Source organism: Nipponia nippon, unplaced genomic scaffold (genome assembly GCF_047370975.1).
Source record: "Nipponia nippon isolate SJK-2023a ecotype South Korea unplaced genomic scaffold, ASM4737097v1 scaffold_1, whole genome shotgun sequence".
Lineage (NCBI taxonomy): Eukaryota > Metazoa > Chordata > Aves > Pelecaniformes > Threskiornithidae > Nipponia > Nipponia nippon.
This window is the reverse complement of record NW_028262290.1, coordinates 47,082,371-47,226,549: the sequence shown is the minus strand read 5'-3', so window position 1 is coordinate 47,226,549 and position 144,179 is coordinate 47,082,371. Positions and strand designations below refer to the sequence as shown.

General features: G+C 38.4%; 1 protein-coding gene across 2 annotated transcripts; it reads left to right on the top strand.

Moving 5' to 3' along the window:
• Positions 1-48,523: 48,523 nt before the first annotated feature.
• Positions 48,524-122,655, top strand: ASXL3 (ASXL transcriptional regulator 3). 2 transcript variants are annotated; one of them, XM_009473095.2, is made up of 10 exons: positions 48,524-48,632; positions 49,973-50,084; positions 59,699-59,820; positions 72,334-72,451; positions 73,381-73,500; positions 78,079-78,242; positions 103,669-103,765; positions 104,235-104,340; positions 109,479-111,432; positions 114,103-122,655. In XM_009473095.2, the coding sequence occupies exons 1-10, from the start codon at positions 48,555-48,557 to the stop codon at positions 117,778-117,780; spliced, it is 6,549 nt and encodes a 2,182-aa protein (XP_009471370.2). In that variant the 5' UTR covers positions 48,524-48,554; the 3' UTR covers positions 117,781-122,655. The 2 variants fall into 2 exon arrangements, with proteins under 2 accessions (XP_009471370.2, XP_087610194.1); XM_087754068.1 differs by lacking the exons at positions 48,524-48,632; positions 49,973-50,084; positions 59,699-59,820 and adding exons at positions 62,894-63,536; positions 64,563-64,940.
• Positions 122,656-144,179: the final 21,524 nt, after the last annotated feature.

Here is a 144,179-nt window from a genome sequence, read left to right as displayed (position 1 = left end):
CACTGTCCAGCTGTGGAATAAGCTCAGTAAATCACTGTTGAAGACATTTTCAAGTAAGTTACTGTTGAAGATATGTTAATACCTTTTTGTTACTGGTTTCAAGATGACCCATGGCTCCACAAGCATGTCCCTTCCTGAAGGTGTCAGGGACTACCAAGCATTTGCCTTGATTGTCCTTGCACTGAGGTCTCTCTGTTTGAAATGATTTTCTTTATTTTGGCCAAGAGTAAGAAAAATCTGTGTAGTCAATTTTGCTACATTGGCAATCCTCGTCAAACAGGTTGTTTGTCTTCCTTTTGTCTTGTTCCCGGGATGCCATGCTGTCAAGTTGTGCTGCGTTATTAAACGTCTCCTGTCTGTGAAGCACATGTCAGCAGAACGGCTGGACAGTTCAGCAAGTGCTTGGGTCCATCAGGCCAGACCATTGGAAAGAAAGGGGAAGCAGTAGTGTAGAGCATGAGCTGTCTTTTATAAGGCTACTGATTTTTTAAAATAATGGTGGAGATTCTTGTGATAATTTACTTCACCCTGCCCAGTATGTCTTTTCCAACTATGATTCTATGATCTGTGCAGCTGGAGACTTTGAATATAGATCACAGTACAACAGTGGCCTCCTGGGCAATAGCTAAAGTGCTTTTTGCCAGGTATCCCAGTAGGAAATATTTGATGGGAGGACAGAATAAGGATTGCATGTTTTGATGTGGTCCATCAAATTCCTGATTTAGCAGCCCAGATCTTATATATGTATATATATATATGTGTATATATATATATAATGTCAAGTATTGAGTTACAGCCCCGTGAGACTGACTGGGAGAATCATAGAAACAAGTCTACCTGCCTGGGACATTTGGTCTGCCCATAACGAGCACCAGCATCCTTTGGGTAGACAGTTAGCAATAGCAAGAAATGGGAACTGCTCCCAGCTCTTGGGCTGGTCCAGTTGGGTGGTTGTTTCATCTTGCAAATCAAATTCTTCATGCTAAAATGCTGTTCCTCCAGTCAGTGTGCAGGGGTCAGCTGACTTCACTGCCAGTTTCCCCTGTCGCTTTTGGAACTTGTCAGTGATAACCACCCCTGTGTCTTTGTCTTGGACTGATGCTCCTTGTCCTTAGTAAAAGTCTGTTAGTGAATACTGTGGTTTCTAGAGCATGGGATAGGCCCCCAAAGAGCAGATACTGAAAGAAAATGGAATTACTGCTTTAAGCTAGCTTGAACACTGCAGTTATCTTATGAAGAGCGATCTTTCCTGCCCTTTGTGATACGGTGTTCCAATGACAGTGAGCCCCACTCAGTGGTTGTGATGTTAAAACATGCTCTTTTTTAGAGTTGTAGAAGCACTTAAGAACTAGAGGGCTGTGGCTTCACAAGGTAAATGTGGAGGTTTTTATCAGTCTGGCTGTGCAAGTTACTGCATGCTGTATGCATGCATTGCTGATGATTGTTGTATTTACTAAGTACCTCCACAGGAACTTCTCAGTACCTGAGCTGTGATCAGCCCTTCATGGTAAATGTTTGATGTTCAATGTAACCATTGTGCGTTGTTAATTTAGCCTCCAGGCCCACAGCAGCAGCGGCACTTGAGGAGGAGACTGCAGAACTCACACAGGGCTGTCTGGGGAGTTTTCCAGTGAGAGAGATCATGAATGTGGGAGAAGCGAACAAAGAGATGCTTGACTGACTGAAGGGTGCAGGATACAGTGCAAGAGATAAGCAATAAGAGGAGTGGGCAGAGTGAAAGGCCTGGAGGATAAAGTCAGTGTCTGAGCAATCATTTGAGCTATTGTGTTTCATGGACCCCAAAAAAGTAGTCTTTCAACTGGTCTGTGAACCATGGATTGAAAACTTCAATAGAAAATGGGAAACTAGAAAAAGTTTTGGAGTAATACAGTCAAAGCAGTTGATAAAGAATGTTTTGTATGGATTTTGGAAGTTAGATCAGAAAAGCATTGTCTTATTGTCTTTTACTCTGTTCAGAAAAAACAACCAATCAACCAAAAAAAATTCTAAGATATCTTAATCTGTCAAATTAATTTGGCCTAAGTGGGATCTTCTTTTTTATTTCCTTCAGGGACCTGTTAGAATTTTTTGTAGATTAATGTCTAATGAAATAATTGTTATGGTGTGAAAGAGAACACTTCTGTCTCCATTAATTTGTAGGGTTACCTACTTTGCTTGGAGATAGACTGTTTGACACATTATCAAAACATTCTCATCTTAGTATTATTCTTGAAATCTGTAACGCTTCCATTAAATTAAAAAACAACAAAAAAGAAAATCTGTCTGTGTAGTCAATTTTAACTGTCCTTAATGAGAACAGACTCAGTTTCATACTGTAATTTTCATGTGCTAACTCATTATATTAATGTCTGAGCTGTAGGAGAATGTTTCAAGCTATTTAAAGTAATGTTAAATAAAGTAAAATAATGCTTCAGTCTTTGTTCTGAGCCAGATCTACAAAAGTGGCTGCCTACATAACTGAGGTTGGTATATATGCATGGTGGTTGGGAAATGCTTCTGAAAGACCTGTGAAGAGAATGAGAGGTTTAACAAAAAATTAAAAATCACTGTGCCTGTTTGCTGTTATCAGCATTCTTAGAGCTGTTATAGCAAGAAGCTTCATGTGTTACTTAAAGTGTTGTTAAATGTTGGAGTTAATTTTCTAGAAAAATATGGTTGTGGAGGGGGAGGGAAGGTATATGGGAAAGCATTCTGAAGATTAATGTTCTGAAAAAAATGAGGTTTTAAATGCTACATACATACATAATAATAGTTATGAAGCTTATTACTTTTAGTATATGGATGCATTTTCTGGGATTAGTAGAAGAGAATGAAACTGGTTTATGTCTGTTGGCATGTCATGTGGTGAAGAGTGTGTGCCTGGGTGATACTGATGTAATCCTGGGGAAAAAAATGGTAGTGCTGCATTGGAAAGCCGTGAAGAAGAGATGGAGATGTTCTTGTACCAATGAGAAGTAGAATAGCAAATATACTGAAGGGAGGAAATAAAAGATCTATGACTGACAATGAAAGAAATGAGGAAAAAAACCCACCTTCTGAATTCTAGGATAAAATTGCATTTCATTTGTTTGTTTATTTATTTATTTTGCTACCATTTCACTTGATTAGATAACCAGCTAAAGTCCCCAAACCGTCATGTTTAAAGTTTGGATTCTTCTCAAACTTCGGGAGTATAAGGATCTCAATGAAACACCAAGATGGAAAAAAAATTCTGTCTTGTCTCCTCTGTGAAAGACAGGGCCTTTGTCTTGGAGATGAAATACTATGTTTTGATTATGTTGCATTCTGTTTATTTTTAGAATAAGTTCCATTATGGGCTATCTTGGCCAAAGGAGTATTGTTGAAATTATAAGTAATCCCTTTGAAATAATTGAAAAGACCAATTTGTCTTCCGAAATATTATCTATCTCATCTATTTGGTAGTAAAATCTCCTATTGACATTTTCAGAGTTAGTTTCAAATTATCTTGCCCAGGTTATTTCTAGAGCAGCAAAAAAATATAAATCTAGAATCTCCCATGTCCAAAAGTCTGTCTGACATGATGCTTGAATACGAGACTGGTAGTTTTCTTGTTGTGATTCTGGACACCTTGGTTTAGTTTTGTTTTAACCTCAGAGGACAGAACATGTAAATCTCCTAAGTATAATTTTATGTCTTTGGATGGGATTGTCTGGCACAGTTAAAGGAAGATTGCATTCCTGGATTTTAACTGTAAGGCTAATCTCCTTACTAATTCTCATTGTTTCAAAGGTACAGTACGAGATCAGTAGTTATACTGGAAGCCCAAGTTGAAGAAGTGTAACTTTTCCATAAAACAGTTTTCATTTTTCTGTTCTTTTCTGTTCACTTATTGCTAGCTATTTTTGGAGGGAAATGGAAGATAAAGCTTAAACATGTATTATTATCAACTTCTAAAGCGTTAAATCTAAAATGATGTGCCTAAACCCCATAGACATTGAATTGCCAGTAGCATTTCCTAGCAGCTGACAATTTTTACTGCTACATTTGCTGAAGAGATGTGACTTTGGGAAGATTCCGATCCTCATGTGTATGTATGTTGGTGCTCAAAGAATAAAAGCCATGACTGAATACACTGTATAACAGCCATGCTTTCCTCTCTCTTGGTTTGCTTTTCTTGGGCTACAGTTACTATCCTGATGGGTAACAGTTGAATCGCTCCATGTATAGTGAGGGGTCTTAGGACAAGAAATACGCTGTGATATTAAGGACTCTTAAAAATAGAAGCTTGTCTTGAACAGGAAGCCTAACTTTTTGAGAAGTCTCTGTATTTATATTCCTTTATAAAATCCTCTGTGATTCCTCTCTGTTGGCCAATTACTTTGTTATGATTCTGGAGTTTGGTGATGGTAGTTGCATGATGTGTATGGCTGACAGCCATTTCTCACTGTAACCTGGTCAGTGCTTGTCCAGCTTGACTTGGAGGGGTCAGCCAGTCTTGTAGCTCAGAATAAGGCCTTCAAGCAGGGTCAGGAGTTTGGAGCCTCCGCAACAATTGCAGATTAACCTGAACATTTTCAGCTTTTCCCCCCATGGGGGAAGTCATGTTGTGTATTTTGGTTTGAGATCCAATTACAAAGTGTTGGTTTATCAGTCAGTATTTTGTCTCCTTACGAACTCTAGTTTTGAAGTCACAGTTCACCTTTCTTCGTTATAGGCTGGAGGTCCTATTGAATTTGTTTGCCTATGCCAAGTGATTGCTTCTATTGGTTTAAATCTCTGAGGGAAATCAGCATCCAGCTGGTAGACAGTTGTACTTGTGAGGACCCATTGATTTTTTGCTCCTATCCACTTACCATCAATAAGAAATGTCCTTAGGTTTTGTGGTGCTTCTTCGCTGCCATAATGTTGCCCTGTTACCTGGTTGGTTTCACTGTCAAGGCTGGTCTCAGTTGCTGATCACATTATATGTGGATGTGATTAACAGCCTGATAAAAATGTTTATGTCAATAGTTGAGAAGCCTAGATGAAGATGTGGATGTTGTCTACTTGGACTTTAGTAAGGCCTTTAACACTGTCTCCCACAGCATTCTCCTGGAGAAGCTGGCTGCTCACGGCTTGGATGGGTTAAAACTGGCTGGATGGCCGAGCCCAGAGAGTGGTGGTGAATGGAGTCAAATCCAGTTGGCGGCCGGTCATGAGTGGTGTTCCCCAGGGCTCCGTGTTGGGGCCGGACTGGCCCCAACATCTTCATTGATGATCTGGATGAGGGGATTGAGTGCACCCTCAGTAAGTTTGCAGATGACACCAAGTTGGGTGGAAGTGTCGATCTGCTAGAGGGTAGGAAGGCCCTACAGAGGGACCTGGACAGGTTGGACCATTCGGCCGGGGCCAACTGTATGAGATTCAACAAGGCTCAATGCTGGGTCCTGCACTTGGGTGACAACAACCCCATGCAACGCTACAGGCTTGGGGAGGAGTGGCTGGAGAGCTGCCTGGTGGAAAATGACCTGGGGGTATATTGGTTGACAGCCGCCTGAACATGAGCCAGCAGTGTGCTCAGGTGGCCAAGAGGGCCAATGGCATCCTGGCCTGTATCAGGAATAGTGTGGCCAGCAGGGCCTGGGAGGTGATAGTGCCCCTGTACTCAGCACTGGTGAGGCTGCACCTCGAGTACTGTGTTCAGTTTTGGGCCCCTCACTACAAGAAGGACATCGAGGTGCTGGAGCGTGTCCAGAGAAGGGCAACGAAGCTGGTGAAGGGTCTGGAGCACAAGTCTTATGAGGAGTGGCTGAGGGAGCTGGGGTTGTTTAGTCTGGCGAAGAAGAGGCCGAAGGGAGACCTTATTGCTCTCTACCTGAAAGGAGGTTGTAGCGAGGTGGGGGTTGGTCTCTTCTCCCTAGTAACAAGCGATAGGACAAGAGGGAATGGCCTCAAGCTGTGCCAGGGGAAGTTTAGGTTGGATATTAGGAAAAACTTCTTCACCAAAAGGGTAGTCGTGCATTGGACCAGGCTGCCCAGGGAAGTGGTTGAGTCTCCATCCCTGGAGGTATTTAAAAGAAGGGTAGACGTGGGGCTTGAGGACATGGTTTAGTGGTGGTGCTAGGTTAACGGTTGGACTCAATGATGTTAAGGGTCTTTTCCAACCTTAACGATTCTATGATACTAAGATAATGCTTTGTGGTGAGGGCTTTTTAATAATGTGTTCTATTTGATGTAAACCCATGGTAAAGAATTGCTGTTTTTAACAGAAAAAACTTTTATATTGAGGATTAAAGCTTACCTTGCTTGGCAGGATTTAGCAGTATCCAGAAAAGGAGAATTTAAGAAAATACAGACAATTCATGTTCCATTTTGGGGGAAAAATAATTCCTCCCTCTTTAATAGAAATTTTGCTTATCATGGTTTTTTTTTTTTTCACCACAGTGTTATATGAAGTAATGTCTTTCATAAGAAGGAGTGGGGAGCATGTAAACAAAATATTCTGTGTGCATTTCTCCGAAGTGATTGGCTTTTGAAAGATTATTAACTTAAATTTAGGATGGTCAGATTGTTTTACAAGGTCCCTGGGAAGAAGTGAGCATGCAACTTTTCTCAAAACTTGAGGAAAGCTGCTCCTTCTGTTCCGAGTTTTTTTTTATGTATTTATATATGAATACAAACACAGATACAGAGCCATTATATGTTCTTTCTAATCTGCCTGTATTGTGACAAATATTTCTTAGTAATAGTTGTTAAATAGTGTATTTTTCAAACCTTTAAACAGATGCTACCAAATATCACTATAAACCACCAGTATGGACTTCAGTTCTGCGATAAATGGTATATTTAACAGGACAAGTGTGGGTGGACTTAGGTGATGAGATGGGGGAAAGGACTATGTGGCAAGACAGATAAGAAGGACTGAACAAATAAATGACACAAAATGGATATGAGTTAGTGAACTGCAAAACGTTCTCCTATTTTTGAAAATCTTAGATGAGTAATTGTCAACTGTGCCATCTGTAAGTAATGTGGGCTTCCAAACTTGTGGCAATTAAAACTGCCTAGCATCCCACTCCAGCCCTGTATTTTATTCTGTGTACAAGTCAGTACTGAAGACTAATCTCTTATGACATTAATCGTCTCATGAGGAGAGAAGGAATAAATCACAGTAGCCCTTCCTCTCTTCACTCATGAAGATAAATGCCATAACACGATGGCTGATCTTTGTTATGACACTAACCATTATATATTTAACAGAGATAGCAAAATCCCACTGACAGCTAACAAAAGAATTCTCTTTACACATTCTGTGAGAAGGCTGTATTTCTTTAGTTCAAAAACATGACTTATCATATCTGCTCTCAGAGCAATTTAAGCAGTAGATCTGGATTGTGCCAGTGAACTCTATTCTGTACACAATGACGTCATGATTCAGACTAATGAAAACTGATGGGAAATAATTGTGCAAGCTTTGGAAGGAATAAACTGCATAACACCCAAGGACTCTTAAGACTCTTTTGTATTGTCCGTTCTGACGGGAAAGAATAACTCTTCTATTTAAACCAAACAAACAACCAAGCAACATCCCCCCCCCCCCCCCCCCCCCCCCAAAAAAAAAAGCCAAAAAACACAAAAAAAACCCACAAACCCAAAACTTTCATCATTTTTCATTTTGTGGAGATTTCGGTTTTCCATTTTGTGTCCAGTACTTGACCGGTGGGTTCAAGGAACTGAAAGTGGCTTTTTGTTGCATCTATGATTGCAAGGGACTTTAAATTTTTCCAGCTTTAGCACTTGCTTTCTGGAATTTCTTTCCAGATTTTCCATGCATTAGACGCATTCTGGTCTTTCTTTTTGGGATAACATTACTAAGAAAGATTCTTAGTAACTATTTTCTGCATCTCTGATTGCTTATTAATTCAAAGGGAGTGATGCTGTGTATCATCCTGTGAGTGAGGAACAGTGCAAACAACTGAGTTGTGAAGTATATGGACTTCCCTTGTGAGGTTAAGTGGATCAGTGTGACTTATACGGGCTTTTCACCTAAGCATCAAAATGTGCTGTAAATTTCAAGAGGTAATTTCATGCTATCTATCTGACAGAATTAAAATGGAAGTATAACTTTTACAGTTTTTATTTTTATGTTTGCTGTCATTAACTATATTTTAGTAACATGGATAGAAGTGCTTTTTGGTTGGTTAAATATATTCATGGTGCATCAGTGGAGTCAATGTCAGTTGCAGCATGAAACTTGTCTTACCCTTTTAGTGGGTGAGTTTTACCTGGATGAAATATTTAAAATGGCTGAAACTAATATGCAAGAATATTTAGATAGAGTGCATAGTGTAAAATATTTTATTTGTATTCTGCTAGTCTTCTTCCCCGCCCCCCCCCCTTTTTTTTTCTTTTTTTGTTTTCCTTTTTGCCTTCTGGAAATCTTAGGTCTGTATCTTTAGGACACTGTCTAACAAGATAAGCTCTGGTAGTAAAGCAATGGCAAGAAAACCGGCATAACTGTCACCTCCTGTTAAATTTGGTACATTCAGAGAGTAGCCAGTAGGAATTTTATTTCTCACATTAAAAGTAACCGTTACACATTACATTTGCCTGAGGAAATTAAGCGATGAAGGCTTTTAAAACAAATACATACTCATTCTCTCTGTTGATTTTTCTAGGAAGTTTTACTCTTTTTTTTTTTTTTAATTTTACTATGCTGAAACGTAAGTTATACAGCAAGCCTTTCACTGTCTCGGAAAAAAAAATCTTATCAGCTTTCAATAGACAAAACAGCATATATGGAAGCGAATATGTTTGGGGTTTGGTCCTTCTTAGTATTTTTTTTTCTTGTTCCCTTAGTACTGATGAATATATTCACACTGGTGGTAGTTCTTTCTTCTGTTATCTGTAACGTAAAGGCAGCTGACAGGGCACTCATATCCATTCCGCTTCATTGGTTCCAGTCACCTAAGCATGGCCTCTTCATTTTGTACAGGGGTAGGTGCCAAAGGGGAATTTTTGTCCCTGCTGGAATTAGAGGCATTTCAGGATTGTGGCCCGCATGATCACCGAATGAGTGCAGATTTCAGTAATGTTTTTGGGTGTCAGAGCTGTGTTTTGCTCCTGGCCCTTTCTCTGGAATAATGATTCATAGTTGTAAACAGGTTTGACCCATGTTTTTCAGCTGGGTGCACTGATAACAGAAATTGAAACTTCTACTCTAAACTAAATAGGCAGAGAATATGGTCTACAAGCCACGGGAGGTTCACAATACAATTTGTCCTGTCAGCACCTAAGAGCTACAGCGTGCTGCTAGCTAGCTGTTCAGTATTGACTACCTAGGCAGCACTTGTGTACCTGTGTGTGGGTTTTGGGGAACCCATGGCAATGAACTGCATCTGTATGGATGTGCTAATGTTTCAGGAGGTAGAGGACATAGGAATGTACTGTGCGAGTGTACTGTAGTAAGGACAAGGGAAGAAAGGTATTTCAGTAGGGATGCAGAAAGGTGAGAGGTGCGGAAGTTAGGGGTACTGCAACACCTCAGAAGATGAGAGTACCAGTTTGAGAGTAGAGAAGGTCTGGGCAGAGTGAGAGGCAATGGGGTATTGTGATAGAAAGCAAGAAGAGGTATAGCTTGCATGGCTAAGCAGAAGTCTGGAGGCTGGACTGCACTGTCAGAATTGAGCAGTCATTCTGAGAATCTGGATACTCCATTGCTTGAACTGAAGTCAACACTAGTAATCCTGCTACTAATAATGGAACCCATACCGGGGTAGCAATTTTGACATCCTGCTCACTGGGGTATGTATCTTTGATCCTGATCTTACAGAAATCTGATAGGATTCTGTGTGCTCGCTGGGTTCATCCTGTTACAGTCACCGAGGTGTTTATAGATCTGTGCTGACAGAGCCTTTAAGTGAAAGTTCCTGGTTGCTCGGACAGGCTGATTGCATTAGTAAAGAGAGAAATACAAAGGTTTCCTTTTGTTTCAGTATGTCAGACCAGATCAATAAGTTATTATAAGTCAGTTGTTTAGGGCTGAAAACTTTACACTGTTTTCTGATATGAAGTATGAGGCCACTAGCAATGGCAAGATGTCATTGCTGCTAGAGCCTGTGCCTTTTAAAGGAATAACACAATCGTATGTTTAATTTTAACTGAATTGTAATCCAATTTCTTTTGAAATCGAAATGTCAAGTGTACAGTTTATCTGGAATTTCCAAAGCACTGTTGCTGCCTTTCTATCAGTTTAAAATATGACATTATAAACAAATTAAAAAAAAACCCCAAACAAACAATAAAAGGGTCCAGACATCTCAGAACAAGTTTCAAACCAGCGAGTCAAAGCCATGGAATGAACAAACAAATCATTCAGCTTCTTTCTTGCTCTTTCCTTTCATTCAGTATTTTAGGAGATGATAATGCCTTATGTATCTGGCAGGTTAGCAAAGCCAGGCGGTTTCAGACCGACTTGCAAACATTCTATAGTAGAAATTCTCTTGCAGGAAACAGTCTCCCAGTTGTTCCCTGTAGTTCATGCTAAAGGAACTGCAAAGTGCTTTTGACTGAAAGAAGGCTGGGGAAAAAATGGTTTTTTTGGGTGTACTTTAAACCATTTGAGCTCGACAGGTCAGTAGCATTACCTCTGAAAAAAGTGTGGACTAGCAAGCATGTACATAACTGATGTTAAAACCTAATGTATTGCAGCAGGTTTAGGTATTTTTATGTGTTGCTTTCTTGTTCATGTTACGTCTTTGTTCCTTTCCTTACTCGTCTTTACTTTTCTTATCTGTTGTGATACATGGATTACAGAGACAAATTCAAAGTATGGAGCATGCCGCGAAAGACGTCTTATGAAATGTACCACCTTCTACTCAGATTTTATAACATCCTTATTGTAACTGCAACTGCTCAAAGACAAAAGTCCTACCAGGAGAATTATTACTCCCATTTCAGCTTCTTTTAATATTTTAGTACTTGGAAACTTTTCTTTACCTTTCTCTTAATCACCATCAGGAAGAGCTCCATGAATATCTATTTGAGAACATATGTTAAAATAGGTTGTAGTGCATGTTCCTTTCTTATTTTCATCCCTCTTTCCTCTTTTTCATGTATCATGTACCCTCTCTCCTCTCGATCTTCTTGCTCTTTTCTCCTCTCCATCCATCTCTATGCACTTCCTTTCTTCCCCCACTCTGTACCCTACCCTCCTCTCCTAACCATTTACCCCTCTTTCTTCACACAAAGGGCTTTGAACTTTTACCAGGCTGCTGATAATTCCCCAATGACTAAAGCCGTTAATCAAAAATGAATACAAAAGATTTGAGTGGGGCATTTCCCACAATAGAAGTCAGTCCTCCTGTTAACCTCACACAAGCAGCTGGAAAAGACAATGCTGGATTTTTTCCAGGATGCTGTTCTTGTACCCTGTTTGGGACTCCATCTTTCAATTCATTAATTTAGTAATGGATGGCTAGAAAATATCATATATTTTCTGCTTAGGAGAAGGAAAGTTATTTTTCTGTTCTTTTGTTCACCCTGCTGTGAAGATTGTCTATTGTGCAGTTCAGTCTGACTTGTATTTTAGTTGAGTGGGAGCACTGGCAATAACTGTACTGTTCCTCTTTCTCCTCCTGAATTATTTAAATAATGTTCTAAAAACAATTGCTTCAGTTTGTGAGTAGTGGCTCAGCCTATAGTTTGACTGAGCAGATGTGATAAAATGATCCTGATTTTTGTCAGCTACCTGACCTTCAGATCCCTGCAGGCAGCTTCCAGAAATGGAAGAGGCTCTGGCCGGTTCCATCTAACTGTACTCTGGCCGCACAATCAGTATCAACAACCCCAGTAGACTGATCTGCCTGCTGCTTTTGGACCACAGCACAGTATCAGACCACACTTGTTTCTTGTTTGGAAGAATCATTTTCTGTCAGTGTAATAACTGATAGCTGCAGGAGTAGTGGCTGCTTCTCTGGCAAAGCTTCCCACTTTCTGCAGGAATGTTTATGGGTGGCAAGAAGGCCGACTTTTTAGTTCTCCTTTCTTCATGCTGTCCCTCTGCTTGTGTTCCCTCTAGTGGCTGAAATGCAAACGATTGGGCAGATCTGATTCAGGTAGTCACAAGCAGCTGTGTATATTAGGTAGACTAATCATTCCATCAATTATATAGAGGTTCTCTTCTGATTTTGTAGGCGAGCTCAGCATTCAGGATTTCTCTCTTATGCAAAGCTGAGTCTTGATTCTGCTCTAGAGTTTTCTTGTTAACAGTTCACTGGAAAGTGTTTTTTCCCTAGTGTGGCAACTGATTTTTTTTGAGCAGTTGTTGATGCACAGAAGATGGTAAACGCCATGGTGAGAAAAGGAATTTGGATTTCTTGTCCCATATAACTGACATGACTTTTCCAGTGAAACTGGGAATGTATGTGTTTGTGGCATCTGTGTAATTATTTTATATCTCAGAAGTTATGGGTTGATACACATAGGTGATACAAACATAACAGTTTGTCAGGCCACTACCATTTGCTGGGAGGTTTGATTTCCACTGTGCTTGGTAGGACCTGAGTCATCTTCTCTTTGAGCCATTAACCAGGGTTTGAATGAACACCAAGAATGTGTTCAGTGCAATGATTACTTCTGTTCTCTTCCAGATTGTCTTGATGGGTATCAAATTATTTGTCCCAGTTATTTAGCGGCTGTCCCTTTTTAAGGCTGTGGTTGAATGGCAGGAATAAATAGAGCATATTTGATCTTCTGTGATAGAAGTTGCAGTCAGTACAAACCATTCTTCTGCCATTGTCCTTCTTAACAAAATACATTGAAACAATCATACTCTTCATGACAGTACTTTGGCATGTTTTAATTTCAGCATTATTAGTCACTGCCCATATACGATACGAGTGTTGGTGGATGGTGTGGGAGGAAGGAGAAAGATATTTAAAACAGATAAAGGCTTCCTCCCCTGATGTGCGTTACTTTTTCTGACCAAGAAGTCTACGACTTAACTATGCTACTGCATTTTAGTATTTTATTTGCCTTAAGGCACAGTTAGTAATTCAGTTTGAATTTCTAATATTATTTTTAAAAGTCATAGAAATGCAAAAAGGATTGCGGGCTTTTAGCAGTGTTAATGGTGAGATACAGAGGCAAGAGACACTAGCACAATTATCAGTTCAGTGTATTCATTAGCCTACAGACTCTTAAATAACACTCTGATGCTGTTTTCCATAACTAGGGAAGAAAATGAGATTATCATTGAAATGTTTTTACAAGTAATTATTTTTATTTTCTTACTGTGATAAATAGTTAGGTTAAAACTGGGCGGGGGGGGGAGATGACAGCAGGGTGGGAGGGGCAGAAAAAAACATCCTTACTAAGGTTCTCTGCTAAATTAACCTTCGTTCTGATAAAGAAAACTTTATCAGGTACACAATAACAGAGTTTTCAACTTAAGCAGTGTTTGAATTGGAGAATTAACACTTTCCAGTTAGGGTATGAACAGTTCTTTAAATAACAGGCTTTGAAGGGTTTAAAGGGTTAGATGAACAGAATGAAATTCATGGGGTATATGAACTGCAGCCCACGCTACATGTCCGGTGTAAAACAAGTCCACACAATGGGCAATTGTTTGCTCCAGCACTTTCAGCCTGTCTAACATACTCTGCATTTCAGTTTGTCATTATACCCTGAATGTGTTCACTTCATACTGCGGTATTTGAAATCTGCCTTGTGGGTTTGATTAAACTTTCTGTAGTGGTGTTATGCATCCTGCTTGTTGGTTTCATTGTTGTTTGGTGGAGATGATCTTCCGTATCCTTGTGTCTGGCCATTGTTTCCACAACCAGTTCAGTGCGGCTTCCTCAGCACCAACTGCTCTCCCTTCTCCCATTGTCCAGAACAGGGTGACTTCTGATGTTTGCATAGCTTTATTGTTTCCTTCCCATTATTGTCAAACTCACGTGGTAATACTTGGCACTTTTACTGACTTTACAGAGTAGGATGTGATGTCATAGAGAAGGGGACAGGGCTACCCAAATTTTCTCAATTGCAGGGAGGAGCTGCCCAGGTGTGCTGAGGGGCCTGTACTCAGGAAGAGAAACAGGGAGTCCTCCACAGTGAGTAACCCCACTTTCAAGTGCACACAGTTTCCTTCATAGCTGTGTCCAGTACAGTGTAGTTTCCTCTTCTGTCCTATCCAGTTTGCCCTCTGGAATGTTCCCAGTTCAGTTGTCTTCTTTTCCCTTTATTTTGGTGTATTCTCATTTTACCTCGTCCTTTGTCTTCTTTTTGAAGGTTGAAGTTTCCATTTTTGTCTCTTCACACCATTAATCTTTTCTCATCTTAGTCTTAATCTTTATACGCATTGTCATTTTTTCCAATGTGTCATTGTGGTTCTGTCACTAATACATCGTATCATTTCTCTTCCCTTGCTGTGCAATGGCCCTTTTCCCAGCCCTGTGCAGTTCCTCCCGTCCTTACTCATTGCCGTACTCTTTCCTACCCACTCTTCTTTATCCTTTCAAATCACCTTTCGGTTTTCCTTTCCTGATGAGTCCCTTTTGAATCTTGCCTATTGATGTATGTGAGATAAGCTCAGTTCAGCTCCCAGACCTAGTGCAACCCTCACTTCTGCATTTTCCTTTGTGGAACTGAAAGATAAAGGATACAAAGCTCATCTGTAACGAAGAACCGAAGGATTTGGTAAACTGTGTTTTGGCTGCGAAAGGGGAGAACAGGCAGTAAATCAGAATTGTAAAATGGCAGGAGAGGGCTGAGCTGGTCAAGTTGTAGTGAGTAGGGAGGCTTTGGCTTTAGGTGAGCTGCTTGAATTATAGCCCTGGCTAGCACCCTTCACAGTTTGATGACTTGCATGATACAATGTGGTGGTGTCTCTAGTTCTTAGTGGGCAGGTATCCACATAGTAGTAGCTACTTTCACAATTGCCATCATTTGGTAACTGCTAGAGAAAAGCTGAGGATCGGATGAATTTGGAGACCAAACTGGCTTATTTACTCAGGGTAGAAATGCAACTTCTGGCTGAGATACGTTGGCAAGATGCTCTGGGAAGCTTGATTACCGTGGCCTGTTTTGCACCTTTTACTGCTGATTGAAAGGTTTCATTTTCCAGGGCTGTCAGTCTGGCACTTTACATGAGCAAAAGAGTGGCTGTTTGTTTAACAGCTTAAAACTGATGGGGACAAAAAGGAAGTGGAAAACCAGAAAAATCTGTACAAGGTGGTTGTATCTGGAAAGAGGAGTGGGTTACTTCGGGCTCAATTGGAAAAGGCAAAGGAGTGGAAAACTGAGCTGAACTGGAAAAATATACTGCACTCTGTCATGTAGCATCTTGTGTGCTGTGACTGTTCTGACTACTTCATTTTTTGTAGTTTTTAGAAACAAAAATCATTTTAAAATTGAAACCTATCTGTGTCAATTCTCACAGTAGCTCCTGCTCTACAAATGAAAGGTTTTAGCCAGTTTTGTTCCTGAGGTCACGAAAAAAACTAAGTGTAGAATATACAAATGACCTCAAATAGTTCTAAAGTAATAAAAACAAAAAAGACTACTAGCTGTCTCTTTCTTTTTCTTTGTTTTGGGACTTTTTTCCCTTCTACCTGAAAGGAACTCTGATGCTGTGTCATAAAATTAGTTGTATATTTCAACTCTTTTATTTGGAACCTGGTAAGAATTTTTCCTAAGCAGATGTAGCAGATGATGCACAAAAGCAGCAAGTAAATCTTATTCTTGCTGCAGTTTCCTGGATCGTATCTGGCCTTCCAACAGACAGAGGATTCCAGTCTCAACACTACTGTTCCCTGCCTTTCACAAATGACTACGTAAAAACTGCATGATCACATAACCTTTCAGATTCACAGGACAGCTGTGTCTTGTCACTTACACATTTATTATTTCTTTTCAGGCATTGGAAAAGTACCCCAACTCACCAATGACTGCAAAACAAATACTGGAAGTCATTCAGAAAGAAGGGTTAAAAGAAACAAGGTCAGTGTTTATATGTTCTGTGTTTTTGCTATCTCTTTGAAAATCATCTAGGAATGGTATATAATCTTTACAAAACATAAAGTACTGGTTAACAGCTGAATTGATTTCTAGTACTAAAGTGGGAAATATAGCTGACGGGTTTTGTTTGTTTGTTAGTTCAAGGCTTTTAAAATGTTTAGTGACTGGCTTAACTTTCTACCATCCAAAAGGAGTCTGTGGGCCAGCTCCAGTCCAGTGGCCTTTCTTTAGAAAGACTGTGATATGCTCAGACAGCCCAGTGCTACATCTCATTTTTGCTTAAGGACCAAAGCTTGACAACTGGGTTGCCTCTGCCACCATGTGCACGGAGAATGTGTGAGATGGAGCTAGACACACTCCTTCTCTCACTTGGGTTTGTGGTCTGGCACTTAAGTCACTGTTATGCCATGCTGGTGTTGCCTGTGGTAACAGGGGTTGTGCTGATAAAGAATTGGGAATGGAAGGAGAGGGGTGTTTGAACACTGGGAGCTAGTCTGTGTGGCTGCAGAAGTTTGGATACTGAGTTGCTTAATAACAGCATACTTTGGACGTAGATTTCAACTGTAATCATTAAGCTGTTAGGGGATAGGGGGGTTATCCAGAGCCTATGGAAATCAACAGTTGTCTTCCATTGACTCCTGGTTCAGATGGGCATGCAGCTTCTTGTTCCTCAAAGGTGACTGACTACTTAGTAGGTCTTCTAGTGACCTGCAGATGGAAACTTGGGCAGGAAGTAAAGTTAAGGAAAAAGTTGTTGGTTGGTGGGGGTCTTCTACAAGATGCAGTTTCCTCTTCTCCAAATGTTCTAGTAAAAATTTTCTATTCTAATAAATTGTTTTAATACTTGTTGCTGTCTCAAAGCAAAGGGAGACATCCACTTTTATTTTAATTATATTCTTTTAGTGTGGAACCTAAAATCTAGGACAAGAGAACTTCAAAGCCTGTGTAGAGGAGTCATAATGCGTTATGTCCGTTACATCTGAGTTCATTCTGGTGAACCAGAAGTCTCAATGGGACATATTTTTACTGAATTCACTGCTGTTCCTAAGAAACAGAACACTGCATGTGATCATTTGCACTGCATAACCATGCGCTGTTTCGTTGGTAGCCTCATAACGTGCTTATAATAGCTGTATTTTGGTAAAATTGCAAAAGAGATGGTATGCAAGGCGAAGTTGAATTTGCCACCTTTTACAGATATAAAATGCTTTAGTTCCTGTCAAGGAATTGCTTCAAGTGCATTTGGCAATGATGCTAAGGAAACAAGGGGATGAAAACTTTTGAAAATGAATGTCCAAACGTGTGTTACGCTGCAAGGATTTGCATACAACAACAACAAAAAAGCAAGAAAACCCAACTTTGAAAATCTGTTTTTATTAAGATACTGTTTCTCACAGCAGTGAATAGTTTGCTTTCTTCTCCTTACATCTTGTGATATGAGACAACTGCATGGAAGAGCCTCACATGTCTGATAATAGCATTTCTTTGTCATTTTAAAAATTCTTGTTTCCGTGAACAGTGCATGAATAAAATTTTGTGCACAAAACTTACGGGAGGGAGTGAAGGCAGCATTTTTGTGATTTAAATATAGAAAATGTGGAAGCCCTTTTTAATTGCTGCAGAATGAATAATAAGAGAAAGATTCCTTTAAAGAGGTTCAGAGCTACATGTTCTTTCATATCTTCAGTTACTAAGAAACTGAGAATTGCAGGGAAATAGGAAGGAAATTCAGATTCATTTTGATTTTTATTTGTGGTATGGTATGTGCAGGTATGTGTGAATGTGTAGTAAATTGCAGGATGCAATTGCCATATGTGGTCATGAGTATCTAGATAACTGAGAAGGGTAAAATTCAATGGTCTTTACTCCTTACTTGAAACATTCTACTATGTTAAAGGCTAGGTAATCCTAAACTAATAAGCCTAAAAAGTCTAAATTCTGCAATTGTAAAAACAAAAAACGTTGATTCTGTATTGATTTTTTTTTTTTAATTAAAGTATTTGCATTCTCATTTAACTTCTGATTTCATGTAAAAGTTGTGTTTCTGCTGCATTTTAATATTGATTAGGCACAAACCTGTAAAGTTATCTGAGTACTTAACTCTTAATAGGAGCCGATAAGGTATTTGACTTCATACACATATTTGTTGATTAGGCCTCAGTGCATAAGTGATGTTTTGTTTTCACAGTCCTTGAATTTAGAGTCTCCCGTTTGCTTTGTCCAGCTCTCCCAATTTCTTTCAGTACCTTTCTGCTGGTATGGTACCTTTGCCGTTACTAAGATGGTCTTTCCTGGTCTCTATGCTGCAGCCAGCTAAGATGAGCGAGGGATGTAAATTTATGATGTGCAGTCACCTGGTTATAAGCAATAGAACAGCACTAGTATATTTTATTCTGTATCGATTTGTGTATTCTTCCAGTCTGAACTTGTACCAGCAATATGTTACTACTTTAATATACTTTACTTATTCCTTTATACTGATTATCATTGTTGGTAGAACCTTGGCAATCCTAAATGAAGTTCTTCAGAAATTCTCCTCTCTACTGTTCCATTTATAGATGAACGAGATTAATTGGCTTAGTCATTTTTCAAATATATTGCAGCATTAATTAATCTAAAGCTTTTTGCTGTGGTAGTAAATCTGAATGAATAACGTATGATTTTCAGCAATCTCATTGTCATTATGTGTAATCTTTAAAAAGACATTGTCAGACTATTCAGCCTCTTTTCTTTGTTTGCAATAAAGACATCAAGTTGCACATTTTTTTTTATTACTCAAATAATTAAATACAATAGGAGGAAAATTCCAAAGTTACAAAGCAGATATATGTTAGAAATTAAAATAAAAACTTACTGACATGTCCTGTGAGAGGTTTTACACCTGCCTGGTTTCCTGTATCTTGGGGGATGTACAGCTCAATTTTGTTTTTTAAATATCTTTCCTGTTATGATGTTTCGTTGCAAAATGGTCAGCAGGCAGGCAGTTCTGCTGCTGCCTAGAAGGACTAAAATGGTTTAAGGCAAACCTTTTCAGGATGTAGAAAATACATGGGGGAGGAGGGAGAAGTATTTCTTTTACATTCATGTCTGTGCTGATAGTGAACCATGTCAGGCCAACAGTCGTGGACACAGAAATCTCTTTACAAAGAAGATAGACAGCAGCTCACTCCCCTGCACAGTGGTCTGGATTTTCCTTCCTAGCATCCACTGTCCAGTTCTTTTGAAAACAATTCCCTGTCCCATTGTAAATATTCTAGACTCGCAACCTGCTGGTTATGCATCCTAGCATGAGATTTTGCTGATTTTGCTAGTGTGACATAGACTGCTAGTCAGAGTATAATCCAAATCCACTCTAGCCTCAGTGCTCCTTTTCCACTGTGCTGCTGCCTCGCTCCTTGTTCTCTGTCTTGTATTTCTGTTGTTATTTATTCCCGTTAAGATCTAGACTTCCCCTTACTGAATTGTATTCCAGTCTTCTGCAGACCGTTTTTCAAATCTATTAAGATTGTTTTAACATGTAGTCTTGTCTTTCAGCATGCAGTCCTTTCAAGTTTAGTGTCATCTGCTTATTAGAACCTGTTTCCTTTTGCAGCATTATATTTCTGTTCTTTGCTTATGAAAGTCCCATGCGAAACAATGTCCAAAGACTCATTAAGTCGGGCTATATGATACCTACTGCTTCTTCTCTACAGGGTCTGCTACTATGTCATAAAGAATATTTTGAAGTAACATGTTCGTGACAGGTCTATGTGTTACTGTACTCAATTCAACTTCTTATCTGCTAAATAGTTCCAAATAATTTTTATTCCATATTTTGGGGGAATTGAAATTCAGTTGCTGCATCTCTACTTCCTTCGCCTGCCTTTTTTCTTTTTTTTTAAAGCTAGTCACATGTTTTCCAGTCTTTTCGAATCACTGTTATCTTCTAGAAATTCTCAAAAATGACTGTTGATAATTCTGAAACTGGTCCAGTCAGCTTTAAATACCTTACGGTGAATTTCAACAGATTTAACTGATTTGAGAACATCTAATTTATTTAATTATCATCTAATCAATTTTTTCCAGTTTGGTTCCTGGTGTTGGTTTTAGTAGCTGTCTAATCATAGATACCTTTCTAATCAGCTGTCAACAAAGAAAAGGCACTAGCATTCCTGTGCTTTTGGTGTAAGTGCTCAGTGCCACCCCTTAAGGGAAGAGCAAGCCAGTTCCCTATCTGTTGGTGTGGTTTAACCCCGGCCAGCAACTAAGCACCACACAGCTGCTCGCTCACTGCCCCTGCAGTGGCATGGGGGAGAGAATTGGAAGAGTAAGAGTGATAACACTTACAAGTTGAGAACAGTTCAATAATTAAAATAAAATATAATAATTGTAAGGAAGAGAGAGAAACAAAACCCAGGAAAAACAAGTGATGCAACTGCTCACCACGTGCTGACTGATGCCCAGCCCATCCCCAAGCAGCAATCCCTGCCCCCCCAGCCAGTTCCCCCCAGTTTATACACTGAGCATGACATCATATGATACAGAGTAGCCCTTTGGCCAGTTTGGGTCAGCTGTCTTGGCTGTGCCTCCTCCCAGCTTCTTGTGCACCTCCTCGCTGGCAGAGTATGGGAAGCTGAAAAGTCCTTGACTTAGCATAAACATGGTTTAGCAGCAACTAAAACATCAGTGTGTTATCACATTATCTTCATGCTAAATCCAAAACACAGCGCTGTACCAGCTACTAGGAGGAAAATTAACTCTGTCCCAGCCAAAACCAGGACATTACAGAAATGTCTTTGTGCATGATGGGTGGGCGAGTTTGCTGAAGTTTAACTTCTTGGAGCCCATTTTCTTCTTTTTGTGTTCTCCCTTATTTTCCTAAAAATGAAGAATCATCCCTTCATGAACGCTCAATGTTTTCAGCTGCTTCTTCCCCACTGATTCAAGTCAAACCTAATACTGCCTTCCTTCCTAACTTTTCCTGCTTTTTACGTCTTCTATTCAAGGATTTTTGTTCCTAGCAGTCCCAGGAACTTGCCAGATGCTTCTCTGTCCCTGTGTCTTTCTTTTCCCAAGAGGTGCCTGCATGGTCATAATGGGAATATTTAAATAGGTCATGTGTTTTAAAAAATTTTGCTGATTCTCACAAAAGAAAACCTGTCTCTCTAATTCTCCTGATTTCTTGCTATGTTAAACTCTGACCCTAGTACCATCCTTGGGTTTGCCCTCTTTTGTTATTACCTGGAAATTGCCTGTAGGACCACCAGGAACAACCTATCTATTCCCTTCTGTTTGGGGCACTGCACCTTCATGAAGGACAGGACCAATTGAAGACTGCTTAAAATTATCAGGGAGGTAAAAATAAGACAGAAGTTGGTATGAATTAGGTGTTTGGATTAAGGAAGAGAAGACTGAGTTTAGACATAGTAAGTCTTCCAATACATAAAAGATAGGAAAAAGTTAGGAATAAGTTACCCTGCATGTATGATATGGACAGGAAAAGAAAGAAGGCCTTTAAATTGTAGCAAGAAAAGATGCTGGTTAGATAGTACAAAGTTTCTTTTTTTTGTTTTTTTCTTCCCCGTAACAAGCATAATTGATTTCTGTCATGAGCTGTGGGGGAGAGGTGAGATCTCTCTAGATCTCTCTAAAAACAATTTAGATATGTGTCTGTCAGGAATTACGTAGATTTGGTTGATCCTGCCTTGAAGTAGGGGAATGAACCAGCATATCCTTTGATCCATATTTTTCTATGATTTTTTTTTAGATCAGTTTGCAGTACTTGGGCCATGTATATTGTTTGAGTTCTAGGGGAGAGTATCCAGCTGAACTCTGATAAATGTTTGATGGTGATAACCCTAGATTATGTCTTAGCTTTCTGTAGTTCCCTTTCTCTTTTGCTTGGTGAGGCTGGGAAATGGACTTGTCTGGATAAGACTAAAGCCAAAGATTGTCAGTACAAGTTAAAAGCCAATAAACTTTCAAAATGGGACAAACAGTGTTTAATTTTTTGGAGTGCAACTTTAGCCCACAGCTATGCTAGCTATTTACTTTCCTTCTCCATTAGACTCAGGACTGTGAACCCTGGAATGGATTAATTTCATAGTATTTTTGCTGTTCAGCTAGAGTAACTGAGCTCTGTATTGTCAAGTAACTTTGATTATTTTGTTCAGGTAATTCACAGAAGAGGTTAGAAAAAAATACCTTCATCTCATTCTGGTTTTCATTTTCCAGTAAGAATCTTAAAGATCTTTCTCTTGATGTTTCTTTGTTGATCTTCATTTCAACTATGAGAATCATGGCATCAATCCTAACTCCTCCTTTTTTTCTCTGCATATTTTGTCTTTTGCTACACAAGATTAAGCTATCTATTGATTTATTGTTGTGACAGTAGTTTTCAGAAGACTAAGAAGAGATGCTTGCCACTGGCACTGGCAGTGGTGCTGTTTCTTCGGCACTCCACAGTGTTGATAATATCTATCGTGAATGATATCATAACATATTAAGTCTTCTGAGCCTAGGAAAGCAGCAAAGTATGATCCTAATAAATCTCAGGACACTCTTACTAGATTTACGCTCTTTGTGCAGAAATATTAAACTAGTGGGTTAGCTAGAATTAAACCCACTTTGAACTGCTGAGCAGAGTCATCAATGGAATAAAACACATGATCTGTGCAGGGTCTGTCTTTAGCTCTGAAGTGAGATGGTACTCCTGAAAATATTACCGTCACTTCTGAATCCTTTGATCTTTTTGACAGTGTCTCTTTAAGCCCTTGCATACTTCATGCTTAGAGCTATTGACTTAAAAATAAAACACATTCTGAATGCTGCTGTTTCTGTAAATAGGCTAAATGAGCTGGCAACTGTCTTCTGTTGCTTATCGTTTTAAAGTTCTTTGTTTTAATGTGTATGCATGTAGACAGAGGAATTTTTACTTCCTTCTCTGTAAAGTAATTCCAAGATGTCATTGTGATTCATAGTTATTAACAAGGTGTCATTGTGATTCATAATTATTCACAAGTCATAGTTTTTATTTTCCACTTAAAAAAAAATAACCAAAAGCTCTTAAAAAATTTCACCGAAAGAACCACAGTTTTTGTCTTAAGGCTCTGATTGTTAACAGAAGAACACAGACAGTTAAGAGGCTTCTGTGGTTGCGTATGTCTGATAGAATTTATTTGGGAGCCTCTTCAGCTGAAGCAGTGCATTGTTTTGTCTTGAAGGTAGTTATTTCCTGCAACAGACTGAAAGGAAGCCTTGATGGGAAGAGAGAGAGAAAGCTATTCGCCTTCTTTTGCCTGGCATTATTAGGTTGATTTTTATGCCTCTACAGATGTGGCTTTTGGCTGCTGTAGAGCAGTGAAAGAAACAAACTTTCAGTACAACCTGTCTTTCTGCATAAATTCACTTCAGGCACCTCTTTGAAACGCTGTTCTTCCCAGTGTAACAACAAACCACCTAATTTGGTAGGCAGTTGTGATAGCAGCAGTTCACCAGCTGAAAATCTCAGGCCTGCTCCTTCTTGCCTAGGCGTTCCCAGCATTGTTATGCCACAGTGCAGTCTAACCTGGTAAAAACTGATGGGTTTCCTACATTATTGCATTCCAATGTTGGAACTGTAACTTGCATAATCACACCCGTGTCCCCTCTGTGATAATTATTTCAGTTTTTGATAGTGATATAGCCCTAAAACAACTATGGTATTAACTCGAGCCTGAGAGCAGGGTTGTTGATTTTTGATTCCGTGTTGCTGCATTGTGATTACACTACCATTAGTTTAAAGCGAGCTTGGTTATGTCTGTACAATGGTAATCCCATCTTTGTATTGATTTGGAAAACTGGTTTTGGGTGCTAATGAAACAGATGTAAAATAATAAAACCTCAAATGTTTTCCCTCAGCTAATTGCAAAGACACCAGAATTTTTATTTATTTGTGATGGTGTTTCTTCCATTGTGTATACCTATAAAAGATATATTTCAATATAAGACATTTAACTACCTTGAATGTAATTTTTTTTTTGCGTGAACCACCATTATCTTCATTTTTTGCTCCATATTTCAGTTTTCAGAAACTGCTCCTCTTCCTTTCACAGGACAATGAAGTCACTGTCTAGGGACTTCAATAAACAATCCAGTAAAATACGTCTGCATGTCAACATTTTTTATAAAATTACATGTTTGTTTGGTTTGGTGGTGAGTTTGGGTTTTGGTTTGGTTTTTTGGTTTTTTGGGGTTTTTTTGTTTGTTTTTTTTTGTTTGTTTTTTGTTTGGGCTGGGTTTTTTGCATGATGCATGTAGTAACAGGTGCCCCAGCTGTTACAGGCAAGCTAAAAATCATGCTTGTGTTACAGATGCAAATTCCTTTGTTAGTTTTATTAAGGTGTGGGTTAAATTTTGGAAATATTTCAGGTGATAAATGGCACAGTGTAAATAGTAAGAATCTTTTGAGTATTGGAGGATACTGTTCTTACTGTTAAGAACATTAATTGAGCATATGTAAAAAGAGAGCGTAGGCAGAAGCAAAGTAGTATTTTTCAAAGCTAAATGCAGAGCAAAGAATATAGCGTGGTCCTCTGCTCCTCCACTCCCAATATCCTGTCCATTAAATTGGTGTTGCTGGTGCAGTATCTCTACTAGTTCCCGTCTACATGCAATCCCTTGTCCCAAGAGTTTCTGCTACATGAATCTTCCCTCTTTCTCAAACTGGGTCACCAATCCCGTGGTCTCCAATTACCCCAATCTGCTGTCATCCTTTTTCCCTTCCCACATATGAGGACTCAAACTCTATTCCTTTGACCATTCTATGTGCCTGAAATTTTCTTAAATAATACGATGTGGACATCCCAGATTTCAGTATTTATTTCACATTCTGGCTCAAGACCAACCAAGCTTTCTTCTTTAGTTTGGTTCCAGGACCAATTATCGGGAAATAAAACCACAATTCCATCATTTTATCATGCCTGGGACCTTCAATAGATGATTTACAACAGTTTAGAAAAGTTCATATGGCTTCCCCTTATGTACTTTGCTCCTGATTTGTCATCATGTTGAAGTCTGTTCCTGTATGCTCAGGTGAACTGAGATTTCAGAATAGTTGATTCTCTTTTTTTAAAAGATTATTATGTTACTGTTACTTTTCCATATACATTTTTGCTTATATAGTGTTCAGTACTTAAGTTTTCTATTTGGTACAATAGTTCTCTGTGTCTGGGTGCTAAAACATACATTGTAACCACCTTTCCACCTTTCATGGAAGTAATGGGAAATAGTGCTGCTTGATTTTTTTAAATTTTTTAAAAGATCTGCCATAAAGTTTTTTGCTTTAAATCTATTAGAAGCTCTGCAAAATGTGTCTGCAAAGACTGGGAAAACAGGAATCCAGTCCGTGTGACGCACTTGCTTCCTTGGTGCTATTAAGATATTTTTAACTTGTGCAGTTACTTAGGTTTCTGCTCCTCCCACCAAGCCTAACCTGTATGTTCTCAAAGAACATTATGTTAGTGCAGTGTATAAAGCTTTTTCATTTGCTTGATGCTTTACTGGTAAGGGAGAGTGGCCTGTATGATCATTAGATATTCAAGTTATAATAATTCAGTGGAAATATGAAAATTGTAAAAGCTAATTTATTTAGCTGTAATAGCAAAAATTATGGTTGTTAAATTTTGTGTTGTGATAAACATGTTTCAACTTCTAAAGGTCTATATTGCAAAAATATTTTATCTTTGAATGCATGCACAAGACCTCTTTATCACAGCCTAATTTGCTGAAATTAAGACCCCCATAATATGCTAACACCATATTAAAGATATTCTTTTTTTAATACAAGAGGAAATCCAACAACTTGAATGTAAAAAATAATGGATAGCAGTGCAGATGCTGGCGATCTTATAAGATTTAGTAGTTATTTTGTGCAGTAATGACACCACTTCCTGTTAAAGGACATTTTATTTTGAAGTAGCAGATGGATATCAGCTGTGACTAAATAGTGTAAATTTGTCAACACATTCAGTGTTGGTGTTTTTTGCATAGTGTAATACTTCCTTTATCAATATATTTCAATGTTTAGTGTAGGAATCTGAGTTGTGCTTTCTTTTTCCTATGTTGTGTCTCTCAGTGTCGACTACTATTGAAAGAGACTGAAAAGCAGTAATGTAGTTCAGGCTGATGAAGAGAAACCTCCTGCATTAGAAATTGGTGTTACCATATGCATAGCATTATCCTAAAGTGTATATTGTGGGATAACTGTCTTCCCACATTTCTCCTAGAAAGTGTAACTTCTCTTGTAGCAATATTTAAGTAAGTGTGCTACAGATATTTTTTCTTTAATGTTTCTGTATTTCAAAGAGTAATTCTGCATTAAAGTTTGTGTCTCTTTTTCAGAAAGAGAAATTAAATAAGGGTATCCAAGAGACCTAAACACATTCAAAGCAATCAGATACTCAGAGAAGTTACGTTAGGAAAGTTTCACCAGATCTTTAATCCATCCTCCCAGCAGTGCAAGTTTTTTGGTTGGTTTGTTTGTTTGTTTGGGGTTGTTTTTTTGTTTGTTTTGGTGGTGGTTTCTCTGTGTGTGTATAGTATGTTTCCTAGAGTGTAGTGCTTTAAGGCTGATTTCTTTTTTTAAATGACTGAAGAGACAAGACCTTCCACAGTCCACAGAGTGTTGTCCTGTTCTTTTATCCAAAGTCTGCCTGCAGTTCTGTAAACTGAACCATGACTGTGTGGAAGGTAGGTAGATATATCTATATATGTTCTTTGATTTTACTACCTTTATATTACCTTTATCAGTGTGTTTTGCCAGGATCTTTTTAAGAGGAGCAAGGACATAGAAGAGCTTTCCAATAACAGTTGTCCATTGATGTTGAGAGCCAAAACTTTCAAAAATATCTTTGGGAAACTGAGATTTGACAGAATGTGTTCACTTTCCATCATTGTTCTGAAATGAAGATCTGTCACATATTAACATTAAAGTACATAGATAATAAACTAGTATTTTAAAACAGAAGTCAGAAACAAGACCTGCAAGAGAGCTTAATATCAATGTATGCTAGTTAGTGGCAAAATGCGAGAACTGTTGCTGAGTAGCCAGCAACCTTGTTCAGTTCTCTTGTGCTTAGAAAAGGCAAGAATAATCTACTGTATTTCCTTTAGGAGGTATTTGGGTAAATGAGATTCAACACATAAGCCTGTCAGGAGCAGCCATATATATCAAACTTTCAAACACAGAATGATATGGAGACTTTAGCTAGGAGGAGTCACCTTTTGAATGAACATTCTGGTAAAATATTCTTAGGAAAAGAGTTTAATCTGTTGAAGACTCAAAACCTGCAGTGAAAATTGGAAGTCTGGCTAGGAACTTGAAGACATGCTTGGTTTAATGGATTTATGAGCTTTAGTTGCAACATCCGAGTAACCTAAGAAGCGGCTTTTTCTTGCAGGTGTAAAATGAATTATTCTAGGTTTCAACTTGCTAGTTGCTGATTGAGAGTTATTTGTTGGAGTTGGATTTTTTTGGTATTTCTGTTTTGTTCTGTGTATTTCTCTTTTGCATTGAAAAGTTAGTATTTAAACCTATTATTTATTACTGCTTTGAATTTCATTTATCCCACAGCTGACTTGTGTCTTTATTTCTAAGCACTCTGTCTTAAGGGACATGCGCAACATCCCACAACATGGTATAATGTTTTTTTATGCTATTTCTAGTATTCCATAGCAACTGGGGAAAAAAAAAGAGCCTAAACTGAACACTACAACACAAGCAATTCATTACAGATTTTCCGCTTAGTATTCAGTAAATTGTCAAGTCCTTATTTTCATCATTAGCATATTTTTCACAGAGCAGAAGCATAGCCATTTCTGGCAGACTGAATTAAATGTGTTTTACTTGAATGTGAAAGAAGAAAACATTGTCAGGCTTTCTATGAAAGCATCATTTTCTAGTAATAATTTATTTTCTTGGAATAGTTTGCTGTGAATGTCTTTATGTTTCTATAAAGATATGGGTATGCGTTTCAGTCTACCTGTAAATAAACCATTTCTTAACTGAAGGTGAAAAAACCATGAAAATAATTCTTTTTTCTTATTTTTTTTTCTTCATATTGCATGAGCTGAAAAATTTCCTAGTTCTCTTATAGTCATGCACTGATATTTTTCATTTAAAATTTTGAAGTATGGTTTTTATAGCATCAAGACCAAAAAGAGCCTCATAATTTCACTGTCCAAGGACTATGAAAAAAATCAGGTATAACTGCTCAGAAAATTTGTTACATACATGAATTTCTTTTCTATCTAAGACTAGCTGATAGCAGTTTCATTTTATTTATTTTGAGTCTCATAGGTAGTCGTCTTAATTACTGTGAAATTAAATTACGTGCACGCTCTTCATTTCAAAACAGAATTTTAAAAGCACCTAAATGTCTTTTGCTTGCTTATGTACCATCATGTGAAGGAAAAATGTGTTTTATGCAAGATCTGATTTTCTTTCAGCGGTATAGAAAGCTCTCATCTTCTGCTTGTAATCCAAATAAACTCTGCATTTGTCAGTGAGGCTGTTTTATGATAGCTGTATGATAGAACCCGTAATTGTGTGGCAGGCAAATATTTACCATATCAACAGAGAACTGAGAACCAAAACATATATATCAAATTAAAGTATAAATAAAATAACTTAAATATTGTATGTATGAAACTGTGTTTATGTGCTTGAGTGTGTAAATACACCTACAGACACAGATTCACCTTTGTACGCATACACATGCACTTATATGCATATAAAGTTGTAAATCGCAAAATTATACTCAAATACATCCTTTGCTCAGCTATTCCAATAGCAAAGACTATAGGAAAGAGCTCAAAAGATTCCTAAGAACTATTTTTGCTGTTTGCCCTCAGTAGCTGGAAGAGAGGACAAGTGGGGTTTTTTTCCCCCGTTTCTTTTGGTTTTCATTTTATTTGTAATACGAGAAAAGGAAAATGGGATCTAGTAGCTCTTTTGCTGGAAGGGAGTATTTGCTAAAGAAAAAACAAGCAAAAATAGCTAACTGAATCACCCTATTTAGCATCTTATAACATCCATAGCTACTGCTGCATATTTTATATGTTTCAATAAGCTTGCTTAAGATATGTTTATCTGCTGTCAAGAATCTATCAAGATACACCATTCTGTACCTTTTTTCCTAAAAGAGCTTCACTTGCATGCTTTTATATTTCATTTACAAATAAAATAAAACAAACGCGCAATCTAGACAATTATTATTTTCTCTTGCAAATGGCCCCCATTACTTGTTATTGCTTCCTTTCTTTTTCTTATGCTACCAATATACCTGGAGGTTTTGTTTTATAGACTGTTAAATACTTCAGGTAGCCATTATCAAATATGGAATCATTGTGTCAAAAAGAATGTGTCCCCTACAGTTATCACAAAGGAAAAAACCTATGACCTATAAAGGACAGCAAGGGCCTTTTTGAGAAGAAATCTTTTAAGAATATGTGACAAGCAGGAAGTTGTTGTTTTGTTTTGTTTTTTTAAAGACTGCTTGCTTTCAGTCAGGGAATCTTTTCTTGGCCAATTAAATGAGACAGTTTCAGACTTTGTGTATACTCTTAACTCTGTCCCCTTTATCCAAAACGAACACCACTAAACCCGATCCAACTGTTAACCTTTCTCTGTTTGTAGTAGTAGCTTAAGGATATTAATGTAAACAATTGCATCAGAATATCAGTCAGATGATGTACTGTATAAACTAAAGTAGCAGTGATACACGATTATTTGTGCGCAGGCTTACAATCCAGGAATTCATGATGTGATTGATACTGTCAATTGATTTAATATTATACTTACATTTAATTCTTTATTAAAAATATTTAGACACAGTGATCGGGATGACTAACAGAAAACAGTTTCTGGTTAAGGCTGAATTTTATTTGTGATGCCACATTGTTATGTTTCTTTGTCTCTTTCTTTAAATGTGTGTGTGTGTCTTAGCCCCTACATTCAAAGGGACTTTATTAATGACTTCAGCAGAATCAAGCTTCCTTTCAGATGGAATGATGTGCCTATCAAGAATGGCCAGTCTAAAACTTCCATTTTAATTATCAATGCTTTGATTTTACAAATTATTTGATGGTTACTGTTATAATTTTAAAACATTGTCTGTGACATTTTGAAATTAGATTGACTTCTAGTTATAAGTTAAATGGAAAGTTAAATGTCTCAGTTCCAAACTTAATGAGCTGTTGCAAGTCAAAAAAGAATAAGGAGATCTACTAATAATATGATTTTCAACAGCTGGATTAAGTTAAAACACAAAAATAAAAGTATCTGCTTGGTCCTTTGAGGGAAGGAAAGAACCTTTTGCTATGCTGTTTTGCCAAGTTAAACTCTCTTATGTACAAGTATAACTTAAACATTTCACATCCACCCAAATATTTTAATTTGACCCAATACAATAAATCATATGTTGCTATATTTTTAAAGGTACAGGATGTACTGTGATTGCCCAGTCTTTATTTATTTTCAGGCTTTCCTTACAGGTAAGAGCTCTTAACAAAAATATTTTAAGGACGTAATTGACACTTATTAGTTAGCAAAGTTGTAGTAGTTACGTTTATTTTAATGAAAGTGTGAAAGTATCATCTTGCTTACAGAAGCATTTTTGTAGTAATAAATGTTACTAGAAAACAATAATTTGCTTTTGGATCTAATCTTTATTTATTTGTGATTACTCCCAGTTTCATTATTCTTTATGTAAGCTTGATTTTTCTGCCTGTATTGGTGGTTGTGTAAAACATTCTCAAGAGCTGAATTACTCTTCAAATACAAGAATATTGAGAAAAATCTTTTGTAAGGGAAGGAATGTTTCTTTTCATTCATTTATTCTTTCACATGATACAATAGATTTTAGAATTATTTTTTTTTTTTGGTCGATTGAGTGTGAACTGAAGATGTAGAAATAGGTCAGTCTCATATGTCTGACTTCCTTTTTCTCTTTTTGGATTGTATACAATGTTTTGGATGCTAAAAATAAACATGACACTTTTGCATAATTATGCCAGAATTCGACATTTTATTTCAAAATTCTAAATCCCTTCAGTTAGAAGTCATGCCCTAACTGAAAACTGGGGAGAAGAAACAAAGGAAAAAAGCTGTGGAGATTTCCCTGAATTTTTGTGAGTGAGAAGGAATAAGATATGATACTCTTTCTTTGTTTTGAATAGAAATGAACAAAAATAAAATGAAATTTAGTGATTTCAGTTGTTCTTGTTTCATAAAAAAGGTTTATTATTGTTTTATACTTCTGCTTTAAAAAAAGTATGATTCTTTTATCAGAATAAGATATTATAGGTTGGAGAGAGAGGGGAGGACGAGAGATTGAGAGGAGAGCAAGAAAGAGAAGAACAAGAGAGGAAGAATAGGAAGAGAGGAGAAGAGATAGGGAGAGAAGATAGAAGATGGAGGAGTAGAAACAGAAAGGAGAGGGGAAAGGGAAATGAAAGAAAAGATGAAAAGAGAAAGAAAAGGAAAAGAGAGAAAGAAAAGAAGAGGTGTACATGACAGGGCATAGGCAGTGGGGTTTGCAGGGGTGGCCTCTGTGAGAAGAGGCTGGGGCTGCCCCGCGCTGGACACAGCCGGCTCTCATGGACCCACCACAGGGCGCTGCTGAGCCCGGCTGCCGAGATGGCGGTGCCTCTGTGGTAAGGGCAAAACCAGCCTTCAGGCAGAAGAGGAGTGTAAAAAATAGAGTGTGAAAAAGTACTGTGAACACCAAGGTTAGAGAAGAAGGAGGGGAGGAGGCGCTCCAGGTGCCAGAGCAGAGATTCCCCTGCAGCCAGTGGAGGACCAGGCCAGAGCAGATATCCACATGGCAGCCTGTGGAAGACCCCATGCTGGAACATTTGGATATTTCCTGAAGGAGCTGTTGCCCATGGAGAACCCAGGCTGGAGCAGGCTCCTGGCAGGAACTGCAGCCCATAGAGAGCCCACACTGGAGCAGACAAAAAGTGTGAGGAGGAATTAGGAGCAGAGAGGAGCTGTTATGGACTGATTGTAACCCCCTCATCCCTCAGCGCCACTCAGTGTGGGGAAGGTAGAGGAATCAGGAGCAAAGAAGGAAAGTTGAGCCTGGAAGCGGGGAGCTGTTGTTTTAATTTTTTTTGTGTGTTTGTTTCTCTCTACCCAAATCTATTTCAATTTGCAATAGATTAATTTTCCTCAAGCTGAGTCTGTTTTGCCTGGTATGGTAACCGGTAAGCAGTCTCCCTGTCTTTATCTCAACCCATGAGCTTTTTCATCCCCTTTTCTCCCTGTGTCCTGTTGAGGAGGGGGAGTGAGGGGCTGGGTGGGCATTTGGCTGCTGGCCAAGGCTAACCCACCACAAGAGGAAAGAAAGAGAAAGCAAGGGAGAGAAAGAGGAAGAAACAAGGTAAGAGAAAAGAAAGAAAAGAGGGAGAAAAGAGAAGGAAAAGAGGAGAGAAAGGAGAAGGAAGAGAACAGAGGAGTTGAAGAGAGAAAAAAGAAAGACAAGGGAGAAGAGAGAAAACAAAGAAAGGAAAGACAAAAGATGAAAGAATGAAATGAGAAGAGAGGAAAGGAAAAAAGCAGAAAGAAGAGAGAAATACAGGGGAAAAAGAGAGAAGACAATGGAAAGAGAAAAAAGCAGAAGGGAAAGAACAGAGAGAACATGAGAGAAGGGAGAGGAGAAGGAGAACAGAGGGAGGGAGAGAAGATAAGGAAAGAAGCGAGAAAAAGGGGAAAGAAGTGAAAGGCAGGAGAGAAAAAAGAAAAGGAGAGGAAGAAAAGAAAAAAGAAAAGATAAGAAGAAGAGAAAACAGAAAGAAAAGAGAAGTGAGAGAAGGAAAAGAAAGAGAAAGGAAAGAACAGAAGAAAAGGAGACAGAAAGGAAAATGAGAGAAAAGAAAGAATAAAAAGGAAACAAGTCCAAGCAAGCCCACTGTGGTTGAGGAATCTGTAACTGAATGCTCTCAGCAGTGAAGTTAAAATTTTTAACTGACTGGAAGAGCTTGTATGTCGTACTGGTATGTGGTAACCAAGACCTTGGAAATTACTTCCCTGAAGTAAAAGCTGTAAAATCCTTATATTAAAATAACTCAGCTTTGGTGGTTTCAGCATTGCCATTCAATGAATAGATACATTCTTTCCAGGTAAAAAATTCCATAGAAATTGTAATAATAATTAAAAACTTTCTTACTGATTTGGAAAATTGATTATTTAGGCAGATGGATGGTGTGGCTGAAATGGCACAACGTAACAAACTCCGGCAGGCCAGCATGTTGGCATGTGTCAATTTTTAAGAATGGGCAAAGTTAATAAAACCATTTAATTAGGATGACTTAAACTTAACAAGGTTTTTGCTAGTGAGAGTAAAGAAAGAAAAATCAATCACTTTTAAGTTCAGCATAGCAATTTGCTTTAATGCTGTCCTTTCTATCAGGGAGAAATATTATTTAATAAAGTCATGTCATTACAGTCTGGTAGCTCAACATTGAGTAACATATTCAAGATTTAAAGATTTCTGAAGTGAAAAAAGAAATCCATAATTCTCATAAAATATAAACAATAGTTTTAAACTGTATAGTAGTTAGTGAACTTTGCTCAGCAATGCTTGTTGATTATTTCCTTTAAATGGTTAAATATTGCCGTAATTTGAGCCTTTTCTCTGTAATATGCTTACCTTTTAAAATTTAATTCTAATAGGTTTTAACAGCATGTTGTGGTTTGCCTCTTGTGTTTTCGTTACTAGGGAAGGGTGGAAGGAGATGTCTGTACGTAAGCGCCTATTCTAATTTTATAAATTTAGTTGCAATTGGTTTTAATGGCAACGACTGGAAAACTGCATTGAAATCACGTGAGAGAGCAGGGCCATGACATTAGGCTCGAGTGGAACGTGTGGGGGTGTGGGGCTCCTTTAAGCCTGGTAATTCTGCTTTCCCTCAGCAGGGTGGTACCTCCGCCTCTCCCCTCCTCTGCATCTTCTCCTGCCAGATGTAGCAACCCAAGGGGTTACAGCTCAGGCGAGCCAGCTGCATCTGGCATGTAGGTTCGGGAGCGGCTGGAGGGAGCATGTTGCGTTGCTGACAAAAGGTGAAATACAGGCCTTGCTCTGAGGAGTCTGAAATGGGAACCAGTTGTGTCAGTCTGAGGCCATCCTTCTCCAGTTACTGTAAACCAATATTGCAGCCAAAAGAACAATCCTGCTCTCTCCAAGCTGCTTTTCCTGTTCTGGGCTGCCCACCTCCCTGGGTGCTGGCACAAGCATTCACATGGCTGTTTGGGGAAATAATCAAGATTTAAAGAAAAAAAAAAAGGTGGGGGTGGGGAGAACATGCCATGGAGGCACGAACATGTGGTCTGCCTTAGAGGGAAGCCACTCAAGCTGCTGATTTGAGCGGCAGAGCTGGCTGAAAGTGACATGAGCCCAGTACTGATCTTGGTGCAAACCTTGTTGGTGAAAGCAGAAACTACTCCATTGCCTTACATACAGGTACACAGATACACTATCGCTGGCATAACTGCAGGGTGGTGTCTTGTCACTGATACAACTGCGGTAACAAAAGCCCCTGCTGTGTATGATAAGAAAGGCTGGAGATTCTTCTAATCAGTGAGGGGAGGAGTGTGGCTGGAAGCTGTGACTGCAACAAGATAACGTTCCTGTTATAGCATGGTAAAGTAGGACTCCTACTCAGCCTTCTGAACTAGACCTGGCCGACAGTGGTTTTCTGGCAACACTTTGTTCTGCCTTCTTTTCTCTTTTTCACTGGGCAACGGAGTTAATGAAGACACTGTCAGATGCTCCATGGGCTTCCTCTGTAGGTGGTGCAGCAGCTCAGAAGTCCTGTTCTTTTGCAGTATATTTTGTCACTCTGTTGCAGATCTCCAGCAGAGGCAGCTAATCAGAGACCTAGCAGTTGCAGCAGATTGCAGGCTTCTTCAGGAAGCTTCAGGGAAAATCTTCTGGGAGCTCCCACTTCTGGCAACTTCGATGGCTTGCTGCTGCAGGTCAGGGCCAGCCTATGGAGGCATTTGACTCTGTCAGCTCTTACAGACAGCTTTGGCTATTTGCTGGTTGTGGACTGCCTATGTATTTTGTCTTCAGCTGACTGTTGATCAAGCAGTGTCAAGCACCTGTTTGATGAATGCTTGAGGAGCAGCTGTATAACTGGTGGGCAAGAGTGCAGCTCCCAGAGCCCAGGAAACAGAGGGAACTAAAAACCTAGCAGTTATCACAGCAGTTTGTACAAGAGGGGCACAATGGGGTGCAGAAAATTAGCTCAGGACAATGTGGGACTGCTTAGGACTGTGAAGTTATGGTACTGATGTGCTGTAGGGCATGGTCACCAACAACTGTTCCCGGCACATCAGAGGCCTTGGCCCAGAGAGATGCCAGGTCTTGGGCTGCACTTTTGGGTGTGGGACTTGCATTGGGGAGGGCTGTGGCCTCACCCATGGCAATTGCTCTCTGGTCAAGGCACTGAGTTGCTGGGTGAAGGAGCTCTGGGAGGAGGTGAGTAGACTGTGCAGCATGAGAGGGGACAAAGAGGAGATCAACAGGATCTTTGCAGAGGCAAGAACCCAAGCTCTGCAATGTGAAGTAGAGTCAGCTAGAGATTATATTCAAATAAGTTGTGGATAGAGACTCCTAAGATTGGGAAGTTGGAAATTTATGACTTCTGGCAATAGAAGGAAGATTCTCTGCCTGCAGAGAAGGATAGGTGGAGTGCCCTGGAAGGAGGTGAGCAAGACTGTCAGAGTCAGCTGAGGCTTAGCCAAATGTGTACATGAAGAAGGAAAGGAGGGTGACAGTTATTTGAGGCCATATTGTGACAGAGGCACCCATCTGCCAACCTGGTGTACTTGCTATAGCTGGAGGTTTACTTCTTGTTGGGTACTTGAATCACAGATGTTGCAGGTGGACTTATCTGAGGCTTGTCCAGCCCTCAGACTTCACCCCTTGCTGTTCATCCATGTGGCCACCATGATACTACTGGGGTCAGCCCAAGTGTATAAAAAAAGACTGCAGAGCCCTGGGGGCAAGGGTGAAGAGCACAAATGCCCAGGTGGTGTTTTCCTCAATCCTGCCAGTGAGGTGGAAATGTTGAGGGCACATTCCTCAAGTCAAAGTGTAGCTGCGTGGCTGGTGTCAGAGGCAAAGCTATGGTACCCTCTTTGAGGAATAAGGACTGCTGAACAGGGACAGGATCCATGAGATGGAGTGTGTCACGGGCATCTTTGCTGACAGTCTCAGTAACCTTTTCTGGAGGGCTTTGAAGTAGTTACTTAATGGGAGGGTTGCTGCAATATGAAGAGAAGTGAAGGCGTGGGGAACATTGAGGAAGTGTCTGGGGAATGTGATTGGAGCAACCTTGCACTTTCCTGATGGAGGCAGTGTGACTGGGGTGTCCATTTCAAGTGTCTGTACACAAACACACAGAGCATGGGAAACAAGCAGGAGAAATTGCAAGTCTGTATGCACTTGCAGAGCTCCTTAGGGTTACAAAGACATGGTGGGATAGTTCACACAATAAAGCGCTGCCATGAATAGATGGATGGATACAGGCTGGCAAAGAGGGGCAGTGCACACAAAGGAGGGGCGGGAGTGCACAGTACTTTGCCTTGGAATGGGTACTGAGCCTGTTGAGCACTTAAGAGAGAGATCAGAGGGCAGAACAACATGAGTAATGTTGTGGTAGGCATCTGCTGCAGACCATCTGGCCAAGAAGAAGTAGATGAGGCCTTTAAGTAACTAATGGGGGCCTTGCAATTATTGCAGACCATAGTAGTCGTGGGGGATGCAAGCAAGCCAGGACATTCCTGAAAGTCAATTTCTTTATGCGAGTGATTGATGAAACAACTAGGGGACATGCTCTCCTGGACTTGTTACACATGAACAAGGAAGAACTGATTGAAGGTGTGGAAGTTGATGACTGCCTTGTGCATGGTTGATCATCAGACCATGAACAAAAGGGCCCAGGAAAACTGTTTTATCTTCCTCGGTGAATGAGAATGGCCCATTCCAATGCACAGAAAGTCAAGCAAGTGTGGCAGAAAGCCAATATGAATGAGCAAGGGCAAATCATGCCTGACCAGCCTCTTCACCTTCTATGATCAGGTGACTGGTTCCGTGCATGAGAGAAGAGCAGTGGATGTTGTTTACATGGACTTTAGCAAGACCTTTGGCATCATTTCCCATAGTATCTTCACAGTCAAATTAGTGAGATAGGAATTCAGTAAGTGGACAGTAAGGTGGATGGAAATTTGCCTGGACTGCAGGGCCCAAAGTGTTTTCGTCAAAGGTGTTAACTTCAGTTGGTGACCAGTTACTAAGTGGTGTTGCTCAGGCATTGATACTGAGGCTGTTATTGTTGAATGTCACTATTAAAACCTGGACAATGGGACAGAGTGCACATTCAGCAAGTTTGGAGATGATCCTGAACTGGAGGGAGCGATTGGTACACTGGAAGACTGGGCTGCTGCTCAGAGGGATCAAGACAGCCGAGAATTGTGCTAACAGGAACCTCATGAAATACAACAAAGACAAGAGCAACCTCCTTCATCTGGGACATAGAGGAGTCTGGTGCAGCAGTGCAGGTTGGGGGCTTACAGGCTAGAAATCAGGTTTGCAGAAAATTACGTGGGAGTCCTGACGGTTAACAAGCCAGATGTTAATCCAGCAACGTGCCCTTGCAGCAAAGAAGGCCAAGCCCATATTGGGCTGTGTTAGCAGGAGCGTGGTCAGCAGGTCAAGTGAACTGATCCTTCCCCTCTGTTCAGCACTTGTGAGACCACATCTGGAGTACCGTGTCCAGTTTTGGGCCCCCTAGTACAGGAAAGAGATTGATATACCAGAGCGAGTCCCGTGGAGGTTCACCAAGGTGGCTGGAGGCTAGAGCATATGATGTATGAGGGAAAGGTTGAGAAAGCTGGGCTTGTTCACAGAGGACAAGAGAAGGCTCAGGGGGATCCCGTGGCAGTCCACAGCTCACTAATGGGAGGGTGTAGAGAAAACAGAGCCAGGCTTTTCTTGGAGGTTGCACAGTGACAGCATGAGAAGCAAAGAATGAGAGGCAACAGACACAAATTGGAACATGGAAAATTCTGATTTGATACTAAGAAAAATATTTTCCCAGTGAGAGCAGTTAAGCGCAGGAGGAGGTTGTCCAGAGAGGCTGTGAAGTCTCCATTCTTGGAGACTGCACAAAACTTGACTGGACAAGGCCCAGATCCAAGTGACCCTGCTTGGAGCAGGAGGTTGGACTAGATGACTTCTGGAAGTTCCTTCCAATGTAAATTAGGCTACGATTATATGAGTGTGTGAACCTTAGTGGAGCTGAATGTTCTTAAAAATAGCTGTAATTTTTTTTTTTTTGGGGGGGGGGGGCACGGGGATTGGTGGATTGTATTTTTTATTTTTCATTTGAGTAACCAGTTACATCTCAATAACACACACAAGATATTCTTAAAGCACTACAGAGAAAGTTGTGGAGAGTGGCCAATTAAAAAGCCAAATTAAACAAGAGAACTTGGGATAACTTCATAGAGGTCCCTTGTGTAGGATGATTAAATTTTAGAGGCCAAAAGGCATTCGGTGATTACTGACTATGTCTTGTTCAGCATAATCACTTTACTTTCCACCTTATTTTTTTTTTTTTTTTGAGGAGTAAGCTTCACCCGACTTGAAGCCAAGAATATTTGGAAGGGTGGGGTGGTTTTTTTCATTTTATACATTGCACATTTTGTGGCAATGTTTTTCTTGGGTTTAGTACATTTTTGATTGTAGCACAGTCATTACTTCATTTTTCTAAACATATGTATTTAAAACCCACAAGGGCCTGTGAAATCTGATACTAAAATAAGACATCCTATATATCAAAACCATGGTTTCTTTAAGAAAGCCATTTTTTAACATCTACTCCGGAGTTCCTTTCATGTGGCAGGAATTCATTCTTTTCCTTTCTTTATAATTTTGTCCTTCATGGTGATCATTGGTATTAGAGTAGAAAATGAAAAATGTACTACTGCTTTTTAATGAAATCAGTTAAAACTATTAAAAGGAAATATTTTATTAAAAGAGAAAAGAAAAAACGTGTGTTTTTAAATAGGAGGTACCTGTCAGAGAGAGCTGTATTATTTGACCAGTATAAGAATTTGTTACACAAAGAAATCAAATAGTTTCTTTCAAGTGATGTTGAATGAGGAGGGTGTTCTCAGTCCAGAGGACACCTTAGCTGTCGTGACCATCTCTGACGCATGCCGATTTCTTATTCTTTTGGGATAATTTTCTCTCTGAAACGTTTTTCTTTTAGGATGATTTCAAAAGGTACTCTTTAATCTTTGCCTGTGTCTTTCAGAAACACATTCAGAATGCCTTTTTTTTTTTTTGTTAGCATTGCTTTTTTCTTGTATTATTTGTACTACATCTAACAAAAGGGTGAGGATTCAAAGTAAAGAGTTGCACTTACTATATATCCTTTCTTTGAGATTCTTCTTCACAAAGAAGAAAAACCTGCAGGTTCCCAGGTGTTAGGGAACACAGAAAAGTGTAAACATTCTCTATAAAACTTGTATTCTCATTTCCTTTCTGGTCGAGGAATGCTTGTTGCCATATGTGAATACCATTTAAAGAGGTGTCACGGTGTTTCAAGCATACTTTTCAGAACATTCAAGATATTCAGAGAGACCTACTCAGAGGCATGGCTGACAAAGGGTAAGGGTATTTAGCAAAAATAATGGGTAGGAGTATTTAAATTTCAGGAAATCATGTTTGTATCTTTCTGTCTGCAGTGTATAATGTGGCATTGGTATGATATGTTTGTGTGCTTTTTATTTTTTCTTCTCAAATTTGCCTACTATACTGCTAGCATCTTATTGTCAAATACGTTATAAACCTAGAGTAAATTTGTGTCTCCATAGGAAATTTTTCCTTCAAAACCATTTTTTTGAAGAAAAAATATTTTCAGGGGAAAATCCATGGCAATAACTCTGCAAAATTCTATTCAGGAACACTTCTAAATTTTACACAGGTTCTGGAACATTTGTGTGTAAAGGCTTTCTTGTGAGAGAAAATGTTTTTTTTTTTTTAAAAAAAAAAAAGAAAGAAAAAGCCTCACTGGCTTAAGGAGTACTGAGATTTGTGATGGGCTTTTCATTTTATTGTTTTAGACAAGTTGTAATAAAGCTCTGGTTTCACCACAGATGAACTCCATTTGGTTTTTTTTCTGGAACATTACTGTGGCTATTGTCACCAGGTTTGACACCATCGGAAGTTTTCCCAGGCTGCCAGCACCAGGAGATACAATACACTTTGCTCTAGATATCAAAAAGATTCATTATCAGTGTTGTAGGGTACCAGAACTTCATACACCCTGGCCTCAGACCAGAGAGTGCTCTCAAAGTAAGGGTGGAAAAGCTGAACTTGATTGAAATGTCTGTCAAAGGCCATTGTACAGAGCAGAGGGCAGATCTGATGTGTTTTCAGTAGTCTTTGCCTCTGAGGAAAAAAAGAGAGATCAGATATACCATAGTGCTGTAATACAGCTAAGAGGTGAAAAAAAACTAACTCTATGTCATCATTTGCAAAAGTGAGCCAAACTCTTAGCTACTGACAGGGAATTAGAATAAAAAATTATGGGTAGTCATGCATGAGCTTTGATTTATCAAGAAACCTAAGTATCATCTTAGATTGTGTGGTCAGTTCGTCACTTGTGACTGTGGGTGAATGCAACCAGTCTGGCAACTCTTAAAGAAACAAAGCAACCTTTTCTTACCAGCATCCCCTGTCTTTTTGTCATGTTCACCTTCGGCTAGCAGTTTCATTCACTTGTCCACCTTGGTTTTTACATGATGATGTATGGCTAGAGGTTTACTATGTTTGTGCTTTATTGTGTGTGCTAACGTCACGTAATCACTGCACACAATGGGCCTTTCGTACATCTACATACAGCCAGAGGGAGATTGGTTCATGTAGAGGGATCCTAGAAGTGGTAGAAATAGGTCTTAAGGGTAGTGGCATAATCTCCAGTATTTGTTCATTATGTCTCTCTGGGTGGCTGCTTGCCACTCCTCCAAGGAGAGACAGTGTTGTTTAATGCTTCAGAGGTGGTCTGATAAGAGATAGAGAGGACACCTGTTCTGTGAAAACAGCTTCACTCCCCACACCTTCCTTGATTCCAGGTTTGGTGAATTGAAAATGTAAAACCAGACTAGGTGAGTTTGTAAATGAGATTTCCTGCTAAGGAATGCAAAAAAAAACCCCCAAAAAACTCTTTCATGATACCTGGCTTGAATTTAGTATCCATATTGAATTTCTCTCCAGTATTGCTCCAGATTATTTCCCATTTGAAGGACAATGAAAAGATTCAGTTTCTTGGTGCTATGTCAGACACTTTAGTCAACTGTGATTCAAGCTGCTTGTAATTCCCTCACAAGCTACAAAGGGCAAGGTTCAAGTTCATCGCTAGGTTCTTCTGCTTTAGATATTTGGGATTCACTACTTCGGTTAACTTCAGTGAAAGCTGATAGGTAAGTTCTGCTAGCTTGTGAGACAGACGCAAGGTATCTATGACGGATGTGTTATGTTTTAGCATGTCTGTACTGGTCCTTGTTTTTTCCATCATAAGTAATAATATTCTTGCCTCTGTCTTCATCTGGTTTAGAAAAACAAGAAATCTATACAAGGGTTGAGTATGAAGCAATGTCAGTAGTATATATAATGGGTCTTTTTCCCTATTGTCTTCTGGGATTTGTTTGTTGTCTGTGAGACTATGGTCAAATCAGCTGTACTAGGCTGTCTTGTTGCCTGATAGCTGTGACCTTTCTGGCTTACTTGCTATGCTTGAGAATAGTAGCCGTGTTTGTGATATTCGAAGGCTGGAAGTCAGGTGCCATGTGTAAAGCATAAGTAGGACCAGAGATGCAAAAATTTTTTTTAGGGTGCTGCCCAAATGAGAACAAAATTGGTGTTAATTTTGGCTAACGTGGATAAAATTGAATAAAAATAAACTTTAAAAATATATGAATTTATTTTAAGAAATGTCTTTTGATCCTTTAAAATACATTTAAAGATCCAGTTGGGAGAGCTTATATTAGGAATAAACCTTAAGTATAGTTTGTTCAAACTGTATAAATAGTATTCTACCTGTATGCACTTCAATTCCTATAAAATTTTAGCAAACAACTGTTTAAGGCTTGAGACTTTATTTATTATGACTTTATTATTTAAGTGGTTAAGACTTCAGAACATAAATAGTTTTGACAGTCACACCAGCTGTAGGTATCGAGTATTTTCTGTAGTTCTCATTAGTAGTCCCTTAAAGATTAAGAAGCCGATTGGAAATTCAAAAAGTAAAATGCTTTTTTCTTGTTCCAATTTATGAATAAAAAGTTTGTGTGAGAGGTTGTGACCTACCAGCTCCACAGTTTCAGTAGTCCTTATATAAAAATAGTAGATGGTTCCCTAGCTACCTACTACCCACATACTAACATGATGTTTTTATTGTTTAATAAATTACGTTGGATATGTAATATTTTGAAAAGTCTCCCCTTTTTCCTTTTATATCTGACACATCTAATGTATTTTCATTCACCATTTAAAAGCCAATCTTTTAATCAAATTCCAGTGTCTTTACAAAAATGACTTAACAGAAATAAGCACACTTGTAATGATTTAGTAAATAAGATGTCATTGGTATTTTAACATCAGAAAATATGACTTAGATTAATTTTTGTAAGTTGAGTTAGATAATTGCTGAATGCATTTATAGTCTCCCAATTAGCAAAAAGTAGTATTACATTAAAGCTCTATTTATTTGCTGATTGGGGTATTTTAATCATTTCAAGCAATGAATGATTTAGCCTTGCAATAGGAAAATAAATGGAAAAAATTCAAAAGCAAGATTTAGACTGATTGTTCAAATCAAGTTTTCTGTTTGACAATTTAAATTGGTTTAGTTTGGATTAACATGTTTAGTCCATGATTTTGCTGTCTATTGAAAGAAGGATAACTCTGAATGAAATTTTACCTGGAAAACAGTCTGTATTTAACATTGGATGAGAAAGTAAATATACTGCTTGCGGTCTTCCTGTGTAGCGATCTATGAAGTAACCAGGGAAGACAGTGGAGGCTTCATCATCATGTGATTTGATTTGTTTAGACTAACCTGAAGCTTTTATTGCTGAAAAGTTTGTAGATGGTTGGCAGGAAATCTTGCGCTCATCAGCATTGTTTTCAGCCATTTACTCTGTGCTCTCTACTTCCCTCTGTGCCAAGGGAAGGATCCTGTGCTCGTACCATTTGAATACCGTAAAATGTCTAGGGTTTTTTTCAGTCTTCTGTTCACTGGACCTGGTTCTTCCTCCTCAGCCTGGGCTGGAAGAGCTTGCCTCAGCACTAACGTCTGCTGCAGCACTGCCAGCTCTGTCAAGCATGGCTGTGGGGGAAGAGTGGCTCTAGAGCGGTCTGTCTTGATATATAGGACAGCTGTCGTCTTGTCTTGGTATTGCTGCTAAGGTTTCTGGTGGTTTTGTGTGTCACTCCCAAGCTAGGTCATGGCTACAATCTTGTAAGGCAAGTTTGGACATTTTGCTGGCACATGATAGCAAGACCATGGGCACACAGCTCCTTTAAGACTGGGAAAGCTGCTTCTTTGGTTTCATCACACTGGGCATCCAGTACGGCATACGTTGCTCTATGAAACACTTCAGGAAGCAGTGCACATCTAGACATCTAGTCAATTCTCCAGCATTTCTGGCTGCTGTATATGTTGGAAAAAGTATACTTAGGGTATATGGTTAACCTCAGGCTTAAATAAAATTTTGGTTTATTAAAGAGATAAAGAATCCTAGGATACAGTGCTGGACGCATGCTCAAGAGATCATTCTATACGAACCCTAACACTGGGACAGGTTCCAGTATATGTACCAGCCAGGACTGGTGTGTATTTGATCTTCTGATGAAGGTCATTTTACAAACTTCCCTGCTCTGTTCTCCTGTTGATTAAAACATCAACAGCTACATTCACACTCTTAGACTACCTGTGAACTTTCTTTTTCTTCCCCCAGTGGCCATGAAGAACATTTATCTCCATTGACTTCAACAGCCTTTTACATTTTTGTGAAAAATTACAATTATGCCTTCTTTTACTTTTCTGATTTCTGGACCACACAAAAGTGTTTTCTGCAACCTTCCCTCATAAGTTTTATTTTTTTTATCTGTTACCGCTTTTGTGTATTCCGAAACTGGTGTAGCTTACATGCATTATAAACATATTTTATTCTGTGTGACCTCATATCAGGTCTAGAAATTAGTTCTGAAGCCTTTTGGTTTTACTGTTTCCAGCAGTGAGTAAAAATTGGTGCTCCCTTGTGACTATTTATGGATCTGTATAAAATGAGCAGATGATTTCAAACAAATAAATACTCGTCACATTTACGATAGCTAAGTGCTCCTCTTAGAGCAGTCATTGTTCGATTTGAGAACACATCAGGAACCTTGTAAGCGCTGGGAGGGGGCTATGCCTGTGCAGGGGGGCTGAGGGGCTGAAATGCTGCCTGATACAGGACCCAAGGTGCCTGGTCTGCATAGCATCAGGAAACTTTCAGTCCGCCACACTGTATTGTCTGGACAAGTTGGTTTTAGTCAATTTATTTTCCATATTTAAAACTTTTTTTTTTTTCTGCCAAGATCATAGTTTTTTTTCTCTTGGCAAGCAGTCTAGCACAGACCATTAGAACTAAAAGTATAACCATAGAAGTTTCCAGGGTTTTTCTGACAAAACTGTATGTTTGAGAATTTACAATATAAAAATAAGTAGTGTTTTTACAGATTTTTGTAGGGTTTTGGGGAGGGTGGCAGGGGAGAAAGTATCTGAAATCTGTACTTCCTCTACATGTTTTTGCAGAGCTTTGTATTTAGAGACTGTGTAGTCCGGCATTTTAATTTAGGTAACACCGGCTGCATGACCAGTAGAGGGAGCCCAGAATCACAAAATATTGGAGATACATTTGACTGGGGAAGTTAGGGTGAGAAGCTTGCTTTGATAATGTACAGGAATTTTGTGATTATATTTGGAAGGATGCACTGAATACTGCCAACTTACAGTGATTCTGGGAAAGAGCATTTATGAAACGTTGAAAAGCCTGATGTCTTTTAAATTATCAAATTGCGTTAACTACTTTTATATTGGAAGGCTAATCAGTAATTTTTTTCTCTTTCCTATGTTGCTGGTTGTTGTAACTTCGTATCACCTTTACAGAAAGTAAGTAACTTCTCATTTTTTAAATCTATTTGAAAGTGTGCAGGTGTGGGTATACTGCTTGTATGTATGTATAGATGTATATGTATATAAAATAAACATATGAGCAGAAAATGATCGATCTTAAAGACACACTACTGCAGAGGGTGACTCCCATGTATGAATGACTTTTAGAATACCACAATGGCTTAAAGCAATCTCACCCAAAAGATGATAAATAGTGTGAAAGTTCTGCATCTGAAGGCTGTAAACGGTAAACATACTTCTCACATGTAGACTAGGGCAACAAAACTTGCAGCATATTGGTTTAAAATATGTTATGGCTCTAAAAATTCACAAATATCAGATTACAAAGTAGAATATTATTGTATCCAATTCGATTTAACTGAATCAAAGTTGAACTGATTTGGAGTGTTTCAAGAACTTAGGTCGAACTGTGCCATTTTTGACATTCAAAGATACTCAGCCTTATATTTGGCAGTCTTTGGCTGCTGTATTAATACATGCCAGCAGCTCTGAGCAGAACGAATATGTCCTCAGGCTGTAGGAAAATTTAGAAAACATGTGATAAGTAGTATGAATCCCTCAGAAACTGCTCTATGATTCAGACATCAGTCTGCGTCATGGGATCTTTGATTGCTGGCTATTCTAACCCCAGACCCATGTGTTGTGGTAGCATGTATTGCAAGCTTTTCCAGCATCCCTTATGGGTAACATTTGGGTATTTTGATACAGTGTTTTAAGGATGCTTCTGCTGACAGAAGTATAGGCAAGTCATTGGTTAACATGGGTCAAAATAGCAGTGATAAAGGACACTGTGGAATTTCAGTTTGAGCTGCTAGCTCAAAATAAATCCCACCCCTCAGTGTCCAGATGATTATTTCATTTGCAACTTAAGTTAAATATGTGTGGTTTGGTTTGTGCTCATTATAGACATACCCAAGTCCAATTTTCAAGAAGGGAGGATATGGCCCATTGGTTGTATGCCAAATTATTTAGGAATTGCAGATATCTGTATGAAACAAGCATAACAGTAGTTAAAGTACTTCTTGGCTCAGTAGCTGATACGGATTTCTTTGTAAGTCAGAGAGTAGTTTCTATTGTCCACTTGCCAGTTGGCTAGACTTTGAAGATTAAGATATCTTCTGTGAGCACAGTAGTGGTCATGAGATATTGCCAAATCCTCTATTTTGGGTTCATTCATCTTGTATCATTTTAATTGGTTAATGATATCTAAAAATAAGTGTGGAGTCCAGAATATCTACATCGGAATAGGAGAAGGATACAAATAATGCATACATGCACACACGGTTTTGTTTCTTGTTGATGTTATTGAGTTTGTCTTCCACTGCAGAGTCAGCAAGTTCTTTCTGTCTTGCAGAGAAAGTCTTAATCTGTGATGATGTTTCACTAAAAAGATCCAAGACTGTGAGAGTTGAAATTGCTTCATGTTATGTCTGTTAACATATGGAAGAAATTATGCAACTAGAACTGCTCTATTAAACGCTTTGTGTCTTTGCTTGTCAAACATTAATACAATAAGGAAAACGTGTAAAGAAAAGTATCCTACTTATTCCAAACCTGTTTTAAGTAATTGTTAAACTCAATGAAATCTCTTAATGTTTTCTGTGCTACTGCTAGCAGCATCATTGTATTTCTAACATATTTAGTTTTGTATTCTGTTACAGTATTGTATCAAAACCAGATGTGGAATTAGTTTTATTTGCAGGGGAAAAAAAGAAACAAAAACTTGTCAGAATTTTCATATTGTGTGACTATATTTAGAATACTCATAAAATAGTTATCTGTTAAATATCTGATGTGTTTATCAACAAGTAGCATTTTTGCCTGTACTTTTTGATTTTAGATGTAGTACTGTGGTACATTAGGTGACCAATAGTAAATAAATTATATTGGACAGGACTTCCTGTCCTGAGGACACTTTAGAGTTTAATTTTTTCCGGAAGAGCAATTACCACACTATCCATCTTGCCATTAAATTAATACATGTACAGTAAGGATGAATTTTGTTGTAACAGAGCCATGGAAATCAACAGAAAGCAGCATCATATGAAAGATGACAATTTCAGTCCATTTTTATTTATAAAAAAAGATCAGTCATGCAATTTTCAACAAAGATTGGATGTTGTGTTATAATATTACATAATAAAGAACAGTAGTTTCTGATGGACTTTTGAAGCCCTGTTCCTGCTTTATAGTTGAGTATATAATTAATCCTGAAATACTTAGCAACACACTTAATTTAATGCACAGGCATTGTTCCACTTAACCAAGTGGAATATATTTACGTGGCTAAAGATAAGCGTGCGTGCAGGCTAGGGACCCCAGGGAAGAAGCACAGTTTCAGATTCAGTCCCTGAGTACACCACATACATTAGTCAGTAAATGGGGACAAAGATGTGATAGTACATCTATAAATCTTGTACTTTAATTTTTAAATTAAAATGAAATAAAACCATTTATGACTGCCTTCTCCCTATTTCTTAGATCAACTTTTCAGAATAGTGTAAGTGTAGCTAGGGTAGAAACATTTGCTTTCTTTTTCTGATGTAAACATGCATATGTTACAAAGATGTCTCTGTACAAGTACTCTTTTTTTCTTAATGTGTTGTGTTTCTTTTTAAATAGTCCCTTAACATGCATTCCACAGTGATATTACAATTACTACCTTGACTAGGTCAATCTCTTAATCTCTAAAACAACTGTAATTAGAAAAGATAGTGCTTCATAGAAGGTATAAATGTGCTTGTATTTATGTATAGTAATGCATGCTGACCATGTTAAGCCAGAAGAAGGCTTAACTATATATCACTTTTAATTTTAAATGTGTTCTTCCTGGGCTCTTTATTATTCTTTTGTTGCCTTTCATCCTATGGGATGCAGCTGCCCTTGAACTTGGTACTGTTTTGATCATTCATGTGCAGCAGCCACATTGTCTGTAACATTTTAAAAATGAGGCTTCATGGTGTTATTTACGAAGTAATTTCACATAAATATTTGGACTTCGGTTCTCTTAGAATGTGGAGCTGGTTGCTGTATGAAGAAAAGCATAATTATAATTCACAGACTTTTTGCCTCGAGCCTAGGGGACAGATGCATATGATTAAGTTTGAAACTGGCCTGTTATTGTAATGTAGATGTTTTCAGGGTTGAGAGAATTAAAAAAAAAAAAAAGGCAAAAAAAAGCCAGGCAAGCATGAGTTTAAAAAAAAAATAGACCAAGGGAATAGTTTTACAAGAGGCACTCAATCTTGGACTGCACAATTTTATTTTTCAGTGGAACCTCTCCATTAGCTTGCCTGAATGCAATGCTTCATACTAACACTCGTGTAGGTGATGGAACATTCTTCAAAATCCCTGGGAAGTCGGGACTCTACGCTCTCAAAGTAAGTTTAAATTTTGTATATGGAAAGTACATAGCGCTATTAATCCATTTTATGAATGTCTCAATAGATATAAAGGTAAACAGATTAGATTCTTTGGAGAGGAAATGACCTGATAGTCCTTCTAACTGCTTTCAGATGTCTTTTAAAAGGATTTATAATGAAAGTAAACATTGAATGTTTTATCCTAGAAAGCATATACATGTTCTTGAATTTGGCATATGGTATAAAAAACATGTAGCTTAGCTAAAATGCTGCTTTTTCAGAGTTGTTCACAGAAAGGCCTTTGTTGTATAAGCAGTGAGCCCAAGAGGATCAGACTTTCTCATTAAGTAATTGTATTAATCTTTGATTTTTTAATAGTGCAAAATTATTTGCAAGTCTAATATAAATCAGCTTTTAATTTACAGGTTGCATCATTGCTTTTGAGAAGGAATATAATTATAGTGATAGAATTTTGCCTCTATACTATTTCTATTCCTTTTCGTCTTTTATTTTTCTATTTCGGTATGTATATGATGGTTTCTGTGGGTGGAAAATTTTTTCTTGCTGTACATGATCAAACTTAGAGGGGCTTCACAATAGGAGTGGAGGAATGTGAGGCAGAGGTGAGAAACAAGAAAGTGGGATTATATGTTTGGCAGTCTAAATGTAGTCAATTAAAATTTTCAGTTGAGGGGGAAGGATCTTTTGTAGTTTATGACAGATTTATTTGATTTAATGGTTTAAAAAGTGTAAAACTATATAGATTTTCCTGCTCCTGATAATGAAAAATTCTGTATTTGAGATTGAATTAATAGTTTTCAGAAGCTCTATTTCCTAATTTACTAAAACAAATGCTGCTGTTTTTCTTTAAATCGGGAGATATTCTTGGCAGAAATCCAGGTATTCACAATCACTCCCATGCTTGTGAGCTCCAGGTTGCTTCAGCTATTTGAAATCAGGAAACGGGCAAAGGCAGAAAAGAAACATTAAAGGATTTGTGTTTTGCTGCAGCGTTGTGGACACTCAGCTGGAAAACTAGGATTTGTAACAGCCAAACAAGTCTGTTTCTGTTTAAAAAAAAAAAAAAAAAAATCTTGCATTTTATTTTACATTTTTTTAAAAAGAGTATGTTATGACTTCACAAAATAGCTTTTTTGCTTTTGCTTTGCAAGTTGTTTCATGAAGATCTGTTTTGATGCCTTTCTCTGAAGTAACTCACAAGCGTATTTTATTTTATTCTGTTTTTTGAAATGTAAGCATGAGAGTACACTGCAGTAATCTATTTTCGGAGATGCAGCAGGATCGTGATTGATTTTTTTCTTGTTAATTTTAGGGTTTTTTTTCTTTTTTAACTGTAGAAAGAAGAATCAACATGCCCTACTGATGGAACATTGGATTTAGGATGTGAATCTGAGTTAGATGGCAATGAAATGGCTGAGACAAACAATAATAATGGAGAAGAAAATGGTGGTAGGTGTTTTAATTTCAATATTAGAGGGCATATTTTGGGAAAATAAAAACCATTGTTTACTTAAGATTTTCACGGTGTGATTTCTAAACAGTGTAAGTAATGTTTTGTACTCAGTGGAACTATTTTTGAGTGACTTCGTCTCTTTTTGGCCTTTTAAAGAAATCAGGAACACCAAGTGCCTTCATTTGACTTAAGTTTGTAAAAGACAATGAGTAGTGCTGTTGGGTGTGTTTTGAGAGGTAATTTTTTTGGCTCACAATTTTTTTGTTCTAGGCCCCAGAGCTAAAGAGTAATTTGCCTTACCGGGCTTCAGACTTGCAGTTGTTGGATAGACATCTCATTGCTTTCAGTGTGGGCATGTGGGGCTGGTCCCTCAGTAGAGTTCTGGGCACAGGACAAAGTTTTGTAATTTTTTTTGTTTCAGGCAGAGATTCTCCTGGGTGCCATGTTGAAATAAAGACATGTTGCAGTATCAAATCCTGTGCGTTCTTTTTTTATCTGAGATAATGACAAACTGAAACATTGCGAGAACTTGAAAATGGCAACCTTAGAAATATTTTTTCTTTTTGAGAGGTAATAATTGCTCGTAAAGAAAACACAGTTCTTCAGTCACCTAAAATTACTTGCAAATAACAGAAATTAATATTCTTCTTATTAAAACTGCGCTCATGTAATGCTTATAAAGTGAATGCTTTATACAAAAATCAAGCTTCCCAGGGCCTCTGAAATAAACGTTTTCTTGATCAGTTCTTCTCTTCTGCTGCCCCCTCACAACCTGTCCCACTGCTGGACTGCAGCCTACTGTTTTGGTTCATTTCATACATGGTGAGAGGGTGTCCTGTTTCCAACTAGGACATGAAAAGGCTCAGCTCATGTTGTTGTTCTGCTACAGACTTCCTTTTTGATCTTGAGTAACTTACTTAGCTTCGTGATGCACCTGTACAGGACCAATACTGCTATTTCGGTATTCCTCGCTATCAGCATTGAAAAATCACAAAATGCTCAGTGATAGGAGTAACAGAACTACCTAAGACAGATTGTTGTGGATTTAGTGGTGAAATTTTGAAGCTCAGTGGAAAAAGAAAAGTCAAGAATTATTAAATGTCTCTGCCTCTTCATTTGCTTTGATATATTATGTCTATAAGTTAAACAGACTGCATCCGCAGTGGTTTTATGCTTATGTACTACGTACTGCATGTATAAGTGAACATATGTATTTGTAGTTCTTCAACAATTCCTGTGTGATACTCAGGCTATTTGTTGATATACACTTCCCTAAGTCACAGGAAGAATACTGTGGTGAAAAGCAGTGTAAATACAGTTACAGATAGGAAAGCAAAAGTTGATGTTACTTGTTATAAACAAATAAAAATCATGGCAAAAACCTGGCAATTATTTAGGAGTGCTAGGTTGTAAATGAGGATGCCAGGATGCCAGAATGCCAGAAGTAGAAAATTGCTGGGTTTTGACTGGGAGGAGGCTGCATACTATTTTCACAGTTTACAGTAATAAAAATAATTCTAGCACTTGTGGTGACATAAAAAAGCAGCTGCTAAAATGAAACATTTAAAAATATTTGGGGTGAAGCAGTAAATTACACCTAGATTGTTTTTAAATCTGAGAACTTTCTCTCATGTTTAACAAATCTTGGAAAACTGCAATATATGTAACATTTTAAAAACAAGACATTTTAAAATTTTTATGTCCTGCAGTAGATATATTTAAAAAGAGTAAATGGGATGGCAATAGTAAGTCTATCTTGCATACAGAAAGGCCGATGCTGGATGTGATCAATAAGGAATTGAAGGCAGCGTATCTTGTATCAGTCAGCTGATACAGAACATAGTTTTGTCAAACGTGTTTGATAATAGCTTTTCTTGAGACTGAAAGTTTTGTTATTAAAGGTATCTATTGATATATATGTAGAATTCTATAGGTGATTTCATTTACAGTATAGAATGCTTGGCTTAAAAACAGGACCATGCCTGAGAAATGCAGCCAGTTTAAAATGGATTGAAAATTACAAATTATTAGATCTGCATAGGAATCACCATCCACAGTAGGCATTTTTGCTGTTCTCTTGAGGATGCGATTTGACCATTCTTCATTCAATATCTTTGTCGATACTTTTTGAAAAGTATAAAATCCTTCTTGATTAAATTTATTGATAATAAATAATAATATTGAGACTCCTCTTGATTGCCTTGTAAATTATTAGAGTTGAACAGCATTAATTTTTTTAGACTTTAAAGTGAAGAAAAAAGGTCACATTTGTGTAGTGGAAACATATTCAATAAATCAGTAAATCTGAAAAGCATTTAAGGATCACAATAGAAAATGAATTGAACATGAATGAGATGCTTTTGCTAATTAGTCCAATGCAGTTCTTGGACTATAATTCTGGTAGTACTGATTAAAGAATATAGGCACAGTGTTTCCTTTGGGTATAGCACTAGTTAAATGGTTACTAGTGTATTGCATTCATTATAGCTGTAAGAAAGAATTAAGAAAAAATAGGAAAGGATTTAGAAAAGAACCCCTGAGTGAACAAATACCTCCTTTGCTCTGGGAAATTTAATAGGGACGGTCTAGTTAGTTTATCAAAGATGAGGTGGTGACTTGATCGGTTTGTAAATATTTGAGAAAAGGTATTTCTATAAAAAATATTTGGTCTAGCAGACCAATTCTAACAAGATGTCTATCAATTAAACTTTTCACACTAAAGCTGGGATTTTTCTTCTTTCCAGGAAACTATTCTGTGGCATAAAAATAACATTTGATTCAGTACAAAAAATGCTTTATGAAATTCTCTGACTTGTGTTTTAGAAAATGTCAATAGATATAATATCTCCTTTCAGCCTTAGTATGTGTGATACATATGAGGATGGACATGGTTTGCACGTTGTATTCTTAATTGCCCAATTAGTTGCATTTTTATTTGCTCCTGTTTCCACTGTGGTAGAGTCCAGAAGCTCCAGTTCTGACAGAGTGATCAGAAATTGTTTAGCAAGAGTTTAAAAAGTGACGCTTTAAAGTTAGCTGGAAGCAGAGGATGAAACCCTAAGCAACAGCCTCAGTCTGTTTGTGGGCTTTTAGATGATCAGTCTTCAGCTTTCAGAGTAAAAAGTACCAGCTGACACTCAAACAGAGAAGAATCACATTATTCCCCAGCAGGCACATTTCTCCCAGTATAAATGCAGGCTACTGAACAATTTTATTAGCATAATAATATAAAAATCCCTCACAGTTATAAATATATGACTTGGTGAAAGCTGTTACTCCACATCAGTAGTGCTAAACTGACAACTGGAATGGTCACACCTCAGGATTTTTCAGATGCGGTGGAGAAATCTTTCTTTCCCCACCTTCTCCAAAGGCATATGTTAAAGAAACTCTTTATGCTACAGTTGATTTTGTTTGGAATAGGATTTCTATAGAAGCTTTCTAGCAGTCTCATATCTTTTCATAAATTCTATTTCCCTCAAGTACAGGGGCAGCATGTAAAGATGCAGTCAGTAAAAGAATTAGAATCCCAATTACTGTTGCCTGGGAAGATGATGACTATAATATCCTTTTACCCATCAATAGGATGTTCTGTTCTCAAAAAGCGTTTGTCCCTAGGGTTTCTGAAGCCAGGGCTAATCCATCAACCACGGAGCGCAGTTGATTAAAAATTGTCTTCATGCAAGCCAATGAAATGCACAATGATGTAACTGCGGAGGAGGTAGCAATTGCTACGGTAGCATGACTTCCCTCCCCAACCCAACCCAACCCAAACATAGGTTCTGATGTTTGCCCAAATATGAGCAACATATGTCTCCTCTTGAGACACTGTGGTTTTCAGCACTTCCTAAGACTGTACGTTCTTCAATTGCGAACATGAAACAGCAGAATTAATTTCTTAGGCAGTTTTCTTAGAGATAGTAGACAAAATGATGGATGATAGAAGATCAGATTCATGCTGAATCCTGAAATTTTGTCTTTGTAGCTACTGTGCTCTTGAACACCTTGCACTTTTTGGACTAGGAAGCCACTAGGATAACTCCTGTAGTGAAGAATGAACATTCAACATTGTTTGAAACCTGAGTCCACATTTAGATGTTCAGTTCCTTTCCGGGAATGGAATTTCTGGCAATTTGGAGAAACCTGTTATCCTTAGCATCTTGTCTCTTGGGATTGGATAATTCTGCTGAATATGTCAGTTGCACATGGCAACATCTGGATGTGGGACAGGCTCTTGTAAAAGCAGAAGGGCAGTAATGGAATAGCAGTTTGAACATACAGAGTTTTGGATGACACATCAGAAAGAGACAGTTTTTCGCTTCTTTTTTTGTTTTCGGGGGTGTGTGTGTGTGTGTTCATCTCCCCACAAGTAGCTATAAAATAAAAATACTGTACCCAGGATCGAGTTTAACTTCTGTGTGTTTCATTGCCACTGGAGGGGAGTCATGGGAGAAGATATTGTGGAGCTTGAGGGAGAGATCTCTCTCATCTGCTTTTTTTTCTGTACAGTAGAGTTAATGAGGCCTAAGATACCAGTGGCTTAGTGATGACAGGCTGTGTATTTTTAGTGGAAAATGTTGACTTCCTTTGGAATGAGGATTCACAGTTTTCAAAGCTTTGTGAAATGTTTGGGCTCAAAAGCATGCCGAGAATATAATATGATTCAGTGCAAGCTACCAAGCTGATGTGGTATTTGATGTCTTTTTCCAAAAAATACTATTCAGTATTATTTATCATTTCACAGTGCTTAGTATTGCTTTTCAAAAAGAATATTACAGTCACACTAGTGCCCTTGATATATGCATCTGTTTTTGCTTGCTTTGGCGAACTTGTACAATTAACTAACTCCCAAACTGGTTTTCATTTTCAAGAGCTGATGGCAACAGTCAAGTTCTGAATTGTTCAGATCTTGCAAGTTGGGCTCCAGAGATCAAAGAGTGATGGAGGTGAATTACTTGATACATCTGTGTTGGCAAAGTGTGACCATTTATGTCAATACGAGTATAGATCTGTGTCACCCAAAGAAAATATTGAATTTTATGGATATTTTAGAGAGAGATTTTGTGTGTATGTTTTCCTAAGGGAGTTCTCTGTGAAATTTCGTATCTCCGGAGCATGTGCATACATTTTATGCTTGAGGTGGACTCTAGTCTTTAGCATATGGTAGCAATATTAATTTGTGTTTTGTAATGTGGCCATTAGTAAACAATCCTTCTCATCTGCTGTGGTTTCTGTAACAAAGAAGGAAGTGAACTGCTGTTGATTTTACTGGTTTGATTTTAAATCAGTATGGTCTGTCTGAAATCAGAATTAATTGTGCTATTTATTTTGGGGAAAATAAGCCCCTTAAAGCACTCCAGGAATTTTCCTGTCCATCTAGTTACATAAATCTGTTTATAATTATTCCTAATAACTTTCAGTGGCAGTGAGACAGAATAGTTTTAAGTTGTATTCCTATAAAAGTTGTTTCTTCGAAGAAACACGTCATCTAATATGTTTTATGTAGGTGTCATATTTCTTGGGCAGGGAAGGTAAAAGGTAATAAAAAATTACAAAGAGAGCCTGTAAAATTTGAAATTAAAAGATAGCATTGCTGATTTTTATAAATGATAGCCTTTCATAATAATTACCAAAACTGGTCTTGGGAAGATGGAAAAGAGGAAGTTATTTTCAATGGAGGTTGTCGAAAACATTTTTAACATGCTCTTTTTGCTCAGTAATTCTAATTCTATCATTCATGTTAACACTCTCTGAACACTCACTGAGGAGGTCTTATCTTCAGAAACCCAGCTGCTCTTCCAGCTCATAACCTAACAGTTTACAGCTTAATAGTTGCTTTTTGCTTTATTCCTTCACTCAGTCCTGGCCCTTGAAGAAGGCGATTTAAAGAATGGAGCCTAATTATTCTCCACTAAATGGAAATGCCTCCTGTAGGCTTAAAACTGCTCTTGTTCTTTTTCTACTGTAGCAATAATGGTGAATCCTCTTTATTTGCTACCCAAATATTTTTCCTTCATCTGTTGCATTCTTTCAGGGTTTTTTTTTTCCTCCCCAGCATCCAGTTTATTTTTAGCATTCTTTTCTGATAAAGCGTTTCAAGCAAACATGGATCCGATAATATTCATGCATCTTCAGTGCTTATGGACAAAGTAGTTGCAGCTTTCCAAAGTTGTATGTATGTACAAAAACCACTGTCTCTTCTTGAATTTGTTTTTCTTTTACTGTGTTCTTTGGTTTCCATAGCAGAAATGCCTGCTCTGTTCTTAAGACATTGTTTTTTTCCACTAGGATCATCAATGTTCATTTCAAACACTCACATATTTTTCTGTCATATTTTCCCCTTTTTTTTACTTCTGACCCATTCAGAGAAACGCAGTTGGACTCTATCCATATAAATGAAAAAATGAATAAATACAATTTTCTGTGGTCACAGGCATTGTAGTGTACTGAGATTTTGGCACAGATTGATTTAAATCACTAAGTAGCAGAACATGTTTTAAAGAATAAATTGATTTGTTGTCTCTTACTTGTATTTCATTTCCTACAGCAAAGTCAATTCATATTGTTTTGTAAACAATATCTTGATTATCCTCTAAATAAAGCCTGTATATCAATTTTGATATTATTTTTTTGCTAATAAAGTAAATAGACTGTATAAGTTACTAAGCAATTATATAAATTAACATAATGTATTTAGATTTTTAATGTTCATATCTTCTACTTTTGGAAAATAGGCAATGACATCTCTTATTTACTAGATGGTTAGGTTTATAGCCATGATTTGTATCAAGCTGGTTTTAAATGGAAATGGAAATCTAATTAAAACATGGAAAACAATATTTAAAATAGCTTCTTACTATTTTAAGCTACTAGATATATGAAGGAAAATATTTATAATGTACAAAATATATTTTAGAAAGGAAGTATCATTTCTTGTTAATAAATGAAGTTGACTTTCTCTAATCACCATGTCATTTTAAAATTTTTATGCAGCGGATTTCAGCGTTACGTATCTATTTCTTTAATCATAGACTACAGGAAGATGTTTGTTTTTCAGAACTCTGAAGGAACTAGGTTTGGGTTGCACTAAACCGAACCAGCCTAGAGTGAGGTATTCCTTCTGTACCTGCAGAAGAGATTAGAGCAATGGAAAGGTATTTATTGTTTCAGAGCATTTCAGTTCCAGTTGCTTCACCCATTAGAACAATCCTCAAAGCTTTAAAGAAACCAAAGCAAAAGAAGCCAATAGAATGATAATATTTTTACGTAAAATTGAAGCAATTATAGATATAAGAAGTATGGCCTCTAATAAACCCTGTCACAATTTCAGGGTTCGTTGTTAAAAGAAAAATGAATGAAAGCACAAAATTAATATAGAGCTATGGTTTTTTTTATTCCTGTGCTGTATTGTGACTGACGTTAACAGTTGTAGTATTGAGCATCATCAGTTAGTGTTGCCAAACCTCTCCAGGATGAACTTTATCACAAAAATAAATAAGGGAGACTCCTGGATAATGTCCTAGATCAGAGTAATGAAAATCAGAATTTCCCACTTGAACGAGAAGGTAGTAGGAGTTGCAGTCATCCCGGAGAACAGGAATAGGTTTTTTGTGACAGGTCGTGTTGTATCCTCTCTTAGGAGGGACAGTGAAGTATATAAGAGTTTCCATTCTTTAGGCATTTTTAAATTTGTTCTGTTCTCCTCTCCTTAACTCAGGAGTTTCTGTGCTCACGCTATTTCTGTTTTTTTCTTCAGTTTTTTGACTCTCAGCCTTTGCCAGAAAACAGTAAAATAATTCTTTTCAAAAGAAAAGACAAAAGCTGGGTAATTTGAAATGTCAGGTTTTTATTTTGGTGTAGGTGTTCTTTGTCTCAGGAGCTTAGCTATTGCAGTGATTTAGATTATATAAACCAGCTATTGTTTGTTTTCTGCTGACACTTTGCTGCTCCTTTAAGTTGTCTTTTTTGATAGTAAGCCTTGCTCATCATGTGGAAAAGATTGATCCAAACCAGGTGATGCTGTAAACTCAGAACCTTTTTTGTGTTGCAGCTTCTTTGTATATTTCAACAAATCCTTCAAGTGTAAGGGAAAAAAAATGGCAAATATCAGTTATAAATCTTGTGACAAAATAGGATTTGTCTTATCTGCTAATGAAAATTTTTAATCTAATATGAAAATTATCTTGACATAATTCCAATGCCATAAACCAGAGTGTATTGTCTCTGAGGTAAGTATTAATTATTTTTTCTTTAAGTGTGAAAACAAATGTTTAATATCGCATGCATCTTATGGTGGCCATTAATTATTGATAACTAAATTGTCTCTTCTATCTTTTTTTCTTACAAACACAAAGAAAAAATCATTACAATATTTCTTCTATGGAACATTGCTAAAAGCAAGGGAGTTAGAATGCTACTTCAGGTGTCTGTTCATCCCACTGAAGGACAGGAGCAGAAAACCATAGACAAACAGAAAGATTGGGCTAAAATTATTTCTGGCACGTGTCTGGGCAGATGCTTTAAGTGTCTTCAAACTATTCTGGTAGGTGTGTGAAGTATGGCAAACCTATGCAGCTGCAGAGCATTATAAAGAAGGCATGTCAACATGCAAACCAGCTTTGAGTAGCACTGGAAGACAGACTGAGTCAGCAGAGGAGAATGGAAAAAAAAGCTGCTTAATTTCTGGATCCATGCTAATGCTGTTTTAGCTGGGCTGTCTTAGGACAGTAGTGAGAGTAACAGTAATGCAAGGCATTAAGAGTGGAAAGGTTTTTACAGCCCTTTTAGTCAGGATTGCTGACTACCAAGACTAATAGGATCCTCCAGCTATTTTCACAGCTTTCATATCTGTTTAATAAAGCTGTTTTTTTTTAAAACAATTAATCATATTTCCTGTTATTTTTAACCAGGAGGCTTTTTCTGAGTCTCACACAACATGTATTCGAGAGGCTGTTTAATACAAGTACAGTAGTATTTGTTCATTAAAACATGTATTATTTAGAAGGCTGACAAGTAGCAGTGTGTATTACCTGAGAGACCAGAATTCCTCTTTGCAAGATATTCCAGTCTACCCATTAAGCAGGAAAGTGTGTGTACTTAGCTTTACCAAGAAGTACTTACAAAATAGATGAGTGTGGCCCCTAAGAAGCCATTATAATCCGGCATGAAGTTACGTATTTATAAATATTTCTAGAACGCAGGGTCATCAGTGCCTCTTGTATAAATACATGTTTAGACACATAATAATCCATTAAAATGTCTTGGTGAGGAAGATAATTTTTGTCTAGCTTCTGTGTGAAGACCATAGTTAAACTGTTTCCGTTACCTTTCAGGACCTGAAAAGCAAAATATGCAAGGCCTTCAGAACGCACAGAAAGGGTTTGATGAAGTACAAATATTTGTGAAGCAATGCATTTATTTAGAATGTGCCCAGATTTTCAGCTCATCTGGACCTCAAGATCAGTTGAATTTCTTAGAGCAAGCTTTTTGTTTTCCAGGCATTTGCCTTTTTTTTTTTTTCCCCTGTCCCCACCCTCAGGACTTTCCAAGATATAGGGAAGATAACGCCCATAACAGTGTTCTGATTTATTTTTTTTTTCTTTTTATCAAGTTTGCCCAAAGCAGACATCTGAAGAAATGTCTTCCAATCGTGATTCGAGCCTTACTAATGCACCAGTGCAAAGCAAGCTAGTATCTTCCTTCCAGCAGCACACAAAGAAAGCACTTAAGCAGGTAAGCTTGTATTGACTGATAATCAATTGGCTTCCCTTTAGCATGTTTGTCAGTCTTATACAAATAATATCTCAGCAGAATTTCAAGGCATTTCTGAGGATTTTTAGTGCTTTGTTTAGTGGTGTATTGCTGGGGTGTTTTTCTTCTATTTTTTTACCGATGGTGCAGTCCTGCTATTTATTGTGAGTTTGATGGTTTTTTGAGTGCTTTTCAAGTAAGCACAGTTGTTCATATTATCACATCCCTGTTTTTCCTATGTAAGTATTTGTGTTGGAAATTTTATGTGAGGCTTAAAATTAAAAAAAAAAAAAAAGATTTTGAAAGAAGTTCTGCAGATAGTTAAGAATCTCAGTATACTTGTTGTTCAGTTTTTCTTTATGGCCTGTGAAGTAATTTTTCTTTCATACTGTATTTGACACTACAGTGTGTAAAAGTGGGGTAGTTTTTGTTTTTTGAATAACTTATGATTTGGATGATTTAGGTTGCATGATAAGTAGTAAAGCTTAGCAAAAGTATCTGACTTTCAATAATCAGCTGTTAACTGAAAGCATAACAATGTGAAAATTATTTTTCCACAGTGCCAAATTAGTTCAGATTGCAGCTGGGCAAATGAAAAAGAAAAACTAAAAAAATCATAATTAAAAAAAAATGTCATTATTTCCTCACAATTTTGAGTATGTAGGAATTGTTTTAGTCTTGTAAAGACTACAAAAATTTAAATACAACTTTTCTAAAGTGTTTAGTGTAATGAGATGTTGTTGTTTTAATTTTTCTCATAGCTGCTCTCTTAGTTGTGGTTAACAGAGGTCTAGTATTTCATGGGGTAGTTTATTGCCAAGTTGTTGATTTAGGCTTAAGTTAAGCAAAGCCTGTCCACATCTCCTCGAAACACTTAAGTATTTCTGCTTAGTTTTTCATGCAGTTTGATTTTAAATCTACTAAAATTAATAGACCTTTATCATTCACATAAGGTTATCTTGTACTTAGAGGTTTTGAGGACTGGAAAGGATTGTTAGATTGGGGTCTCACATCTCTTTGGTCAGGAAAGTTCAGCAGTGGGCAAAAAGCAGCTCACTAACTGTGTGGATAGTTGTGAAAAAGACACACTTTTTGGAAACTCTTCTATACAGATCTTTCGTGATACGTGAACTTCCTTAGGAGTCGAGGGAGCAGGCAAAGGGAAAGGAGGGGGAAAAAAGAGCAAACCCACAAATGTTTGAACTGGTATAACTGTTTAAACTCCATCATTTGTCACTTAGCAGATGTATAGAATTTTTAAAAGGGCAAACTAATCAGAATAGCTTCATTAATATAAAAAGTCATAAAATTGATGGAAATCTTTGAAAACATTCCCTAAGGCAGTAGAGTTAGGGCAACATCAGAAAGTTAAGTAATCGATAAAAAGAAATTAGTTTTAATTAAGTTGATGGTAATTAGATCCTGTACTTCAGAGTATGAGAGTATTTTTACAGCTATCAGTAAAATGTTTTCTCTATGTACAATATTAGACAAATGGACATTTGTATTGTGGAATAGTAGAGGATTTTTGCTTTGTTTTCTCTGAAGTTTCAGGTGTTGGCTACTGCCATATACACGCTGCAGATTTTATTTAATTTGATATTGTAGCAGAGATGAATAAACTTTAACAGTGATTTTATTTATAAAATTGCTGTTGGACATTTATTCTTTCACTTTCCTATCTTTCTATTGCTTTTATGGATATGTAATACCTAACATTTGTACAAAGAAGAACCTGTAGTACCTTTGAATACACAAGAAACTTTAGACAGTCGTATGCAATGCTCCTCCAACTGATACTAGCTTACTGGTTCCATGCTAAAGTAACAGAAGATGAGCCATCATCACGCTCTCAGCAAGTGCGTATACTATATAAACACATATATACTGTGTATATGTCATAATGGGGTCTTCCCTAGCTATTGCTTTTTTTCTATTACTAAACAGTCTTCATAGAATGAAAACCTACAAGACAGTCTTTCAAACAGTTTCCTACTCAATTTATTTAAAAACAGTGGGTTCTTCACATTAGCTTCATCTTGTGTGTATTTGTTTTGTAATCCATTGAAATTAAAGTGAGAGTCAAGTTGATAATGTGCAATACTGCTTGAAGATCTGAGCTAGAATTAGAAGATTTTCTCCACTGTTTATCTACTTACGAACCACTCTAGTCATATGTAATTCTCTTTAAAGTATGATATGCTGGATTTACATATGATTTGATATTTAATGAATTCTAGAGGTACATTCCTGGGTTTAGATTGCAGAGAGCAATCTCAAGCTTCCTTGTAACAGCCTGCATTTTAGGATGTTCTCATGAATCAAATTAGTCACAACAATGCACTTCTTGGCCTACGCTAGGAGCTTGGAGGAAAGGGCATTTTCTGAGCCCTAGTTCTTGGTCTTGATTTCTCTCAGGTAGAAGTGGGTCTGGGGTACTTTGCAGGGGCTAAGGAGGTTTGCAGTTGCAGTGGGCTCTCACAAGGTCTGTGTCACAGTTCAGACCTTATCTCCTCACCTTTCAAAGGCTGGGCTGCCATTTTGGTCTGGAAACTTTCTAGCTTCACCACCTTCCGTGGTGTCCTTGTTAGGAGAAAGGTTTTGAGTGTTTTACCCCTGAGTGTGTTTCATGCTTCTTTTTCGTTTTTGAGGGAGTTTCAATTTTGCTCTTGTATAGTTTCTGAGAGTAATGTCCAACAAAATTATTCCCATTCATGAGGGTTTAGACAAAAGAGTCTATGGAGTAGAGCTGCCTTTTATGCTTGGCTTTCTGATGGCAGATTTTACAGACTTCTGTTTCCCTTTTGCTGTTGGAAGTGCTTGGGTATGTGTGCCCAGCTGTTGCTGATCTAGTACCTTTGAAAAGAAGGTTTATGGCATGCTGTCACACGCTGATTTCCTATCAGTACTGATCAGTTCCATACTGATTTACTTCATTTTCACACTCGAGAGTTTTGGCATGCAGACCCATGTAAGGACCTCTTCCTGGGAAAGTACTGAACTACATCTGCATCTGCTAGCAGTGGTACACAGTCACACTACTGTGTGAATTATTCTTGCTCTGGACAAGGCTAACTCAAGCACGGACATCAAGTCATGGCATAGTATCTACCATGCTCCTCTCTGGTCCAGTTTCTGTTCCATTGACTTGAGGTGATACTTTTTTTTGGAAGTCTTCGCTATGTACAGATTTGTCTGTATCTATCAAGATGTTCTTGGAACATTTCTCAGAAGAAACAATCATACCTGCAAACTGGCCTCACATAGGTAACACTGAGCATGTGTGAATATCCAGGACATTGAGGTGGTGTTAGTGTCTGTTGGACTGTGATAGCCAAGTATAAGAGCACCTTGTCCATCAGTGTACCAGTTGTTTCCTGGGGCAGTACCAAGAGAGGATAAAGAACTTGAAGATGCACTATACCGATGTCTGGGATGATAGTAGACCTCCCAGACATGGAAGAAAATCCTGCCTCACTTTTGGCACTTTGGAATCAGCACCAAGAAGGGTACCCATAAATTTTCTGTTGGGAGAAGAGAAGGATACTCCATTCAGACTCAGGATCTGAATACAGACCAGGACATGTCTGAGACTGTGCTGGGCATCCAGATCTCTTTGTAGAGACAGAAACTCCAGAGACAGCAGCCAAGTGGGTTTGGGAGGAGAGAAGCTCAGGAAATAAGGGAATCTACACAAGGTATGTTACTGCCGTGGTTTGTTTTTTTTTTTTTCTTAACTTTGGGCTTTGTCTGCATGCTTGGTGGCTGGGTTCATATATGTGCCACTATTTTATTCATAACATGGGTAGATGCAGTTTTTTATGGAGAAGGAAGGCACCCATCCATATGATGTGTTCTTATAGTAGAAGTGGCAACTCCACACCCCTTTTTTTCCAGTGGATGCTGTCAGGCCCCAAGCAATAAGAGAGCTGTGGGGAAGTCACGGTTTGGCTCATGCGTTGCTTCTGAATTATAGGACGTTAGAACTCGAAATAACATTTCAGGCTGACTTTTCTAGCACAAGTGTAATTATTATTAGAAACCAACCTACAACCTGAAGCAACAAGAGACTAAATTTCAGGGCAGAATGGTGAACAGTGTAATTTAGCCCTTATTTACCCAAATACACAGGACTAGTTTATCAAGATTTCTTTGTTTGTTTGTTTTTTAAGGACACGGGTGTCCAAGTGCCTAGGTTGGCACTGAAAGTAGAGTCCTGGTCTCCCTTGATGCTGGTGTGGATTTGCTTTCCTGTCTTCAGCTCAGGCACACTGCTTACCTTGCTTTGAGAGAAGAACAAGAGCAAACTCACCAGTCTTGCTCCCTCCACACTCATTCTGTTAGGTCTTCTTTCCTTGACTACAGCCAGATGCAGGTTATCTTGAAGCATTTTACTGTCCGTAGAAAGTAATCCAGTATGAGTCTGTCTGTGGTGTCTGTCCTTTGACTCATTTGAGCAACTACTCACTCACATGTTCTCATATAAGCCTAATATATTTCCCTGCCCTCCTTTCCCTTCCTTGCCCCCAGAGAAACAAAGGTGACAGAGGAGATCATTGTGATTATGTCCTTATGACTTAGAATTTGAGAACAGGGTGTCTTCCTGAAAGGCTCTGAAAATCCACTGTGAGCTGAGGTGTTTTTTGTACTGAATTCCTCGGTATAGAGGCTTTGCTGCAGTTTCTCAGTGTCTCTGTTAACCATTCTCCTATGTTTCATTTCAGATGCTACAAATTTACCAAGGCCACAGTTGGAGAATACTGGTTCCCTAGCTGAAGCATTTGATCAGATGTCTGGCAACATAAGTGATGATTCTTGACAAATTTTCCTGTCAACAAATGGAAAACAAGGAAAACATGTTGCTTTTTGACTTCTAGAGAGACATGGGAAGGGACAGTGGAATTTACAAAATGCATTCAGGAAAATGGAAGTTCGAAGATGATAAACTAAACTGATTTTCTGATTGCCAAGACAAGTCTAGGGAAGAGGACAGAGAAACTATGGCAGGGAGACTGCATAATGGGGAAAAGAAGCTGGAAGAGCAAGAGTTCCAGCAGGAGCTCTTCAGGGAGTACATGCATTGCCCGAAGGCAGGCTGCACGGTATGTCCCTCTAAAGGTCCCTATGCATGGGCAGCATGTTCCAGCTGCTCAACACAGTGCTTTGGTAAGACGCAAGACAGTGTTTATGAGACTTTCTTCTGGGTCGTCCCCATGGTCCTCAGCCCTTACCTGTGATGGAAAGAAAGGGACAGGAATCCACACAATCCCTGTATTCTTTTTTGTACCGCTTTTTAATAACTAGCTCCCAGTTGCTGGGGCATTCTGCTTTTTTGTTTTTCCTCTGGGGTTGTTTGCATAGCATGCTTCTTGCAGCGCTCCTGCTTGTTTTCTTTTTTAATAAATGTATTTTCCAGAACTTCTTACTCTGACAAATAACTAAGAATAATTTTAAAGCAACTTTAGAACAGTACCATGTTGAAGTGTAGTTGCCCCTCTACCTCACTGTAGGACAGTGTCCCTCACTTAAAATATGTCCTGGCATGAACATTACCTTTTGTTAAATCTACCACTGCTATGTAGTGGAATCTTCTTCCCAAATATAGGTCGAAAGCACTCTCTTTCGTCTGTTCTGTAGATGCAGTTGCTTGTCCCAAGTCTCAGACAATCAAGCTGATGACAGTGGCCTGGTTGTAGGCATTGCATTTGTCTGATAATGTTTTTCTTCAAGTAATGTGGGGAACTATTTAAGATGGATTGGTCATTGCTACTGTATTAATGACAAATATCATCACTGGAGATGAGAGTCCCAGTCAAGCTTTTCCAATGATGTTACATGATTTTTCCATATAGTGGCAGTGGGGGTCTAAGTGAATATCTTCTTCTGGGCCATATGAAGAGAACAGCTTTTGATTTGAATACTTTATAGCATGAAATTATACCCAGGTGAAAATGAATTATGTCTTGATTTTGAAGTGCATCCCAGAAATGGTTGGCCTTCTCAGGGAAAGACAGGAGCTGGAACAGCTCACAACTCTTCAGAGCTCTAGGAAGCCTTCTCCAAAATGCTGACAAGCAGTTATCTACAAATGCTGTTCCAGGAGCTGTTGGGTAGGTCCCCAGAAGGCTGTGTGGACATGTGGCAGAACCCAGGCTGAAACAGGATGTCTGGCAGAAAGGCATTACACTCTAACTGCTTACATTGGTGCAATGTAAATTGGTGCACCTGTTTCTCTGAGAGGTAATATGACAAGATTTTTTTATCTGGAGAATGGGAGTCTAGCCCTGAAGCCCCCCACTGGATGCTTTGGACCCTGTGCAGAGTATGTTTGCAAATTTGACCTAATGGAAAATGTTGATTACTGTTTTAAGATTTTGTATTGACTTTGCTATCTTTATTTTAGTTGGTTTTTAAACTGCTTTCTACAAACTGTTTCCTTACCTATATGTGCTTTGTTGTGCCAAGAAACAAATTTTTCCATAAAGCACTTTTCACTTTTCCGCTGATAGATATTATTAGTTTAATACTACACAAACAATTTTTAAAAAAAACACCCAACACTCTTCTCTTTGGAAAGAAGTGTCACAGAGTCAATGCATATGCCATCATCATTCCCATTCACATGCAAGTCAGAACAGACGATGAACACATCACGTGTTTTTTTTGTCCTTCTCTTGTTTCAGTCATTGGTAAAGCCACAAAAGTGTTTACTTTGCAGTCTGTCATGATCTGCAGCAACTGTAGCTGTGAATGCATTATTGTAATCCTATAGAAGATAGTGCTGGCTTGCAGGTGTACAGACACACACATAGATACACACATCTCTCTGTCTCTGCACCACAAATGTCCAAGCACTTTAGTTCAATGTTGGTTAATAAACAGATAAATGTTCAGTTGTTAATGTATACTGTAGCTGTACAGAAAGACCCTGACCACTACTGGGACCTAAAGAACAAATACAGATATAAGTGTCACAGGGTAGGAGGATGGCACTGGACAAGAATAGATGCTTATTCGAGAAGTTATTAGCAGAGTTTGAAAATAAACCCTAGGTCTCCAAACTTCCAGCCTGGTGTTCTACCATTACTCTTCATCTCCAAATGATCGGTTGTGTACACTTGGCACCAATACTGTTATGTTTGGTGTACAAGTCTGGTTGGAAGTAAATTAATTTGCTCTATGCTTTGGAAATGGCCTTTTGTACTTTGTAGCTGTTTCCATAAGGCATCTTTATTATTGTTTTAGCCTTACGTTTGCATGCTTATAACTGAGTACTTGTAATGTATATTTAATATAAGAATTAGTGGCATCCTGGAAATAATAATATGTTTATTCTTCATGATTTGCGATGCTTACTGTTTTATTTTAACTGCTCCGTGTATCAATTAAACAGGTTGCCACTGAGAAATTTTAATTTAAGAGAGACATGGGAATTAAAAGCTGTCTTAATTTTACTAACAAAATGAGGGTGAGAGAGAGGACAAAGACTGAATTTTATGGTGGTGTTAAGTGAATCAGTGATAAACTATAAATCTGTTTCATCTTTGCCAATTTGGGAACCATGACCATGATGTGGAGTTGTTACTTATTTTGTGCAATAGACTTTTCTCAGTGTATCATAGCTTGTGTTTTTCACATGGCAGAACGGAAGAATTCCATAGCTTTACATTTCTGATCCATAATGTGTGAAATTTCAAAGGTTATGTTTCATGATACAAGTTTCAGAATGTAGACTTGACATTTATGGAACAAATAGAAATCTGGGACGATGTTGCTTAATGCAACCAAGTGTTACATATCTTTGTTGTTAATAACTTAATTTTTAACATTCTCAGCATGTCATGCATTTAAGCTCAAATGAAAGTGGTTTGCTGCATTAATGGTTTATCTGTATGCTGCATTTTTTCATTCTGAGTTGAAAAGATGTGGGAAAGAAAAATAATAAAAAAATATCCCAAGCAGCAGTAAAATCAGAGCATAGAGCTTGACATTTTGCTTCTGGTGCTCTTTTGGGGATGTATTTTTCCCCTCTCTCCAGTTACATTTTAGTTTATATTGTTTCCTTTCATTCCTACTTCAAAGACGACTTTATTAGTTTTTACTGAAGAGAGTCAACCATTTTGTCGCATGGCTGAAGAAGTCTTTCCCGTGTTAAGATCAACAAATATGAAATGATTATTCTTAAGAACAGATAATGGCATTCATGAAACCTCCAACACACTGCTATACTCCAGCAGGGGCATAAACTCCCCGAAAAAGAGAAGGAGACTTGCTCTTGTCACCTCTGTATAAAAAACTGCTTGGAATTAGATGATCACTGTTAATTGCATGGTGCTTTTCTTTTGCTGTCTATCTTCAGAGTTTGTGTTTTCTTAATACCCATCGTTTTATGTTATTTTGAGTTCTTTGGATGAAAATGGATTGATAGGTTACTTAAAGATTTTGGCAATAAAAATAATTTCATTAAACAAATTAATTATGCCAAGCCCTGTACAATGACCATGGCAGTGTTATTCAACAGATGGTCACAGGTTCATTTTTATGAATGGGAATATTGGGAATTCTCCATACTCATTATGTGCAAGAGATTCACAGATGTCCTTTGCAAACCTGCTTGTGAAAGGCTGGATGTAAGTACTATATTTTGGTGGTGATTTTAAGAGAGCTTTTAATGTTTAACTTGTATACCACATGAACTTTTACTTTCTTTCTCTCCTTTTTTATTTGTGCGCTGTACAGATAGGATGGTAGTAATGTTTTACAGAATACTTCGACAGTGATCAGTTCTAGGAATTTACAACTTGCAGCTTTTTTAACTCAAGCATTTAGCACAAAGTGAATACATTTGAAATGTAAACTTAGAGTCTCATTAAAGAAGAATATACTTTATGTGAGCTATCATATGTGCTACATGTGTTTCTCTCTTACTTTCCATAGTAAAAATGACACCTTATCATTTGGTAGAATCATTGGCTCTTTCTTGCAGATCTGTAGGAAGCCCAGCTAGGAGGTTATATATCTCTAAATATGGATGAGATGCAAAAGGCTGTGTCAGTAAAAGATGCGAATGTGGTTTTTGTTAGTTACTGTTTCTGTATCTGCAGTGAGATCTGGAACGATTTTTTTTAATAAGTTATAAAATTTCTCATTTTCTTCAGTGCTAGTTACAAATCTGACTCATCTACTTCATGTTTTTTCCCTTCACCAGAAGAGCCAAAACTAGAGATTTATTTGGTCGTGGTGACTAGGAAAGCACTCAATTAGCTTGGTACACTAAAAGCTCAATACAGCAAAGTGTTTCCTGTATGTTTCACTTTAAGTAATCCCATTGACTTCCCAGCTAAGTAGAATTAATCTTGGGATACAAGATTCTTGTCTTATCCTACAGTAGTCTTGTATCCTAAAATTAATATCCCTCAGGCTAAGTGTAGAGAAGTTATATATTCATCCTCAGCAGAGACTGCACAGAGTGTCCTTGGTTTATACTTAACTCCTTCTGGTGTTTGGCTTTACTAGTAACTAGGCATCAGTTGGCAATTTCGCCCTCTGCTGGGTTGCTCCTAGTGTTGTCTTGCAAAGACTTGTCTATCCAAAATTTCAGACCCTGCAGCTTTAAATTCAAAGGAGATTTTAACACAAAATTGTTGTGATTAGCTGGGAATAATACGTCCCACTAAACAGGATGACTGAGCAAAGTCTCAGCCATCTCTTTACCCTGCAAATCAAGTGTTAGATTATTTACTTGATACTTTTTTACCCCCCTCCCCTGCTTTCCTTTGACATGTCTTTCCTGTGACAAATGAAAAGATAGAGAGGCATAGGGAAGATTATTTGTTTATTCTCTGGGCACAGCATAATTCATTGACACTTTGTGTTGAAACTTTGACTTAGATTTTGATGTCCACATGGTTTTAATTTTTTGTCCATTCTACAACCTGTCTTTCAGGTGTCCACATGTGTGTAGCTTTATTGTCAGCTTGAGTCATCCTGTACAGACTGATTTCCAAACTTAACTATGGGCCCTGCATGGTGATCGGTTCCTTGTGTTGTGAAACTGGAGGAGGTGGAGGAGGGACTGGCAGTGAAACAATGAATGTTAGGGAAACAGAAACCTTGAAAAGCAAATGTGTGTCAAAGGAAAATGGTGTCTTTTAAGGTTTGTGCTTGATCCTGTAGGTGCTTAGCCTGTAGCTCAAAAGTGGGCTATGCCTCAAAGTAAATAGTTCTGGTAGCAACGTTTGCCTGCCCCCAGCTGTGTTCCCCGCTCTTGTGGCTCTGAGTGTCCAGGGAGTGCTGGGATGAGCTGTGCTGTCTTGCATTAGTGCTCTGTGAGCACCTGCTTCTTGGAAGTGCCAGATCAGTTGCATAAATGTGTGCTTAAGGTCTGCAAGTGGCCTTCCTGTAGCACAAAAGAAGGTAAGTGGTGCGCCTGACAAAGATTGGGTACCGCTGCACCTAAGGTATATGAATGCTGACTACCTGTCATTGATGGAGGATACACTGCTGCTTACTTTCTCTCATTTGTGGGAGTTCAGTCTAAAGCATTGAAAACTAATTGTGAGGCTTTACAAAGAATCTACCTTTATCACAGTGGCTATATAAATCGTTAAAATGGTATTTCCTTATGGATGCTGGCAACAACGCTATGGTCCCTGGTAGAGGTGGAAATTGTCTCGAAAGGTCAGGAGGAGGCCGGAGGAGAACATGGGGCATCGTTTGGGCTCTTACTCATTTGTGTAGGGAGTTTGACACTGAGGATGGATATTCTCTTTGCTCTTCATCAGGCAAATCAGGCTGTGGGGCACAACAATACAAAGTTTGGGTTGTGGTTATATTGGTATGCTGTTAGTGCAGAAGTTGGCTGTCTTTTCAGTTAATTTTTAGTGGACTGTTTCTAACTGTCTCAGTGGTATTACTATTAAATAAGGATCACCTGGTTTGACACTTAGCTTGGCAGGACGCTGAGGGTCATTTTTGGAATTTTGGGGAATTTTTGAGAAATGTTAACATTTTGTGATTTTTCTGTCCACAAGTCTGGTTGTGCTTGCTAAATACCACTATGAATTTTCTGTCTCAAAAATGTGTGAAGTATAGGCTGTTCTTCGTGGCTTTCTGCTTGCTTCTTTGCTTCAGTGCAGATCTGACCAGCTTCCTCTCTTTGTTTGATTTCAAGTGTGCTAATTTGCTTTTTATTGCACAGTGCTTATGTGTCTTTTAAGAAGCGTACTATAAAAGGGGTTAATCGATGAAATAGCTTTTGTGTGGCTTGGTGTATTTTATGTTCTGTAGTGTGTTATTTAGAGGAATAGAGTGATATTGATTTCTTTTTCAGATTTTTTTTTATTTAGCTATGTGAACATTTTGGAAAGATATTACAGATTAATTGGAGTTACAGACTTAAACCTTATAAGGCATCAGTCATTCATGCTCATAAACCTACAGGGATAATTCATATCAAATATGTTCCTTGTTGATAGAGTATTACTTTAATAAATCCCCCCCAAGATCATAGCATGAATCACAGTTATAAAAAGAGAGTGCACAGTAAGATTGGAGAAAAACAGACAGGAGGATTGGAGAGATCTGTATTAAGCCCAGCCCATTCTGATTAATTCCAGAATTTTAATGCTTGCAAATATATTAATTAGCAAGTATTCATATTTGTATGTTTTAAGATCGTTTGAATCAGATATAATTTTCCATATAAAACAGTCTGACAGGTATTTGCTATTTCTAATCTTTAAATATTTTGTATTACGTTATCAACCCTGTATTCGATCCATTTATGAAACACAAAGCACTCCCATTTGTAGAGATTTATTCTTGTATCATTTTTCCCCAGATTTGCCAGAACACCATCATGTTCGTGTTCTGAAGGTTAATGCCCAAAGTCAAGCAGACAGAAGCCAAGTGCTGCAAGGTTTCCAAGATTAGGACTGATTCCCTTCACAAAAATAAATGATTCCTGCCATGTTCAGTGATTTTGTGCAGCACTACTCACGGCTGAGTGAGTGCATCAATACTGTAGTCCTTACATGCTGTACATACTGATGACACTCTGTGTTAACTTGATTGACTGAGCAGTATACTGGAGAGGATGCACCTGCGAGAGATGTGCAGACATATATATTTTTATTCTGGTTTTGAAACATTTATTTTACTTTTTTTTTACTTGGAAGTCTTAGTTTCACATTCCATGGGTTATCATGTTGTGCTGTTAAGGTAGAGCAAACAGTTACGTGCTTCTTTGTTGTCAAAACTGTATTGGAAAATGATCTAAGGTGCATCTTCTTTCTCTTTATAACCAAAAGCCTGATTTTATATTTTAAAGGAAAATGACATAAAGGGGACGAGTGTGAAGTCTGGCAAGTCAGTAGCTATGTAAATTATGCTTATTTTAAGAGATTCAGTTTAATGGTAGAGAAACGTCTCGTGTAATTCACTTATGAGCATTATTTTTTGTTACATTTTTATGTTTTGTTATCGTTTTTGTAGGCTTTAAGACAACAGCAGAAAAGAAGAAATGGAGTCTCAATGATGGTAAACAAGACTGTTCCTCGTGTTGTTTTGACACCATTAAAGGTGTCTGATGAGCAGTCGGATTCACCTTCAGGTAAATAGCTAAAGGACCATTTGCAAGATCAGCTCTAGTCACAGAGCCTTCCTCTGAATCAGCTGTGTAGCATACAGAATTTGGAACTGCAGAAATAATATTTCCACTTGGTGGCTTTGTTTAACATCTTCATTTCCTTATCAAATCTGGTGTCTCAAGGATGGAGATTTTTCTTTAATAAAGGACCAAAGGCACACAGTAAAATGACAATTGGCAATAGCAGCAGCTTTAAAGGAATGAAAAGTAACATTTTGTTTGGCTCTGGAACTCTAATGGACGACCACATGCTGGTATTCAATGCCATAAAAAGGGGAGGGGAGGGAAAAAAAAAGGCAAGCTTCTCTGTGAATGTGAATTTGTGTCTCAATTCTGCCTTGCAATACTTGGATCCTTTTGTTAGCTTTTCTAATTCTGCTACCATGCTTATCACTGCAGCATAACCTTGACCTTTAGTTCTGGTGGTTAAGTTGCTTCATTTTAAGATATTTCTATGTCTATGTTTAACACAAATTGACAATTGTATTTCCAGGCATATCTCTTCTACAAACGTTTCTTTACGAAGAAATGATCTTTTTTCGCCTTCAGACTGCTTTACTGCCCCATAACTTGAGGTTAAAATATTTTTAAAGATATCTCTTGGGCATTATAGGAAAATGTTATTTTTATTAGATTAGTGAACATTTTTATTGACTGCAGTGTTCAGTAAGCTTTAGTTTTCAGCACTTAATTGATTTATTGGGCTTTTACTTCCATTTCCTCTGATGATGAGGAATTGTATTGTGACCAGAAAGGTGTATTGCCTTTCAGCAAGTAGATGTCAATTTTTTTAAAATCCTATTTTTGTTTTGTTTACAGTGTAGGGGGAGCTGGGGGGATTGTTGATAAAAGTGCATCAGTATCATGTTTGGGGGGTTTTATTTTTTCCTAAGGATCTGAATCTAAAAATGGTGAAGCAGATGGTTCTGATAAGGAGATGAAACATGGGCAAAAGTCTCCAACTGGAAAACAAACAAGCCAGCACTTAAAGAGGTTAAAAAAATCTGGTTTAGGTGAGTAGGAGTAAAATAAATATCTTACTTGTTATTGTAATACTGATATTTTTCTAAACTCTGTGTTCTCTTTAAAAGTTTTATTTTTCTGGTTTATCTGTCCCTTTTTCAAACTCAGCAGCTGACCGTTTCTCAAGAAGGCATCTTTCTTTTTGGCTACCTGGAAAATCCATGGGGATTTTTTTTTCCCCCAGAATGCTTTTCTGTAGTTGCTTTTTAAAGTTTGACAGACCTAAGCAACTGCAGGCAGAGAGGTCATTTAGCAATTAGCTTCTGATTGCTGCATTATGATTTTTGGGGGGAATGGGGGCAGGGTGTAGTAAATATTCTGTCTTCCTAGTAAATTTGCTTGCAGTCTAACATGCATTTATTCCCAAAGATAATAGCATATTTACTTATGTACCTGCCCTGTTAGAAGTTAACCTTTTGTCTTCATTTGCATTATTCCATGTCATATAGAGATCTGGCATATCATTTTTGGTTGATACTCTTTCTTTGGTTGATTTGTTTCTTCAGTTGGATCCTTAATTATTTTGAAGCTACATCTCTTGAGGTGGTAGATACAGTTTCTGGTTTTATTTTCTGTGTTTTTTAGCAAGGTTCATGGATGATGATCTGTAATTAATGAAGAATTTTCTCTGAAGAGATGCTAAAAGTAAATTCTCAGTAGCTTCATGTGATAGGCAGATTTTCCTGCTCTGCATGAAATATAATTGGAAATGTTCCCTAAGGAGCAGAAAATGTAGTGTTCACTAAGACTCTTGTCTCAGCTAAAGTAAAGTAGAATAATTATGTAACTGTTTCTTTACCTTTACAAAGGACTTTTTGCATTCAGAAGACAGCTGAATCATTTATTTTGCAATGTGGTCATATTGGAAAAGTTAGGAAACAAGCTTTTTATAGTGTCTTGATTATCCTAAAAATTGTGTGATGTCTGTCTTTGTGGTGATAAGATTGCTCTTCTTTATTAATGATCCGGCCTAGTCCTATTTTTATATACAACGATTCTATAAAATAGCTTGAAGGTACTTTACTTCCTAAATATCATAGGTTGGTTGTTAAATATGCTATTGCCAGTTCCTGGCAAACTGTTTCCTGAAAGCCTTATTGTATCACAGCCTCCCATGAAAGTGTACTTTGGTTTCATATATGATCTTTCTGCAGATTATTCATCAGTCTCAGATGGATAGCTAGTTCTCTATGTTGATCAAATGGCATTATTCAAAACCGAAAACTCTCCTTCAGTATTACAGCTTTTGCTATGCAAAGATACGTTCAATTTTAGATGATTTCCTGTAACTTTTCTCTACATTTAAGACCGAGGTACATCATTTGATGTACACATTCCTCCCCATCCCCAAATATTTCATCAACTGTTGGCTGATAATACCAAATGTAGAGTGAATTCATTAGACTTTTTTGTGGATTTCAAAAAAAATACTCTGGCCTTTTGGGACACCACACTTGGAATGCAGGGAACTTTGTGTAAGGTTTAAGGGTTTCTGTTCTTGTATGTGCTGAAATGTTTCTCTTATGACATAATATTTCTTGGGATACTAATAGAACACTTGTTGAGCATCTTTGAGAATAGGTCCAGTGTCCTATATAGTGCAAGATTCAGTTCCAGACATTGATTGTCTGAAACTCTGCTGATCTGCCCAGCATTCACTGCATGTTGTGTTTGGTAGACTTTTTTAGCTCCCATTAAATATGATGTCTTTCTACCCTTTTAGTTAACCAGTTCTGCCAACTATGTGATTTCTATCCTTTTCCTATTTTGATTTTTATACTTTGATGTAGAACCATGGTGCTCTTGTCCTTTTCATAGTTTCATAGTTAATTCTCTGTGTTGGAGACTAACCTCTTCTTTTCCAAGGATGTAAGCTTGAGTTTCTCTCTCATCTTCCAGGTTCTATTTCTGATCTGGGCAGTAATCCCCCCAAACTCTGGTAGCAGCTAAATTAGGATTCAAAATGTCTTTCTCTGTAGAAAACAATATAAAAAAAACATTGGCATAGGTTTTGTCATAAACTCCCCTCAGAGTTACGATTAGCTACGCAGTAGTGGCATACTCTTGTATTACACAGAACTACTACTTTCCATGCTACTCCCAAATACTTTGCTAAATCTGATTGCAAACTTGAGACTTGCAGTAAAGGTCTTAAATTAGCCATAGGAAGGGTGCAGGAGAGAGAATTTGTTGTTCTTCTGAACAGATTTTGTGGGGTTTTTTTTATAGTATGGCTATGCTGGGCATCCACAGTGAGCTACTGGCCTATTGTCCTAGGAATAATATACATATTTCTTTCACGAGTTGATAAAACCTCCAGAGTAGCTTATATGTGGTAGAAGTCAAATAAATCAGAAAATGTGTGACCCAGGCACATAGAATTAAGTTTGACCTTCTGGTACTGTCTTGCATTTTTCACACTATTAAAATATCTGCCACTGAAGGATGTTACTGACTTTGCAGTCATATATCTTGTTTTAGTTTGGATCATCTCTATGTGTATGTCTTTCCATAGGATATAAAGCATTAGCTGGGGAAAATGTTACTCCAATTTGGGTCACTTAGAATATGGGGCTGTGTATTCTGTATTGATTAAAGAAAAGTATACATACAGGCGTTAAAATCAGATACATCATACTACTTGTGTTACGCTTGGGGACTGTGTTCTTTTTGCATTTAGATTTAGTGGGTGGAACAGATGGTGAGGACAGTTTATTGTGATGCATTCATGAAAATGAGCACTTCTTCCATACAATTGTCCTTTATAACAGGGCGTTCATTTGGTTGTAATGGGGTCTTTGCTGTATTGAAATACAGTATGTTGGAAATATGTGTTGGAAAAGGTTATCTTGTGCTGAGTGCAAAATAATCCTTGTCTCATTCAGTTAGTATTGTCTGCTGGAAAGTAAAAGGAAATTGCAGGAATGTTTCTGGGAGGCTGTGGCTGAAGGGGAGCTTTTAGAATTTACAAATCTGCTGCATTTTCTTTCATTTGTACAATTTGTGGGTGATGTTATAGCCTTTCAGGGAAGACCACTATAGGCCTTCCAAGAAATCTAAAGCATAATTGCATTATTTTTATTAATGTTACTGTTAAGTAGTTTGTAGCATTAGAGAAGTTCCTAATACACAGTATGCCCAAATTCCCCCATTTGTAAAATATATTTATTCTTCTTAATGTGTCAGTTGTAATCCTTGCTGAGAGGTGCTATGTGAATGCCAAATGCCATCATTGCTCATAGCGGTGGAATATTCTTTTCAATTGCTTTTTTAGAGATTCTGTTGGAGTTTGTGTATGATTTAGTTAAGGCCCTTTTTGTAGCATCTTTGAAATATTTGAAAGTACAACAGACTAAAACCTGGAGGAGATTCCTGGGAGGGGTTAGAAGCTTTTGAGTTTTTCCAGCCACCTGGACTCCCCACTTCTTCCTTTTCCGTATTGAGTATCGTAATATGTTAAGACTGAGAGGAAAAAAAGGATTGTAGCAGTATGTGTATACCCTGAAGCAGGTAGAAGTAATTGCTCTTTAAGGAGCTTTAAAAAATACCTTTTAAATATTATCCTAGAAATAATAACAAAACGAGACCAGACAGGACCTTCAGTGGTCATCTAATTTGTTTGTCAGTCATAGGGCAAAATTGGTTATACACCTGTCATTTCTGGCAGGTATTTGTCTAATATATTCTTAAAGATTTCCACTGATGGAGACTGTAATGCCTCCTATGGATCTAATCCAGTGTCTCCTTGTCCTTGGTGGTTGAAAGCTCTCTTTTCCCAGTATCTTAACAGAAATATTTCTTACTGTGCAAGAGTTTAAGCTCGTTACCTTTGCTATCCACTGTGGATAGTGAGAAGATATTGTTCTTTACCCCTGTGCATCAGCCATTTATATATTTCCCCTTCCCTATGGTGAGTCTTTGTCTTAGTCATTCCTGGGTTTGTGTTTTTCCTCACAGACCCTGTTTTCTAAACTTCTTATAATTGCTGCTGCTGCCCTCTGTGTGTTGATCATTTTAGATCATAGGTTCGTATGAAAATCCTGAAAAATACCTGTTTTCAGACACTAATTTAACACATTAAATATTCTTATCTCTATGATCACTGTCCATTCACACAGTTTTTAGCAGGTGCTATGGGACAAGTTACGTAGGCCATAGTGCACTGCAGATGCGGAGCACGACTAAAGAGAAGCTCTCCATAACGATTGATTCACATCAGCCTCGTCAAGCAGCCTTTTGCTTGGAAATAGATGCTTATAATTATGTTGATGACATGACAAGAAAATTTTCTGCTGCTGCTGAGTTGAGTTGGTCTCTTGAGCTGGAAGTAAGAATATGTCAGCTGCGATGTTGACTGGAACATGGATCCTGTAAGAGCTCAAGAGACAAATACAGGGAATATAAAAGAAGCTGTTAAGACACCTAGAAAAGGCTGTTACCCTTCTCAGAGTACTGTTTCTCTGGAGCTTACTGTATTATACAATAAAAGCTAAAAACTAAAAGAGAAGAATTGTTCTTACTCTCTTCCTTTATTTATGTTTAAAGTTATTTCTGTTTATTTACTCCAGGACATTTGAAATGGACCAAAGCTGAGGATATTGACATAGAAACACCAGGATCTATTCTAGTGAACACTAACCTGAGGGCTTTAATAAATAAACACACCTTTGCTTCTTTACCTCAGCATTTTCAACAATACCTCCTGCTTTTGCTTCCAGAAGTAGACAGGCAGGTAAGTAGCATCGTGCAATATTTCTTTCTTTAATGAGACTTTTTTACAGTGTGTTTGCATAGGCTGATTTGTTTGACTAGGAATTGTTCCAGGAAAGAATAAGAAGAAAATTTCCATTAAAAAAAACAGGTAAAACTGTTAGATGTAGAATGACTGTAAAGTTTATCTAAGCATCAACGAGCTCCTGCTTCCTTTCTTTCTGAAAACTGTGCAGCTCCCTGATTTGTCTAAATGAAAACTGGCCAGCAGATCTTCTGAACTGGCCAAATCTCTGAATTAGCTTTTCTACCTATGATGTTGAAGATAAACTTCTTATCTTCAAGACTTTATTTACATTGAGTCTCTTTTCATCTGTGATCTTCCTGGGCACTCTGCCAGCAACGTCCAGGTCAATATTAGTTCTGTTAGTTTCTTCTCCTCACCTTTTACATATGGCTACATATGCATCTGCTCAGCTCCACTGCACTGAATCCATTCATTCACACCCTTCGTAAGGAAGTTTTTGTTCAGAGCTCACAGCTATAGGCTCACACAGGTTGTTAATCAGTTCTTTGGAGGAGAATGATTTGGGGAGTAACAGGGTGGAAATAAACGTTCAGTTTCATGTTGTTTCTTACAATGTTTGGTCCTTTCTGCATTTTTTGGTCAGATTGCAGGCTTCTTAGAGCAAGAAAAAAATCTTTCCAGCATGTCTAGCAGTTAAAACAGCAAAGAGAGCCCAAAACAATTTCATTTACACACTTGCCTCACTTCTGGATTTAAACAGTCTTACCAATTTCAGTGGGGAATACTCATGTACTTAATTCAGACACATGAAGTTACCCAAATAGGGCATTATATTTTTGCAGATGGTCAGTATCCCTCTTTGTATGTAATAACTAGAGAATGCAATTCACTTAAATGATTGATTAAACCCTGCATCTCAAATCAGTATGTTAAATGGCATGGTTTCATTTCTTAAACTGTTAGTAGTTAGTGTCTACCACAGTGTAGTAAGTAGTTAGTGTCTTCCCACAGGGGAAAGCAGTGCAATATGAGACAAAAAGAGAAAGAAAAATTGTATTGATGTACATTTACTCAGCCTCTTATTAAATTAGATACTGTATGTTGTGGACTAAAATGATGCACTTTCATAATGGAATATTTGAAAAAGAATATTAAAACCAGAGCCATAGGAGAAAGAATGTAAATGTATTTAATCTCAAGCACCCACAAGGCAGTCAAAGTCAGTATTGACAAATTTTAAGAGAACCTTTTCCCCTGCTGTAAAACAGATCTTAACTTAGTGCCCAGCAAAAATTTTCCGTAGAGTTTTGAATTTTTTCTCTCTTTCTAGTTAATTTACCAGAAGAGATTAAAAAAAATCTGCTACTTAAAATCATATTTTCTCTCCAACCATCAAAGATCCCAGTGTTCATGAATTGCATTTCAAGTACAGGGGCCTTATTTAGAAGTTTCTTGCTTTAAAATTTTTTTTTAAAAATGGAGGCTCTAGAACTGACAAGCCATTTACCTTCTTATCAGGGTTCTTACAGCAGAGTTTTTGGCAAGAAAATCAAGAGAATATTTGTTAAATTTAATCATACCTCACTAGTTAAAAGCAATGCATTTCTTTTTTATTTTTATTTCGGAAAGCATTCACATAATGCATACATTGCAGGTGTTATTTCAAAGGCCCAACGCTGTTACTTCGTAAGCGAACTAGGGAAAAAAGCAGTTGTCATGAGACATTTACAGGTGTCTTCTGTCTCGTCTTCTCACAGCATTCTGTGGGTTTGTGTAGCATACCATGTTTTAACATGTGTTTGGACGGCAGGAGTCTCCATTCATCTCTGGAAGATTAATGGAAATGTTTGGCTTTTAAGTGTGTTAGTTTGAGGATTGTTTTCTGGTGGGGTGGGAAATACCCTTGAATCCTCACTTTGTGGAGGTCTTAGTAGAGAAAGAATTGCATTGCTTTTCTTGATATCTGAGAATATGTCCTTTACTATGACTAAAGAGTAGTATCCCAGATACGGACTGATGAAAGCAATTGAACTGATATTCTTTTCCTTCCTGTGGCAAGTGGAAAATGCCAGTGTAGTGCTTAAGGATCAAGTGAGAGGGAGAGAGAATTCTAGCCAGGGAGCTCTGGTGGGAGTCTCTGGTGTGTGTCACTCTGACTGGAGTATTCAGTCTTCCTTTTTTATTTCTACTGTCTAAATCAAATGGGGCATCAGGCAAGCAAAAATGGTGTAAAACTATTCTTTGAGTTAGCTGCCCATCTCTGAGGGTTCAGTTTCGTTGTTTTATATTGTCCTTTTCTTGTTTCGCCTGAGAATTCCTACTCCTGCTCTTCTGGCTCTGAAGTGTTTCCTCCCTGTGCACTGCTCTGCAGTTGGCTGCTGCTGTCTTCCCCAGAGAAAGCTGCATTTCTGTGTTGTCATGTGGATATAGTATGTGAAGTACTGTAATGAATGGCACTATAAAAATGTAATAGAGTTATGCTATTTGTGTATATATAGTGATCTGTGAAATAAATTACTAATGAAGTGCAGTCTCATTTAGGCTTTATTACTGCTCCACATAGAAAAACCCTATGATGAATGATCCTTTGTCACTTCTGTCATAAACACCATTTTTCTGGGCGGTATAACTCCTCCTCTTTAAATCTTACTGAGCTGAAACTTGTCATGCGTATGTCAGTTTGAATAAGCATTTTTAGAAACCATTAGTTAAGTGAGTTAAGGTTTTCTTTTTTTTGCATGCAAGTGTTTATTAGAAATAAATGACTTCTCTCTCAACCCTGGTTAGTCTAATATATTCAAAACAAGTTCAGGGCCAAGTCAGGAGCTTCATGGGATGTGTTTTCTGATTTTTCTTTTGTTTTCAAGTTTTGTGGTTGCTATCAGGGAGCCATGGGAGTCCCTTATGGAAAAAGAGCCATGGGAGCCCATGGAACAAAGGGCCTTAGGAAAGATGTCCCAGAGTGGAAGAAGTAGAGAACAACTCTGCTTATGTTGGTGCTGTCATTTTTCCTACTCCAGGTAGATTTTTGACAAGGTGGAAGTGTAGGATCACTGCCTTTTTTTTTTTCCTTAGGAAAAGATAAATTGTATCATCAGTTATTCACACTTCAAATTGATTTCAGCTTGTACATTAGTTTAAATTTTATTTCAGTAACAATGAGGCCTGTGTGTAATTTTCTGTATTCAAAATGCCTATAAAATAAATTGGAGCAAGTTGGCAGTTATGGTAGATATGTTTTATCAAGGATTTTATTTGCTTTCATTCGGGTACAGGGTGAGATAGTATGTGGACATTGTTCAAAGAAGCAGCTGTGACCCAGACTTGTCTATTCAGCAGACTGCTCCAAAATGTTGCATCACCGGATACTGGGAACCTCATGTCTGAAATTTGAACATCCGGATTTTCAGCTCTTTATTAATCTATATGGACTCAAAGGCTCAAAAACCTTAAAGTTCAACTGATACGGAAGCCTGTTGGGTGATCCCCCAGGAGACCTAGATGACTGAGGTGGCAATAGAGAAAACACATAGGTATAGAAACTATATGGAAAGCAAAGTCTCTGCAGAAAAGACTTCAGTTGTCACAAATGCCAGCAAAGTATTTTTCTTTTCAGCTCTAATTAGAACATTCTACAGCTGAAGAACAATGGGATTTTCATCAAATAAATACCTGCTTCTAGTATTAATACATCAAACTGATAATTACATGTAACAGAAGCCTTCCTGACCATCTCTCAGCAAATATTCATCTTCAAAGCAAGAAGTTTCTATCTAGATCGCTATACTGCATCAGTGCCTCTTTAAATATTAATTAAGCAATGTATGTTGTGCAAGGATGAGTAACAGGTCTGTATGGCAGGTTGCTGAAAGGGAATGGCAGCTGGCAATATCTTGTCTACACCAGCTTTCCTTGTTGCTGCTACTGGGGAGTCAAATTCCTGCTATTAACACTGGGGTATGGGCAAAAGGAAGGGAAATACACCCATTGTAAAAGCTTCCAAGAAGAGAAGTGCTGCCTTGTCTGAATACTAGCAGAAAGCTTAAGAGATTTTACTCATCCTTAGAGAGCTAAACAAAATGTTCTTTCCTGAATGGTCTGAAAAAATGTGTCTTTCCAGACTCTACAAATGCTTAGCAACTTTCTGATCTTTGAGAATCTAACTCCCTGTCCTGTATTTTCTCTTCTGGTAATATTGGGTTCTTCTGAGCCTCTTGTAGTTTGCAGCTGCCCTGCCCTTTCACATAGAATGGGAATTTCCTCCTGCAAAAACACCCACAAAGGATCTCAGAGCCTCCTCAGACCTGTGTGTTAGGTTGCAGCGCAATTTTATCTGACCAAACCTACTCATGAAGAGCATTTAAACCAGTAGAGTAAATTATATCTTGTCTTAGCTTTACTTGTTCTAGGAAAGAAATTTAGCAATATTTTATTTTATTTTATTTTCTGAAGCAATCTACAGTTTATAGGTAGTCGAGGTAGGTGCTTAAATTCAAAATTCTAAACTTAAATATTCTTAAGAAAATGCTTAAGCCATGTAGTATTGCAGAAGTGCCTGTGAATATTTCAGATTTATAGTGAGTCAATCCACTAAGAAGAAAAACATGATGTACAAATCAAAAGATTCTCAAATGGGTCAAACCCCACCTTAATCTCTTTCTTTTAATTTCTAAATCAGTGAATCCCAAAATAATAAGTGTCTCTTGGGTCAGTGCCAGTATTGTTGCTAGGTAATAACGTTACAGCATCCTGTCATTTTAAGGTCAGCGCAGGTTCTGTGTTTCTGTCTTGGTCTACTCAATTTAGGTTGATGCTGGGACTGCCAGGTTGATTATATCACCTTGCAAAGATTCCCTTTCACCTTGCATTGAAAAAAGTCACAGGTTGATGTCAGTTAGTGATTTTCTCTGTTCTGTTTAAAATAGAAGTAATTTTGGGGAGGTTATCTGCAGAATTCCATTTCAAAACCTCTTTGCTTTCATGTAAGATGAATCAGGTTAATATCTGTTCCTACCATTTAAGCAGTGATAACAAAAGGTAACCGTTGTTTTTGGTGTGGACAAATAACTCCTACTCCCAAGCACATCAGTTTGAGTTCTGCAGTGGAGAGTGCGTAATGAATAATACACAAAATTCTTAGGCTTGTAAAAGACAAGGAGAGAGGTCTGTTATCTGCCATTCTGACACTTAGTATTTATTTTATTCTTTGCAATCAAAAGAATAAAATAAATACTATTTAGTATATATCTTACTGTATATTAGTTTTACGTTAAAAGAGAGTAAGCGAAGCTTTATTTTCACAGTTTCTTCCTTGTAGTAGTGTAACCATCTTCCTGTTTGCTTTCTTAACTTCAGCAGTACTTGAGAATTATATTCGCCATTGGACTTTTCTAGCATTTTCTTTGTAAGACATCAAACTGCAGAAATTAGTCCTGTGTGTATTATTTGCTCCCAGGTTTTTTTTACATTTCTCGCCATGGAATTATTGTGTGGTAGTAGCTAAATGGTTACCTTATCTTACTTAGCTGCCTTTTCTGCTAATACTGCAGTCTTTTAGCTGTCCTTTTCAATTCTCTATCATCAGTAGATTTCAAATATTTATTACTATGTTCCTGTAAATGTTCGAGTTTTACACTGAAATAGTTTTAGGGTTATGACAAAAGCACTTAGTTCGGAGAAGAACATTTGCAACAGAAGGTTAAATGTAACATATGTCTTCTGCACCTAAGCATATTTAAAAAGCTGTTAAATTGGCACCCCTGTGTGTCTAGTAATTGAAGGTCATTTTATGTCACATTTCTCCCTTTAACTGACATTTTTTTCTTTGGTTTTATTGGTTAATGTGGATAGCATGGCGTTGTTGTAATGTGCTTTATTTGTACAGCTTTATTAGGGTAGTTTTAATATAGGTATCTTATAGACTAGATGGATAAAGAAATTCCAAAGCATTTAAGTTGCCTTTTCAATAAGATTCTGGGGCTCTGATTCCTGAGCTCAGCTAGCCGGGGGTGTTCAGAGAGGTTACTATCCCCAGCTGGCCTTTCTGTCCTTGTGCTGCAAGGTAATACCTTTTCTACCAAACGCAACTGTATGGATGGTGTATCTGTGCGTTTCACAGTCATGTATTAACAACAAACATCAGTTTCACTTTACATGAGTTGAAGTCTGAAGGGTTTTACTTCAAAATCCCTGTTGGCTTTAGCTACAGGAATACTCTTAGCTTCCCTAGTGCAGTCCAGTAAGGCTCGCTGCAATTGCATTGCAATCTGGCTGCCCTGATTGATGCAGTGATAGAATTCTTGTTTGCTTGCTTGCCATAATCCTTAGAGGTCCTCCTCAATATCAGTACTTCTACATACGTGAATAGGAAGCTTTACATTTTTGATTAAGTGTCATGGTTTTGCATTTCTGCAGGCTCAGCCACTGTATTTTAAAGTGTGAATGAGTGTTTTCCACCATGCCACATCCGTGTAGTGGAAGTTCTTGTTTCTTTTCTTAAAGCCCTAGCTACAAGCTCCTGTCACACTTAAAGCATGTCTCACCTTTACAAACAAGTTTTGCAGAGGTGTTAGCAGAACTGTTGCAATTGCTTTTGTCTGTAGCAAGGCTCAGTTCAGTTAGAACATCTAGTAGGACACAGCAATGGTGCTGTGCCTGCTGAAAGCTGAAAACAGAAGAGCCACAGCTGTCTCTGCAGCATCCTTTTCCATAAGTCCCTCTGGTGTGTGAGGGGCTCTGCGCTCATGGTTGTTCTCCTGATGCAAACTAGAGAAGCTTTTGTTCCCCCCTCGTTCCCTCCAAACAAATTTTCTAAAGTACAGTGCACAGCTGTCAGTGCTTAAAAAAAGATGACCTTGTATGCAATACCAGTTCCATTTACATTTGACAGTACTTTAAAAAGAGAAAAGAATTGATAAAACACCTTCCCTTCCAGTGGGGAAGTACTTGAACAAGTGCCTTTTTAAGAAACTTTGTGCTAGGAGCTGTGTTATGAGAGTATAAGTAACATGTGGACATAAACGGTAACATACGTGGACACAGGGGACTGGCATGCTTCAAATTATGTGGCTGTTAAGGATGCATTGCACTACTGCAGTGTGTAGTGTTTCAGCTGTTCCTTCCTTGCAAAGTGCTAATAAGTGATATGAGTTGGTCTGCAGTGCCTCCAGTGTTGCCACTGTAGGGCTGCACTGGAATTAGATGGAGAACAGAACATTCCTTACAGCTCTGAATCTGAAGACAGCCAAGGATGTGAAACAGGATGTTGGATGCAGGTGCAGTGAAAAGAAGAGCAAGCAGAAGTGATCCAGCCATGCTTCTGCTGCAATCTCTCTCCCTCTCTTCACCCTTTCCTTCTCCCTCTCCCTCCTCTCACCGCCCCCCCCCCCCCCCCCCCCCAGTATATTTGTTTTGCTTAAAAAAGGGAAAAAAAGGTTGAGGGTTTTTTCCCTAATTATTTCAGAACATTGCTATTCTTTGAGTTATTTAAACTCAGATTTCCTTTAGCGTGTTCTCTCTTGTGTTAAGGACATACAGTCTTTTTTTTGCATAGAAGGGCAATGTTTTCTAATGCATAGAGAAAAGGGATTGGATGCAGGGTGTTCATTTATGACACTCATCAAAAATAACTGACTAATTTTAGATGTTTACGTGTAAGATCCCCTCACTTTCTGCTTCTCGGGGTCACAGGCATATGTCTTCTATTTTTATCAAAAGCTAGATGAATAGACCCTGGCTGTTTACATCTCTCTTCCTGCACCTTCCCCAACATGTGAGCATTGTTGGATAACTTAATCATGTTTTACTTTCTCAAAGTCTCCAAGCATCTTTTTTTAAAGAAGTTTCATACATGCTTGCCTTGATCATGCCCTATGTATGTTTTTCTATTTTACCTTTTTTCCCAGGCTTATGTGCCTCTTCTATTACCTTTATAAATACTTGCTGTTTGTTGTGTGTTCTGACATGCTTGGGATTGGAATTTGTATGATGGATGTAATAGAAAAATAAATTTTAATTGTAATTTCTGTAATTTGAATGCAGTTAGAAGGTAATGTTTGCTGGATATTCTGGTTTTCCTTATATTTTACTTGTTTTTTGCTTCATTTTAAAACATGCTTTATCTTTTCATTTTGCCAGATTTATTATTCTCCTTAAATTCTTCATTTAATTTCTTGCATTTGAGCTCAACCAGATTGGATTCTATTGTCTTTTTTGACACTACAGTGTATTGGAATGAATATAGCTATCCCACTTGTCTTCTTGATTTAGACAAGGTCTAAATTAACAAGTCACATTTCATTTTGAAAACATATGTTTGCAATTCTTCAGTCTTACTCGGCATATTTCCCACTTTAGTGAAGATGGAAAAGGTCTTCATTTCTTTCTTTAAAAGACTTCTTCCTTTTCTCCTCTTGTCTGAAGCAATTATTCCTATAGTAGTAGATATTTTCTTTTTCGTCCTTTGATGTTTTACTTCTAAGTTTAGTCTGGTTATTTTTTAAAGGACTAAAGTAATATTCAGAATTACTTTCACCGTCTGTCTTCAGAATCTGTCTTTTTCATTTTGTATTCAAGGACAAACTGTTTATGTTATGTTGATGATCAACTGGGAATGACAAGAGTTTTTCTTATAAGGAGTGATAACTTCACAATCGGGACTAAAGAAAATTTAGCCGTATTCTGGGTCAGGTTATACTCTACTGTAAAAAAGTGAGAGCCATGAAAGAGAGATTATACAGAGTGAACTTTAGCACTCAAGTTGCATTGCATCAGAATTGCTGTGAGAGACATAGTGTAAGCTAGTATCTTTCCATGTGACCTACCGAAAACATGAAGTTGGGGTGGCTGAGTTTGTTGTTCTGGGAGCAGCTCTTAAGTCAGATCCATGTATTGCTGTCTACTGTATTCCTTTGTGTTGAGTGTATCTGTCTTATCATTTGTGTACTTCTCAGCTTTACTATAACTGTTTTGTTGTCACAACAGCAAAAAGGTCCTGATAGTTGCATCTTGTCAGAAGCAATTTTCTTATACTCCTGTTTACCTACTTTAAACTCAGAACCTCTACCATTGTTGGCTTTAAATATATGGAAATTTTTAAGGAAGGATAGATTTTTCTTCAAAGTCATAGCACTGTGTGTAAATGTGTGCATGTATTTTTTTGTTTGAGATGAGCCTCTAAACGTTCCTTATCTTCAGGCAAAGAAACAGTTGCTATCCTTTTGTCTCTGTGTTTTTTGGCAAGACCTGTCTGTTTTTTTTAAATGTTCTGTAGCTTCCAACTGCATTACTTCTTCCACATGCCTACCATCTGTGTCCTCAAGACCTGAAATCATCAACGTTTTGTATTAAACTTGGTAATTACCAACTCCTTTACTATTCATTCCCCTCCCTTTTTTTGCTCTTCTCCAGTATGATATTGTGCCTTTCTCTGCACATGTTTCTCTTTCCTTTTTTATGTATCTCAAAACCATTGAAGAAAATTTGCTTCTCTTGAGAAAAGACAGGAAGAGAGGACAAGGAGAGTGCTTGCCCTCAAGGGGAGCAGTGTATGTGTATGGGACTCTTTTATAGGGTGGATTACAGCCTGGTTCATATCTTAGCGGTCAGGGTCAGAGTAGAAGCAAGTGGCATGGATGTCATTGTGATGGGAGTTTGCTAGATCATCTAACACCACACACAGCTAACTCCACACTGGTAAAGCCACACCTAGAGTACTTTGTCGGGTTCTAGGCTTCCCAGTAGTGAGAGATGGATTAAGGGACTGGAGCATCTCTCTCATGAGGAAAGGCCTTTGAGAGATGGGACTTAGCCCAGAGAAAAAAAGGATCAGGGGGAACCTTACCAATGCATATAAATACCTGAAGCAAGGATGTGAAAGGACCAGAGGCAATGGGCACAAACCAAAAGACAGGAGGTTCCATATCAAAATAAGGTAAAATTTTTTTTAGTGAGGGCACAGGTTGCATAGAGAGTTTGTGGATTCTCCATCCTTGGAGATCTTCAAAAGCCATCTGGACATGGTCTTGGGCAACTGGCTCTAGGTGAGCCTGCTTGAGCAGGGGGCTTGGACAAGATGACCACCTCCAGAGGTCCCTTCTAACCTCAACTATTCTTTGATATGGTGAGGAAGTGGATAAACTCTTCTTTAAGTAACTTGAGGAAGCCTGTATCACAGACCTGGTTCTTATGGGGACTTTAACCTCCCTGTTATCACTAGAAGGACAACACAATGGAAACAAGCTGGAACATGGGAAATTCTGATTCAATTATCAGGAAAAACCAACACCCCCAGGTCATTTTCCACCAGGCAGCTCTCCAGCCACTCCTCCCCAAGCCTGTAGCGTTGCATGGGGTTGTTGTGACCCAAGTGCAGGACCCGGCACTGAGCCTTGTTGAACCTCATACAGTTGGCCCCGGCCCAATGATCCAGCCTGTCCAGGTCCCTCTGTAGGGCCTTCCTACCCTTCAGCAGATCGACACTTCCACCCAACTTGGTGTCATCTGCAAACTTACTGAGGGTGCACTCAATCCCCTCATCCAGATCATCAATGAAGATGTTGGGGCCAGTCCGGCCCCAACACTGAGCCCTGGGGAACACCACTCGTGACCAGCCGCCAACTGGATTTGACTCCATTCACCACCACTCTCTGGACTCAGCCGTCCAGCCAGTTTTTAACCCAGTGTAGAGTGTACTTATCCAAGCCGTGAGCAGCCAGCTTCTCCAGGAGAATGCTGTGGGAGACAGTGTCAAAGGCCTTACTAAAGTCCAAGTAGACAACATCCACAGCCTTCCCCTTATCCCCTAAGCGGGTCACCTTGTCATAGAAGGAGACTAGGTTAGTGAAGCAGGACCTCCCTTTCATAAACCCATGCTGGCTGAGCCTGATCCCCCGGTTGTCCCACACGTGCTGCGTAATGGCACTCAAGATTATTTGTTCCATGACCTTCCCCGGCACCGAGGTCAGGCTGACCTGTAGTTCCTGGCCTGTAGTTCCCCGGATCCTCCTTCCAACTCTTCTTGTAGAGGGGCGACACATTTGCTAGCTTCCAGTCATCTGGGACCTCCCCGGTTGACCAGGACTGCTGATAAATAATGGAGAGTGGCCTCGCCAGCTCCTCTGCCAGCTCCCTCAGTATCCTCGGTTGGATCCCGTCTGGCCCCATGGACTTGTGTGCATCCAGGTGGAGGAGCAGGTCAGTGACTGCCACCTCTTCAACAACTGGGACTTCACTCTGCATCCTATCTCCATCTCCCAGCTCAGGGGCCTGAAAAACCCAAGGATGAATAACTTGACTATTAAAGACTGAGGCAAAGAAGGCATTAAGTACCTCTGCCTTCTCCTCATCCTTCAGTAACAGGCCAGCTCTTTAATGCGATGTAAGATGATTTGTTAGTGTTGTGGTTTTTTTTTTTTTTTGTTAGTATATCTCATTTTTTGCCTGGCCTCTGATTTTTATCCCCGTCTGAAATGTATTATTATAGTTTAATAACACAGCCAGGTTAGTATTTTCAATATGGTTCTTTCCAGTCTTGGGGATTAATGAAAAGCTTGTGCTTAAAGCTGATAGGTTCCTGTCTCTTTTTTTTTTTTTCCCCTCTACATTGACATAATTTGCAAGGGTGTACTTTGCCCTAGCATCATTTCTTTAAAGAACTGACAGAATTCTTAATTTCTTGAATCAAGCTTGTGGAAGTACTAATCTAATAATTTATTGAAGTCCAGCGTTTTTATTTTGCTGTTCACTGTGTGGCAGCTTGCATTCAAGATGGTTTTGTTTTGCTGTTCGCAGCTTTCCTGTTGGGGCCCCTCACACAGGTTTGTTGGGGTTTTTTTCAGAGCCTGGCAGTGCCACTGATTTGTCCCCATATAGTTCCTTCTTCTGGATCTCCAAACTCTGCTTCCCTTCCAGTTCTGAGGGAAGTACGAATTATCTATCACACCTACAGGTACTTCCTGTGGACTCTTGAGCTCTGTCTTTTTTGGCCATTTCCCTTACCATGTGAGGTTTACCCAAAAGTTCAGAGGTAGTCCAATACTGAGGAGTTCTATAGTAAGGCGGTCTAAGCTAGACATTGAAGCTTAATGGTAGCAGTGGGGCTTTACTGTAAGAAAGCATAGACCGTTTTGCACTGGAAATAATGATGTGGGTTATTCCATTGCTAGTTTCTAAATCAGATTTGAAAAGAAGTTATGGTCATGATTATGGACAGCTCAGCAGAAACATCTGTTCAGTCAACCTTTAAGCAACAACAACAGGGATGCTACACTAAAAAAATACTCTTTCATTAAATGAATAGTATTAAGTCATCATCTTGAATATTAAGCATGGCCAGTTCACTTCAGAAGCTGTGGAAGGAATCCAGAGAAGGGCACCAAAATTTACATGAGCCATAAAAAATTCTAAAGAACAATTACTGTATTTGAACTTTTTAATCTACCAGAACCAAATTAAATGTGAAGAGCAGCAACTTTAATAACAATCAAGTGCTGTATTTCACACAAAAGGCAGCTAACCCGTGGAAGTCTTTTGCATACTAAAAGTTAGCATTGATTGCTGGCAGAGTTTAACTGATATAAATAGAAAATGGTAGATGCATATATGTGAGTAGTAGCCACAGTTATATCAAATGGACTGAAATATTTATGGAAAATAAAAATCGCCTTTTTCAGTCTTATGCCAGCTAAGCTAAATAGAAATAGAAATCTTTTATTTGACAGCTTTACTAGTAATTGGCTATTAGGTGATCTTTCACAAGCTTTATCTGTGTAATCTGTTCCTTGCAATTACCAAGGGTTAGTTCAACCTCTGATTTTATCTGATTTTGTTACCTTATGGTACCACTCACATATTACTGACTGCTGAATAATATAGTATCTTTGCTTAACGTTGAGTTGTGTAGCAGAAACACTATCATTAGAAATGCAGCCATTGTTTAACAGAACTTACAGATTTTTTTTTAGAGCTGCTTTTCCTTTTCTTACCCAAGTGTGTTCACACTCATTTTCTATTATAGACTTGCCAACTGTTAGAGCATCCTTTTAGTTTGGTCCCATTTATCACAATCTCTTTGAATAGTAGTTGTATAAGTAGAAAAATTACTTTTAGATAGGTAATGGAATATTTGAACAGTCAGCACTATTCTATAGGAAACGGAGAAACTTCCTCAATGATTTTCATACTAGAAATATATGCAAGTGCACTTAGAAATATTTTTCAGATGGATGAAAGTTAAGTTTTATAATTGCCAACTATTACTTGACAGGGAGAGCTCTAGCTGTGGAGAACTCCTTGACATAATTGGTTCCTGGATCATTAGCCAAAGTAATGAACAGGAGAACCATTGTTTTGCATTATTACATAAAATTTAGCTTATATAAGTGCAAGCAGATCTTGTTAGAGTTTCTGAAGAATGTGTCAGTCAGAAATTAAACAGAGACTGACAAGAGCACATATAGTAATAAGTTCTGTTCCCCTTTTTAGTGCCTTGTCCATTTTGCAATGGTAACTTTTTTTTCCTAGAAAACATTGATATGGGCAAAGCATATGGCCTTATAACACTACTCTCTGCAGCCATTCGCTATTTACCAATGATAATTTCTGGCTCTTGGGCTTAATGAGAAGTCTGTTCTACAGGGATGCCACACTCAGCCTCAAGAACAGAAAGTATCTAACTTGGCTTTTAATATGCCTCAAGCTATCAGCTGCTAGCAAAGGAGTTGTTGATGAGTGAGTAAGGCTCCTTCCAGCCATCATGAAGCATAATTGTGGTGGCTGATATGACAGGTTTGTGTTTGAGAAAGATGGTTCCAGAAACTGAGAGTGTGTCTGCAATACAAGCAAAGCCAGAAGCCAGTGCAATGCTCCATGCTGTGACATCCATTTAAGATATTTTGGAACTAATTGCAATCTAGGGTTTAAATCCCATGCAGGCAAAGCTAAGGCATTATCTTATGAAATCACAGTGTTTCTGAAGGTCATTCTGTCCAAATAAGTGCTTGTTTCAGATATGAATCATGAGCTGTGGTCAGTTACTCTAGATTGCATAGAGTGACTCCATTGGAAGGGCATTAAGAGGCTAGAGGCTTTGAAGACAGAATGCAAAGACTGACTTAAGCACCTTTCTATAAAAAAAGGAGGTTGGCAATTGGTCTGAAGAGAAATGCATGCAAGAGCGCTTTTAGTTTTCTTTTTAATGATTCTGTGATAGATGGCAATTTGATATACCATCCTTTAGCTTTGTAAACTCTGAAACGCTCTGTTGCTAATTTATTTTTAAACTTCTTTAGCGTCTTTTATATCTTGACATAGAAAATATGCAAAGAAAGGACAATTTATCTAGTCTTCTCTACACTAAGGCAGAATCAACAATGTCTGTTTTTCTTGATAGGTATTGTCTAAAAGGTTTTTTGGCTGTTCAGTGATGGAGAATTCACAGCCTCTCCAAATAAGTCTAGTGCTTCATTGTTTTCACTGTTAGAAAGTTTTCTCCTCAGTGTCTCATCTGAATCTCTCTTACTGCAATTCTGACTATTATTCTTTGTTCAGTTCGGCATCTATGTGGAGAGCATGGAGATTACTGTGTTCATTTTGCAATAGCTTTCAAACATGAAGGCAGTAACTCATTCCCCATCTTTCTGTTTCTTTTTCTTGAGAAGCAGACCTTATTAATGCAGTCTTTGTAGACCTAGGACCTTAAATCTGTGTTCAGCCTCATTTCTCTCCTTTTGACTTCGTACCAGTTCTGAGTTGCAACAATCAAAATTGAACATATTATTCCAGCTCAAGTGATAAGTAACACCAAGGAAAGCAGAACTGATTTCTGTGTTTTTACAGTACTCCCGTTTATGTCTTCCAGTGTTGTGCTCACCTTCTTTGCAATTTTATAGCAAGGTTGACTTACATTCAGTTTGTGATCAGCCCATGTGCTCATAAGCCACAAGTACTTTTCTACAGAAGCATTGCATAGCCACTTAGTTTCTTCATTTTGTATTTCTCTTGTTATGTATTACTACAAGAGCATGAAACTTTGCATTTGCCACTATTGCAATGCCCTACTTATCCCTGTTGTTTCCAAAGTGATTCTCAAATCCATCAAGAGAATTCTGAATTTCAGTTGTAGATTTCAGTGTACTCAGTCCCTCTCTGACTGATGTTATTTGCAAATTCATTCAATTTTTTTTATCATGCCCCTGAAATACAGCCTCTGAATTGATAATAAATAAACAATAGTTCCCTAAGTAAAGAGTTCTGAGTAGTTCTGTAGCCACCTAATTACAACTTATATATCCTAGCTTTGCTTAAGAAAATGTCATGTGACAGAGCATTGTTAAAATCAAGATATGTGCTGTTGTGCTGTTCCTCTTATATCACAAGGCCTTTTATGCTGTCAGAAGAAAATAGAGTGACTTGACGTGACCTATACTTGACAAATCCATGTTGGCTGTTGCTCAGCTCCTTGTTAACTTCCAGGCAGTTGTGTATAGTGTGATATCTTGTGCTTTAATCATTGCACATGTTCTCCAGAGCTTGAAGACGGGGGGGGCAAGCAAAATATTTAAACATAGGCTTCTTGTGTGAATTGAGATGTGCTGCAGAATGTAGTCTAGTACCCAGCTTCTTCTTCAAAAGGTTATAGGTCTCCTGTAGGTTCTGGGTTATATCTGTCGAGAATGTGTCCATATGAATACTTAGGACACCCTAGGGCATCTCAAAAAAGAATCGATTGTCTATGTGTATGGCATAGAGTTCTTCTAAAGCTGGCTTAATCTGTAAGTCCTTAGCTTTGCTTATCCCCTTCTTTAGACACAGGTGATACATACGTGCTGTATACATATAGCTAGCACATATAATTTTGCAGTTGTCCTCTCCACTGCTTTGAAATCTGTCTTTTAACAGTTCTGCAATAGATTCATAACTGGGCATTTAACAGGCTAGTCTATCAAGCCCAGATGATTTGAATGCATTTAAGTAATATTTATTCAGCTCCTTGCTTGTTCAAGGGTGAGATCTTACCCTTTTGCCTTTTGTTGCTGGTATTAATTGTATTAAGCACCTCAATGCAGCAGATTTGTGGTGAAGTTGGATGCAAAAAAGCCAGTATGAACATTAGCTTTGTCCCTGTACCCCTCTGGTTTTTCCCCTGTGTTGCACAGTGGACTAACTTTTTCTTTCATCATCATCTTGCTCCTAATGTACTTACAGAATTATTTCTTCCGGAGTTTGATGTGTCCCTTGCCAACTGTGTCTAATTTTGGCCCATTATACCATGTTCTGCTGTGGTATTCTTGCTTAGTAGGTTGACCTCATTTCCATTCCCTGCATGCTGTGAGATCAACAGTGAGGTCCTAACTAAGACAATGGGGTCTCATTGTACAATCCCCATTATTCCTTTGCAGGAGGCTTTGCACTCCATGTGGTCAGTATTGTTTATTTAAAGAACTGTGAAGTTTCTTTAACTCCTTTTTCACTAGCACCACATTCTTGGGGAGTCTCCCAATTAATTCTGCATTTATGAAAGTACGCCTACTTGAAACACATTTTTTTTTTATTCTGTTGTCATTTCTTCTTTCTTTTTTTCCCCAAACAAGCTTTAGTCTTTTATGTTACTATCAGTCATATGAATTATCACATCTCCATTTTGCCCATTAAGTCAAAATGTTGTCAACTAAATCTTCCAAGTCCTCCTACATACCATTTGTAGTTCTTCCATTAGTGTTCAACCATCAAAGACTGAGATAAATGTACCACTGTCATCACATTGGCCCCTTCTTTAATCCCTCCTCTTATAAATAAACTTGTTTTGGCAGTGGTCCACAGAATAGTATTTGATTTGATTTGGTTTGCCCATGCTATTGGGCCATGTATATAAATACAGCATTCAAATTTTGGAGAAATTAGAAAGTCTGTCTTTACAGCGTGTTCCTTTTTTCTGTGAGGGCTGTTTTCCATCTTTGCTTACCTGTTGCCATATCTCTAAACTTTTTTGGGGCATCACCCCATGGATGAAGATGCCAAAGCCATTCTGCCTGTAGCACCTATTAAACCACAACTTCATTACCGGCATATATCTGTCACTGCTGATAAAAACATCAACAGATCCCTAGGTTCCATGATGGGTCCTACAGCCTCCTTGTCACTTCTGATCCACTCAATCTCATTTCTGGCTGTATTCTTAGAGTGAAGGTAGATGGACATCACAGTTTAATAACCAGTTAAATGGGTAGATTTTGCTGGCATCATACCTGCCAAGACCTTCATGAGGTTCATCAGATGACTCTGTTGTCCTCATTCCCCTTCACTCCCTCCCCCCTTGTAATCTCCTTTGGAGGTGGTGAATCTCTTGGACACTGGGAGCACTGGCTTTTCTTAATCTGTTCTTGGGATTGGTTCCTCTCTTTTTGCAGAAGACGTTCTAATTTTGGGATTACCTTTCTCTGTATATAAAGAACACATGAAGGTTTGGAGGGTTTAGCATGGAGAGAGCTTTTTATTCTCTAGTGGTATGCTTGGGTGCATTGTGCTGTTATAGCTGAATTTCAAACTTGCCAAACAGTCGCACAAGTAAACTAGTTACTGGTGCCTGAGACTGCCTATTTAAAATTTACGCGTGCCCATTTTAAACATGCTGTTTCAAGAGCAATAGGAATGTAGTCTTTGGTGTCCAGTGCAGCAGATGTGAGTTTATAGTCTGTTGTGTCAGTGCTCAGGAGCTTGTTTGTGACTGCTTATACCTGGAACATTTTGTCCAAATGTATCCACAGAACTTGTATATAGTTCTGCTCTGTGTGACAAAGGGTGTCTTTTTTAAGTTTTCAGTAGTTAATGACAAGGTAGATGGCCTTTAGAAATGCATTGCCTCATCTTTTATGTTGTGCTTTATAAGCATTAACAGGAATTAATTTGGTCAGTGCTTTTCTTGTTAGACCTTTCTGTTGTTGCAGTATGTTACCTCTTTGTAGCTTTCCTGTATCCAGTTTCTGAGCTGTTTCACACAGAGGAGGATAGGATTCACCTCCAAATGAAGACATCTAAATTTGTATGTCTGCAAGTGTGCTAAGTGTCTAAACTCCCATTACAGATGATGCAGATCGAGTCAATACATGAACAAAGAGCCTGAAGAGCTATTTGTCTCACTGTAAAGTAGATGCCGACTTGCTGGTCAGCTGAATAGTCCTCTAGGCTCCATTGACTGCATCAGCTAGACCTCCATTGACTGTAATAGCAGATTGGAAACCCAGGCCATGTCGAGACATTTACATTAGTTGTTTTAATCTTAAGCTGAATTCCAGCCAGGAATGCCACCACCCTCCATTACTTTTTAAGTTACATTTGCATAGAGCTGTAGGGTCTAGGCTTGTATGCCTTTGACACTAATGCTATAGAAATCATTAACAGAAAATATTAATCTTTGTCATCAAATGATAGTTTGTAAAATATGAGTTTGGATATTGTTTTCCTTATGATTGCTACCAGTCACCCCTTCTATTCACCCCCTCAAAGAATCCCAAAAGCACTTTAAGTAGTGGCCTGAAGCCACTGATTACAGGTGGCAAGCATCCAGTTTTGGTGGTGTACACAGATATTTGATAGTATCACATGGGGACTTGCCTGTGAATTGGTGTCGTGGTTTAACCCCACCCAGCAACTAAGCCCCACACAGCCGCTCGCTCACTCCTTCCCAGTGGGATGGGGGAAAGAATCAGACAAGTAAAAGTGAGAAAACTGTGGGTTTAGATAAAAACAGTTTAATAGGTAAAGCAGAAGCCACACACACAAGCAAAGCAAAACAAGGAATTCATTCATTACTTCCCATTGGCAGGCAGGTGTTCAGCCATCTCCAGGAAAGCAGGGCTCCATTATGCATAATGGTTGCTTGGGAAGACAGATGCTGTAACTCTGAATTTCCCTCCTTCCTTCTTCTTCCCCCAGCTTTATATGCTGAGCGTGATGTCATATTGTGTGGAATATCCCTTTGGTCAGTTGGGGTCAGCTGTCCCAGCTGTGTCCCTTCCCAGCTTCTTGTGCACCCCCAGCCTGCTCACTGGTGGGATGGTGTGAGAAGCAGAAGAGGCCTTGACTCTGTGTAAGCACTGCTCAGCAATAACTAAAACATCCCTGTGTTATCAACACAGTTTTCAGCACAAATCCAAAGCATAGCCCCATACTAGCTACTATGAAGAAAATTAACTGTATCCCAGCCAAAACCAGCACAATTGGGCCAAACTTATTTTTGCACTTTCTGTCTTCCATTCCACATACTGCTTCACAAGTCTTGAAAAAGTCTCAGGCCTAAGGTCAGTGTTTTCTAGATAGTTGATAGCTATAAATAGTTATTGCCTACATCCATATTTGAGTGGCTAAAGTAATCTGAGTACGTAGCCTATTTTAAAAAGTAGGGACTAAGAAGGCAGTTCATTCCTGTTACAACATGAACCACCAAGCTTGGTGTTAAGCACTGAGAGATCTGTTTTTGGCTGACAAAGACACTGGCATGAAGGAAAAAATAATACGTCAGACTTCATGATCACCAGTAGGAAGTGGTGTAAATTTATAGGATCAACAAACATGGATTTGGACGTGGTTGGCCTACCCAATGTAATGGATGTGTAAGAAAAGCACAAAAATTAGTGACCAAAGTGTGTGTTCCAAAATACTCGCCCAGTTTACAGTAGTCTGCATTCAGAGGATGTCCAGTTGGTAGAAGCTCATGCAATGAGACATGCATTGTGCTGTTGCAATCATCTCCTCTAAAGCTTACTATCACTTTTTACTAGATTTGATAGCAATTTTTAATCCTTTGGGGATTTTGTGGAGCAAGAGAGCATTTGGTATGCTACAAATGTATCTACTGACGTTCTCTTTGGATTTAGGTTGCAAGGGGTGTTTCATGCTGACTAGCTTAGGTAGCAAATGTAGAGGCCCTAATTAGGAGTCTGATCTTCTTTATGCTTCCTTTACTGCTAGTGGAAACAGAGGAGCTCTTCCAGAGTGATGATGCAGAATACCTAAATGGTTTATTTCTCTGTACTTGGACTCAAACAGTTCTGTTTCTTGGAGAGAGTTCCCCTTAGTATTAGAGATTTGGAGGGAGAGATACAGATACTGGTGTTACCTGTCATCTGTGAACTTTTGCTCTATGATCATCAAGAGTAAAATGAGCCAGGCCTGGCATGTTGTCTAGCCAGCTCTCCAAAGTGTTTGTCTCAGAAAGTCAGTCACTAAGGTTGCCACGTCTTCAGGTGCTACATTTGCACTGTACATTAATCACAGGTCAGTTTGATGCTGGTGCCCGGTACTGGAGAATCACATTTGTTCCATGTTACAAAACGGCCATGGTGTCTCTCCACATACATAAATAAAATGTAATTTTTCCTGTGCCTGATATAAATGCTGCTAAATTTTTCATTTTTAATATTTTGGAGGCTTTAATGCAAAAGTGTCAAAATGTATTTTCTCATACCTTCCATCATTTGTACATAATTCCTTTTACATACCTTTGGGAAAGTCTGTGAATTACAGGACTGTTCTTCCTCCAAGATAAAATATAAAAGCACGAAAGAGGATTAGTAGCCATTTGTAGAAAGTGTATAATTACTTGAGTGGTACTGAACACTTAATTTGGATGAATCTTCACTTCTCTTGCTGATTTTTTGTTTGGTTTTGTATTGTGAGGTATTATGGTCAAATGGCATGATGTTCACACATAAGCTTTCATGTAAGAAATATGTTATACTACACAGGAACTCTACATAGTGGATCATTAGTAGTTTTATAAATACATTAAGGGGAATTGTGAATCATTTGAAAGAGAGATAGAAATAATAGATTTGCTAATTCCTTGTCTTCGAACATTCTAGCCAAGATCAGATAACCGACCAGTACACACCTATGCAGTACTTGCTGTATCCCTACTAAACCACCAGTGTGCATCTTCAGGTTTGAGCTACAAAAATAATCCCTGCCTTATTGCCAGAAGAGGATTTTCAGTGGAACTTGGAGGAAAATAATTGAAGTAGCTGTTCATAGAAAGATTACTCAGTTCCTTTTGATAAGTGTTTGACATTTGCTTTGTAATGCAAACAGATGTTAGGTTTTAGCAGATATGTTTTGGGGTTGGGTGTTTATTTGTTTGCTTTCAATAAAAAGAGGAACTTTTAAAAGCCATTGTGAATTCTGCACAGAAGTATTAATTAGAAAAACATAATTCTACCATTGTGCTTAATCAGAAAAACAGAAATTTAAAGCTCAACGGAATAAAACAGAAACTTTCCAAGAAATGTTTGTTGTTCCAGCTCAGTAACACAGTCTCTGTTGGACAGCATTTTTTAAATACCATAAAAATTAATAGTGTATTTAAGAACTGCTTTATTGGCGTGTTTCCTCAAATTCTAATTTAGACCTAGCGGTTAATTGTGCTGTCTCTGTCATCAGAGCATAGAGAAGTAAATACACCCTTTGGCTTCAGAATTGTCAATTTCCACTTTAACTTTTTGACTTAGGTGAAAATGCATTCTCTGGATGGGGTGAGGTAAGAAAAGAAGATATCGGTAGAGGTTCTTAGCTAATATTGTAGGAGGAAGACCTCTTAGTCCTTCCAAGTTTAACTGAGCAGAAAAAATGTCAGCCTGATTTCGCATGACTAGGGTACTGAGAAAAGGACTAAAACATCTTTGTTAGTGTAGTTTCTGATAGACTTTCAAAACAACTAGATGTAAAATTGCTCGTTTTGTGTCTGTTCTGACTTGTTCAAACTTTTTTCCCCTGTATAGAAATCTTTAAATGAATCAAAAATAGGTAAACGATTGAACTTGTTGGTTTAGTTTGGGCTGTTTTCCTCATTTGGTAGTGGATCTGCTTTCTGCTTAGTACTTTTTTCTTCTTATAACACTTTTAAAATTTCTGTCTCATTCACTTTAGCTCTTTGGCCATTATGAGTTCCTTTAGCTTTTTTGTCCTCATCCTTTTCTCTTTGAGCTTTAACTGACTGTGTGAATTCTTCCTGTTCCATTCCCAGCACAGGTGTTCTTTGATCTCAAATTTCTGAGCAAGTTTGGCGAAGTCACTGGGGATGGCCAACTCATTTTTCCTGCATTTTTTCCATTAGTATCTCTTACCCTAAATTATGTGTACCAAGTCTAGATAATGAAGACTACTTTCATGCATCCCTCCATAGTGTTTTAGCCTGAAATGATTCTTTCATATCCTGCTAAAATAGATCACTGGAAGCTTCTCCTCTAATTCATTAGAAGCTTCTCCTCTAATTCATTACCTTCTGTATCATTATATGCTCTTCTGTCTAGATTTCGGCTGTTCCAGCTACTTAAATCTTCCATGAGTTGTGTGGTCCCATGAACACCAGTCTCAGGAAAGGTACTCCTCTGCCAGTTTATCAAAGGCAATTACTGTCATGAAGTCAGCAGTGAATTCTTCTTAAGTTTGTTCTTCTTACTTTTCTTAACCTAAGCATCTTTAACATCATATTTTCAATCTTGTGAACATAGCTGCCTAATACTTGTAAGCTGTTACAGTTAATATCTAAAGTGGTCAGTGCAGCATGCATCTGTTTTCCAACACAGTCCACAAATGACCTGTTATTCTACTGCTAGTTGACCTATACTAATTTTTTTTTCTTAGGTAACCTACTGCAGTCTTTTCATTCTCCCTTTCTGCTGTTCTTTTGGGTTTTTTTTTCCCCTGCCTCTTTTCTTCCACAGGTACTTACTACTTGGCATTTTTTCTGGGCCACAAGAACTAATGAACTTTACCTATGACCTTGCTAACATTTGGTTTATTTTCTGAAGTTCCAGCCTGTGCTTTTCTCTCAGGTGGACTAGTTAACATTTGAATTTGGTTGAACCTCTTTCTAGCATTTAGCTTGGGGTTTGCAGTTTCTTTTTCATACCTTATTAGAAATTGTGCACATGAAAACTTGGCACTTTTCCCCCAGGTATATTAGCCAATAAAATAAAAGATACAGTAACTTTTCCTACAAAGCTTACTTTTCTCATGTCCTTACAACAGGGTTACAACGAAGCTAATACTGTTCTTCTTGTATTCACATGGTATATAACTTGGCAGTCTTCATAATGTTCTTGATTTATGCAGCCTAGTGAAATAGCTCAATCACACTTGGCTACAGTTTCATATTATGTTTAATGTAATCTGAAAGTGGATTGCTGCTGAGAAGTGGCATTCTCTTTCTGCCCCTTGTGGTACATTCCAGCATTGCATGAGATCTAATGATCGTATGACCTTAGGATAAGTTGGATCATCTTGCTGATTTAACAGAAAATTATTGTCCGCAAATTATTACTTTCCTATGATATTTGTTGATCTGAAACAATGGAGTTTCAGGAGGACCACGCCTTTAAAAGACAGCCTGCAGTTAAACGAGGTTAAATATGATAATAACAATTTCATGTCTGTATTACTCTTTCCTGCAAAACACTGTCAGGCTTAAGGATAAAATCTTGAATATACTGAAGCTTGGAGTAGAACCTACATTGACACGAGTGGGTGTTACTATTTCATCTCCTTTTATGTTGAAACCGACAGTAGCTTCAGCACCTTTCTTTGAGGAACAAAGAATTGTTTGTTTAGTAACTTGTGATTCTTTTCTTTGTAATGTCTCTTCTTACCTTTTTAGGAAATTGTGTAAGTGCTGTTTTCAACCATATACTGGTTTGTTTGTTCAGATACAAGTAACACTGGTGTCTAAAAATCTCACTTTAATATATTAATTCTGGAATTTAAATATTTCTGGAAAAGTGCATTTGTGCAGGTTGATTTATACAACAAGTACATGTTTATTATGGCCTTTCTCTTGTCTCACTGATTTTATTTTCTTGCTGCTTCTGCTTCATGTTTCACTTTTTTTTTCCCAGTTTTTCTCCAGTTGCAGTATTAGTCATAGCTTATCTGTAATTAATATGCATGTGTTCCACAACCCACATCATCATGAGAAGCGTAGAAGCATTATATATCCACCCTACTTGAATGCAAATCCTGTGACTTGTTGGCAAAACAATGCCATATAGCAGGAAATCACAGGCAGCAGTACTGTAGGTTCATATCCTGCTGAGGGACCCTGGTACCATGCACGTACTGTTTGCTTGCTGTAATCAAATGCCTTTAGCATTGCCTGTTTTACAGAGTCCATGCTTATCGCTCTATTTCCCTTTTTACTACTTCACATCTTTCTGGTTTACTCCTGTGAGATTATTCTGGGACAGGATGTCAGCTAGGCAATGAGTAAATTAGCAAAGACTGTTCTGAAAGTAGGGCCAGTATTATCAGTGAAATATAGAGCTCAGCGAGGGAGAGACAGCTAAATATCATTTAATGTTTCTGACACGCCTGCTTCTTTCTGGCTCCAGTTTGAAACAAGCACTGAGAATTAGGCAATATTACATAGCTAAAACATGTGCTAATATTCTGGAAAACGTGCTGTTTTTTACTGCTAGATCACAAGTGGCGTTGTCAAACGTTTATCTCTTAGTTACCGTAAAGGATATAAGATAGTGAGAGTGTTTGTTCTAGCAACATTACCTCTTCTGCTCTTTCCTCTCTTTCTCTCTTTATTCACTAGTTTGTTTTTATTGTCTGTTTGTTTATTATGCTAGAGGTGATATCCATTCCTAATTTGTTTTATAGAATTACTTTTTTCAACTATTAGAATTCCTTCAATAGTCAGACATATCCTCACAATCTGAAAATAAGCATTAAGTGTTATGGTAAAATAAAGCTCAATAGTTGGATTGCTTTTAAAAGTTATTGTAGAAAATATTGTGATTAAGACTTTTAATGATGTTTTATCATTGAATGTTTGACAGATGTAGAAAGTAAAAATAATTATAATGTTCTTCCACATTTTACACTGTTGATGCCTATGAAATTATGTGTATAGCTGTTTTTAGTTTTAGTGCTGAGTTTACACCAGTTTTTTTGTTAAGGTTACCTGTCATCCACTCTTCTGCCAGTACAGCATATTAGCTAACATGAGTGTTAGGTTTATTTAGAAACAGCAAAGTTACTGTCTTCATTACATTTAATTAATTTGTTTTGTACCGCATTCCAGGCAGATGCACAAGTACAATAATGATCTTGATTCTTGATTGTGTACAATAGCTCTAGACATAGGCTCAAGATAGAGGGCTGTGATTAAAACACGTCAGTTGTAAACTGAGTTATCATCAGTAATGCTGATGACTGAAGTGAGCACACTGATGCTGGATTAGCCCACTTGCATTTACAGTAACGACTATAATGAAAATGCTGTTTTAGTAGTAGTAGGTAATTTTCTTTGTTATTCCACTCCCTGTCCCCCCTCCATTTCCCTTAATTGGAACTCTGTTTTTATGTAATCTTAGCTGACGCTATTTCTGACACTATCTTCTGCTACCATCGGCTTATTTTCTAGATGGGAAGTGATGGAGTTTTGCGCCTCAGTAGTTCCGCTCTAAATAATGAATTCTTTGCATATGCAGCACAAGGGTGGAAACAGCGATTGGCAGAAGGTAACTCTACTTGTTCTCAGATTTACCAAAGGTTAATTGTTTTTATGAAGAATGTCTCTGTTTCTACATTTAGGAAGTACTTTTAGAATAGAAAGTGTAATACACCAGTAATTCAGCAAAAGAAAAGTGCTGATTCCTTTTTGAATTTAGTGTACATTTTTACAGCTTGCTGTGGCAGCTTATTTTGACAGTTTAAAAAAAACCCAAGCATTTTCATCACTGCCAGCCTTGGAAACATAAATGCATGCAACTAAATCCCACCAATATACTTTTGAAATACTGATGTTATATGGCAAATTAAATCTTTCTATGTCACACTCACTTTTGTTTTTCATTATTTTCATTTGGAATTATTGGATGACTGTAACAGAAATCACTGTATGTCATCTTTGTATCTGTAATTTTTAATTACCCATATTAAGCTAATCCTTGATAACTTTTATTCAATATGTTAGTATTTGTTTTTTAGGAGAATTTACACCAGAAATGCAGTTGCGCATCAGACAAGAGATTGAGAAGGAAAAGAAAACAGAACCTTGGAAAGAAAAATTCTTTGAAAGGTTTTATGGTGAAAAGTAAGTATTGAAGCAAATAAAAGCATTTTTTTATTTTCTTTTAGGAGGAAATGAAAATATAATTCTCTGCTTCACATAGCACGGTCATATGCTGTAAAACTTAATAAAGCAGTTATCAAAGGCAGTCATTCCCCAGTATAAGAAGTTGTGGGTAGAATTATAGTGGTGTGTTTGCACTTGCATTACAATTGCATTTTTAAAGGTTCATAACTCATCCATAAAAATTCATTCCAAGGAGAGCTTAAGACACAAGGCCCAAGCATGTGAGTATTTTCTAATTATCTTTTAAAAGATAGCATTAGGGCAATTCTCCCCTCCTGCAAAATATAAATACAACTTCTACAGACTAGAACACCAGTAGAGATATTTCTGTAGTATGTTGTTTGTTTTTTTTTCCTAAGCTAGTTGCAAAGTTTCTAAAATCAAATGGCGTTTTTTATTGTTTGACTGAGATGGCCCTTTGCTGGAGTAGAAAATACAACATAGAAGCATTGACTAGAGACAAATGAAAGTGACAATGACTAGTCTAATTTTAGAAGTGAGATGCAAAGAATAAATAAATACCCTTACCTGACTAAAATGAATTGGATAGTATCACTCCAGGTACACAACTGGGGCGAGTCAGCACAATTTCATTGATGATGCTACAGAGATGGCATTCTGCAGCAGCTGAAGATTCAGTTCTTATATTCAGGTTTTTTAACAATCAAAATTTAAGAAGATTCACATCTTTTTAAAATTCAAGAATCTTCCTTTTAAAAATTGCTTTAAAAAGTTAGTCCATCAAGACTTAGAATTACATCTCTGTTTTTAAAAATATTAAGTATTAGAAGTATTAATTATTATAAAGGATAATATAAACTAATTCTTTTAAAGTTACTGATTTTTTTTTTTTTAAATTTATTTTCGGGTATGTTTTAATGGAATTTATGCATAATACTTAGCAGACAAAAATGTGCCATGGGAACCATCATCACATGAGATGTCTTAGTTTTGTTGTTAGATGTTTTTTTACTTAGGAAATCCAGGGCACAGGGAACCCTTCATATAAGTGGTTAACTTAAAGATTAAGGCAATAACTAAACTGTTTCTGCAGTAATAATGCTACTCCTCACAATCCACTGCCTTGGACCACTGGGAAATGTAGTGAAAACACGTCAGCAAACGGACAGATCCATTTTAATATTTTATTTTGCACATCCTTGCTAGGTGCTTTCTCCCAGTGTGAATACTATTTCTACACGACTTTATCTTTACGTATAATGGAAATTCTAGGGTAATGGAAATTCCAGGGTCTTAATATGGCAGACTTTCTTATTGTCAAGTGCTTAATTTCTTACTTAACAGCTTTGAGACCTCAATGTAGTCCAGGTGTTGATCCCTTTAGTATCAGAAAATATTAATTAGGTTTTTCGATAAGGAACATAATGGCTTTTCATTATGCATGTCAAAAGAAGAGTCAGTTACCAGCCTTTCATGAAGGAAAGGGTTATGTAAGGAATTGGCATAGGGCCTTCCACAAGAAGAAGTTTAGTACCAGCAAAGCATGAGCACCTCACTCTAGCTGAAGCCTATTCCTCAGTCCCAAATGACTGTCACATGCACAGAGAATGATACTCATAATTTTACGGAGCCAGCAGTCCTGCCGTGCTAGCTGAATGCTGGGCACTATAATGGTTGGCAGATAATTACTCAGTCTGCAGTGATACGTGTCATTTGGGTTGATAGGTTCCTGACATCGACATTGTTATGCAAAATGTCATATTGCACATAATTTCCATTTTGACTACAGTATTGAATCTGGTCCCCCCTGCCCTTTCCCCAGCTTGCATTGTTTCACTTGCATTCTTATTCCTGGCTGTTATGTAGGCAGATTCTACTTCTTTGCTGCTTGGACAGATTTAAGTACTTTTTCTTATTATTTACTGACTCAATGGTAGCTTTTGCTATAGTTTCCACCTTGTGTAAGTTCTCTGACCTTTTTTCACTTTGGTTTTTAAACTTGCTTTGAGTATGATTGGGCTTTGTCTCTTTTCAGCTATGTTGATTCAACTGAAGTAGCAGATTTTGAAAGCTTCCTGAGCTATTTCTCACATGCACTGTCTGCAAAATGGATGTCTCTTGCAGTCTTAACTTTTTCACTTTACAGTCAATGTGGTATTTTTGCTGTGACTTCAGCTAATTTGATCTTTTAATATTCCGTAAGTAAATTCAAGGTTCACCTTATACTTTAGAGAAGGACCATTAATAGATGCAGAATCTTCATAAACATTTTTACACAATCCCCAGTTTATGGCATTCAAAGGCATTAGAGTGCTTTTCCCACATTGGCTCTACACATTATGTTTCTTGTGTTTGCTCTTATCTGTACCCAGGCTGTTTATCATGGGACTGTCAGTTGTAGTTTACTTCCATCCATTTATGTTCTCTTTCCACTTCCTCATGATATATGTTGCCAGAAATCCACATTCTTCTGGCTTGTTGCCCCAGGATTGCAAGGGTTGTACTCTATTATCTCAATATATTATTTCTTTTCCCACTCATGAGAGAGTTACGTGTCAGGATAGTACTGCCAGCTCACTAAATCAAAGCTTTGATTTTGGTTAGACTTCCTCTAAATTGTATTGCTGATTTAATCCTTCATTATTTTTTTTTAAATTTTATTTTCCCCTGTACTACTTATCACAGCACTAGAATATCAGCATCCGTATATTCTTGAGTAGCTCTTTGGGGTTTTTTTATTTGATGACTGACTGCCCTTACTTTAGCAGTTGAATCCTGTCCTTAGCACTTTCACTGATAGCAGTTTACTGCTGTCCTCATATTTTTGTGCTGTTTTGCAAACTTTGGGTGTCTTTTCCTGTAAGGAAGATGACAGATCAGCTCTTTATCTTGCAATCTGAGATTGCCTTAAACACACTGATCTTGAGCCTTCTCCTTTTGAAAGCCTTTTTCTTCACTGCAGTATCTTCTTCAAGATAGTAGTATTTCCAATACTGCAGAAAAACGATTAAGATTCAGTACATGTTCTTCTGGCCTTAACGCTGCATTATCTTATTTTTTTACACTTCGTCCTTTTCAATATGTTACTAGAATGTGTGTATTTGTGTAGTGTCCATGTGACAGTTGCATTCACCTTTATCCTGTCCTTCATTCCTTTGCTGATTTTCATTCCATAAAGATAACTATCAGGCAATACCTTTTCGTGATGTAAGCCAGCTAGAGAAAATAGTCCACTGATTCAGTTTTCAGTAATGCGGTGGATTTCTTTCCCCTCCTCATTTTCCTGAGATAACTTTTGCTCGTTTACACAAGGAATTTTAGAGGAAGGAAGTTACTCACCTAAACCTAGGTAAACTAAACTTTACTCACCTAAACTTAATAACCTTAACTTATTCTATAAAGGGAATCTATAGTCTCTATAGAAGAAAGACACATCTTCTGAAATGCATTCAATGTGGGAGATGTAAATTTGCTGTTCTGAATTGCTCTCTAGAGGATCCTTCCTCAGCGTATTGATGGCATAGGGAGACTTTATGCCTATTATGTGAATAGTAGTAGGCAATATTAATAATTACCCTGAGAGTGCTTTTTGGGGTACCAATTCCAGGCTGTTGGTTTTTGTTGTGGTTTTTTTTTGGCGTTTACAGCTATCACTGAAATGCATCTGTTCAGTATGTTTAAAATGCGCAACCACAGATTTTGGTTTTTTACATCTTTATTCTGTAGTTACATATACATGGTGCTTTGTGATCTCTGTATCTTCTGGCTGCGCATTGACAAGTTATCTTGCTTCCATAATTTCTGAATAACTTTTATGCTCGCTTATTTCCATATTATTCTTTCTTTTCTGATTAAAATGAGAACAGAGATCAAACTTCTGTTAATTTGATTAGAAGATCCTTAAGACCATGAAATTCCTTTTAAGACCTCCAGCCAAGCTTTTGTGTATTTTCTACTATTAAGGAATTGCTGAGGCACAAAGTCTGCTTGGAAAAATCCTACTAAAGATGCTGAACACCTGTACTCCCACTGTCCTTAGAAGGAAATGAGGATGTCAGAGCACATACTTTTTTTTTTTTGAAATAACCATTTTTTTCAGCCTTTGGCTTTTGGTTTGGTTTGGTTTGTTGTGGGTTTTTTTAATTCTGTTGAAGTAATAAAACATTTTTTAAACTAATGTTTTCAGGACCAAAGGTAAGAAGATCATCAGAAGAGAAGTATACATAGGAATGCTTCCTTTGCACTTCATCCCTGGGAATGAATGCATAGATTATAAATATGTGTCTTTTTAGCTCCTTAAGACTGTTAAACATCTTTTTCATTATAGTGAAATCAAATTAATAGTATATACATAGATTTGTTTATTTAGAAATAGTTTTTTTCTTAAATGAAGTATTTAGTTTGCTGAAAGAATGGAGCAAAAACATACAAGCTGTCAGCTGAGATCTTTATAATTGACTCTTGAGTTGTAAAATGAGGCTGAAGTGGAGTAATTTTGATTTTCATCATAAATTTGAAATGACTGTCAAATTACAAAACTGAGACACATGCTTTGCCTTACTAGTTTTAGGTGCAGCGTTTTCTTTAAAGTGCAGCATTTAAGCCATATTGCTGGCTGTGTTGACCCTAAATGCAGGTGTAGGAGGAAAAAAGGTGTTTCCTTTAGAACTGTTACTGATGGAAGAAGATATAATTGTGCATTTCCTCTGCAATGCGTGCTGTATTAGTATTGCAATGTTGTGCTGGTATTTAAAAAAAAACAAAAACAAAGCCAAAAACAAAACAAACAAACAAAAAAAACCCCACAGAAATGTAAACAGAGTATGAGTAGTGGTGAATCTGTGTAGCTTGCCTTTTTGTTTCATTGAAGTGCCAAATAGTTAAATTATGAATAATAGATTACTTATTTTAAAAATATTTAAGTTTTTTAAGACTGGTAAGAAAATCTGGGTAGTTATGTTTCCAAAATACATAAAACCATATGTAAATTAGTCAGCCACCACTTAACCAAACCACTATTTAAACTGGAAAATATGTCCTTTTTGTAAATAAAAGATGTGGGTGAGAAAGACGATCCTATTCCTTTATCATGTCTGTGATGAAAAGACTTTTTTAATTTGCCTGTTTTTATTTAGATTGGGAATGTCAAGAGGGGAATCAATGAAACTCACTGCAGTGCAGAACAATGATGAAGATGAAAGCAATTCTTTGTGTGGATCTTCTGGCACACCTGGTCCTTCTAAGCAAGCAACCTTTGAGGACCAAGAAGAGAAAGGCGCTAAAATTCCACCTTTACCAGAGAGAGATTATTGTTCATCTCTTTGTAGTATGGAACAGGTTCCTGTCAAGGATCTAACGGCAGACTCAGAGGACATACTGATACCTGAAGAATCAATCATTCAGGAAGAGATTGCTGAAGAGGTTGAGACAAGTATTTGTGAATGCCAAGAGGAGAACCATAAAACAGAACATGAGTTTTCTGAAGAGTCAGTAAGTCCAGCTGGCACAAATGAAGAAACAGAGGCAGCACAGCTTGCAGACAGCACTGAGTCCTGTGTCATGATGAATGATGTAACTGATACTGTATCTCACATTGAAATTAAAGTGGAGTTGAAGTCAGAATGCCCTCAGGAGGAGATGTCAGTTGTGATAGATCAGCTGGAGGATTGTGTATCACCAGCACGATCAACTTCATCCACAAACTCTGTCAGTGATACAGCAGAGAAGGATTCTGAGCCTGCAAAAGAGCTAATTGCACCAGAAATGCAAAATGCTGCTCTGGAAAGCTCCTTGTTCACTGGTGGAGGCATTGCAGTGGATATGGAGCTTCAAAGTGACCCTGAGGAACAGTTGTCTGAGAATGCTTGTATTTCTGAAACTTCCTTTTCCTCTGGAAGTCCAGAAGGACCGTGTGTTTGTATTGCCTCTCCTGGAGGAGACACTCAGTCGACTTCAGAGGAACCCTGTACTCCAGCATCTCTTGAAACAGCTTCCTCATCTGAAGTGTCCAGTACTGAAAACATTGAAGGTGATATTCAGCAAAAGGCCAGCGACGAAAATTTGCACACACCTTTAGTGTCAGAAATCTCTCCAATGTCCACCTCACCTGTAACCTCAGAAGCATCTCTGATGTCAAATTTACCTTTAACATCAGAGGCATCACCAGCTTCTAATTTACCTTTAACATCAGAAACATCTCCAATGTCCGATTTGCCTTTAACATCAGAAACATCTTCAGTATCTTCTGTTCTTCTAACTTCTGAAACATCTGTGGCAAATAGTTTGCCTCTTCCATCAGAGACATCTCCAGTTTCTAATTCCCCAAGCAGTGAAAGACTTATTCTGCAACAAAGGAAATCGCCATGTTTGTTGGAAGACTCCCTTCCCACTTTGAAAGAAGAAAGCTCTGCCATTCCTAAGGTGGTTCCAGAAGAGAATCCTGTTGTTCAGCCAAAGCAACTTCAGAGTGCCCCTGAAAATATGAAAGCTGGTCCACTAACAATTATACCTGATACTTCAGTATTGGAAGAGCCCCAAAGCAAAAACCTCAGTCATCAGCCATGTAAGTCACATTCTGAAATTGAGAAATCCTACATTGCATCCATCCCAGAACACTCTCCTCCAGAGGTGATCAAAATTAAAAATCACAGTGTTCAGCAAAGAGGTGACAAGAAAGGTACACTCTTGCCATCAGAGGTAGCTGTCTTATCAGAAGGATCAGTTGGCAAAAATATCGAATTGCTTCCATCAAAGCCACATGATAAACTATATACCTCATCTCTAGAGAAAGCTACATTCTCTGAAGTGTGCAGAAGTAAATCTCACAAGCTAACAAGCAGCACCCAAAGCCGTCTAGAGAGTTCACATTCTTCCAAGTCATTAGAACCCACAAAATCACCTGAAGGGAGAAATGAAAGTAGAGATACAGAGATCCCAAAGAGGAAAACAGCAGAACAGCATGGTTTTGGAATCTGCAAAGAGAAGAGAGCTAGAATAGATGATGATCAGCCTAACCGTAGTGCTTCATCAACAAGTCCATCTGATAAAGATCAGCCACCCAGAGAAGAACCCCGAGTTCCACCCCTTAAGGTAAAGTAATGAATAAACAGGCTGGCTTGGAAACTAAAGGTTTTTTATCTCCCTCCTACTGACTGCATGCAGACACAGTGCATGGTGTATTTTTTGTGGAGGTGTGAGGGGTGTTAGTACTGATGGTTCCGCTTTACTATTACATTCCTACCATGCCAAATTACTTCTGATATAAATATACCTATAGTTGTTCAATCAGGGTCTTTGCTACAAAATTGCTTTTATGTGAGGGAAAGTTTTCCAGGATCTATGGCTTAATCTAATTCAAGAGCTTCCCCATCATTTACACAGTGCTACTTGTTTTTCTAATTGCCCGACTGTATTATCCACTTGTTCTCCTGCAGATGACTTCTCCAGCAAGCATGAATAATAAATGTTACCATAACCAATACTAAGAAAAACAACCAGTGCCTTAATCCAGCAAGAGAACCTAGAGTCAGAATAGTTGGAGATCCCTTTGCAAACCCAAGGCTTGGGGTAGGCTGAAGTCTAAGATTTCCCTGTAGAATTAACTGGAAACAGAGACCTGGCTATCAGAGGGAAGTGTCTAATTGGTATCTGTATAGATATCTTTGTTAATGGCAAAGCAAAAGGTAAAAAAGATACACCAACTAAGCAAACACTTTTATGTGTATCATTCTGCTATGTAAGAAAGTAAATTCCAGTTGAAAGCTTTTTTTTTTTTCCTAGCAGAGGGATCTATAGATTTAGTTATATATAGGCTAAGCGTTTTGACCCTTTTAATTTTGTACATAATGACATCAGCCAAGTTTTAGACCCAATTTGCTGAACTTAAGCCATTGACTTTGCAATACTAGTTCCTGATTATTCAGAAATGCCCTTTTCTGCATTTATTTTTAACGGCTGCAATCACTGAACATTGTTAATATGGCCAGGAGGGCAAATAGGCTAACTGTTTTAATCACTAGTGTGGCAGCATATTTCAACTAATTGATTTTTATGAGCAGTGATGCAATTGGAAGTTAGCCCATTCTGAGTTTAGTGATACTCTTTCATATTTGGAAGGTCTGTATCTAGCCTAATAAATTCTAATCACTTTCTAAGCACAAAGGAAAATAGATCTCTAGGGAATAAAAAAAGGTTGTGACAATAAGAATAAAAATAATCAAGCACTTAAAGCTTTAGCAGTTCTGGTGATGCCAAGTGGAAACTGAAAAAAGTTGCTACTGAAACAGAAAGCAAAATGTTTTGAAGTAATTGTAAGTTTGTGATATTCTTTAAATATGTTCACGTAAATGTTAAAGCCTCACGATATTAGGCATGAGTGTTTATTTGTAAGCCAAAATTTTAACTGCTAGGAAAAGTGAAGTATTCCAGCCCTCCAGACCAGCATAGAGTTGTATGGTTATATAAATACAATACCATCTTAATATTGATTTCCACCTATCTCTTATGGAAAATCAGATGCTGTCAGTTTCATACAGTCTCAAGAATTGAATCTCCCTGAAGCCTCCAGCCAGTGAATGAGAATACTGAAAAATTGGGAAGCATTTCGAAAAATAATTTGGGACAATCAATTCTAGTATGTTTTTCATGTAACATATTTGCTACATGTCATCTCACCAACAAACCCCTATCCTTTGTAATTAAAAGAGGAAAAAGAACCCCAGTTCTCCTAAATCATTCTGCTATATGGCTCTCACTTCCCATCATACCTTATGACTACTTTTTCTACAAATACTACCTAGTTTTCTTCCCAGTCCCTTTCAAAAGAGAAGTCACAGCATTAACCACTAAGTCCTATTACTGTGGACAGCCGGTAAACATATGTCCCTTTTAAGAAATTGAAATGTTTTTTTGCCAACCTTTGGGTATTCTGAGAGGGTGTATGAGTTATAAAGTGGTCCCAGGACTCTTAATCTCTAATCCTGAAAACGGATGTGCCTAATTGGAAACATACTAATAATCCTAGTGATTTTACAGGTTATTATTTTGTTTAAAGTTATAGGTATTTAAAACTTTAATATTTGCATTTTTAATATTTGTAGGTTTGAGGATTTCATTTCTGAAATGCAGTAGTGTAGGAGGTATCGCAGGGATGTACTGAAGTGAGTCTCTTAAAATTGCAAGTGAGGAAGGGAAAGGTATATCCTTTGGTGATTCACTACTTTTATACCACTGCTCTAAAGTGCTGTGTGGTGTAACATGAAAAACAGGCTCAGTGGAGACACTGCTACATCCTACTGGTATATAAGCAAAAGACAGGCTGTTCCTAATGTTTTAGTCATTGGAGACCAAGGAGCAAAAGCACTATATGATTGTTATTTTTTCACACATTTGCAGCAGGTGCTTAGTCGTAGGCCCTTTTCCAGTATCACTGCACTAGTCTTGTTAATCTTCTCAGTTAGATACACTGCGTATAAAACAGGTCTGACAAATTGTATCAGATAACCATCACGTTGTCATCCAGTTCGATCTTTCTTCCTGTCAGAAGGATCAATGTGAGTAGGCTAATACAGGTGTCAGTTTTTCATGCTGGAGAATGATAAGATACCTAAGTGTAAATATCATGAATTTTTAGCATTTTTCTGTCTAGTTGCACTGAACAGTAATTCCCTTCATTACCTTTCTCTGACCCTTTAAGAGACAGCTGGTGATTTTAGCGAGTCGATGATCTCATTAAAATTATTGGGTTTTTTCTTCGTTTAGATTCAGCTTTCAAAAATTGGACCACCTTTCATCATCAAGAGCCAACCTGTTTCTAAACCAGAACCTCGAGTTTCCCCAAGTACGTCGGTCAGCAGTGGGAGAAACACTGGGGCTAGAACTCTTGCAGATATCAAAGCAAGAGCTCAGCAAGCAAGAGCCCAAAGAGAAGCTGCAGCTGCAGCAGCCGTGGCAGCAGCTGCGAGCATAGTCTCTGGAGCAATGGGGACCCCATGCGAAGGTGGGAAGACAAGAACACTGGCACACATCAAGGAGCAAACAAAGGCCAAGCTATTTGCAAAGCATCAAGCCAGAGCTCATTTGCTCCAGACTAATAAAGAATCAAAGTCGCAGTTCAGCTCAAAGGAAAGTACCTCATCTCTGGAGATACCAACTTCTACTGACACAAAGATTGAAGGTTCTACCGGTGTCATTATAGTTAATCCTAACTGCAGGTCCCCTAGCAACAAGTCTGCTCATCACCGTGAGACTACCACTTTATTGCAGCAGCCACTTAACACAGCTACGTTACCAGAAACTGCTACTGAGATACCTGTGCACAGTTCTGATGAAAATATACCTATGCCACAATTGTGTGAGAAAATTATTTCATCTACCTCTACTGAAAGTAACAGTGTGCCAGTGCTTTATAATAAAAGTTCAGTCTCTGTGTCTGTTTGCAGCACTGCTATGTCTGGAGCAATTAAAGAACTTTCTTTTGCAAGTTCTGTTGATAAATCCTCTGTTTTAATGTCTGTTGACAGTGCAAACACAGCAGTTTCAGCTTGTAATATAAATATGCTGAAAACCATCCAAGGGGCTGATACTCCATGCATAACCGTTGGACCAAAATGTATTGATAACAGTAATGTACCAATCTCCATAGACAATACGGTCTTATCAAATGCCATCGATGACAAAAGGTTGCCGATACCAAGTAGCAATGCGAATAACGCAGTCTCCAGTCATTATGCCACTGTGCCAGCTTCATCTATTGCAAATAATTTGCCAAATCATCTCTCTGGTAGTTCCGTACTGATTCCCCCAGTGGGGACTACCAACAGATTTTCTTCTGATAAGATAGCCATAACTGGGTGTAACGAGCAAAGCACTGTCTCCATTCACACTACTGTTAGGTCAGCTTTAAGTTGTAGTGAGGCCCTTGCAGTAGCAGATTCTGTTGCAAGGCCGCCCCTTTCAATGTTTACCGGTAACTTGGTGACAATAAGCTCTTATGATAATGCTACTAAATTAAATGCTGATCTCTTAGAAAAAAGCTCCGGAGCACGAAACCGAATGGATCTCTCTGGTAAATCTCAGCCAGTGAGCTTTACACAAACTGCCATGAATAGGTCTATACCTTGCAAAGTCATTGTTGACCACACTACAAATCTGAATTCCAGTCTGTCACTTTCTTCTTCTATTGAAAATGCAGAGAACAGCATTGACCTGCAGAGCAGACCTGTAAGGACAGAAGCTGCCTTACAAAGTATAGCCTGTCCTCAGGTGTCTGTCATAAGCAGGCCTGAAGTGGTCTCTAATGAAAGTCTTGAGCACAGTTCCAGCTTTATCACCATTACAGCAAAGCAAGACAGCAAGAACGTGCAGGCAGGTTGTTCAAGTCTCCGAGAAGTGCCTCTTGCTCCTCAAGAGAAATTAATTGAGGTGGTTACTCCCAGCCAAGGTTTTGCTGAGCAATTAAGAGGTCCTTCAGCATTTAAAAATGAAGCAGATGCTGCTTGTGCCAATCAGTATAACACTAACAATAGAATTTGTTGGCATGATGAAGAGGCAATGAGTACAGACCAGCCAGTGGTCAGCCATCTTAACTCCGGTAAGCATAAGGAATACGCAGAGCAAAACTGCTTAAAACACGTCAAAACCGAACCTTCCAGTTACACGCAAATGTCAGAACTGCAATCCAGGAGTCTTTTGACAAGCATTGCTGTGCCTGTTAAATCGGAAACTAATGAGTCTGACAAGTGCTTCAGGATGGACACTGAGGATTTTACAGGACCTGAAATGCCTGCCCAGACTGCAGAAATAGCCACAAGTACGCAGCCGCCACAGACCTCCAAGACATCCATTGTGGACTCCATGGAAGACTCTCTGTCCCTGACAACAGAAACCCTGAAGAGAGTTACCAGTGCCGGGGGCTCTAGCTGTCGCTTGTCGTCAGTGGAGGCCAACAATCCTTTAGTGACACAGTTACTGCAAGGCAATCTGCCTTTAGAGAAAGTGCTGCCGCAGCCCAGATCAGGAGCCAAACTAGAAATTAACAGGCTTCCCTTGCCTTTGCAAACTACCTCAGTATGTAAAACAGCAGTGTCCGAGAGAAATATTGTTGAACATCCTTCCAACTCTCCTAATCCAGATGGTAAAGGATTTACAGCAGGCAGCATAGCCCCGCTACAAATCAGAAAGCGTGAAAACCATCCGAAAAAGAGGATGGCCAGGACTGTAGGGGAACATGCTCAAATTAAATGTGAGCCTGGGAAGGTGTCAATGGACACAGATGTTAAAGTGGGTCCTTGTGTAATTAGTTCCAGCATGAATCAGCTAGGGCATGGTCAGCCATTTAAGCAGGAGTGGCTGAACAAACATGCCATTCAGAGCCGGATCGCTCACAGCCCAGAGATCAAGCAGCAGAAGAGGCCGTTGCCTTCATGCAGTTTCCAGCAGAGCTTATTTCACATTGATAAAAATGGCAGCTTTCATGCAGAAGCTAGTACCTCACATAGACAGCATTTTTACCAAATGTCCATGGCTGCAAGAGGCCCCATTCCTACGGCAGCTTTGTTGCAAACTACTTCAAAAGGCCCACCTGGCTGCAACGCATTTGCTTTTAGCAGACACCTGGAACAGAAGGGTTTGGGAGATGTGAATATTTCTACAGCAGCTCACCAGCTGAGGCTAGGAAGTGTGTTTTCCCCTAATATTCAAATTAAGGAAGGTGATGACATTGCCAGTGCCTCTCAAACTCTGCAGAGTAAAACATTAGCGCATCCCCCTCCTCCCCCTCCGCCTCTGCCACCTCCTCCCCCTCCTCACCCAAATGCAGAAGTCCCCTCTGATCAAAAACAACCGACAGTTACTATGGAAACCACTAAAAGACTTAGTTGGCCTCAGCCAGCAAGCATCTGTAGCAATATAAAATCTGAACCTGTTTCTTTTGAGGAAGGTTTAAGCAGCAGCTGCGAACTGGGCATGAAACAAGCTTCCTATGATCAGAACGAAGTGAAAGAACAGTTAAAAGCGTTTGCATTAAAAAATGCAGATTTCTCTTCCTATTTACTTTCTGAGCCACAGAAGCCTTTTACCCAACTTGCTGCTCAGAAAATACAGACGCAGCACCCACAGCAGCAGCAGCAGCAGCAGCAGCTCTGTGGAAATTATCCAACAATACACTTCGGTAGCACAAGCTTCAAAAGGGCAGCATCTGCAATTGAGAAATCGATTGGGATTTTAGGAAGTGGCTCAAACACTGCCACAGGCCTGTCTAACCAGAACGCGCAGATCCCGGTTCAGAAATTTGCTGACAGTAGCAATGCCGATGAACTGGAACTGAAATGCTCTTGCAGGCTGAAAGCCATGATCGTGTGCAAAGGCTGCGGAGCCTTCTGTCATGATGACTGCATAGGGCCTTCCAAACTGTGTGTAGCTTGTCTGGTTGTACGGTAGGAACTGAATCAAAGATGCAGTATCCCTTATCAGCGTGGGAGAGCAGGACAAAGGAATGGAGAAATTGGAACAGTTTAGGCCACTAATGGTTTGCAATTAGTTGATTGATTTTTTTTTTAATTGCTTTTTTTTGCTTCCACGTGGTACTTTCAGAATTTAGTTATTCCTGCCTGAGTGCCATTTTCTGGGAAGAAGAGGAAACCTGTAGAAGTAGTTTAGAAAAAAAGATCGCCTTCTTACTGAAGCTTCTATGAGCTCTCTTGCTGTGCTAAAAAAAAAAAAAAAAGGCATTAATGCATGTCATTCGTAGCTTCTATTTATTTGCACAAAGTGCAGCACATTTTTTCTCCACTTTTTGGTAGTTGATACAAGCTGCAGGTTAAAGATCAGTGGAAGAATAGGTCTGCAAGAAGTGGAGTAACTATGCAGAATGAATAACGCTGAATAGCGACTGTTTTGAGTGGGGTAGTGGCAAGGTGCGGGGTATAGGCCATTGTAGCTTCTAAGTCAGCTTGCAGTTTTTCTGCTGATAGGATTGTTTTCTTCAATTGACCTTCACTATCTAGGGCTAAAATATAGTCACCTCACCTAGGAAAAAAAAAAAAAAAGGAATTTAGATTGTTAAAGGAGTTTCCCTACATGCCTGCCAGGGACTATGGAACTCAAATCTTACTCATCATCTCTTCTTGTTGATTCCTTGAGAAAGATTTGTGTATGCGATGGGTTAGTGGGACCAACACTGGAATCACATTGGCTCCAGTAGAGTCTGGAGAAAGTAACTCCTCTACTGGGGACTAGAAACTGTTTTCTCTTCCTGTTTCCCACTCAAATATTCTTTACTTGTATTTGTCTCTCTAATCTGTCCACTTGGTTTATCAGTCCCAAATATATATATAGGGTCAGACTTATGTAATAGGTTCTGTATGTTTTAGCCTTTCTGTGGCCTAAAAATGATGCATTCTTATGATGAATGAATAAGAAAAGGTTCTAATTGCATATTGGTTGAATATTAGATTATCGGTTGGTTTTCCTCTTATGTGAGTTACTCTATTTAAATAACATCTCAGAGTTTTGCAATTTAAAGTAGTTCATAGAATTACTTACAACACTGACTTTTTTTTTCTCAAAGGAATTCAGACCCCTTACTCTACCTTTTAGAAATTTAGAAACAAAAAGGCATTTTTAAAAGGGATACTGCATCTTTAAAGTAACCTTCAGTATTTATCCAGTACTGTATTTACATTTAGGACTATAGCTGCATTCCAGATGCGCTAGCCACCATAACAGCAGAGAAGAAAAACGATAATTTGGGGGCCCTATTCACCTAAAAGGAAAATATTCTAAAGGGGTAAAGCACATGCAGTTGCTGGGGAGATGAAAATACCTTGGGTTTTTTTACTCCCACTTCAAGAACACAAAATGTGGAGTACAAGTCGTCCATCTGCCAATATGTGGTTGGGTCTGCCCAAATGTCGGCATCAGAGAGAAATGTTATTTTTACCATTACAGTAGAACCTCACTAATCCAAAGACCTTACGGTCTGCTCAAGAAAACTGATTTTCCTTCCACAATTTTCAGAGAGCAATGTAGTAAGAATGTATGAGGTGTAATACTGCTTGGATTTCATGATGCGTTTACTGTTGCATTCTGAAATATTAATGTGAATGATAGAACTACATTTAGGAAATAAAAAGTATGCTACATTTTACACTATACTTTTTTTATATGATCTTTTTGCATACTTATTCATATGCTGTAACCCGTCTCCCTGACATAGGTGCATATTAGAGAGGTTCTACTGAATGGAGGAACCACATTTATTTTCTTGTGGGACCATTTTCACAAACATGATAAATGCCATTTATTGTCTTAAAAGTGAGCTGGAATATCTACAACATACATTCCTGTCATAGGAAGCTCTGTGGTGCACCTTGATGTTCTCTTTTATTGTAATTACCAACATATCAATATTATTTTTGACACTGTGTGGTACAAAGGCCATTTATAATTACACTAACAAATTTGTTGCTGATACAATAATATATTTTTTCTATACAAAAGTGCTCCTTAATATGACACGTGAGTTAAGAAGCGGCTTTTCAGCACTTTCAGGTCTTCTGGTAGGAAAATAAGCCAGCCAAGCAAAAACCTAAAAGCAATCACATGAAAATTAGCATCCAGTGCTACGCCAGCTGCTGGCAAAACAATGACTGGAAAATACTCATCAGTAAGCGTGAGTGTAGTCAGTTAATGCATATCAAATTCATATTTGAGGAGCCTTTGTATCAGAATTGTATTGCATTGTATTTATACTTGGTAGAGGTGGGATACTTCTATTTAAAATAGAGCAACCAGCCTTAGACTTCTAATAACCTACATTTATATAAGCCTGCTGGGAATCCTTATTTCTAGCTCAGGTTTTCCTGTCCACAGCACATAAGTCAATATTTGTTTGTACTTGCATCTTGAAACACTTCTTGTATTGAATGACATAATACAGAAATAAATTCCGGCCACAAAATAGTTTTACTTTGTTCGAAGGATAAGAGTGTGACTAATGTGGTAGGTAACTCATTCATGTCATGTTGTCATTTTTGTATCAGGATTGCAACTTGCATGTGTGAGGTCATGATAAAATGTTATTTAAAATGGCATTAGACTGGATGGTGCTATGTTACATTACACAACCGACCAAACTCTTCTGTAGTGCCGTTCCACTCCTTTCATTCTTGAGTCATTGGAGTTGCACCAGGAATAAATTCGACCAATTAGTTAGCAACAGTCGTGAAGTGTTGTTACAGATTATAGTTTTAGGGTATTACAATACTCAAAAGCAACTGCAGTGATATAGGAGCCCGATTGAATCCTAGTGTGACTGAAAACCTTACTAGGATTCTGGTATCACACAAATGCTTGGGGGAGAGTGACCCTTGGTCTTCAATAGGAACACAATCACATTTAGAGGTTAATTTTGAATTATTTCTTTTTTTTGTTTAATTGTCCAGGTTTCAGGCCCAATGTCATTGTGTTTTCTAATGACCATGCAGTTTGCACCGTGGGCTGTTAATAGTTTATGCACTGAAAAGTGGTGAAAGAATTGCTTAAGAACACACTGCTCTGTGTTTGTGTGTACGTACGTATGTGTCCCAATGTCCAGCATGTGTAATTTACCTTTTTTTTTTTTTTTAAAAATCTCCAAAATTGTTCCCCCACTCCTACCCCTGGAGCAGCACTTTTGGGTGAGAGGGAGAAACGCTCTTTTTTTCTTTCCTCCCTCTTTATTGTTTTAATTGCATACTTGTGAGATATGCAGATAACATTAGGGCATTTGCAGTGTGTGTGTTCGTGTGTTTCTGTTCTGAACTAATTTTCCAAGCAGAAACTCCCTTTGAAATAATGTTTAAAAAAATAATTACGAAACGGTGAACTGGATGCTCCCTTTTTGCATTTTATTTATCTGCTGAGGTCTAGTACATGAAATAGCATTTAAAAGACAAAAATAAAGGTTGAGCCATAAAGCAAAAGGTATATTCTCTGTACTATAGACTTTCTTCTTGAGGGTGGTGCGTGTTGTCAGGGTAAGCTACAGAACGTGCAGATGGTTTTTCAGGGCCCTGCAATTCCTCGCACAGTTTTTAAGCTGGTGCATATGGTGCTTTATAATGCAATTTCTGAAGTAAAATTACCTTATGCTGCACCCCCTTCCCCTTATAAACACACGCACAATTTCAGAATCGTTATTGTAGCCTCTGGTTTAGCAGTTTCTCCAAGGTGTGGTGAAGTACCAGGATAAACACTCAAGATGAGCTGAGAAGTGTCACCGAAACGGATCATTTTAGCTGACACACGTGAAGGGCCCTGCTCTGAACACTGAATGACTTCTGCAGCCTCCTGGCAGCAGCGCAGTGGTTTCTCTTCTGTGGCTCTGCAGAACACTGCGGGGGGGAAGCCACAAAATATTCAGTGCATTTATCATGGACCTGTGTAGCTAAATGTTTCTGAATCTATGAAATCCTGTTGTCTTCGGTCATCATGCTTTGTCACTGTAAAACCAACGAAAAAAAAAAGCATTTTTTAGTCTAATTTAAGGAGCTGCTTCTTTTATAGCACATAATATTTCGCTTTGTACTATATTTGATAGTTAAAGAATAATTTAGTCCGTAGAATAACTTTGTTGTATTTGTACTGTTCATGAATGTTACAAGAAAAGTGCTTTACTTTGTTGCCATAATTCTCTTGTACTGCTGTAAAATATTTTTTCTGCTTTACGGAAACTTAACTCGATTCACATTTTCAGTACAGGGTTTTTTGTGTGTATGTATTTTTTTTGTCAGTATTCTGAATGTTTACATCTGTTCAACATTAGCCATTCTATGCCTTTATGGGGCAGTATTACTCCTGCAGTATAACAGCAATGTGAAATCCACTCATACCTAACGTGCATGAGAAATACAGATTTATTGGGGAGATCCCTAACGTGCATAGATATTTTTTCTATCCGCATTCAGTGAAGTAAATACCCTCCTTCAGTACTCTACCAAAGAAAATATTATTCCCACAGGACAAGCTCGGAAAGTGGTTCTCTGAATCTTCAGAAGGAGGTGTAGTTGGTTTCAGCAGGATTGCTACAGTTTAATGCTGTTATGCTTCGCTTTGTTACCCCACCAGACGTGACTGGGTGAAACAAGAATTTTAGCAATTTTTTTGTTTCAAGACAGTGTTTTGTTTAGAATTCAGGGATCATGCTTTCTTTAATGGTGCTGTTTGTTTTATTTTTTTTTAAGAAAACAACATTTTGTTGCCTACAGAAATGACCATTCACAAAACCATAAATTAAATAAAATAATTTGTCTTCATAACTTTTCTTCTCCCTTTCCTTTTCCCCTTCCCTATCCCTTGAAAATAACAACTTGGGCTTCAATATTAAAATATTCTGAAAAAAAATAAAGAGATAAAATAATATTTGTCATTTGTTTATTTATTTTACGTTCAGTGCCTTAGGCAGGAGATCCTGCTTGTGCACATCCGTTGTATGTACAGGTCGGTGAAATAGAAATGTGAGAGAATAAACGGTCCTTTGTAAAGGATTTTTAAATGACGATGTTGTAAGACATAGTCTGAATGACTTATGATACTCAAGTATTAATCATCTTATACTAGTAAAATAAAACTAGGTGTTGTATATTAAGTTGTTGTCAATAGAATAGGTTGTGGATGAAAGTGTTTATATTGCTTTGGGTAGTTAACACCGGGTGTATTTTAGTACTTTGCCTCCGTCTGCAGCCCTGTCCAGAACACGCTTAACAGCTCCCCATCCAGGTGTGCACCTCCCTCATTTCCCATCCCCACCGCAGAAGAGATTAAATGTCTGTAGTACATGAAAGGCTACCAGTCCAAGTTACGTTCCTCAAACCGGTTATCCTTTGAAGTCTGGAAGGCCTTCCTGAAATGGAAATTAAGTGGAATTCAGTATTCAAAATAAATTTTTAAAGATCTTTCAGCATTTTACCCTGCAAAGAGACCTTTGAGTACTGGTGGTTAGGGTGAAAGTGTTAGAGGGTGGGCAACAAGTAGCGTTTTCATAGGCCTGCTCAGAAATACCAGGACAGTGCTTCTTAAACTCCATCTTTTGTCCAGCCTCCTACCATCAGTATTTCAGTTGTGGTACCATCTGAGGGTCTTGTTAGCAGCGAGTGGCAGCCTTTCTGCCAAAATCTGTCCAAATTTAGAAAGCAGACAGTGCCGCCCTGTGTAATTTATAATCCAATGATCTTTTTTTTCATATCCAATACCCACCTGGCAAACTCCTTTAGCTAGTACTGTCATGCAGATTATTTAACTTGTTAAGTTCTGCTTAGATATTTGTCTTTGCGTGGGGCTGTACAAAATCAGGGACCAGCTCTGCTTCTGACAGCAATAGCTTTTCAAGCTAATTTCTTTTCACAAGTTTTCATCTAAGAAATGGAATGCAAATCAGTTTCTTAAATCTGTACTAGCTAAATATTCACTTTTGTCCTTTTCCTTTTGAAAACCTGAAAAATATTTCTGCACAGTTTTATTCGACCTTAAAAAAATAATATTTGCCTTTTCTGTGGTGTTTGCTAAGGACTTTATGAGTATTAGTAAGTTAAGCCTTGTGATTTCTTTTAAGCCCGTGTGCTCTCCTTAGGTCAGCCCAGACTTACGGTATCAGTTGAGCCAGCAGATGGCATCAGGAGAAAACACGCTGCTGTGGTCTCAGCCTGGAGAAAACCAACCACAAATACACAGGGTTTCTGGGTTTGTCTTTCTTCGGCGTGGAGCTTTAGTTGTAGTGAAAACAAGCCCTCCTTCCCCCCCCCAATTCTGGAATTTGGCTTTCCATAGAAATGATGCCCTGAAGCTCACATCATCCTTTCCTGCACTTGGCACGCTCTGAGGCGTGCAGTCTATGGAAGTGAAGTACTGATAAACTGGAAAAAATTCTTCCCCAGGCCAGAGCCAGGGCATTTTTTTTTTCCTGCTGTTTCCTTTGCCACTCATGGATGAAAGGAGACAGCGACGCAGCTCTTTGTATCGAGGCGCTTCACAAATAAATATGAAAGTATTATCACTGCTTGGTGTGCAGAGGGTGTGCCGTTATCAAGCCTGGCCTATGTCAGATGACATGGCTTGCAGCTGAAGGACCACCAAATAGCCATGCCTTTGTGCACCACCACCTTGGAGACAGCTTTCCATGATAAGCACTGACACCTGCTGGTACCTGCTTGTGGGGACACAGTACGTTATTAGTACAGCTGTTTTTTATGGAAACTGAGCTAGACATAGATATAAAGCAGCATTTGTTGAGATGATTCAGACTCCTGGACACTACTAGAGTAGTAGAGGAGTTAGTTATATCTCAGTTAAATGACAACCATTTACTTTTAAGTACTGAAAGTTCCTGCTCCCAGTGTGGGAGGTGCCTATTGACTCACCAGCAGTGATGAAGTCAACAGCTGTTTCACGTATCCATTGGGGAAAAATACCTGGATTGTACTTTTTGGAAGCTGTTGACACCCTGGATAAATGTGAATTTCTGTGTACAGATCACCTTTCTGAAGCCCTTCTATTCTGTGTCCTTTGTCGTGGTCTCGTAGAGCTTAGTTCAGCCTTCAGAGTCTTATCTCCATGTCTTTCCAATAAACAGCTGAGAGCTTTCTTCCAGTATCTCTGAGCATCCTCATGCATCTGTCACCAGGGCAGAGGACAGTTTAAGATCCCAGATAGAAGAAGAACATCTGAAAATAAGATGGATATATTGGATAATTGACTTCGATTAATAGGAAATATTGTTCTATTGAGTAAATAAATGGCTGTTGATATTAATATAAAGGAGGAGATTTTTTTTTTTTAATATTGGGCCTTGCTGTAAAGAGACTTCTTTGCTTCTAATTCTGTCCCAACTGCTCAGCTCCATCCTACAAATCACTTTTTCATGCCCCCCGATTGTGAACTCTCAGCCCAACATCTGTTGTGCAGAATCTTTACTACTGATGTGCGCATTTCTGGCTTTTAAAGGAGCAAATCTGGGCGATGGTGGAGAAACTTGTATGCAGTGCCTCATCCTTCACTCATTTGCTTATGCATTGCACAGCATGGTATGGAGTCTTTGAGAAAAAGAATAAAATTAGCTATGAAAATACAATAATCCTAACATATGTTCCTTGACTTCCTTTAGGTTATTAAGTGGAAAAGTGCAAACCTCAGATTTTTTAGTGTGTGAGCAGGAGCTGACCCATAGCAACCAGAATAGACCATAGTCCTAGGTTCCACCCAGAAGTGAGCATTTACAGTTCAACAAAGCCAAATAAATTATCTCAGAGTATTAGGAAAACACAGCCAAAACAGATAGTCTGCCACTGAAGAGAAGCATGGATAAGGAGACAGTGAGCATAAGACTAGTGAAAAAGAAGTTTAGTTATGTTTTTGGAACAATTGATCCTGCCAATTGTTTTAGAATTTCAGTATCTGTATAGAATTGCAATTATGAAGAACTTCTTTTGTAGCTCTAAATTGAGAGAGAAATTTAAATATTTAAGGAAAAACAGATCCACAGCTAGTTGATAGTACAAAATTGCAAAGCTCGATGGCTAGATTATTAAAAATGGCTGTTTGAAGGTATTTTACAGTATTTCTGGTTAGGAAATTTAAAAGTTACTATATGTTCAGCATTTTCAAATGCAGGGTCTTTGTTTTGGTTTCCTAAAATAGGAATTTCAGAGCCTTACTTTAGTTTCCTGATTCTAAAAGTCTTTGCTTGCATTGCCAGGCAATTGATTGATGTTTTTTGCTGTGCAGAACACTTCAAAAAGTAATCTAGAAATACATTCGGTGTCACTTATCTCTGTTAAGTATGTCATGCTACCTAGAACAGAATTTATCTGGGTGGGGAAAAAGTCTGCACTTGTCTTTTCAATTCCTTTAAAATCGAATGAAAGGGCAGTGAAAATAGCTATGCGATTCAAGAGACTTGCAGAGTATTACTGGACTTGAGGAACAGACCTTCTCCATTCTGCGTCTTTGAAAATTTCAGAGAAATAATATCAAGATCTTTCTGAAGTCTGTAGGTGACAGTAAAGAGGAATGATATGTACACCAGTGCCAATGGTACTTGAATATTTAATAAAAAAGGATTTATAGAGACTTAGGCAGAAAATGAAATTATGCTTGGAAGGAACAGAAAGAAATATGTGTGAGGTGTCAGTCACAAGGGGTTCTTCTCTCTGACGTCTGATTGTGATATGGTTAAAAAAAAGATTATACTTAAGGACTACCGAAGAAGAGTAAGGCATTAGGAAGGTGGGCCAAGAAGTATGTTTAAATCAGGATTAAATATCAGGGTATTTCTTGTGCTGCAAAAAGAAGGCTGATTTTATTCATATAGAATCTGAAAAATAGGGTTGCCAGAAATCTGAAGGCCAGCTTGTCCCTGCTGCCCCACAGCAAGCTCAGACTGCTGCTGATGGTGCTGAGCCTCCCCCACTCCGCAGGGCCTCCAGTCACCCAGAGAGTTTGTTTCAGCACTTCACTGTTCTTACAATTAGAGAGCTTATCCTAATGTTTAACCCAAATCTTCCTTGCTGCTCTTTAAGCCCATTCAGTCTTATCTATGCTTCACAGACATTGAAAATAACTTTTTCCTTTCCTCTTTCCAGCAGTTTATTAGATAGTTAGGCTGTTAATTTGTCTCTCTTAGTTTTCCATTGTTTAAACTAAACAATCCTAATATTCAGCCTTTCCTTATAGGTCATGTTTTCCAACTTCTTATCATTTTCATTGATCTTCTGTGAACTGTCTCCAGTTAGTTCAAATCCTTTTCGCTGTTCAGTTCCTACATTCAGTTCAGAGTGACTACGGTATCTCAGCTGAGGCTGAGCAGAGAGGTAGGACTGGTTTGCATGCCCTAGAGGCTAAAATTCTGCTCCTGTGTCCAAGAACACTGTTTGGTTTGTCCATGGTCTTTTTGACTCAGGCTCAGGCTGGTTCCAGTAACCCCTTCATCCTTCCCAGTAAAACTGCTTCCAGCTGCTTCTTCCCCATTCTATATTTGAACACTTAATTATCTCTAAGGGTAGAATATTCTATTTATCGGTGCTTAGTGCTATCCCAAGCTTTTAAATCATAACTTGAGCTTGTTAAAATCATCTTAAATTCTGATCTGCCAACAAGCTAACAATATTTCCCAAGCAGGTATCATCTGCAAATTCAGAAAAACAGGACCACAGTACCACAGGATAATTCCTGTTGGAAGGGCCTTCAGTAGGTCATTGAGCCCAGCCTCCTGCTCAGAACTCGCTTTAACTAAAATGCTGGAAGGAACTGGAGCCGTGCCAGAACTGGCTCTGCTATGGTTGCTGCTACGACTGTGCGAGAATGGTTTTCCACCCACTTTTGACTAACTGAGTAACAGTTTTGTCTAGACCATATTTTTCCAGCTTACTTATGAAAATGTCATGGAAGTAGTGCTAAAAGCTTTACTGGAATCGAGATGTGACATCTACTTGTCCTCAGTCCATGGTGCCTGTTACTCTGTCACGGAAGGAAGTTAGACTGGTTTGACCCAGCTTCTTCTTGACAAATTCATGTTGACCGTAGCTAGTTTACTTTTTATCTCTGAGGGTGTTTATAAACCATTAACTTGTGCTAGCATTTTTCCAGAGAGTGAAATAAAGCTGATGATACTAATTGCCTCTGCTCCTCCTTTTCCCTCTTTTGACATGTAGGTGGTTATTATGTTTATCCTTCCCCAGTCTTCCTTGCATCTCCCGTTTTCATGAGTTCTGGGAGATAACTCCTGACAGCCCTGTGGCTGAATCAGCTACCCCTTCAAGTGCCTTCCAATGACGTCCATTATGCCCATGTCATTTCAAAACATATAGCTCATACAAGCGCTCTCTAACCTATTCAAGGCTGAGGTAGTACCCTTTGGTCTCTGGTGCCAATTGTGTTAATTATCTGATTATAGTCGACCTTTTTAGGGATGGCTTTCCCTCTCCATTAAGTAGCTGACCAGCTGCCACCTTGGTGTTCCTCTTACTGCTGAGGTATTTCAAGAGTGACTTTTTTGTTGTTTTTAATGTCCTTTGCTGGTCGAATCTCATTTTGTGCTTGGCCTTTCTGATTTCACCCATGCATGCTTGTACTATAGGTTGCCATTTTCTGTGTACTACCTTTCCTCGAGGAAAGAAGTGCTCATGAAGAGGAAGTGTCATTAAATGTTGTCCTCTGGCTATGGATACCCCTTCTCTGCAGTAAAATTGACTTTCTTCTTCAAAACTTTGGTTGAACTGAAAAAGAAACACAGCCCATAAGGTCATTTTAAACTAAATATTAAAATACCTCTCAACCATTATTAAGAAGTTCTAAAAATTAAAAGATCAAATGGATTTCAAGATCTTCAAGATCAGGAATATACAATATACAAGAGGAACTATGGCATTGAGATCATAAAGACACATTATGAAGAAAACAGTACTTTGACACAGCATGGTTTTATCAAGCTACAGCTAGTGCTGAAACAAAAAGAGGGCTATGTATTGAATATCAGAGAATGAGCTGAAAAACTAACTATAGTAAACCAATGAAGTAATTAATAATGAGCATAATGTCTGTAGAGTTTAAAAATGGAGAACCTAATAGATTAAATCCATTTTATATACTTTAAAAAATATACATTTCAAAGGACTACTTCATCTTTCATAAACAGTGAATTAACATTAGCTTCACTTTGTTACCTTCCTACACATTTTGCAGAATTTAGTATTTTTTCCCTGATTTTCTGTGGCTATACAGCTTGTAGTTATTTGCCCCAATGTTAGAAAGCGTAAATGGGTACCAGTTTACAATTATAGTATTTTAGATCAATTTTATGTTTGTTTTACCTGCATAAAGATCTATGTCACTTGTCAAGGAGCAAGAAACTATTTCCTCTAACATTAATATATGGTTTTGAGCCACCTCGTGAAAAAGCATTAAAAGTGCACGAAATACAACCTCTTATTTGGGACACACTGATATGCAAAGCACGAACACAGAAAAGAAAGAAACCCAGTGGCATTATTTATGTTTTGATTTTTTTGCTTAGAATAGCTTGAAATTTGTTTCGAACTGACATGCATAATGCAGAAGGACCCCAAATTTGAACATCCAACCAAAGTGCAGCAAAACCCACACTGCAGCTGCTGCTATCAGCCCGATGCAGTAATGCCCCCTGTCACTTCGCCAAGAAGCGGCTGTTGCGGAAAATAAATAAATTCTCTATCATTCTACCAAGCAGGACAGGTCTCAGCTTTGGCAGATGCAGGAGTGTAGAAGAAATAAATGCTAATCAGACATTTAGAAAAGTAAACACTCCTTGTTTGTGCCTCAGAAATAATCCTTCTGCTGGTTGAGACAAAATGTTATTAAAGAGTATGGGGTTTATACATGTGGATTTTCTAATATTAAAGAAAGATCGATGGCCTAGAGAAGTAGGTTTATTATTGCCCAAATGATAGGTTTTTACTAATAATATACTTGGGTTTATATAATAAACTTTTGAATTTTTAAATTATTACTATTTAGTTGTCTGCCTGCTTACACCCTCAAAGTTATTAACATACTTTATACTCATCCTCCCACTGAAAAGTGCATGAATTCACAGTATTCACTGGGAATGCAGCTGCATTACACAGCACAAGCACACAAACTATCCCAAAGTATGTGGGTGCTACTAATCACCATTACTTCTTAATTACATATGCATTTGGGTATGTTATGCATATAAGTTACGTCCTAGTTACAGAGCATATCTGCCAGACAAAGTCCTCTTTTTCTGCTGAGAAGTATTACCCTGGTGGATAGGAGGACCTTGCCCAAAATTGCTTGCTATCCAGCGGGTCATACTGGCTCTACCTAAGCTACTGAGTTACCTGTGCCTGGGAATGCTTGTGAGGTCTCAGGCCGATTGGGAGAGCCAGCCTCGGGACTTTCCTGGAACGGTGCTTTTTGGCGCAGGCCAGAACCTCAGCAGAGGATATTCCTGCAGTGTATTAGTAGGCATGATCATGTTTAAATGCTGGCAAAGGTCCTGGACACTTCTTAATTTACAATCATAGATGTAGCCAAGGTGTCCGTCAAGATGCATAGGATTTATTTCTTGTACGTGAGTTGCATGAGTGATGTGTGAAGGCACAAGCATACAAGGAGTTTGAGATGCATCACTCTTATGGGCATACCTCGGTCATCAGTAAATCTGATGGATCCTGGGCATATCCGACTCGCTGTCTGTGCACCACAGACATACTTTTAGCCTGAAAATCTCAGGCAGTAATGTGGTAACCCAAAAAGTGGGGCTGAGTTTGTGCAAAGAATTTTTTTAACCTTTTGATCTTAAGGATATACACTTCCTTCTATCATTTGCTACTGTGGTTTGCTGTAAAACTGTAAGTGTAAGATTAACATAGTTGCAGATTTTATTCATGATCTCCTTATTGTTGTGTTTCCCAGTTTTTCTTATTCAGCAGCTTAGTATGCTTATGTTCTCAAGAGGGAAATACAGGTGTGGCTTGCTTATACTGTTGGCCTTCAGCATTGCACATCTATCACCTGAACTTTATTCCAGTATAATTTCATTCTTTTCTTCTCTTTAAACATGCCGTGTTAGTCAACTGTACTTCTGAAGGCCAGAATTTACTTCACAGAAGGCAGAAAGAAAAATGGTGATCTCTAATAGAGAAAAGAATTCCTTTCTCCAGTATTTATGAAACATTTTTAAATTTTCATTGTCTTCTGCAAAATCTCAGTATGGGATTTTTCCCCAGGTAAGAACATTCATAGTGTAAACACTCTCACTTTTTCATTATCATCTCTCCTCTGCCTCACAAATATAACCTTTCTCCAGTTCCTCTTCTAACCCTCTGATTGTATCTATCTTCTCCATATCTACTTTCCTTCTCATTTTACTGCTCTGAGTTGTCCGGTGGTGCTGTGCTCCTTCATCTGCCTTTGCTCTAATTCTTTTGGTTCCTTGGAGTTTAATTGCTCAACACTTGTTGGCTGCTGACATTTTGAGGGAACCAGGGGGTCTTTAGTCTTTGAGACAAGTCCTCATTTCCCAATGATGCTCATCTCCAAAGGATAATGCAGATCCAGTTTGATGTGTTTAAGATGAGGCTGATTCTTTTACACATCCACAAGTCCAAGGATCTGCCTGGGAGAATCCCATGGGATACAGCCTTGGAGAAAAGAATGGTCCAGGAGAGCTGGCTGATTTTCAAGGATGACTTACTCTGAGCTCAAGAATGGTCCGTCCCTACAGATAGGAAATCAAGCAAAGCCAGCAGGAGGTCTGCATGGGTGAACAAGGAGCTCCTCTGTGAATAGGAACAGTCTCTTATCCTTTTTTTCTAATTTCATCTTTCTAACATAAGGACTATCATTTTCTCTTATGTTTATCTTGGACATTTCACTGTATTCTGGTCTCTGAATAGGACTCCTCGGTATATGACAGTACATGAAAACCACATAACATCAGCTTTGTTTGATTTCTGTTTCTGCATTCTTGTGTCCTATGGAAAAATACATAGAAAAATTGGGGGGAAAAAATTACTTCTAACACGAAACTAAAACTTTATTACAATAAAGAACATAGTATTATTCCTGTAGTTATTAGTTGTTTATGTTTATTATTATTATTATTAAGTAGTAATAGTTCTAGTAATTAATTATTATTGTCGTCTTCTCCTTCTGCTTTTCACTGTTTAGCTTTTGAATATCCTTCTGCTTGCTTCTCAGGATTTCATTGGTAAAAGCAAAAATCAATCCACAGTTCAGAGATCTGTAAATTCCAATGAAACTTGCTCTAAAGTAACAAAAAGGCACAGAATTTTAAGACTGAATTAATTTAACTTAATATTCCTTTAGCCATGTAGCTGTAATTGCTAATAAATCTAAATCTGCCTCTCCTGAAAGACAGTGCTGAATGAGGCAAGCATCCTCAGTAAGTTCTTCTTTTTGATGCCTTGTCATTGCTTTGGGAGAGGTGACTGGACTCAAGGAAGTTATTTCAGTGGAGGTGCACATACATAAAACAACCTTTTGTTTGGCTAATCACCTGTTTTTCTCTAGTCCACTCTGAGGAATCTAACTTTGGCTTCTCAAGTTTATTAAGACATTTGGAATTAGGATTTTAGGATAAAAATAACTTCTCAAAATCAGAAGTTAGCCTGATGGAGTTCTGACCTTGTCAAGAAATATCCAAAAGGTGAGAGGTGTTCTATTAGACTATTAGGTTTTATGCATTCTTTTTCATTATATTAATGATCTATACATACTTAATATAGCTAGTTTAATAGAAAAAAGTGGACAGGTTATTCTGGGAAGAAAATGCTAATTCTTTACATTTTATTTGAAATATTTGCCTGACTACATTTACCAATTATTTAACTTTAAATACATGTTGGCCTTTGATACTTAATTAACCCTATTTTTAATTTATCCTTTATAAGAATCATACTGAACGTTCAAAAATATAACTTGACTTTCAGGAAACTATGGTTTCACCACAGTTTGTGTACCTACACTATCTATGAAAAGAAATCGATATTTTCTCCATGAAAACTGAGTAATAACATATCAAATTAACAGAGCAAATATTGGTCCAAGGCAAACACAAAGGCTGAGTTAAAAATGTATTACCCTTCCATGTGTAATCATCAAATTTAATAGACTGAGTTTAACGAATTAGTGTATCTTTTGTTGGCAATAGACAATCCTGTTTAGATTTAAATTGGAATGTAGAGATTGTATTACCTCTTTCTTTGGCTTTTGTGCATCTGCTACTAAAACCCACCAATTCAGATGTCCATAACTAATGAATAACATTGAAAACTTGGTAAGAAATTGCCAAATATCTGTAGAATGATTTAAAAACTAGAAAATCTGAAGATAAAAGGCTCTGAAGGTTCATAGTATCTAAATACTGAAGGTAGTTAAAGAAGTGACTTGAACATGGATTATTAATAGCTCACTCTATTTGTTGAAGGTGTAACAAAATCTATCGGTTGGAAACTGAACCGAGCAAATTAAAATACATGTTTCTAGCAATGACGGAAACTGATAAACAGTAAAGAGGTCCTGAAGCATCAAGAGTTGCGGTGGATTCTCCATCATCCATTGCAAATTTGTAAGTCAAGCTTGACAGGGCATTTCGTTAGATCTTTTCTATTTCAACAACTACAACTGAAAAGACACAGGAGTCATGGGCAAAACAGTCTCAACTGAGGGAATTTTTACTTGATTTGATTTACTGCCAATTAATACCGTCTTCTGATTCAGGTATTCGGGGTGGGGTGACATAAATGAGGAAACAAACACTTAAGTAACCCACTTTCCTTCCTCTTTCCCAGGCTCATCTTAAGGCAAACATCTCTGTTTTCCTCTTATTAGTGTCATCTTGCCTTGTTTTTGCTGGGGATTATGCTCAGTCCCTTCTTATCCATTCCGCGAGCCCACGAGCAGGTCCCACACCTAATGGTTTCTTTCTGCCGCTCCTTACTCATTTTTCCCCTGCTTCAATGAGGGTCACTCGCAGCCACGGTCCCTCAGGGGTGCCCTTGCCCTGACATGGGTCACCCCGGGCTGCAGTCCCATGAGGTTGTTCCCACTCTGACATGGGTCACCTCTATGCCCCAGCATGTCTCCTTCCCTGTGGCTCCTCCATGCATCTGCCCAAGAGCATCTCCCCATGTGTCCCCTGCCCTTTGCAGCTGCTGCTTTTTCTGAAATGCATTTGAGCAGAGGCACCACGTGCCCTTTCAACACTGAAGTTTTGGCAGGCAATGGCTTGCTCACACCAGTTTCAGAGCTGGCTGTTACCTGCTCAGGGCAATCCATGACCTTCTCCCATGCAGCCCTCAGCTACCCAAATGCTGCCAGTTACACTCAATACATCAGGTATTAGATTAGCTTTTATTTTTCATATGTCAGAGTAGCTCAGGACCACAGGCTTTGTAAGCAAACCGTTGTCCTACCTGTGCCTAAAGCAAGGCAGAGCAGATGCCATTTTCAGGGTTCCCAAACAACCCATGTTATGTGACTTATTCTGTCAAATGCTTCCTGGTACCACAGAATAAAGTCCTGTTTGGAATCACCATGTTCTTGTGATCTTATGAGAATTATTTTCAGCTACTTTGTCAGCTTGTTCTATAACGACAAGAAAGCATATCCCATTATGGAGAAAAAAAAAAAGATGTAAAAATGTGTATTTCCTCTGAAACTAAAGGCGACCTTTCCATTTGACTTCAGTCATTCCTTATTTGGCCTGATCTCAGTAATTTAGAAACTTTGCTCAGTCTTTAAACCTTCACTGTTAAAGTCAACTTAAAAAAAAGTCCCATTTCAGCAAGGCAGGTATGCCAATATATAACTATAAACACATCTATTTAAGTCGACCCTTTTTTATCAGAAAGGCCCTTCTAAATGCCTAAATATAAAGCAGAAATTACATTCTCTAAGTTTCTGAAATAAGCTCTTTTTTGAAACTCAAATGTTGCTCCCCTTTTGCAATCAACACTCCTGTTGAGTACCATTAGGTGTCAAGATTTGGCCTTGAAACATAATCTTTTATTGGATGTTAACAAACAGAACTATGAGAGCACTCTGAATATGGCAGAATGAAAGCCACCAGTGACATTTGTTATTGATGATGTGGGGACCTGATAGATGATTTAATTTGAGAGTGCAAATTCAATTCCTGACCCACATGTCACTACACAGAAGGTTTCTGTAATTATCATTAGTGTGTTGTTATTTATCCATGTGTAGATCCTGCTGACTTTTTATTACTTGCTGTTAATGTTGTCATTAAAAATGCATGCCAATTAACATAATTTTAAAAGGAGACATGAAAAAATATCTAATTTTGCTTTAGATTTCAATTACTTCTTTGATTTATTTTTCTTTCTTTTCAGCATTTGCAAAATAACAGTCTGGGTAGACAATGGATAGGAAAATAGTAGCCAAGTCTAGTAATTCTCTTACCTCTGTAGGTAAAGGTAGCAAGCTTCTCATTTTGTGCTAGGCAAATCATGTGCTGTCACCACGCTTTGGCCAGTCAGTTCTTTTTATTTAAAAAAACCCGAAACCCTAGCACAGATGGCATATCTTGTTGCAGCATTACAGTTTCAGGCCTTTCATGAATCACTTGAGTAGGTAAAACAGCATCTGTCAATTTTATTATATTGGATTTATTGATACCAGAAAATTAGTATCATGTAAGTATGTATTAGTCTCTACTTGGCACTTTATTGCTGTACTCAGTTAGCCAAGATGGCAAATTCAGATGTGTTTATTAAAACCCTTAGATTTTTTTTTTCCTGCTTCACTTGACTGAGGAGGCTTAACGATCACAATTTTATGAGCCTCTGTTTCTTATGATGGTAAAAGCCTTGACATTTCTTTTTTAGATCAGCTTTTCAGAGCCTTATACAGAGCACAGGTTTCATGTAAGCTTCAAGGTGAAAATGGGAAGTGGAGAGTGATCTTAGCAGGGAGCTGACTACCACCGATTTTAGCACTAGCAATGCTCGCTCTACCCAGGAGAAACCCGTTCAGTGGAACTGCTGCCATCTCTCCCATTCTGCCAGGAGGGCTCAGTCCCAAGGGGCTCCCAGATGTCAGAGAGAGTTAAGGACCAAATGTCAGAAATGTTGACATGAACCTGTGGCTGGTGATGGGGTCCCTCAGGCGACACAGTAAGTTGCTTAAGTCCAAGTTTCTTGCTGAAGGACCGTATCTATATACAGCTCTCTCAGTAATAATATTCACTTAACGTATACAGCACCTTTTGTTAATGGTATCTTCTATTTTTTGCCTTCGTTTTTGAGCAGATGGGAAATCAGACCAAGCAAGGTTGCAGGTTTTTTTCAAAAATGCACACTCTTGATTCATTAGCAAGAATATAAATGAAATTTAAGAGTAAACATTTTGATACTCTTTTCTTTGATTCTTTTGATTATTTGTATACATATAAATGATCAGTTTGTACCAAGTTTACAGTTATTGATTTGAACAGAGTAAAACAGTGAACTCTTCTAATGCTGAGACATGCAGCTTGTAAAAGGTACTCTGTCAGATCCAGCAAACAGCGCTCCACCAAAATCTGATCTTTTATCTGTCCACTTAGATCTTGTAAAGGCTATTTCTGATATTGCCATCTGGCGAAATACAAGTCGCGTTACAGCTTTGATTGCTGTTCCATTTCTCTAGTAGCTAAACCACATTGTGTATTGGACATGAAGAGAGACTTGGAAGTTGGATCTTACATTCATAAACTCTTCAGTCTTTGGTCTTTTATTTCTTTTAAGGGTCTATTCCAGCAGTCCCATCTGAAGAACCTTCCAGCAGTTCCATTTTCTTTCCTGGTTTCAATAGTGAAGCTGTCCCAGAACTGAAGCCATAGCAATCTCTGCACTGATGGGGAGCAAGATCCTGAAACTTGACCTCAGCCATATGGAGCAGAAGTGAAACATGATATTGATGGAGGTCACTTGTGCAATGGGGGAAAGAAAATGCTGCCACAGTGAATATTTTTTGTTTGTTTATATGCATGCTAAGCTCTTGAATGACTTTATAGGGAAGATTTGTCATGTATTTCAGCACAAAAGGACATGCAGTGTTCAAAACTGGCTTGTACAAATGTCACTGGAAAAGGAACATTCTGCTCATTAAATGGATTCATAACAAGTTTCTCCCTTAAGTGGAAGCTCCTGTACTGTTTTGTTTTCCTGCTTTCTCCCTTTCTCTCTCTCCTTTCTTTTCCTTTTTTCTTTTTTTTTTTTTTTTTTTTTTGGTATGTATTCTGCTGGCAGGATTTAGTAGCAGATCAAGTGATGTTTACTAGCACTAGACACATAATGCTTGCTGAAGAACGGTGACATTAGCCAAAGGTGTGTACTGTACTGTAGTACACTATCTGATACTGAAAGTTTTACTTCTTTTGATAGCAGCACGTTCAGGGCTTTGAATCATTATTCTCCTCAGTACGAGGAAGGCTAAGACAAAGATGATGATGAGATGGAAAATGTGCCATTGCTGCGGTAGCAGAATACCAAAAGGTGGTGGTCTGTGGCTGGTGTATTCACACTGAGGTGTTATGGGGAAAAGGGAGACTGTCTGGCAGCCAGGATTTAAGGGCAGGCTGCTGAGAAGTTGAATCAGGAAAAAGAACTGAAATAAGGTAAGGACTGTCAAAGGTTCAATCATTTTTAACATTCCTTTTATATTCCTTTCTGATGATGGCGACCAAATTACTTGAAAAAGTCGTATTGATTACAATTTAATTGGGCATATTTATCTTGGAATGCAAAGCATTTATCAAAAGTGGAACAATGATACGTATATATTGTGATCAATCAAATGCTAATTATTACTGTGGTAGTTCCCTATTTCAGAGGTCAAATACTAGAAAAACCTCTGTAACTTGTATGAAATACATTCACCGATAGAGAAGTCTAGGAGTTTTAGTGGTTCATCTTGTGCTTTGTTTTAATTCACAGCTTTAAATAAAGATCAGATACAGCAGCTTCGTAAGAGAGCTCTATGGGAGTAGGTTTATATGTTGATTTACAAAATTATCCATGAATAATTTAGAACAAACATTAGACTTAGAGAAGTGGCGCTTTATCTTCTAATAATAAAATTAAAGAAAAATTAAGAAAGAGGTAAGTTTATTTCTTGGACCAGAGAAGCAATTTTCATCTGATGGATTAGTCCTATTTAATCAGAACAGTGAGCAGCTGGATAAATCCTAGCTAGAAGAATATTAGGTCATTTGTTAGCCCTTCAGCCAATTACAGCTGCAGCTGCTCTATGGTATCTTTTTTGTCTCATCATTGAGCTTCATTTTTTTTTTCCTTGAAAACACTAGATGATGAGCCCTCAATAGATAAAAATGTAGGGCACAGAGATCTTACAGCATCAGGGTGCTAGTGGATAAAACATGGTCCCTCTCATCACCAGCGGAGAGTGTCAGTGAAACTTGTTTGTGGAACTGGAGAGCTGCAGGACCAGGGTCTAGTCCTGACTTGACAAGAAGACAGCTGAAGTGCCTTTTTCTCTTCTGCTGAAGGAACTCCTTTTTCTTTTTTTTTTTTTGTAAAACAAACTACTTAGTTCTTTGATTTTTAAAATTGTTTTCATTCGGGCTGTCATTATAATGATAAGGTTTGTGCGGTGCAGTTTGCTTTTGGGTTTTTATGGGTTTTTCTGTGTTAAAAAGCAAGAAAACCCAGGTGAGAAAATAGCTGGAAAATCTTGCCAAAAGTTTTGTGGTGGTACTGAGAGACATGCAAAAAACTCTAGAGGAGTTTGTGAATACTATCCTGATCTTTTAATTATTTTTTTTCATTCTCCAGGACTAAGAAAAAAGCTATTCTTCCTACAGCTCTTAGTGACTGTCCTGTGATTCACAGTGTGTTTCAGTACCAAATAGGTTTTAGTGACCCCATGTAGAAAGGACTTAATTTTATCTATTTTATTATCTCTAGAGCTTGAGATTTTTGCCCTCTCCCTCTTCTCCCTGCAGTGAACTGACAGTAGCTTAGTTAAAAGCTAATTATGTTGGATCATTTTATCTCTACATAAACTAAACATTGACTGTTTGTTCTGCCACATCCCTCCTTGGGTCACCTTGTGAATACAGAGGTTGGGGACCTCACTGCCAAGGCAGCAGAGAAAGGCTGAAGGGATGCGAGGGCGAGGGCACCCAACTCTGGGCTGCCAGTGTAACAGGCAAGGGTATAAACTGGTGGAAAAACATATTTTGGGTGTTTTGTTCAGCCCTGGTTACTAAGACAAGAACTGCAAAGCCTTGGAAAGGGTGAGCCATGAATCACAGCACAGCACAGGCAGAAGTGCTGTGGATGTTCAGAAATGCGTATATGTGTTTAAGGAGCATTGGGGTCTGCTAGTTAACTCAGGACTTCACTACACAGCCACATTTTTCCTCTGTGTGTTGGGGAAATAGCTATGCCTCAGATGACCATAAGTAAAAAAGAGATGGCATACCTCTTTCTCTCCTCGGGGTGGTCAAAGGATAAAGGCACGAGACAGCGGCAGGCGCCTGGGGAGGAAAGAGCAAGGGTGGTGCAAGTGGTCCTCAGTGTGAGGGCAAGTGGGGTCTTCCTGGGTCTTCAGAGCTTGCTTGTTTGAACTGGAACCTGGTACTTGCCCAAACTGAGAAGCACTGCTATGGATAATGTGCACAAAAACCAGCATGTGCAGCATGAGAAGCCAAATATAACATGAAGTTGTACAAATCTACGATTCGAGACTTGGTGCTCCAGCTGAATGCATATGAATCTATGGGGCCCGATGGGATTCATCCCATGATACTGAAAAGAGCCGGCCGATGTCATTGCAGGATCTCTCTGCATTATTTTTCAACAGTCTTGGGAGTCTGGAGAGGTCCCAGTTGACTGGAAGCTGGCCAATGTCCCAATTTTCAAGAAGAGTAAGAAGGAAGACCCTGGTAATTACAGGCCTGTCAGTCTCACTTCAGTGCCTGGTAAAATTATGGAGAAGGTTATTCTGGGAGTTATTGAAAAACACTTGAGAGACAATGCAGTCATTGGTGATAGCCAGCACGGGTTCACAAGGGGAAAGTCCTCCTTGACAAACTTAATTTCCTGTTATGACAAGGTCACACATCTAGTTGACCAAAGGAAGCCAGTCGATGTGGTGGCTTTGGATTTTAGCAAAGCTTTTCATACTGTCTCTCATGGCATCCTTCTGGATAAACTGTCCAGCACACAGCTAGACAAGTCCATAATACCCTGGGTGAGCAATTGGCTGACAGGTTGGGCTCAAAGGGTTATAGTAAATGGGGTTACATCAGGCTGGCGGCCAGTCACCAGTGGGGTTCCCCAGGGCTCAATTTTAGGGCCAGTGCTCTTTAATGTTTTTATAAATTATCTGGATGCAGGAATCCAAGGTACATTAAGTAAGTTTACCAACGATACTAACTAGGAGGAGCTGTGGACTCCCTCGAGGGTAGAGAGACCTTACAGAGAGATCTGGATAGACCAGAGAGCTGGACAATCACCAACCGTATGAAATTTAACAAGAGCAAGTGCTGGATTCTCCACCTGGGACACAGTAATCCTGGTTATACATAGAAACTGGGGGACAAGAGGCTGAAGAGCAGCCCCATGGAAAGAGACCTGGGGGTCTGGGTTGATGGCAAGTTGAATATGAGTCAACAGTGTGCCCTGGCAGCCGAAAGGGCCAACCATGTCCTGGGGTGCACCAAGCACAGCATAGCCAGCTGGTCAAGGGCGGTGATTGTCCCATTCTGCACTGCACTGGTGCAGCCCCACCTCGAGTACTGTGTGCAGTTTTGGGTGCCTCAGTACAAGGACTTCGGACTATTAGAGGGTGTCCAGAGGAGGGCAACCAAGATGGTGAAATGTCTCGAGCGCAAGACTTAGGAGGATTGGCTGAGGTCACTTGATTTGTTCAGCTTGGAGAAGAGAAGGCTGAGGGGTGACCTCGTCGCAGACTACAGCTTCCTCACAGGGGGCAGCGGAGGGGGAGGTGCTGATCTCTCTCTGGCGACCAGCAGGACATGAGGAAATGGAATGAAGCTGCACCAGGAGAAGTTCAGATTGGGCATTAAGAAAAGGTTCTTCACTGAGAGGGTGGTCAGTCCCTGGAACAGGCTCCCCAGGGCAGTGGTCACAGCACCAGGCCTGTCAGAGTTCGAGGAGCGTCTGGACAATGCTTTTAGTCATATGGTTTAGTTTTAGGTACTCCTGCCCTCTCAGGGAGTTAGACTCAATGATCCTTATGGGTCCCTTCCAACTTGAGATATTCCATGATTCTATGAAATATTTAGACCATGTTGTGTAAGCTAAGTTTTGTTTTCTAATCAGTTGTGGAAGGTAGGTGGGAGTCTGTTTCTTCAGTGTGCTCTGGAGGAAAGAGAGAGGTATTTTGGTACCCAGAGCATCCCTTTGTCCCAGGCACTGTCCTTTCTGGGACTTCTAGCTGAAGCTACAGCTCCTCCTCCCAGGCAGCCCTGGCTTGGTTAGCCATGTTTTGTACCCTCTCTTCACCGCCCCTCCTGTGGCTTGCCAGGAGCTACTGGTGGTAGCACAAGAATGGACTATAGCTTTGTAGCAGCCAGCAGCAGTTGGAGTTTATGGGATATTTAGGTGGCAAATTATACCTTGTATTTTATTGACTAGTTCTGTCTAGTACACCAGCTTTGTGTTACGGTGCATCCCCTGGGTTACTCCACATGGTAATAATAGTATGTGCTCTATCTTGTACATGTTAATTTTAAATTATGTTTACACAGTGCATGAATGTGAATCAATTGAAGCTTGACATTCCTATTTCAGGGTAGAAATAGCTGGTCAATATGAGCTGATATTATTGATTGGGCTGTTTGCGTGTCAGTTACGCAAACTGTACAGGTAATGAATATCAATATACAAGAGTCTGCTGAAATGCTTTATAGTCAAAAGCATGGAGAGTTCGCTGAACATGGAAGGCAGTCTCCCATGTGGGAAAGCAGCTGCCAATATTTTGGTACAATAGATTCATCTGTAATCTGAAGTATATATAAAAAACGAAATGTGAAATACCCTGTCTTAAAGGGAAAACATGAACATATGTTTCACAGTACACTTCTGACATGTGGTGTCTCACACTCCAGAGCGACTTTTTTTTTTTAACATCGGATGCAGAGCTGGTGTTACAGCTATGGAGTTTCCAGGCAGAAGCAGAGGCACGATGGAGTCTCTCTTCTAGCTGTATTCTACTGTCTTGCACTGCTATCTCCTCCTACTTTGGTGGGCCTTCTCCTGCCCTGTCTTCAGTGGTCTGAGATCCCAAGCGGTTGCTCTGGTTCTTGCCTTTAAAACATGTTCTAATCAGGTATGTGTTCCAAGGAGACAATTAGGATTGAATAGCAATTAGGAATGGATAATATGTCATTATTGTAAATCAGGATTACTAAGCATTCACATCACCCTAATTACAATATTTGTAAAAGAAGAGACCAAATCTATGGCTGGTAGGGAAATATTAAGATTAATCATAAGCCAATTGTTAGCTTTATAACATGTCCCCTGCAGCAGTCGTGGGGTATGGCTGGGCTGTCTCAGGAGCAGACCAGAGACAGAGCCGTGACTCTGGAAGCTGTCACATGCCTCCACGCTCCCCGAGACATGATGTAGAAGGGTTAGTCGGTGCTTCCTTACTAACAGCAGATTGACTGTGCCGACCAGTGCACTGGGGATGACTGCAGCACAGGCACTAAATCTATTGTTTGTAATGAATAAACCCCTGTTTCGCTTCTCTTATTCCCCTAGTCTGTGAATATGTCTACACATGCCCTGAGCAGACATGAGCTTGCTTTGCTGATGCTATAGCCTTACTGGAAGCTACATAGCCATGTTAATGTGTTGCCAACCTACAGTAACAAAAAAATTTGATTCTCAGCAAGCCTTATTAGCTTTATGCAAGCATGGCTGTCTAGCTTTCATTCAGAGCTTGCTTGCTTCTAGCTAACTCCAAGTGTGGGCAGAATAAGATAATGACAAGACAGAAAATGCCATGTAGACATCATGGTTTTTAAAAACATGATGTTCTTTTAACACTTCAATTTGAGAGTGAGTGATTAACTTAAACGGAAGATATCCGATGAATCAAGTCTCCCTGTTTAGAATGGGATTCTTCCTAGAAAAACGGCTTGGTTTATATTTTAGGGTTCCTCATATGAAATCAGTCATCCACACACTGTCATTTTTTCTGAATCTAAGATGGTATTTTATGGTCTTGAGATGAACTTCCCATTGCTTGCAAATAGAGAGGCTAATAGGGTTCCAGACACAGGGTACCAGGAGACTGATTTTTTTTTTGTCTTGATGGCAATAGAGGTAGAATAATAATGAAGTGCTATATACACACTAAGCTACATAGTGGCTGTAGCTCAGTTTACACTGGAAAATAAGTACTGCCTGCTTGGGAACAAAAAGCTTTTGCCTCCATCCACCAGGAGACGGAACCTTGCCCCTGTGAAGCATAGCTGGGGATGCTGACATAAGGGCCACCAGCATTTAATTTTGTCTCTCATCATTAAATAAATGAAGTTAGAAATGCAAATGGTGGTGTGAATATCTAAATTCATAGACACGAACACTAATATTGTTCCACGTTGCCTGCCTTGGTTATTAATCCTTTCCGGAAGATTAAGGAACAGATATTTTGATTTTTATTCAATGTGCTATGATGAACCTGAAGAATATTGAAGACATTTTGAATTCTCCCTTGGCACTACTTCATCTAACTGATTCCCAGTGATTTTATATTTAAAATCTGAACTCCACTTCCTTTTCTACTTTCAATCTGTCTCACAAATATTGCTCATTTGACCTATGCTATGACTTTCTGGAAAGATTATATTGTAGAATTATTAAATATAAATACCTTTGCCTTATCAAGCTTATCAGCATATTGGAGGGGGAGTTTTTTATGTTTCTTGAAGAAAAGGGAATTACTGTTTTTGAAGTGGGATAGTTTTCTCAAGTTTAGGGGTAAATTTGTTGTTTTTAGAGTGAGGTGGTATTCCAGTTAGTGGCAGACTGTTACGGTGATTAGTTATCCTATACCAAATGCATTCCTTTGTTTATCACAGCCAAACTCTTTTTATCGTCATGTAAAAGCAATTTCATCTGAAGTGGCTGCACTTGAAAGGTGTTGGCTGCTTCAACAAAATACTTCCTATGGGCTTGATGTTGATGGTCCATATTACCTTCAGGATCATCTGCAGGGCTGGATCCTAAAACGCTTGTCTGCAAATGCAAGAAAAGTCATTACAAGAAGAGGAATTC

What these genes read in the sequence shown, in the direction of transcription:
- ASXL3 (XM_009473095.2), top strand. Translation starts at nt 48,555, where the DNA reads ATGCTTCATACTAACACTCGTGTAGGTGATGGAACATTCTTCAAAATC. An exon ending in TAATGGAGAAGAAAATGGTG is followed by an intron (nt 50,085 to 59,698) that starts GTAGGTGTTTTA and finishes CTTTTTATCAAG; the next exon opens with TTTGCCCAAAGCAGACATCT. An exon ending in GAAAGGTTTTATGGTGAAAA is followed by an intron (nt 104,341 to 109,478) that starts GTAAGTATTGAA and finishes GTTTTTATTTAG; the next exon opens with ATTGGGAATGTCAAGAGGGG.